This window comes from Peromyscus maniculatus, chromosome 2 (assembly GCF_049852395.1).
Source record: "Peromyscus maniculatus bairdii isolate BWxNUB_F1_BW_parent chromosome 2, HU_Pman_BW_mat_3.1, whole genome shotgun sequence".
Taxonomy (NCBI): domain Eukaryota; kingdom Metazoa; phylum Chordata; class Mammalia; order Rodentia; family Cricetidae; genus Peromyscus; species Peromyscus maniculatus.
Genome location: NC_134853.1, coordinates 173,196,178 through 173,332,499, shown reverse-complemented (window position 1 = coordinate 173,332,499; position 136,322 = coordinate 173,196,178). Strand labels below are relative to the sequence as shown.

The window sequence follows — 136,322 nt, the reverse complement described above, 5'->3', positions numbered from 1 at the left end:
AGTTACAATTTTGCCCCATCAGGATTCAAGGATTAGGGGCTTTCCTTGTGTGTTCCATCATTTTCAGCTGACATAGGATGTAAGCTTTTAAGTTCAACTTGCTGTGGGATGGTCTTTCTGTGCACTGTGAAGATGTGTTGCTCTCACTGGTTGATAAATAAAGCTGTTTTGGCCAACAGCCAGACAGAATAAGGTTTAGGCAGAACAATCAAACTGAAGACAGATATGAAGAAGGGTGGAGTCAGGACAGATGTCTGCCAGCCAGCCGCTGAGGAAGCAAGATGTGTAGAAAATAAGGTAACAAGCTATGAACAATGTGGAAAAGCATAGATAAGAAATATAGGTTAATTTAAATATTGAGCTAGCTAGTAATAAGCCTGAGCCATCAGCCAAGCATTTATAATTAATATAAGCCTCTGAATGTTTGTTCAGGAACTGGCAGACAGGAAAGAACATGGTACTCCAACCTATGGCCCATATATCCACATATAAAGCCTGAGAAAGCTTAAAAGGGGGGAGAGGGGTCCAGAACACATAAACAGAGCCAAAAACAGCTTCCTAGTTGAGTCTCTCATGTGGGCCACAGTACAGAGACGCCACAACATACAGGCTTGAGCTACAGGATGGTGGGTTCACAGTGTGTGAGCATGAGCTACAGCATCACAGATTCCTGCCAGCACAATGTATGGTGGATTTAGCTTTTGCTCATATGGACAAAAAGGGTTAAGAAACACAGTAAAAACAGATTTAGACAGAAAGGCCTCTAAACAGGTCACAGTGTGTTTAAAAGATGTGCTTAGGCTTGCAAGAGAAAAGAGAAAAAAATACATAAAGCCTTAAATTGAAAATACAGATTTAAAATAATAAAGTCCTTAGAAGGAGGAGTAAAATAATATAAAGAAAATGAGCCATGTAATGGTGGAAAATACAGAGTCTGGATTATGTATGTTGTTGTGTTTTCTTTGGATTTTTTGACTGTTAACAAGCTAACTGCTGATTGTGGAGACTGCTAGGTTAAACCAATCTATACATTTTTAAAATATCTTGACTTCAAAATTTGAGTCTGAGGATATGTTGCTTTGGGAAGGGGGTTCTGCTTTTGTTTCCACATAAGGTGAGAGTCCATGGATTCATTCCAGGTTGGAAAAGATTAGGTTTGATCAAGGAAGAACCCCTGAAAATCCTGACTACAGACATGGAAAAAGAAACCTAAAGTAACTACAAGACACTTGATGTATGTTTTACCTGCTCAAACATAAAACAAAAAATTACCTTTGGCTGTACAATGCACAGTTTATGGGGTTGGGGGTTTAGCTCAGTGGTAGGGCAATTGCCTAGCAAGCACAAGGCCCTGGGTTCAGTCCTCAGCTCTGGAAAAGAAAGAAAGAAAAAAAAATACACAGTTTATGTTTATATTAATATATATGTTACCTTTAAAAGTTTATATATTTTTAGAACAAGGGGACCAGACACCAATAAAAATGAATGGCCCAGATGATCCAATATTTCAATACACTTCTGTTATAGTTTCCTCTGAGTTCTGCATCCAAACAGCTGCAATGCTGCCGGCTGAGATGGACCAGCCACACACAATACCCCATCAGGACTTGACCATAATTCTAAATTTTCTCAGGGTCCCCACAAGATTATCAGCTCTCCCAATCAACAAGTAGTCTAGAGAACTCCCCCAAATTCCCAAGATGTTATTTATGAATATTTGTTTTCATTTAAGGGGGATTGGTTATAAATTGTTAATGGCCATAGTCAATCACTTTCTAAAGAAGAAAGGGGGATATGATATAAAAATGATGGGGAAAAGGATAAATTATTATGAAAAAAAGGGTAGATTATTGAATCTACTTTAATCCAAAAAAGAACTGTTAATCTCAAGATATTTTACATTAGTATGGATTTACTTTATTGATACAAATTTAAAGTCAATGTTGTTACACTATATATATGTATATATATATATATATATATACTCTTGTTTAAGGTATTATGTTTATGCAGCTCATTTAAAAATGTAATGTATAATTAAAAAATACACATTAATAGTCATCTATAGTAGTCAAATTTAGAGCCATTAGTTAGGTTTTCTAGGTATACAAAGATATGTTTCAATTAGGTAATCTTCAAACACTCTAAGACCTATAGAAGCATTTAAAATGTTTTAAGAACTTAAACTTTTCTTGACAGTGAGACACATTTGCTCCTGGCAGCATCAGTTCCTTCAAAGAGGATGATGGACAACAAATGAACTCCTTATGGAGTTTGCTTTCAATGTAGCAAGGCTAGCCATTTGGGCAAGAAACTGTTCTTGCCTGGACTGCTTGACAGTATGCTGGATAAATGGGACATGCATGACCCATAGGAAAATGACAACTAAACTTTACCAAAATAAGGCAGGGTGATCCTTCAAGTTCCTACTTCACAGAAGAAACTGCCAGACATTCTGCAGGACACAGACTGTAACCATGTGACTGGCAAACTCTGCCAATGTAGGTAGGACAGTCCTTCAATTTTCCTGCTTCACTAAAATGTCTGCCAGATATTCTAAGTCTATAGGCTGAAGATGGATGCTCCAATGTTACAGAAGAACTTTGGCCTAGTCAGATGCTCTGTCATTTCTAGAGTTTTGGAACTTGCTTGAAATGCACTTCCCGTTTATTCAGGTAATATTATATTCTTCTGAGGTCTTTCATGGAGTTGAAGACTAGATAGTTATAATTATAGTTTTCCTTAGTCATGATAAAGGATAAATTAGATATGAAACTTTAGACTCACAAAGATAGAATAGATGATAAAGTATTTTATTTAATTTTGCCAAATACAAATAGACTAGATAGTGTAACTGTAATTCTTGCTTGATAACTGTCTTGTTATATATAAAATTTTACTATGTTAAAATGAAAACATTTGTTTTTGATTAGACAGAAAGGGGGTTGGTCTTTCTGTGCACTATGAATATGTTTTGCTCTCATTGGTTGATAAATAAAGCTGTTTTGGTCAATAGCCAGGCAGAATAAGGTTTAGGCGGAACAATCAAACTGAAGATGGAGATGAAGAAGGGTGGAGTCAGGACAGACACCAGCCAGCCACTGAGGAAACAAGATGTGTAGAAATTAAGGTAACAAGTCATGAGCCATGTGTTAAAGCATAGATAAGAAATATGGGTTAATTTAAATATAAGAGCTAGCTAGTAATAAGTTTGAGCCATCAGCCAAGAATTTCTAATTAATATAAGCTTCTAAATGGCTATTTGGAAACTGATGTGCAGGAGAGAGCCATCTGTTTACACCAACCAATCAGGTTCATTTGTTCTTTCTAGTGTCAGGAACAGTCACAATGTTTTAGAGAACTAAACATACATAACAGACTTCTATTGTTTAAGGAGTTGGTCAGTTATTGAAGACTTTTCAGCTCCCCTACAAAACATAGAAGCAGTTCAACAAGTTGGAGAGTGTCTTTTCCAAGCATAGTTAAATTGCTTAACCACCAGCTCAGTTGGTCTCTGCCTCTTTATCTCTTCTAGGTAGCTCAGCCTGTCTGAGAATGTTTTTCAACAGTCCTTACACCCTACATGTGTATGGGAAATGTAAGTGCTACAGCTCTGAGGGGAAAGGCTTCTCCAATGGAAGTGTTACATCTCTTAGGGGAAAGGCTTGCCCATGGAAGTGTTACAGCTTTGCTCAGGCAAGGGGAAGGTTTCCCCAGTGCAAGTGTTACAGCTTGGCTGGGAAAGGTATCCTGGCAATCAGGAGCCAAAGAATACCACAAAGTCACCACAACAAAGCTCACACAAGAGATTTATTGGGAGGGAAAAACTCAGAGAGTGGATGCCTCCACTTGGGTGAGAAGCAGCAGGGAACTGACTAAGCAAACCTTATATAGGGTTTGGGGGTGGGGGGACAGGGGTGGAGCTTTCCAGGATGGCCTGAAACTGGTGGGATTTTTGTGGCCTGATCTTGGGGAAAGCTTAGGGATTGGTGGGATTCTGTGGTCTGATCGTGAGGCAAACTGAGGGATTGATGGGACTCAGTTTCTTGGCTCTGGTCTTGGGTTTGGGGTCAAGTCAGGGATAGGGTGTTTTTCCTTTACTCTGCTCTTGGTTGTAGTCAGACCTTTTTGTCAGAACCTCTGGCTCCCCAGTAATGGCACAAGACTTATTGTTAATTATAAAAGCTCGGCCATAGCTTAGACTTGTTACTAACTAACTCTTACAACTTAAATTAACCTCTTTCTATTAATCTACATATTGCCATGTGGCTTATAGGTTTACCTGTCCTCCAGCATGTCTTGCTCCCTCTGCATCTCCTGGTAACTCTACCCTTCTTCTTCCCAGAGTTCTCTCTGAATGGATCTACCACCTATACCTCCTGCCTACCTAATTGCCATTTAGTTTTTTATTAAACCTATCAGAAGGCACCTTGGCAAAGACAACATCTTCACAGTGTACAAAAAGATTATTTCACATTTCCCCTTTTTTAATCCAAGTAAAAAGGAAAGTATTTAACTTTAACACAGTAAAACTATATACAATAAGAACAATTATCAGGTAAAAATTACATTTACAATGTTCAGTACATTTGTATTTGGCAATTTCAGAGAAAATACTCCATTATTTATCCTATCTTGATGAGTCCAAAGTTCTGTATCTAATTTACCTTCTATCATAACTAAGGAAAATTATAACTATGACTATCTAGTCTTCAATTCCATCAAAGACCCCAGAAGGATATAATATTACCTTAGTAAACAAGAAGTGCATTGCACACAATTTCCAAAACTATTAAGAAATGATAGAAACATCTAACTGCCTGGACAGTCACCCAAGGTTCCTCTTACATCTTCGGCCTGTAGGCCTAGAATATCTGACAGACTTTTCTGTGAAGCAGGAATTTTTGAAGAACTGTCCTACCCTGTCTTGGAAAAATTTGGCAGTCACTTTCTTTTATGTTCAGCTTGTCCAGCTTGGACAGCATAAAACTGCCCAAATGGTTAGCTTTTGCCACAAAGAAAGCAAACACCATATGGAGGCTCTTTGATCCCTATCATCCTTTTTTGAAGTAAATTGGTACTGCCTGGTGCAGATGTGTCTCACTGTCATGAAAAGTCTTATGTTATTAAAACATTTTAAGTGTCATATTCTATAGGTCTTCAAATTGTTTGAATACTATCTATCTATTTAAAATATATCTGTTTAGCCTTGAAAACACACCTAATATGACTACATGTTTGATTGTTATAGATGACTAATTACTAACTTGCATTTCTTAATTATCCTGAACAGTTTGTAATAATAGCTTTTAAGGACTAGAACTTTACATTTTTTAAAAGATTTATTTATTTATTATGTATACAGTGTTCTGTCTGCATGTATGCCTGCTGGCCAGAAGAGGGTTCCAGATCTCATTACAGATGGCTGTGAGCCACCATGTGGTTGCTGGGAATTGAACCCAGGACCTTTGAAAGAGCAGCTAGTGCCCCTAACCACTGAGCCATCTCTCCAGCCCTACATTCCATTTTTTAATGGGCTGCATAGGTACAATACCTTAAACAAGAATAGAAACATATAGAGTATGTTCTAACAAAAAATATCCTTAAATTTGTATCAATATACAAAAATCCACACCAATGTAAATATCTGAGACTAGTGGTTGTTCAAAAGTAGACTCAACAATCCACCCTTTTATCCAATTTTTTCTATACTATATCCCCTTTTCCTATCAGAAAGAGATTCCTGAATCTAATCTCCTTTGTTTAGTATTTTTCCTGACCATTACCATAACTTGTAGCTAACCCCTGTAAATGATGATAAACATCCATAACCCACTGAAATGACCAAAAACCACCCATCCCACCTCTTGGGAATGTGGGCATCGTGTCTTCTAGAAGACCACTTCCTGTTGTCTGGGGATGTTGGCATCTTTAAGGGATCCTGAGAAAATTAAAATAATGGTCAAGTCCTGGGAGAGCTAGCTATTGTTCAGTCTCTGTCCAATGGGAAAGTTTAAGCCACATTTGAAGTCCTAGTTGGAGTAGTCTTTGAGGCTGGACTATCTCAGCCAGCAGTCTTGAAGCTGTTCAGGATGCAGAACTCTGATAAAACTGCAACAGAGGCACTCTGAGAGGCTGGATCACCTGGGCCACCTGTTTTCATTGGTGTTTTTATTGGTCCCCCTGCTCTGAAAATACACAAACATTCAAAGGTAACATACATATTTACATTAACACAAAAGCCAGCCAAAGTACTGAAATGGGAGCCGCACCACCAACTCTTGGAAGTGGTTATGCCTCCATCAAAGCAGCATGTAGCCCAGAAACCATTTTTTGGGGGGCGGGGGTCTGTACTAACAAAAGCTAAATCCTTCACATAGTGTGCTGCATGGCTTGGAGAAACCTCTGTGTAACTCGGCAGGAATCTGCCATGGAGCTCCAGCTCCAGCCTGCATGCCGCGAACCCGCCACAGCCAGGGGACACATCACTGTACCATGGCCCGCCATGAGTGACATGAACTAGGAAGGTGCTCTTAGCTACATTTATAATCTCTTCTTAAGCTCTCTCAGATTTTAGGTGGAAACTCTTGCCACCACATCTGGGTGCCAATAGCTTAGGGTTGCTTCTAACTAGCTCTTATAACTTAAATTAACAAATTTCTATTAATTTACTTTCTACCTTGTGGCTTTATTACCTTTACTCTGTTCTGCCCATGCTGCTTTCCTGTTTCCTCCATGTTTGGCTGGCAACTCTGCCTTCTTCTTCCCAGCATCCTGTGTGCCTGAAAATTCTGCCTAGCTATTGACCATTTAGCTTTTTACTGAATCAATCAGAAGGTGCCTTGACAAAGACACATCTTCACAGTGTACAAAAAGATTATTTAACAACATTTTCCCCTTTTGTCAGAGTTAAAACTTTTTTTTTTCTTTTCTTTTTTTTTTTTTTTTGGTTTTTTTGAGACAGGGTTTCTCTGTGTAGCTTTGTGCCTTTCCTAAAACTCACTCTGTAGCCCAGGCTGGCCTCAAACTCACAGAGATCCACCTGCCTCTGCCTCCCAAGTGCTGGGATTAAAGGCGTGTGCTGCTGCTGCTGCTGCTGCTGCTGCAGCAGCCGCCGCCGCCGCCGCCGCGCAAAACCTTTTTTTATTTAGACAAAAAGGAGGAAATGTTGTGGAATATTCCTTTACACTGTGTGAAGATATGTCACTGTGATTGATTTAATAAAAAGCTAAACAGCCAATAGATAGGATTTTGGGGGCAGAGACACCATAAGACACAAAGAGAGTCAAAGCCAGGTTTGAGGCCAGCCTGGAAAGTGAGTTTCAGGACAGGCACTAAAACTACACAGAGAAACCCTGTCTCAGAGAGAGAGAAAAAAAAAAAGACAGAGAGAGCAGTATGAGCACTACTGAGATGAGGTAATAAAGCCACAAGGCAGGAAGTAAATTAATAGAAGTGGGTTAATTTAAGTTAAAAGAGCTAGTTAGAAATAAGCTAAGCTATTGACCAAGCTTTCATAATTAATAATAAGTCCATGTCATTACTGGGAAGTCAATGGTTCCAATGAAAAGTCCAACCACATGGGGTCAAGTCAGGGACAGTGTGTTCTTTACCTGGTCCTTTTACCCTATAGGTAAGGAGGGAGGGACCTAGTAAATCTGGCCAGTTAGAGGAACTCCCTAAATCTTTGGGTTTGTTAACTTCCAGAATTTAACCAATTTTCTTGCTGTAAGTCCCTCAAGGCATGCGAGTGGCCAGGCCACTCCCCTGAGGATCTCCAGTCACCAGATTCCTGTAGATGTAATTCTAAAGGGTCTTATTAAATAAAAAACACAGAGCCAAATAAAGAGTTAAAAGCCCAGAGATTGGGGCTGAAGAGATGGCTCAGAGGTTAAGAGCACTGACTGCTCTTCCAGAGGTCCTGAGTTCAATTCCCAACAACCACATGGTGGCTCACAACCATCTGTAATGAGATCTGGTGCCCTCTTCTGGCCTGCAGGCATACATGCAGGCAGAACACTGTATACATGATAAATAAATCTAAAAAAAAAAAAAAAAGCCGGGCGGTGGTGGCGCACGCCTTTAATCCCAGCACTCGGGAGGCGGAGGCAGGCGGATCTCTGTGAGTTCGAGGCCAGCCTGGGCTACCAAGTGAGTTCCAGGAAAGGCGCAAAGCTACACAGAGAAACCCTGTCTCGAAAAACCAAAAAAAAAAAAAAAAAAAAAAAAAGCCCAGAGATTGAGCAGTAGCCAAGAGCTAAGATCACCTTATCTTACCTCTCACTGCTGTCCTTCACCTGAGAGAGGGACCTTTTTCCTGTGTCCTGTCCTTTCATTGCCTTTTTGTTCTGCCTTCTCATTGGCTGTAAACCCAACCACATTACTTCCTTGTCATTGCCTGTCTATACAGACCTCCAGGTCTCTATGGTTGGTACTGAGATTAAAGGTGTGTGTCTCCATGCTAGCTGTATCCTTGAACACACAGAGATTCTGCGTGCCATGTGACTGGATTAAGGGCTTGTGCTACCACTACCAGACTTCTGCTTAATGGCTTGCTCTTAGCTCTGATCCCCAGGCAACTTTATTAACATACAAATAAAATTACATTTCAGCACAAATAAAATATCACCATAGGTTCCACCCACAGAACACTCCAACTGCCCTAATGGCCAGGCCCAGCCCCCACCCTACAGAGTAAAAAGCCCAAATTCAGTACTTGAAACCCCCCCATTCCCCACCGTGGAAAGTTCCCCCACAAAAAATTCTATATTAACCTTGTCTTCAGCTCATTTCTCTGCTGCTTTTCACTCAAGCAGAGGCAGCCACTCTCCTGGGTTTTTCCCTCCCAATACATCTCTTGTGTGAGGTTTGTTGTGCAGTGTGACTTTGTGGCATTCCTTGGTTTCCTACTGCTTTCCCCTCAGATCTGTGACACTTATACTTGCAGGTTGCAATGTTTCATCTCCCTTCAAAACATCCTGTCTTGTATAATATTAGAGGGACCAGCCTCAATATTATACATCCCAGGGGCTCAGGAGAGAGAACTATTAACCGCGAGGACTATTTTCGGGAAAAATGAATCTCAGCACACTGAGCTCTTAGTCCATTCACTTTAATTCCTCTGGCATAACATCCACATATACACAGCTTCAGTTCTGTTCTCTTGCCTAGCTCCTTTCTTGCCTGATTTCTCTGTAGAAGGAATCTTAAAAGTTCTTATTAATAAAATCAAACCTGTGAGCCAGATATTGGGGTGAAGCTGGAAGATCAGAGATACAGAACAAGCCACAGCTAACCTCACCTTGCCGGATCCTCAGCTGGTCTTGTCTCCTCAGACTGGAGGCCTGAGTCCTCATCCAGAATGGGTCTCAGCTGAACTGCTGCTCCAAAGCCTGAAAGCTTAACCAGGCCAAATGCTTAACCAGCCAAATGCTTCTAGTTCCTGGTCCTCACACCTTATATATCTTTCTGCTTTCTACCACCACTCCCTGGGATTAAAGGCTCGCTTTCTGGGATTAAAGGCATGTATCACCACGCTTAGCTGTTTCCATTGTGGCCTTGAACTCACAGAGATCCAGAGAGATTCTACCTCTGAAATGCTAGGATTAAAGGTGTGTGCTATCACTGCCTATCCTAAGTATCTAGTGGCTTTTCTGTTCTCTGACCCCAGATAAGTTTATTAAGGTATACAATATTTTGGGGAACACAATACCACCACATGTCTCTCTGTTTATCTGCTGTTCCCTTTTAAGTTCTATCTTAATTCTGCCTCATCTAGGTCCTTTTCACCTTGTTCTTACCCAGCTAGGGCTTTCCCATTTGACTCTTCCTCATCTTCCATCTCATTCCTCTAGACTCTTTTCTAGCCCTTCAATCTAGTTCTTTCCCTTCTCAGTTTGTTCCTTGCAAGTTCTTACCCATCTAGTTCTTTTATTCTCTTTTCTCTTCTCTGTCCTTCCGTGCTCTGGAAGTCCTGGTATATAAAGCCAGGCCTCCAGGGTCAAATGGAGGGGTGATAAGAATCACATTGAGAGGCAATAACCGTTAATTATCATTTGCAACCCCAAAAGGAAGTGGCCAATGGGGAAATGAATTAACTAAAGGCTAAATTGGGGTAATATCTAAGAAGAGGGACCTTATGTGCTAAACTATTAAACTCTTAAACATGATTAGTAGAGAATGTTAAGAATCTATAAGTTGCTAGGTCAATGGGAAAAAATAAAACTGTCTTCTTTTTTCCTGTGGCTCCTATCTGTCCAAGCTATCTGCCGTTTTTCTGCAGGGTGGGGGAAAGTGTGCTCAGTTGCTAGGCAACCTGTGTATAGCTAGATGCCTTTGGTAATAGTTAAAGGGAGATCTGGAACTCGAGGTAAGGTTTGGAAAAGCAGGAAGTAAAGCTTAACTGGCACATCCGCCAGGCCTTCTCAAATGAGTAGGCTGGATGCTTAAGTCTGTTCTTAGAAAGTACAGAGGTAGCTCTGATAAGGTACTTTCCTCCATCTGGGGATGGACCTGGCCGGATGCTGCCAATGATGATAATTACAGGGAGGCTTGAACTAGGGTTTGGGCTGAGCATAGCTGTCAGCACAGAAGGTTATCTAAATATTCCTAGAAGTGGTTAGGTAAGGAGTTAGCGGTTTATAAAGTTAGTAAGGCTGTAAGATAGGAGGGTCCGAGCTGAATTGTGTAAAGCTATTACTTAACGTCCATCTGACCTAGGTGGTATCTCCTTGTGGAATTTACCTTAAATCAGGAGACTTGCATGTGGACTGTTATTACTGCTAGTCCTTGAAAGTGGCCAAGGGAGATATCTGATTCCAGAGAAAGCCTTTCCTGAGGCTGTTCTCCAAATACCTGGAATGTGTATGTCCAGAGAGTGATCAGTCCACACTCTTAGGCCTTCTTAGGGAAAAGACAATTGGAAAAACTATGAAGGCGCACATGATTTTCATAACAGAATACAGCTGATATATAACAAGCCAAGTAACACCAAAAACTCCTTGGGATTTGGCTTCCTCTGGAGGAATTCCCTGATTCCTCCAGGTAGTGACTTTGCCATAACCAGAGTTTTTATGATATATTCCTGTGGCCTGCAGCAATCCTGTGTTTTAAAGAGCTTCCCTCTCAATGGAATTTTTTAAATAAAAGGAAACTGTAAACATTGCAGCTTGGATGGAAAGGTATCCTGGCAGTTGGGAGCCAAGGAATACCACAAAGTCACTGTAAGCATTGCAGTTCTGCTCTGCTCTGGGAAAGGTTTCCCCAATGCAAGTGAAACAACTCTGCTCCAATGTGGGAGGGTTTCCCCAGAGAAAGTGTTACAGCTCTGCTCTACTCTGTTGTTACAGGTAGACTCTGCTCCAGAAAAAAAAAAAAAAAAAGTCACACTTCACAAGAAACCTCAATCAAGAGATTGGGAGGGAAAAATCTAGGAGGGAGGCTCCCGCTGCTAGGGTGAGCAGCAGCAAACTGAACAGAATACAGGGCTTATATAGGTTTTCTTGGGGTGGGGTGGAGCTTCCCAGGGTGGAGATTGGTGGGATTTCAAGTCCTGAGCTTGGTGGGATTCTCTGGTCAGACTCTGGTGCAAGCTCAGGGATTGGCTGGATTTCATGCTCAGAGGTTGGTAGGATTTTGTGCTCAGGGATCAGTGGAGATTTGTGACCTGACCTTGGGGCAAGATCGGGGATTGGTGAGATTTCAAGTCCTTGGCCTTGGTCTTGGGGTCAAGTCAGGGTCAGGGTGTTCTTTTCCTGATCCTTTTACCCTACATTGCCCCCTGTAGTCAGGCTTTCTCATAGGAACCATTGACTCCCCAATAATGACACAGAGACTTACTGTTAATTATGAAAGCTCAGCCTTGTGAATTTGAGTAATAGCTAATCCCAGATAAGTAACCTGAGGAATGGACAGCTGGACCTTAGAGGGTGAGACCCTATATCTCCAGCTGGACAGAAAGTTTAATAAGGTAGAGGTGTCAACCTGGCTAATTTGCAGGGATGGTCTACAAAGAAGATCATCTACATATTGTATAAGCTTGTATTTAGGAAGCGACAAAGAAGATAAGGCAGATGCTAGAGCCTGGCCGAATGAATGTGGGCTGTCCCGGAACCCCTTAGGTAGGACAGTCCAAGTGAGTTGGGGAGACAGGTGAGTATCCAGGTCATTCCAAATAAAGCCAAGATATTTTGTGACTGAGGGTCCAGAGGAATAGAAAAGATGGCATCCTTGAGGTCTAGGACAGAAAAATTTGAAGTTTCTGAGGGGATGGTGGAGAGGAGAATATAGGGGTGGGTACTACAGAGTGAAGGGGAACTACTGCTGAGTTGTTAAGTAAGAGATCCTGAACCAAGCAGTAGGTTCCGTTGGGTTTTTTAACTGAGTATAGGGTTGTTAAAGGAAGAAATGGGAGATTATTTTTTTTCTTTTTCTTTTTCTTTTTTTGTTTTTCAAGACAGGGTTTTCTATGTAACAGCTCTGGCTGTCCTGGAACTTGCTCTGTAAACCAGGCTGACCTCAAACTCAGATCCACCTGCCTTTGCCTCCCAAGTGCTGGAATTAAAGTCATGCACCAACATGCCCAGCAGATTCTTTCTTAAGAGGTCAAGGATAAGAGAGTTAAGTACCCTGAGGCTTTGGACAGAGAGTGGATATTGAGTCTGAGTTATATATTTGGTGGGGTTTTGTAGCTGAATGGTGAGAGGGGGGTAATGTTTGTCTATAGAGGAGTTTTGAGTGTACCATACCCAGGGATCTACCTGAGAGGCCAGTAAGGAAAAAAGGTGTATCAGATTCTGTGGCTTGGAGGTGGCAGCGGCAGAAGAGGAGGAGGAGGAAGAGGAGGAGGGGAATGGCTAGTGAGCCTATGGTCAAGAGGATGGGGGGGGGTGAAGGAAATAGAGGTTCCCACTTTGTCTAGGTGATCCCTTCTCAGCAAGGGGAAGGGACAGGTTGGTATCTTTAGGAAGGAATGGGCAAGGGAGGATACCCCTAAAGATACAGTTAAGTCGTGGGATTTGGTCAGCTTAGTAAGGCTGTCCCACTACTCCAACAATAGAGGAACAATAAGGAGAGGTGGGCCCCTCAAAATTTGTCAGGATTGAAAAGTGGCCCAGTGTCAGAAGGAAGGAGATGGATCACTCTGATACTGTGATGATTACCCAAGGCTCTCTGTTGGAGATGGCGGTGGTCAGGCCAAGGGAGCCTGGGCCCCCTCAGTTGTTCATGGCCAGACCAAGAAGGTTGTCAGAAGGGTGATCTGGGTTTGATGTCCTCATGCCACGAGGGACATGGGGGCAGTCGACACCCCAACGACCTTCTTGATAGCACCTTGCACATGGTCCTGATGGTTTATGGGGGTTAGGACAGGTCCAGGCCCAGTAGCCCTCCTGACTGCATTTGAAACAAGGACTCAGAGGTTCTCAGGTTTTGGGAGGCCAGGGAGCCTGGGGAGTTGCTATGGCCTGTTGAAAGCCCTTCGTTAGCATCAGGTATTTTTGGTTTGGGGCTTTTTTCATCTCTTCCCATTGTACACCTTAAGACTTCTGTCTGTGGAGTCAGGGTCCTCTCTCTAGATGTGTAAGTTTGACCCTACTATCAGGGAAACTCTGGAAGAAGAAATAGGTCATAAGGAGATGTTTTCCATCTGGGGTCTCAGGACCCATTATAGATGCATTGTAAGAGCCTTTGTAAGGTGGTCTAGGAATTGAGACTGGTTTTTGTAGTTTTGTCTTGTATGACCTTTGTGATCTTTGTGGGTTTTTGTTGTTGTTGTTGTTGTTGTTGTTGTTGTTGTTTTTTAATAATTTACCACCTTAAGGGTGGCCTTGTGGAGACCAGCCAGAAGGCAAGTTATAAATTGATTCCTGGTCAGGTACTGCCCTGGCCCCTGCTGGGTGGGTATCATCAATTTGGTGGATTTCATTTGCAAGGGCCCTAGCCTGATCCTGGACCAGGGAGAAGATTGTTGGTGAGAATCATATAAATATCATGGAAGGTAAGGTTATAAGACTAGATAATATGTTGGAATTCTTTAATAAAGGTGGGAGAATTGGCAGTATAGGACTCCAATCTTTTTTCTGTTTGAGAGAGTTCAGTTAATGAGAAGGGAACGTGTATCCTGACTAAGCCATCCACCCGGGCAATCTCCCACAAAGTGAGAACTGAGGCCAGGTTAGGCCAGGTAGGGGGAGATAGAGGGAACCCCATGGTGGATCAGTAATGAGTAGTGGAGGGACTAAGGGCTGCTGGTGGGCTGAAAGTGGGCACCAGGAAGATTTGATTATGGTGGCCTGTCTCAGGAAAGGGAGAAGGCGAGAGTGGAGGGGCTGGAGAAGAAGGAGCTGTGGGTGGAGGCCAATAGGGAGGAGGCTCACTAGCTGGATTAAAAGTAGTGGTTTGGGCTTTAAAGCTAAGAGGAGTTAGGTGGGGAAACAGGAAGAACAGAGAGAGAACTTGGAGTGGGGATAAGAGAAAGCTGGGATATAGGATATGGGGAATCTTTCCATTTCCCCAATTGCCTGTAGTATTTGTAAAGTCCTGAATAATATTCAGATCTAGGGTACCATTAGGTGGCCATTTGGATTGATTAACTAAGGGATATTGAGGCCAAATTTGATTGTAAAGGCAAATAAATTTAGGGTCTTTCAGGTAGGGTGCCAGGTGAGAGGCTGAAGGTTTTCTAAGAGATATCACAAGGGGGAATGCAAGGGTATGGAAGACACAGTTCCCATGCATGAGAGAAAAGGAAAATGTCACTGCAGCCTGTAGTCATGGACATCCCCAGAACTCAGAGAAGAATGGACCAAGCCATTCAGTGGGTCATCACTACACTCAATGGGGTCAGGGGCTTAACCTGGCTGAGCCAGAGGAGAGACTCGGCTCCTGGTACCAGGGCTTTTGTGGAGGCCAAAAGGCAAGGATAAAAACTGAGCTCTAAGCAGGTAGGGGGGTGAGGGGATGAGGGTGTAGGAGGGTGTGGTAATATTTTAATTGTGCTGAAATGTGATTTTATTTGTATGTTAATAAATAAAGTTTGCCTGGAGATCAGAGGTCATTAGAGAGCCAGGAATAGAAGTCAGGTGGTGGTAGCCCACGCCCTTAATCCAATCACATGGCAGGCAGAGTCTCTGTGTGGTCAAGGACACAGCCAAGCATGGTGACCCTTGAGTCTTTAATCCCAGTACCAACCATAGAGACCAGGAGGTCTGTATAGACAGGCAGTGATGAAGAAGTCATGTGGCTGGGCTTACAGCCAATGAGAAGGCAGAACAGGAAAGCAATAAAACACAAGACACACAGGAAGAAGGTCTTTCTCTCAGGGAAAGCGACAACAGGTAAGCTAAAGGTAGTCTTGGCTCTTTGCTAGTGCTCTGATCTCTTGGGCTTTTAAGTCTGTATTTGACTCTGTGTTTCTTATTTAATAAGACCTTTTAGAATTTCGTCTACAGGAGGGTGATGGGGTGTCTTATCCACAGGAAAGGGTTGGGGATGGGGTGGCAAAAGCCATGAGGGCCTAGAAGTAAGGTGAGAGCCCACAGAGGTATACATATATCAGTTTATTAAGGGATGAAATGAGGAAACAGACCCACTAACACAAAGCAAGGTAGACACGGTGTGGATCTGCTGCTGATCCAGCTTTTCTGTTCTCCTCAAGGCTGATGGGAACCACCTGCAAGCTGCTTTCTACCCCTTGACCCAGTCTCCTCACCCCAAGAGAGAGCGCAACTCTCTCTCCTCTCAAGCAGTCACTCACATACTGAGATAAGAAACGACACCCCAAGGCTTGTACCCCAAAGCTATTGGCGAAATGAATTCCCCCAACATAGAGGGGCTGTGGGATTATGGGCAGCTCCAAAGGGAAGATGGGAGAAGAGGGCAGGAAGGGGCGCAGTAGCCCTGTTGGGCCTGAGGAACCTGCAGGATTGCAGCACTGAGGGTGGTGGGACGGGGTCAGGTGAAGAGGGCCAGCCATAGCCTTAAAGACCGTGGCTGGGGGTGCCTCCACCTCCAAGAGTACCAGAGGAGTGCTGGACACCCAACAGTCACTCCCTAGGACTCAGAGAAATGTCTACACTGACCAAAAGGGCAGCTTACCCAATTGCTGCTGGTGGATGGATGGGGTGCTGAGTGATTGTCAAGCTGGAAGGTGAGTCTGTTTCAGGTGGACTGGAGATGAGGGATAGGGTCCCAGTACAGCTCAGACCATAAGGGAAAACACAGGCACCAGGAGAGCCTATCTGAGTTAGGGTACCAAATGTAAGTGTTGCAGCTTGGATGGAAAGGTATCCTGGCAGTTGAGAGCCAAGGAATCCACAAGTCACTGTAAGCATTGCAGTTCTGCTCTGGTGGGACTGTTACAGCTCTGCTCTGGGAAAAGTTTCCCTAATGCAAGTTAACAACTCTTGAGAGTTCTACATCCTGATCCATAGGCTGAGAGAGAGAGACTCTACGCTTGGAGTAGGCTTTTGAAACCTCAAAGTCCATCATCCCTGGTGACTAAGCATTCAAATATGTGAGTCTTTTGTTGTTGTTGTTGTTTGTTTATTTGTTTGTTTTTCAAAACAGGGTTTCTCTGTGTAGCCCTAGCTGTCCTAGAACTCACTCTGTAGAACATGCTGGCCTCATACTCAGAGATCTGCCTGCTTCTGCTTCTTCTTCTTCTTCTTTTTGAGACAGGGTTTCTCTGTGTAATTTTGGTGCCTGTCCTGGTTCTGCTCTGTAGACCAGGCTGGCCTTGAACTCACGGAGATTCACCTGGTTCTGCCTCCCAAGGGCTGGAATTAAAGGCATGTGCCACCACTGTCCTGCTAAATATATGTCTTTGGTCGTGCGCCACCACTGCCCAGCCCCAAATATGTAAGTCTTTGTGGGGAGCATTCTTATTAAAACCATAACACCCACTGTGTCCTGCTGCCTTGAGGGGTGGTGCACAATAGTTTTCCAACTCTGGTAGAACCCAGTTTGTTTGTTTTTTTAAATCTAGGGCCTCCAATGACATCACCTAAACTTATCACAAAGAGACCTTATTTACAGATAAAGTCTCTTTTATAGGATCAGCAGTTAGGGCTTGGACCTTTCTTGTGAAGTGAAACTCAGTTCCTCATAGGAGCTTTGAGAACCTTGATTAGAAAGCAGGTGGCTCACAACTTTGATGTAGCCAAAAGGCTAGGGATCCCACCAACCACAGGCCACTGAAATGGAGGTCCATATCAGCTTCAGGAGTGGGAGACAAGGTTTCCCCCAAGAGTAGGAAGGCAGTAGAACAGAGTAAGTATGCCATCCTCCCAGTGTTACAGAGGATCCTAAAGTGGGTCAGAGCCCTCTGCTTACAGATTGGAACATGCCATGACTGATTCACTGTGGATTTATGAGTCTTGGAGTAACACAGAACCCTTCAGGCTTTGTGGTGGTTTAAATAAAAATGTCCCCCAGAGGCTCAGAGAGTATCACTATTAGGAGGTGTGGCCTCATTGGAGGAAGTGCATCAGTGGGGGTAGGCTTTGAGATTTCAGATGCTCAAACCAGGCCCACTGTGTTTCTTCTTCCTGCTGCCTGCCAGTCCAAATGTAGTAAGTACTCTTGCTACCTCTCCAGCACCATGTCTGCCTGCATGCTGCCATGCTTCCCACCATGATGATAATGGACTAAACCTCTGAACTGTAAGACAGCCCCAATTAAAATATTTTTCACTATAAGAGTTGCTGTGTTAGCCGGGCGGTGGTGACGCACGCCTTTAATCCCAGCACTCGGGAGGCAGAGGCAGGCGGATCTCTGTGAGTTCGAGGCCAGCCTGGGCTACCAAGTGAGTTCCAGGAAAAAGGCGCAAAGCTACACAGAGAAACCCTGTCTCGAAAAACCAAAAAAATTAAAAAAAAAAAAAGAGTTGCTGTGGTCATGGTGTCTCTTCACAGCAACAGAAACCTTAACTAGCCAAGCAGTGGTTAATCCCAGCATTCAGGAAGCAGAGGCAGGCAGATCTCTATGAGTTCAAAGCCAGCCTGATCTACAGACTGAGTTCCAGAATAGCTAGGGCTACATAAAGAAACCCTGTCTCAAAAATAAAAAAAGAAAAAGAAAAAGAAATAAAAGGAAAGAAAGAAAGAAAAATGTAGATGTAACCAACCGTCTTATTAAATAAGAAACACAGAACCAATGTAAAGAAGAAAGCCAAGAGGTCAGAGCTCAGAGCTAAAACCTTACCCTTCCTCCTGTGGTGGTCCTACCTCTCCAAAAGAGACCTACTTCCTGTGTGTTTGTCTTTTCATAGTCTTTCTGTTCTGCCTTCTCATTGGTTGTAAACCCAAACACGTGACTGCCTCGTCACTGCCTGTAAGTACAGCCCTCCAGGTCTTAAAGGCATATGTCTCCAATGCTGGCTGTATCCCTGAACACACAGAGATTTACCTATCTCTGCCTACCAAGTACTGGGATTAAAGGCATGTGCCACCACCGCCAGGCTCTTGCTATGGCTCTAATAGCTCTGACCCCCGGGACAACTTTATTTATTAACATACAATTAAAATCACATTTCAGTACAAATAAAATACCACCATAGAAAAAGAAGGGCTGGAGAGATGGCTCAGAGGTTAAGAGCACTGGCTGTTCTTCCAGAGGTCTTGAGTTCAATTCCCAGCAACCACATAGTGGCTCACAACCATCTGTAATGAGATCTGGCTCCCTCTTCTGGCCTGCAGGGGGATACATGCAAACAGAACACTGTATACATAATAAATAAATAAATCTTTAAAAAAAAAAAAAAGAAAAGAAAAGAAAAAGAAACCCTAACTAAAACAGGCCTGATGCCAATATCTCATCCAGTGGTTCCCACCACAGGTGAGATCTCAGGGGATACTTAAAAGATGTACCAATTTGGTCCCAAGTTCCCTGAGAAGATGGGTTCAATGGTCTGCCATTCTTGTCTCCTAAGGACCTAGTGGATCAGACTGTGTGATGGTTTGAATATGAATGGACCCTATAGGCTCATGTATTTGTTTGAATGTTCAGTTCTCAGTTGGACTGAGATTAGGATTAGGAGGTATGGCCTTGTTGGAGGTGGTGTGTCACTGGGGGTTCAAAAGCCCACAGCAGACCCAGTCTCCATCTCTCTCTGCCTGCAGTTTATGGATCAGATGTAAGTTCACAGCTACTGCTCTAGTGCCACACCTACCTGCTGGCACACTCTCTGCCATCCATGATGGTCATGGACTGACACTTGGGAAATGTAAGCAAGTTCCCAATAAAATGCTTTCTTTTGTACATTACCTGGTCATGGTGTTTTGTCACAGCAATAGAACACTAAGACAGACCACCTGGGATGACCATGATCTTCCAGGTATGTGACATCCTGTGAGTCTTAAGAGGTTGTGGCTAGTACCATGACAGATAGTAAAGTGACCCCAATCCAAGGCAAAGTTGTCACTGAAAGGCATCCTGGGCTCTGAAGTTCACAGCCTATCTGTTGTCTCTAAGACCACAGAAAGTAGGTAGCTGCAAGTCACAGAGGGCCAGGCTTTAGCTTTGAGGTATCCTTTCAATTCTGACATATGTTGCCCATAGCATGAATAGGGAAATTTAGCCAGGTTGTGCTCTATTCAGCTTTAAATTTTAATGTTTTATATGGGAGGTATGGAGATTCTTGTGCTCACAGATAAGCAATTAGGGGAACCAGGAATGTTAAACACACACGGTTGTCCCTTCAAAGGGAGGGATGCATACCTGTTGCATACCTGTTATCCACCCAGAAAGCTGCAAGTAGACATGGTTAATAGCCTGGTGACCTTTGTGCTATCCCTGTGAACACCAGGTCCTTCCAAGACCATTATCATGAGCTTGTCAATCTATAGAAACTCTCTTTATGGAAGGTGTCATGTATACTATACAAAGAGTTTCAATGCAGTCATGTCTTAAGCTTTATTGTACACACAGGATTTTGTTAATTATTACCAGGAAATTTTTCACCAAATTATGCTGTGCTTAAATATGCCTAAAATAAACTACTTGGGGTCAGACTTCCAAAGTTTGAACCAACACTGGTTACTTAGTTGTGTTGAATTGAACTATCTTCTTGCCTCCCTTGGTTCATTACCCTGCTGGCCATAGTGGTTGCAGAGACCTCTGCAGTTTTAGAGATGGGCATAGTAGCTGATGATCATAATTCCAGAATACAAAGGCTGAGGCAGAAGATCACTGTATATTCAAGACTAACCTAGGCTACATAGTGAGTCTGAGGCTAGCCTGGTGAAATCCCTTGGATCAAAAACAAAAAATGAAAAAAACGCCCCTAAATTAATGCTTTCATATTGGATAATATGAAAAATCAACTTTAATAGGTCAAAATAAGTTGCATGCTGGTACTCCCAGTGCCCTGTCCAAATCCTAAATACTGTAAGCCTTTCTGAAGGTATGTACTGGGCCAAGGCCACATGTCACATATTTTAAACTAGATTAAATACTTAACAATTTATTTGTATGTGTATGGTGTGTGTGTGTGTGTGTGTGTGTGTGTGTGTGTGTGTGTGTGTGTGTGTACATGCTCGTGCCATAATATGCCTGTAGTGGTCAGAGGACAACTTTTGGAATACAGTTCTCACCTTCTACCTTGCTGAGATAGGTCTTGCTGGCCTGTGAGCGTCTAGTGGTTCTTCTGGCTTTACCTCCATTTTTGCTGTAGAGTGCCACAATTACAAATGTACACTACCACATCTAGCTTCCTACTTCAGTTCAGGCAGTTGTCAGGTTTACATGGTTAGCACTTTTACTAGCTGGTCATCTACCTGAGCTCCGTTTAAATGTTTTCACTGTGTTGTGTATCAGTTTTCTCTGATTTAAAGCATTCTATCTTGGAGGGAAGCTCTTTAAAACACAGGATATTCTGAAGGGAGATGAAACATTGCAACCTGTAAGTGTAAGCATCGCATCTCTGATGGAAAGGGAGTCTGGCAGTCAGGAGCCAAGGAATACCACAAAGTCACTGTTAAGTGTATCAACTTATAGCTCTGTTCCAGAGAAAGATTTCCCCAATGAAAGTGTAACAACTCTGCTCCATTAGGGAAGGGTTTCCCCAGAGAAGTTGTTACAGAAGTGTTACAGCTCTGGTCAGGAACTAGGAAATGTAACAACTCCGCTCTGCTAAGAGAAAGTTTTCCCAATCAAAGTGTTACAGTTCTGTTCCCTTTCTGGCTCAGGCCAAAATTGTTATAGCTGGGCTCCACTATAGCAAAAATGTCACACCACACAACACACCTCACTCAAGAGATTTATTGGGAAGAAAAAATCCAGGAGGGTGACTGCCTCTAGGGTAAGAAGCAGCAGCAAACTGAACAGGGTATAGAGCTTATATAGGGTTTTCTGGGGGAGGGAGAGAGTAGAGCCTTTCAGGGTGACTTAAGATTTGTGGGGTTTTGTAGCCTGGTTCTGGGGCAAGCTCAAGGATTGGTGGGATTTCAATCTTTGGTCCTGGGGTCAAGTCAGGGTCAGGGTGTTTTTCCCTTGGCCCTTTATTATTTTTTTTAAAGATTTATTTATTTATTATGTATACAGTGTTCTGCCTGCATGTATGTCTACAGGCCAGAAGAGGGCACCAGATCTCATTACAGATGGTTGTGAGCCACCATGTGGTTGCTGGGAATTAAACTCAGGACCTGTGGAAGAGCAGCCAGTGCTCTTAACCTCTGAGCCACCTCTCCAGCCCCTCCCTTGGCCCTTTATACACTACAGTAAATGTTATAGCTCTGAAGGGAAAGGATTTCTGGTAGCAGAGAGCCAAGAAATACCACAAAGTCACACTGCTCAACAAACCTCACACAAGAGATTTATTGGGAGGAGAAAATCCAGGATAGTAGCTGCCTCTGCAGCAGAGAACTAAGTAGAAGACAGGGTTTATATAGAATTTCAGGGGCAGGGGTGCTCGGAGCTGTGCTGGGATATTTGTACACTGTGTGAAGATTTGTCATTGTGACTGGTTTAATAAAAAACTAAACAGCCGATAGCCATGCAGGAGAGGTTAGGTGGGACTTCTGAGTAGAGAAACTGAGAGGATAAATCTAGGTGCGTAGATTTTGTCAGCAAGACACAGAGCAAGTTGGATGCATGGTACCAATGAAAGGTAAAGAGCCATGTAGCAAAACATATTAATAGAAACAGGTTAATTTAAGTTATAAGAGCTAGTTGAAAACAAGCCTAAGCTAAGGCCAAGCTTTCATAATTAACAATAAGTCTCCGTGTCATTATTAGGGGGCTAATGGCAAAGAAAGTCCAATAAGAAAGCTTGCTACACAGAGCTCTCCACGGTGGGGATTGGTGGAATTTCAAGTCCTGGGCTTGGGCTTTTTACTCTGTAGGGTGAGAGCTGCATTTGGCCATTAGGGCAGTTAAGAGTGTTTTGTGGTTAGAGGTTCTCAGGGGAAGAGCCTGGCCACTTGTTTGCTTCATGGGGCTTGCTGTGTTCACCCAACACCAGCATTTCTGTATCTCTATCTTTTCTTCATCTGTATCTCTATCTTTTCTTCATTCCATCTCCCCACTCCTAGTCAGGTCCAGTCCCTGGAGCAGAGCAAACATTTGACATTCTATCTTGAAAGGAAGCTGGTAAGACAAAGGATGTTTAGAAAGGAGGTGAAGTAACAGGATGTTAAAAGGGAGGTGAATGGTGCCAGGGAAACTCCCAGGAATCCACAAGGATGACTCCAGCTGAGACCTCTAGCAATAGTAGAGAGGGTGCCTGAACTGGCCATCTATTGTAATGAAATTGGTGACTACCCCAATTGTCATCACAGAGTCTTTATCTAGTAACTGATGGAAGCAGATGCAGAGATCCAGAGCCAAGCACTGGGCTGAGCTCCAGGAGTTCTCCTGAAGAAAGAGAGGAGGGATTGTATGAGCCAGGGGGTCAAGGTCATGATGGAGGAACCCACAGAGACAGCTGACCTGAGCTCATAGGAGCACATCGACTCTGAACCAACAAACAGGGAGCCTGCATGGGACCAACCTAGGCCCTCTGCATGTGTGTGACAGTTGTGTAGCTTGGTATGTTGTAAGGCTCCTAGCAGTGAGATCAGGACCTGTCCCTGGCACTTAGCTGGCTTTTGGGAACCTTTTCCCCATGTTGGATTACCTTACCCAACCTTTATACAAGGGGAGGAGCTCGGTTCTACCTCAACTTGATGTGCCATGCTATGTTCAAGCCTATGGGACACCTGCCCCTTTCTGAATGGAGACATAGAAGTAAGTGGATGGGGAGGGGAGTAGATGAAAATCAGGAGGGAGAAAATGGGAGAAGAGGGAGGGGAAACTGTGGTCAGTATGTAAAATAAAGGAAAATGTTAATTGAAAAAAAAATTAAATATTCCACCCTGCAAGAAAGACAGGGAATATTCTAAGGGGAAGTAATCACTTCATCCTGCAGGTATGTCTGGGAAGTTCAGGATGAAAAGAACGCAAAGGTTTCAGGAAGTTCCTGAAACTGACTAAAGTCAGTCTCCTCTCTTGTTCCTCTCCTGCCAAACGAGCATAAGGTACAAGGAGGCTGAAAGACACTTTTAAAGAAACTGAACTACCTGGAAGAGTCTCAAATCAACTGGGTGACTGGAAAGAACTGTCTCTAACTTGTTGAGCTACCTGCATGTTGTGGAGTATACTCTAGGTTTCTAGCTTTGTTACTCATAATAGGATAGGCTTTTAGTGATACAGGTGTCTTTGAGCCATTTCTTCTCCAGTAAATAACCCCAATAAAACCCACTGGCTCACCAACTTGGACTTTGGCGATATCCTTATTTCTATCTGGGTGAATAAACATTTATTTACATCTTCCCAGGAAGTATCACACAATACCAGGCTTGGACAATCTTCACCCTGAGGCAAACACAGAGCTTTTGAGAGGTCAGATCTTCACCTGTCAAGTGTCTCTTCTTTCTGGGATTCTTTTGTCCCAGCAGCCCATTTTCTGGGAAAAAAATACCTTCCCTGAGTCTCACTTTCAACTCTGTCCCTCAAGTGCTCACCAGTCCCTGCCTCTGACATCTCTCAGTTCCCAACACCACTGCCCACATCATGCATCATCCTGAAATGACCCTTCCTGGATCCCTGCCTATCTTAGTTAGGGTTACTATTGCCATGATGAAACACCATAACCAAAAAGCAAGCTGAGGAGTATAGTAGTTTGAATGAAAATGGCCCCATAGGCTCATAGGGACTGACACTATTGGGAGATATGGTCTTGTTGGAGCATGTGTGATATTGTTGGAGTCTGTCACTGAGGGCAGGCTTTGAGGTCTCAGAAGCTCAAGCCAGGCCCAGTGTTTCTCAGTCTCTTCCTGCTGCCTTGGGATCCAGATGTAGAACTCTCGGCTACCTCTCCAGCACCATGCATGCCTACATGCCACCATGCTTCCCACCATGACAACAATGAACTAAACCTCTGAACTGTAAGCCAACCCCAACTAAATTTTTTCCTTTTTGAGAGTTGCCATGGTCATGATGTCTCTTCACAGCAATAGAAACCCTAAGGCAGAGAGGAGAGGGTTTATTTGGCTTACACTTTCATATCCCTGTTCATCTTCAAAGGAAGTCAAACAGGGCAGGAACCTGGAGGTAGGTACTGTTGCAGAGGCCATGGAAGGGTGCTGCTCACTGACTTGCTCCCCATGGCTTACTCAGCCAGCCCATGGATGGCACCACCCACAATGGGCTGGGCCCTCCTCCATCAATCATTAATTAAGAAAATGCCTTACAGCCTGATCTTATGGAAGCATTTTCTGAATTGAGGTTCCCTCCTTTCCAGTGACTGTAACTTGTATGAAGCTGCCATAAAACTAGCCAGCATCTTATCACATCACAGGCATGTTTATCCCCTGCCATGCTCTGGGGTTGCTTCCATGGGTCTTCCCCACCCCCTAACCCCTTGAGATTCCCCATGGCAGGTGAGGGAGGCATGGAAATGAGTGGCTAGAACCAAAAGTCCTTTGGGGAAACCAGGGAGAGGCAGCAAGTGCCAAAGCATCCAGAAGACCTGGCCTATCTGGGCCTCATCCATGTCTCATCTCCTAGTTTACCTCAGGCCCCTGAACAAGGTGTGACCACCAACAAGGCTTGGAGTGTGGTCTTAGCAGTATTCCCATGGACTATAGCACCCCTTTCTAATGGGGTTACAGAGGAAAATACTGTTTTGGGACTTTCCAACAACACTGTGTAGCTCATCTCAGCCTAACTGGCTTTGGTAATGAATGCTGCTCCAGGTTGGGGAGAAGCCAGGGATTGCAATGTGTGACCCTATCAGTCAGCTTCATACTGTAGAATAAATACCCTCGGTAGTAACTGCCTCTCTGAGGGCAGGCCTGGTGTAATGAGCCTACATCAAGCTCTGCCTTTCCACTAAGCCAGGACCTGACCATGCTCAGTGACCCAAGGAGAAAGAAACCTAAGACCCAGCCACTCCCTCCTGTGGCATCTGAGGGTCTCAAGTTGGCCCAGTCTTTACTGTGGGCCATTCCTACAGCCCCCCACTTCTGATCCTGAAAGGAAATGATGGATGGTGACAGCTCAAGTTCCTGTGGTGGTGGCAGGTCAGTCTTGCCCTCAAGCATACAGGATGGGCCCTACTCCAGTGCTGTCAGCCCTGAACTAGAGGAAGAATCCTGAATCTCCTGTAAATGCTTTGGAGAGTCAGGCATCAGTATGTCCTGCTTTCTGAGAAATGGTCCTGTGGCCAGCACAGACCTAGGGGATGCCACTACTATGACCTCTGGGCCACTAGGGAGGTATCTGGAAAGGCTAGGAGGTAGCTTTGGGAGATTGAAGAGCCGCTTCGGAGAGATACTTAAGTGTCAGAAATGGAGTTTACTTGGCTCCAACACTTGGCTTCCTGTTTACTCCAGTTCTGGCTGCCACCTCATATCACCAGGTCTCAGCAGGGCTGGCTTAGGGATGTGGTGCTGGGCCTGGGCTACATGTATGCATACTGACTGTTTCAAAACTGATGTTATCTCCTGGAAGAACCTATGAGTCACTGCCCCAGAGCAAGGGGCTGTGCCCCAAATCCACCCAAACAAAGACCCTTTGTCCCTAAACCCTCCCACCCAGGCCCACATGAACAACCTTACCAGACACACAGGCAGACAGATGTGCCAATGGAGGCAGCCAGCACAGGTAGAAGCAAGGCTGTTTCCCACACCTGAGTGTGTTTCTCATCCCACCTGCCTCAGCTCTCAGAACTAGGCTATGGGAGATCTGGGGCTGGCTGTAGGAGGCCCTAGGCAACAAGGTCCTGGAGGGAGTAAGGCCAATGAGGTCTTAAAGCCCATGGGCAGAGTGGCCGAGCCCACTCAGTGAGCAGTGGCCCCAGGATCCAGAATGTTGTGTCCTGCTCTGACTTGCAGTCTGCCATGGATTCTTCAGTTTGTCTGAGACCAGTGCTCTGGAGGCAAGACAGAGTCCACACAAGGCACCTACTGCTACCCAAGGACCCTCTCCCCAGGCCAGGAGCTCCTTTTGAGTTGGCAAACCTCTTCCTTGACCTCTTTTCCCATCCAGGGAGCCTCAAATGCCAGGAATGTGCTCACAGTAAGCTAGTGTGAGGCCCTGAGCAGCCACACGTCCCATCTTGGAATTCCTAGCTGACTTCGGCAGGATTAACACCACTGGGACTTTCTAGCACCAAGGGGCAGAGCTACATTCACTCCTAAGTTGGATCACTTGCCTGTGGAGAGCTCCAGTCAGCTACACACCTGCCCCATGCCTACTTGGTAGAGGTCTAGCAGTTCTAGCTCTTCCTGAATCCAGAGCAGAGATCTCTGGAGACACAGATACCCCTTTCCCTCCACTATAAACAAACATGTATATTCATGATGCCTCTGTGGGAACACAGCAGGACACACCCACATGCTCTTGACATCACCTATATAGACATTAAATTGCCTATATGAATACCCAAGTATACACAGATGTGAGAGAGGAGAACCTCCAGAGAGACTTCCCACATGACAGTCAGGTACTCTTGCTTCTTTACAGAATATGTAGACTAGGTCTGAGCCTAAGGATGATACACTGCTTCCAAATTCAGGGGGCCCAGGAGGTGGCAAGTAACCCAAGGGGCCCTTAGAGTAGACACACTCAAAAGCCAAGCCTGTCTGGCTATATATTCTAAGGCCCCATGTGTAGTCAGTATGACGAAGCCTCTTCTATATATTGAAACCTCAAAGGGGAGTACAGGGTGGGTATATGTGGGGACTGGCACTGTCAAAGCTATGTAACACCTAAAATATAGGTCATAGAGGGTTAGCCTTGCTCATGGCCAGAAGCCTGTCCCTGTCTACCCCTTCCAACTCCTAGCTTGAGATGCACCCTAAGAGGACTATCCAGTTATCCTGGTCATGAGGACCACATTCTTATTTGTGCTCAAGCCCAGGACAGGGTACCAAGGATACCAAGGGATCAGGCTTTGACTAAAACTGCAGCATAACTCCAACACAAAGGTGGACATTGCTCCTAGGAGGGGCTGGCCAGGTCTAACCAGGCTATGGTGCAAGACCAGACTCAGGAAGGGTTTCGGATTAAGTATTTCCATCTTAGATATGGCCTCCCAGGACAGTCAGGAGCCCTTGGCAGTGGCTTATACTCCAGCTCTAAGCCCCAGCCTGGCAGGCAGAACTGAGGTTGTGGGAAGTCAGCCTAGCAAAGGGGTTAGCAAGGCCAGCCAGCACCTCTAGCTCTTCTAAAACAATGGCTTGGGATCAGGAGCCAAACCAAGGCTGTCCAGCACAGCAGTGGCCATGCTTTCTTTGCCCCCAGCCAAGGATGGGAAGTATCTAGACACTTGGACCATTTTATAAACCAGTTCCAAAATGGGAGAATGTAGGAAAAAATTACCTTCCCCTGAGCCCTTCCCACTCTTGGGACCCCCAAGGTAGCTCCCACTTGAATATTAGCAGCTCCAGCCTGTCTGCCTTCCATAGCATACCATGCTCAGGCTGGATAGCCATACCAGGTTGTCTTCCATGAACCTCTGGGATATTGGAGCCTAGGACCATGTGGGACTTGAGAAAACCATATAGTACAGCTGGGTTCAAGCAAAAAACCTGGCTGCTTATCTTTGGGGCAGGTTTTATGGTTTTTTCTGTGTCTGTGACCTGGAACCTTGGTTGGAGCCTTTCACTACACCCTAGACACCCACTCACTTGCTCTTGGGCCCCCAGACACTGGGGCTCATCAGGAGACAGCACATTCCAAGGAAATTACAGGTAAGTAGCTAATGACCTCCGATTAGGGGCAGGAATGGGGAGAAAAAGCAGACAGACAGACGCAGGTGGAGTCAGGTGCAGAGACAAGGCCCACCCTGATCCTGGCCATCTGCCCAGGCATTTCTCTGCAGAGCTGGCCCCCAATCAGTGTCTCCTCATCTCTCATCTCCTCATCTCCATCTGTCTCTTTGTGGGGCCCTAAGTTCCATTCTTTGAGTCTCCATCTTGATCATCACAGCCCCTAAAGAAGCCAACAAGACCAAAGAACAAAGCTGTGAGACCCTTACCCTGGGCAGGGAGGCTCTATATGTGGCTCAGGATCTGGCTGGTACTGCCCACCATACTGGTGGTTGGCTTCGAGCCTCAGTCTGATCTGCACAGGGTAATGGCTGCTATTAGTGGAGCAGAGAAATTACAAGCCTAGCCATGCAGAGAAGCAGCTCCTGAAAATCTTAATAATGTAAATGAGATGTTTATGAACCTGCAGGTGTAGATATTCAAACCACACTTCTGTGCCACCTCCTTCTTAGTCCCTCCTTTGCCTTCTCATAGAACCTCGACCCTTAGCATCAGAATCTCCGCTGATATGGCCTGCAAAGTCACTCTGTGTGCAAACTATTTTCCCTGCTATAGTGGATAGAGGCCTTGCTCCTCCTGGGATGAGAATTCATTGATGGGCTGGGGCTCAGGAAGGAAAACCAGAGAGGTCCAGTCCTTGGTCCAGCAGGCAGGCTGCCTAACAAGGTTATAGAGAGCAGAAAAGAAACAGGGCTCCCTGAGCCTAGATTTTTTTTTTTTAATCTGGCCTGGACTCCCATGCCTGTCAGGACCTCAGTAATTGGCAAGTGGGAGGACAGTCACTTCTTCCATATTTGGGCCTCCTTCTATTTACTCAATAGGGACCCTGGGTATGTGCCATATGGGCCCTCGTATGCATCATACCATCCCCCATCAAAGTAGCTGGCATAGAAGCTGCAGTCAAGTGAAACACAGACCTCTCCAGACAGTCCCAGCCCCTGACGCCACAATGGGGGTTGGGAGTGAATGTCCAGAAGAAAGGTGGGGATGGGTCAGTGGCCAAGCCTACTACTACACAGACTGGCGCCATTCACCACCCCAGTGCCTGGCTTGATCTGCCTCACTGCCCAGCAAGACCCCAAGGAGGGGCCCCCCTATAGCACCTCAAGTAGGGTCAAAGTCTTGGGTGAGAGATGATAGTCCACATACTTTGGCCTCTCCCAGTTTCTACTGCCTCATCTCATACACTACCCATAGACCTATGAGCAGACTCCTCACCTCTCAGATGTATTATACCTTTGGGAGATCATTCCAGGGCAAGGGAAACTCTCTGCTCAGTCTTAAAGAATTCTGATGGCTTGCCATGGTTTTGTCTTGAGAGAAGTCAGAGGCTGAAAGCTTAACACCACCTTTTGATGGCCCAAATGCCAACTAGAGATGGAATCTTGGAAGCTCAGCAGGCTGGAACATCCTGAAGCTAATTTATATTCTTTGACAGGAGTTTGCCAGAGCCAAAGTAGCATAGGATAGAGGGTCCTCACATTAGTTACTGGCTTCTACCTTGAAGACTGCAGTGGATGGGCTGCTAGGTTTGCCCTGCATATCCTCTATGGGCCTCTGATTTTGGGGAATGGTGGCCATCACTGGGGAAGGTGGCAAGAACTCCTGCCTGGACAGGCTTCCCTAGCCCAAACTTTCTTACCACACTTGGGCCTGCAGGTGCTCTCCCAACTTAGCACATAGTTACCTAAGAAGTGGGCAGTCTTGTGTGTTGCTTATATACCCTTGAACTCCCTTCAGCAACCCCACTAATGTGTGGACCCCTCCTCATAGGATGCAGGCCTCACAGAGCCCCGGGGTGCTGACTAGTTTTTGGATTTTTTTCTTATTTTTGTAAACTTGACAAAAGCTAGAGTTATTGGGCTGGAGAGATGGCTCAGAGGTTAAGAGCACTGACTGCTCTTCCAGAGGTCCTGAGTTCAATTCCCAGCAACCACATGGTGGCTCATAACCATCTGTAATGAGATCTGGTTCCCTCTTCTGGCCTGCAGGCATACATGCAGGCAGAGCATTGTATACATGATAAATAAATCTTTAAAAAAAAAAAAAAAAAAAAAAGCTAGAGTTATCTGAGAGGAAAGAATCTCAATTGCAAAAATGCCTCCATAAGATTGGCCTGGCCAAATGTGGTAGCACACATCTTTAATCTCAACATTTGGGAGGCAGAGTCAGGTGGATCTTGTAACGCAAAATGTAATTTGGTCTTTTAATAAAAACCCTAAGCCAGACATTGGCATAAATGCTGAAAGATCAGAGAGAAAAAGGAACAAGCCACTGCCACATCTTACCTCTACGACTTCTCAGCCTGAAAAAGCCTCTAGTTCCTGTCTCTTCACGCCTTATACACCTTTCTCCACCCAGCCACCCTTCCTCGGATTGTGTGTGATTCCCAAGTACTGGGATTAAAAGTGTGTGCCACCACTGTCTGGATCTGTTTCTCTCCTAGACTGAGTGAATCTCATGTAGTCCAGGGTAGCTTTGAACTCACAGAAATCCAAACAGATCTCTGCCTCCCGAGTGCTAGGATTAAAGGTGTGTGCCACCACTGCCTGGCTTCTATGTTTAATCTAGTGGCTTGTTCTGTCCTCTGATCTTCAGGCAAGCTTTATTTGATACACAATATATCACCACAGGATCTCTGTGATTTCAAGGCCAACCTGGTCTACATAGTGAGTTCCAAGACAGCCAGAGATATATAGCGAGACCTTGTCTCAAACAACCAAAAACAAAAACCAACCAAACAAAAAGGCCTGTAGACAAATCTGTGGAACACTCTCTTGATTAATGATTGATGTGAAAAGGCAGTGCCATCCCTTGGAAAGTGGTTCTGGACTGCATGAGACTGGGCTGAACTGGGCATAGTGGTACACACCTTTAATTCCAGCACTCTGGAGACAGAGGCAGGCATCTCTCTCTGAGTTTGAGGCCAGCTTGTTCTACACAGAGTTCTATCTAGGACAGCCATGGTTACATAGACAGACCCTGCCTAAAAAAGAAAGGAAAAAAAAAAAAAAAAAAAAGCCAGCTGAGCAAGCCACAAGAAGCAAGTCAACCAGCACCATCCCTCCAAGGCCTCTGCTTAATTTCCTGCCTCCAGGCTCCTTGAGTTCCTGCCCTGACTGACTTTCCTCAGTGATGGAAAGCTGAAATAAACCCTTTCCTCCTCAATTTTCTTTTGTTATAGTGTTTTATCACTGCAATAGAAGCCCTAAGACAGAAATTGGTACCAGGAGTGGGGTGTTGTATGACAGACTTGACATGTGTTTTGGGAAGATTGTGAAAGGACTTTGGAACTTGGGGCTAGAAAAGCCATTGAGTGCTCTGAGCTTAGTGAGAGATCATGATAATTTATACAAGACAATGCTGAGAGCAGTACAGATAATGGAGGCCCGGTTTATAAAGTTTCAGAGGGAAGTTTGAGCGTCCCTTAAAGTCTACTATCAGAGCTATTTGCTATTTTGAATTAAGAATCTGTGGTCAGCTAGAGTTGAAGAATTGGCTGTTATTAACAAGTTACTAGAACCACTAAATTGAAATCTTTGCATACTGGGATAACTGATACAGGTCAGCTGGGGCTCAAGAATCAGTTGTGATGAAGAGACCACCATTATTGAGGGAAAATCTTTTGGAAGATTTGAATCAAGAAGCTATGATCCAGAAGCAGCCAAAGACGAGCAGCTGAATTTGATAATATGTAAGTTTCCCCAGGTGATACTGGTTTTGAAGGCTGTTAATGGAGGTACAGCCCAGCTGCAGCAGAGAACCCAGCATTTATGAGATGCCAGTACCACAGAATGATCACTAAGGATAGCAACAGGTGTGGGAGCCAGTCTGAGCGTGAAACAAGCTGTGTGTGTTATGGATGGCAAAACCAGAATTGCAACTGCCAAGACCCTTTGGAAAACACTGTGAGTTATCCAGTTATCCAGTTCATCCCAGACATGAAGCACTAGACATTTTATACTCTTGGACTTTGCTTTTGCTTTGTGACTGTACCCTAGTTCTTTTCTCTTGCAATAATAAATACTTAACTTGTTTTTTGATTTTACAGAAACACACAATTATGAGGTCTTGGATATTTTAGAGAAATTACAAACTTAAGAGACTTTGGATTTTTGTTTTGTTTTTCGAGACAAGCTTTCTCTGTGTATCCCTGGCTGTCCTGGAACTCACTCTGTAGACCAGGTTGGCCTTGAACTCAGAGATCCACTCGTCTCTGCCTCAGGGTCAACTCAGTCCCCAGCCCACAGAGCAGCTTTGCTGGCTTCCCCCCTCCTTCCCTCACTGCCTGGAAGTCTTTCTGGAGACCTTGTGAGGGGATTTCACTCTGGTCCCTCTTTGTGGCTACACTCTGCTCTGGGACTGCATGTGGACAAACTTCTGCTTGCTGTACATCTCCTGTTTATACCTTGGCCACTTAGTTGCCACGTCTACCAACACAATAACCAGACAGCACCCAAAAGTGGTGGAGAAATATGGAGCTCTTTATTGCTATGACAACTATTAACTGGGGTGCAGTCCTTTGCAGCTCCTCTAAAAAACAAGGTGTTGGCCCCTCAATCATCATCTCTTCAGCTCCGCTATGTACTCAAAAGCAGTCCGGAGAAACTGGAGCTGTTCTGAATGGTGAGGACTGCCCCAGAACTGTTGTCCACGAACACGGAGACATACTGTCCAGACTGAAGACATTACAGTGGGCATCATTACAAGTGGGTGACCCCAGCCCAGAAGCCTCCCCACCCATAGAAATAGCATTTGGAGCCAATACTCCCTAACATTTGAAACACCATTCACACAGATCTAAAAATCATCCTAGCCAGGCAGCACCCTCTTAGGCACAAGGGTTCAGAGGTCCTGAGCAACTACCTGCACTAGGCTGGAAGGCCCTCCCAGGCTAGAAGCCCACCTGCCTGTTCCCGGAGGCTATACCCTTACCTGTAGCTGCAGCAGCCCCTGAACCTGCACTGTGAAGATCCTGCTGTTGCTCTCCAGGCCTGATACAGCCTCCAGGGACCTGGGCATAGCACCACAGGGCAACAGTGTAGAGGCCACTGGCCCATGGTGCCCAGACACCCCTGAAGGCGGCTACGTGTGATCTCAGCCCAAGGACAGACCCCAGAGGACTGTGGTGGGCAGCAGGACTCACGTGTGGTGATGACACAGGGACTCAATACAGATGAGGACACGGATAGTGTCCCGGGAACGCAACCGACCTCTGCCCTGTAGCTCACTGTGGTCTATGGAGACAGCAGAAGGTAGGGGGCTTCTGTACATTGCCTACAACAGGCTCCAGTGTCTGCCAGGGTGGAGGGTGGTTGGCCCCAAGCAGAGTAGGTGGCATCTCTGAGGTACCCACCCTCAAGGGATAACCTACCTACCATCCATACTGTACATCAGGCTGACTCACCCACGTGCAGGCTGGCAGAAAACTGGAAGATGGCAGAGACTGGGGCTGTGAATCGGCCCAAGGCCAGGCTCAGGCCAGATCCCCGCAGGAAGGCACCCTCAGCAGTAGGCTGTGGGAATTAGGTGACTGGCTGGATTTCAGGGCCTGGACCCTCACTGTATACTCTAGCCAAGGGAAGTCACAACCCCAAACAGGTCTTTTCTGGGTCTCATTCTCTTTGTGGAAAGGAGAGGGCTGACCTATGTGCCTACATTCATGGGGCCTTAGAGCAAAGGTTCTAGGCTCCGATAGGTGGACAGGACCTGAAAAGCTATCATACAGAAGGGCAACTCTAGGCCCGACTTTTGTCTTAGTATAATGTGAGGCACACATTGGAACTCCTAAATTTTACAAAGGCTGGCCCGTATTCTCCACAATAGTATCACTAGGAACCAATAGAGGCATGTGTCCAGCAACTGCCCAGTAGTGTCTGTGGACCCATCTTGCCAGTAGGTGCCCACCCCTGTATCCTTTCTCCTTGGTATATAAGTCCAAAAGATGAAAAAGAATGTTAGTTCAGGTCCCCACTCACGGCCTGGAATCCTTGAAGTTCCACCAGTGTCTTCTTGTCCACTAGCACGGGGCCTTTCAAGCGGCAGTGGAAGGCCTCAACCACCAGCCGCTGGCTGGGTTCCTGGGGTAACAATGTATCTGGTAGCCCTGAGAATCGAAGTTTCGTGGCCTCTGTGGGGAGGGCCACTTTGGGTCAGGCCCCTTCTAGCCATGAAAAAGCCTCTTGGGCTTCTGAAAGAGGTTGGGTGCAGGGAAGTCTTACCTTTCAGCATCTCCTGAAATTCCTGAAGCAAGGCCTCTGGGGTGACTTCCATACCATGGGAACCAGGGGGACCAGGAGGGCCAGGGGGTCCCGGGGGTCCCGGGGGCCCTGGGAGACCCGAGAGGCCTCGCTAGAAGAGGTAAAAGTACATAAATCTAAGTAGGACCCCCAGCCACCCCCTTCCCTGGGCTTAGAATCTAAAAGGAACCCATAGGGCTGGTTCCACAGTAGCTCAGGGGCTTACCGACTTCTTATCCCGACCACGGCACCGTTTCCTAGAGGCTCCATCATCTGGCCGGCGGACAAAGTTCAGCCATGTCATGTGGGCATCTGAGAGCTCAGGTCCAGAGGCCTCTGGTGGCTGAAAAGCCAGAAAAGCAAGGCTAGTGTATTGACCACAAGGCCCTTGGTCTCTGTCCTGATATACCCCAAGATATCTATGAACTGCAGGTTAGTGGGAGGATTCAGGTATACAGAAGATGTCACAGGGGTAACTCAGGCCACAGCCCAAAAGGACCACCCCTGGTGATCAAAACCTAAATGTCACCATGGGCAGATGATGAGGGTAGGCAAGGTGAGGTCTAGGGCTTCTGAGAAAGCAAGAACCTGATGCTAAATCACTTTGGGCCTTTGCAAAAATGACCATGACTCCTCTGGCCCTGTTCCCATGAAGGGCACAATGGACTCACATGGGAAAAGCCTGATATATCTCTGACAAGAGACTTGGCCTTAAACAAGACAAGGGGGCTATACATATAAAGATATGGCTGGGGAGAGTATGCTTGGTAAGGGCCGAGCCCATCTCTGGGGACAATTAGAATGAGAGGGAGGTCTGTATGCCAGGCTGGTACTATGTGGAATGGACAGGAGAGTAGCCACCATTAGCCTAGCTGTGATAATCTGGTTGCTTCAAGATGTTCCTGCCTTCATTGACCAGAGTAAGCCAAGGATCCTGGCCCAGTACAAGGTCAGTCCTAAGTAAAATCAAAGTGAGTACTGAAGATCCTAATCAGAAATAAGATGTTCTCCTCCAAACAGGTTAGTGGGCTAGGAAGGACAGGCGAACACTGCTTCCCCCTTGGGCCCCACCCAGAGAAAGATGCAAGGACATCTGAATACACCAAAATTCTCTATCCAGATCTGTCTGACCCCTTGGAACTAAGGGCATCAGACACAGCTGAGCCAAAGGCAAAGGCTGCAGGGAGATGTAGAATAAGCCCACCCCCAGCACAAAAGGAGGGATACCTAGAGAGGGAGTTCACAGAGGCTCCACCTCTGCCAACGTCTTCCCAAACTGTCAAATGCTCTATCTCTAGGACAAGCCTGGGCAGGGCAGAAAAAAACTGCCACCACTCAATTTGGTAGGCACCACCTCTCTTCCCTAGTATCTAATGAGGATTACTCAGGACACACCACCTGCAAGAGCTCCCACTATAAGGAGTCATAATCTCCCTTCTGCCTGCCCAGGAACCAGCCCACGGCTTACCCTCCCTCAGTTCTGCTCAGCCTGTCTTATCAGGAAAATGGGGCCTCATGCTTGAGGTGGGCTGATGTGGGCTGAGAGGCAGCCAAGCTAGCTAACAGAGACACTCTAGAAAGGAGAGATGTAAGGGTCAAAGATTCAGAGCCAGGGGGTTCCTGATTGGTAACAGCTGTTTCCCTTCCTGTCCTGGGGGCCCCTAGGATGGCAGCAGTAGAGGCTTTGACACTAACACTCAGGAGAAATTCCTGTCCCTAGAAGACTCTAAGAACAGGGCACTTTGCATGCAAGAAGCCACCGCAGATAAGACTACCACAGGATCCCTGGAAAGCACAGGGGACAGGCTAGTCAGGCTACTGCCTACTTCAGGAGTTATGTACATAAGGAGCCCCATTTACCAGTCTTCCTGAAGTCCTTCCCTACCCTCACCTGAAACAGCAATTATACCTAATAGCATCAGATTGCTGAGAAGCATGTTGGAGCTTCAAACAGTTAACTGTAGTCCACCAAGAATACCTCTTCTCAAACCTACCAGGCACGGCAGAGGGGGGCTCCCTACAGGCCAGCCCTTGTCCTGGCTGCAGCAAACTCTAAGCCAGGACCAGTGGCCAAGGTTTCAGGCAGTGCTCAGATTCTTCCCCAAGAAGAAAGGGAGCAGAGCTGCTGAGTTAGGGGGACAATCTGAGCTTTGAAGCTGTACTTAGTTCTGCACACCCATATGCACCCCAGCCCACACCTACCTTGAATAAGCCTGGCAATCCCTCGTGGTTGGGTGTGGTACTATTAGGGGACTCCGCACGAATGGCCAGCTGCTGAAGCCTCTTGGGTTCCTGCCATGCTCCAACTCCTGAAGTCTGCAGCCAGAGGAGGGCTGCTGTGGCCCAGGCCCAGGCCCACATGGCTCAATTTCCGAAGGTAGAGGCTTAGTGATAGGAGCCCAGGCCAGTGTTCTCATGGGGGCAGCCACATTCAAAGCCCCTGAGCGGGGGCGAGGACCAGAGACAAGCCCGGCTGCTGCTGGTGCATGTCTGCAGGATGAGCCAGAGCAGAGCAGAGAGCTGTCTCCACCAGCCTCGTCTCCTGCATAGTACCCTTGCCGGTGCCCCGCCACCAAATGAGCCCTCCCTCCTTCCTAAGCCTCTCAGGCTCCAAGGGGAGGGTTCACACAGGTCTCATCCACCGCCTGGAAGGCGGAGTGGGGCAGGGCAGGGGCGGGACCCCATGACCAGTGATTCCATCACTCCTTTTTAAGAAGTAGGGAGGCGCAGAACTGCATCTCTCCTGCACAAGTAGTCTCTGGCCTCTTCTCAGCAGGATTTCTATTTAGTTAAGCTGGGGGTGGGAGTAGGAGTGCTGTTAACATCAACTCTGCTGCATCTTTTATACCCACACCTTCAGGGCAGTGAATCCCAAGTGATTTATTCACTTTAGGAAGCTGTCTACAAATCTCCCAGACCTTCCCACATACACCTCATTCAAGCCCAGATGCAGCTGCTCTACCTTAAACCCCCAACACAGGGCACTGGAAAAGCAGAACATCTCCATCACCTGGCTGCTTGCCCCTCCCAGCCAGTGATCCTCCTCTGCTTACATAAGGCCTACCAGACTGACCTCTGTGAAAAGGCACAGCAAGGAGAGGCTGGCTGTGGCAGTCTATCTTGACTACGCCAGGCACAGGCCCAAGTTCTACCTGCCCTCCTCCACTGGCAGTCCCCTAGGCCTGTCTCCTAAGAAGCTAGCACAGACCCAGGCTACACTGCAAGGGGGAGCTGCTCCCTGTCAATCTCTGACCAGTGTAATTTTCCCTTCATTACTTGTGATACAGGTCCCCAAAGGTCTTCTGAATCACCTTCAGGTTACAAGTTGGTTGGCTGAGGTCAAGCCAATTGAGTACCTTGGCCTCAGTGGTTCTTGTGAGAGTAGGCCAGGATTTCCAATAGCTAGATGACCTCCAACTGGTAAAAGCTGTGGCTAAGACAGCCAGCCAATGGTTCTAACTGCTCTATAAAGAAACAGGAGCTGCATCCCCAAAACACACTCGTTCCAGTGGTATTGGGTTCAGGTAAAGAGAACAGAATGCTCTAGAATAGAGCTCCTTCAAGTCCCACACCAAAGAAAAGTGAAAGGTGGCCAAACAAGCAAACCCAACTCTGAGCCACACCCCGTCAGAGAAGCCTAACAAACACACTGGGATGGGGGAGTGTAAAGGAAGTGTCCATCCCTCATGTTCCCAGCTCCCAGAACAGCAGAGGTTGAAGTGTTCCACACATACTGTAAATGCCTCAAGCCCTCAAAAGTTAATTTGGCCCTTACCTTATCTTTACTGGTGAGGCTACTGTGGATGATGAGGAAGTACCAGCATTTGATCCCTGGCAGTGACCTGTACCCACTCAGCCTCTATGCCTGGAGTTCAAAGCTCAGGGTTGGGGAGGTCAAGTGTCTCAGCCCAAAGACCTCCTCCTCACACACGCAGCACCCTGCTCTTCTGGGTCTACTTATGTCCTGGTGGCATAACTTTCTTAGTGTGACTGGAAATGGGATTCACCAGCTCTGCCTTGCAGTTTGTAAGCAGGTAGGCTAGGAGGCTAGACTTGGCCTGTCACAGGGATATCACAGTAAAGACCTCACTTTAAGACTGGGGATGGACTCAAGTCACCAGCTTTTCAGCTTCAATATCTCCCTGCCACAAACAACTTAGAAAATAACCAAAAGGATTCTACTTTGGTTTACAAGAACCCTGACCAAGAAGACCAAAGCAGGTCTGGCTCTCACCCCAAGTCCTTAGAAAACAGCTTGACAGGAACCTACTATACAAGGAGGGTACTCCCTCTTAACCATTCTATAATGAAATTCCCAAAGGCCAGTCAGGCCTATAATCCCAGCACCTAGGAGGCAGACAAGAGAATTCAAGGCCAGCCTCTGCTACATAGTAAATTCAGGCCAGCCTGAACTATATGAGGCCCTAATTAAAAAAGAAATGCCCAAAGGCTGCCTGGGAGTTTTTTTTCCTAAGGAGAGGAACAAGAGGTGGCAGGGCTGAGATGGTTCCTCCCAAGGTACCTTTCCCTAAATATCAAAAGGATGTGAGCTTTGGAAGAGGCTTTTCACTATAAAAGGAAGATCCAATGGAGGGCAGTCCAGGGTGCCAATTGGCCCCACCAGTGACTTCTCCCAAGAAGGGTAACACACAAACAAGGTTAGACATGCTTGATCCAATGGAACAAAGGTCATCTTTTATTTGGGGTCAGTAGAGGCAACACACTGGATACAGGGTCCTGTAGCACCCAAAGAAACTGGAGGAGTGTAGTCCTAGGGTTAACCTACCAGGCCTCCTCAGCAGTCTTCAGTTGCTACACTAAGTGCGACACCTTGTGGTCAGAGAGCAGGCTGACTTTACTTCTGTTTTAAGAACAAGCACTTCCTAAGATTTTCTTTCATTCTGGGCTGCCAAGAATTGAGATTTCAGTCAAACAGTGGCGGCATACACCTTAAATCCCAGCTCTTGGGAGGCAGAGGCAGGTGGATCTCTGAGCTTGAGGACAGCTTGGTCTACAGAGTGAGGTCAGCCAGCGCTACAAAAAAAACAAACAAAAACAAAAAAACAAAACAAAACCATGGGGGGGGAGAGTTTGAGTTTTCATTCAGAGAACACTACATTTTAAGTAAACAAAAACTTCAGTGATGCTGCGCCCTGTGGTGGTATGTGTTCTCCAAAATATTGTGCACACAAACTTATCTGGGGTCAGAGAACAGAACAGCCACTAGATAGAGTCCAGAAAATGATGGCACACACACCTTTAATCCTAGCATTCCGAAGGCAGAGATCCATCTGGATCTCTGTGAGTTCAAAGCCACACTGGAAACAGCCAGGCATGGCGACACACGCCTTTAATCCCAGGTGGCAGGAAGCAGAAAGGTATATAAGGTGTGAGGACCAGAAACTAGAAGCTTTTGGCCTGGTTAAGTTTTTAGGCTTTTGAGCAGCAGTTCAGCTGAGATCCATTCAGATGAGGACACAGAGGCTTCCAGTCTGAGGAAACAGGATCAGCTAAGGAATTGGCGAAGTGAGGTTAGCTATGGCTGGTTCTGTTTCTCTGATCTTTCAGCATTCACCCCAATACCTGGCCCTGGGTTTGTTTTTATTAATAAGACCTTTTAAGATTCGCGTTATAGCGCCCCATGCTTCGCTGGCCTGGGTCCGAGTGGTAGAATCCGGAGGTGCTCAGAGACCCATAATGTCAATAGTCCATTCATCAGTCCATGACAAATGGGTTGTGGGGAAGGTGACTGGTACAGCAATGGTAAAAATTGCTAAAGTAAAAGCAACCAGGCTTGTTTTGGATCCCTACTTGCTAACGTACTTCAACAAGCAGAAAACCTACTTTGCTCACAATGCCCTTCAGCAATGCTGTATTGAGGACATCGTGCTCCTCAGAGCTTTGCCCGTTGCAAGATCAAAGCATGAACTGGCTGAGATCATTTTCAAAGTTTGGTGGAGTTATCGACCCAATCACAGGGAAGCCTTGTGTAGGAACCACCTACCTAGAGAGTCTACTCAATTCAGAAACCACTAACCTAAGCAAAACTCTGGAAGAACTCAAAATCTCTTCAACCTAAGGAAGAAGGAGCCAAAGGGATTTCTGTATGTCTCCTCCATGGCTTCCATTACTAACCGTCCAGTTTCTCTTGTGACATTAATGAAATAGTAAAAGTTTAAAAAAAAAAAAAAAAGACCTTTAGGAAATAAGGAAACTTTGGAATTGATGCTAAAGAGTTACCTAAGTATAATGGAGTACTCCAGGACCAGGGAAGAACTAATGTCTAGTGCTAAAAGGAAGTTCAAGTCTATAGGGCTCACCCACTGCCACAATGCCATACATAGACACATCTCAGCCCATAGCTGCAGGCATTGTAGGCCCAGAGTTGTCGATCCACCTTTTGGCAACAGCATCATAACCTCCCCTCAAGCCAGGCATGACCCTTGCTCGCAGCCTACTAGGGAAGGACATTAACACAGACAGCATGGCATTTAAGAACGAAGGTATAACTAAAACCTTTCCAGGAGAGGGTATATACTAATTGTAAATTACAGAGCTAAACCAAAATCATCATGAAGGTTGCATTTCAGCTTTACCACTGGTCTCTGAAATGAAGTTGGTTTAGGAGACTCTTTTGGGTCCCCTGGTGATGACTGATGTCCAACACAGACAATGTCACTGCCTCCACCTGGTGCCTTACTGCAGATACATTAAACATAAACACTAAAAGGGTAAGATGTTGGCTATGATGGAGTCAAGTGTCTAAAAACTGAGAACTTGCCAGCTTAGACACTTAAATCTGATGTGTTTTCTGGGAAGTTTGCCTTTCCACGATCTGTAGAAATCAACATCTAATACAGGTCACGTAAAAAGGATGTTGCGAGAACTTGGAGAGCCTCAAAATACGTAAGCCCAGTCCATGGGGACCTGAATTTTCCACTGTCCATCAAGATAGGAAGAATACAGGCTCCTGGCCAACTGGACATAAGGAATTCAGAGAAAAAGCTCAACAGGCTCTCAGGGATGCTGCTTCTTCATCACTCAAAGGAGCTGAAAGAAGGGATGGGTATTAAGGTTGACAGCAATACCAGGGCCACCCCCTATCCTCCAAGCCTTCACTGTAGTCCTTAGCCACTGTTTGTGGTCAGAGAGCAAGTTGACTCTTCTATCTTAACAAGAACAGAACAAGCACTTTCTGTACGTATTTTCTCTCATTCATAAGCACAGTTTGATAATGAGGCCAAATTGCTCCTCTCCTAGACCCCTGTTACCAGGGGTAACTATAGCTGTTACCAGTCAACCCACTTAGCCCCCACTGGAGGTCTGCAGCACTGGCTCCACCATGAAGTCTTCAGCTCTTCCACTAAGAATACACACAGTATTTATTTGATAGGCATTTAAGTTTTATATTTTTAAGTGATCAAATCTAATAAAATGGGAAACAAAACAAAACAAAACAAAAAAAAAAAAAAAAGGTTTACTAAACAGGTCCAAAAGACAACACAGGAGATAAGCAATAAAACCAAAGCGTGAGTGGTCCTTGTCCACATCAGCCTCAAGAGGGAGTTAGGAACCTCCAATCTCCTCCAAATCACACATTTTGGTTTTTGCTTTCTTTTTAAGGTTTTTAAAAAGTGAAGCCCAGGAGTCCAGCAGGCCATCCTGTGCTCAGCAGCATGTCCATCCCGCCTGCATCAAGCTCTGGCCCCTGCGTCCCTCAGCAGCAACTGCAGATTGCAGCTTTTGAGCCTCATTCCTGTGCTATGCTTCTCAGCACGTACTTGACCGTGTAGGCAAAGGCCGCAAACCCAACTATAACAAACAAGTTCGCCAAAGCGCCGCCCAGGAGTCCATGATGCCTGTTGGCCTGTGGGAGCCCAGCGAGGTTTGGGCCGGCAGCAGGTGCATGCCCATTGAGGAGCTGGATCCCATTCTGGCCACGGTGCATCTCCCCATCAGGAACCACGTCTGGCAAGGGAAGGTTCTGGGGCCTGCTACTTAGTTCATCTTGTGCTTTCTGTTTCTGTTTAATTTCCTGAGAGAAAAACACAAGAACCCTCAGTTGTCTTAACAAATCTGTTCCTTTGGGAGCAGCACTCGAGTGTTTATACACCACCCAGAACACAGTTCTCCATTCCCCTGCAGTAGATCCTAACCCAAGAGAGTATAGCTCTTGGTCCCACTTAACAGGTGAGGAAACCAAGCAAGGTATCAACATGACTATTCTGTGCCTGAGCCAGGTGCCAGCAATGCCAAGTAACAATGAGCTATCAAGCATTACACCGCTATCCAGCTTGGTGCTTCTGCTCATTGTCATGGTCTCAACTCCAGCCCAAACCAGGGAACACTTAACTCCACATGGCATAGTACATACCCAGCCCTTGCTGTAAGAAGCAACTGATATACCACCTAGCCATTGCTGGTGGATCACTTGAGGGATGGCCACTGATTGGCAAGTTTCATGCCTCTGTGGGGACAGACTCAGCCCCCAACACTTGTACATGTCCCTCAGGATCTCCCCCATCCCTGGGCTCTGTCTTTCCTGCACTGTAGGGTCCTGGAGAAGAGCCAGCTCTGTCACCCAAAAATGTGTACACCTGGAGGCATAGCCAGCACAGACCCTTCTATGTCCTGCAGCAACATGGAGAGCCTGCAATCCCTCTAAACATCTACAGGAAAACAGCAGTAGGCACACACACAGATTCTCTTTGGAAACAAATCTGCAAGTGTTTTTAACATAGGGGAAGATAAAACTGAGTTCCATCTTTGGCTTTCTTACCTCCACAACTTCAGGAAATAATTCACAAAAGACTTTATCTTTTAAATTAAACACTAAACTCTGTGCTGCCAGCTGTCTTTTCTAGGAAGAAAGAAAAGGGAAATATCAGCCAGAAAGTTAATTTTAATTTTTTTGTTTTTTTTTAAGGTGGGGATTCTCTATGTAGCCCTGGCTGTCATGGAACTCACTCTGTAGACTAAGCTGTCCTCAAACTCAGAGATCCACCTGCCTCTGCCTCCCAAGAGCTGGGATTAAAGGAGTGCACCACTACTGCCCAGCTAATTTAAATAAATTTGTTTTTAAATTCTTGCCAGGCAGTACATGCCTTTCTTTAATCCTAGCACTAGGGAGGCAGAGGCAGAGGGATCTCTTTGAGTTCAAGGCCAGCCTGGTCTACAAAAGGAGTTCCAGAACAGCCACAGCATTACACAGTGAAACCCTGTCTTGGGGGGGGGGGGGGGGGGCAGATTCTTTAAAAAGATAGATACGGTGGTAGTGCACACCTGCAATCCCAGCATTCAGGAGGCTGAGGTAAGAGGATCACTATAGATTCAATGGCAGCCTGCCCTACATAGTGAGTTCCAGACCAGTTCCACCCTACACTAATGAAACCCTAACGGCAAAACAAAACCTCAAAACAGATCTCTGTAGAGTCAAGGATTATAGAAAGCACTTAAAATGCTTTCTTGTCTCAAAAATTAGTCTTATGAAGGCTTAATTATGTTTTTGTTATCAATTAACATTAGAGAACTAAAACAAGCAGGGAACAAAATGTTGTGCAGCCCCTTCTCAAGCCTTACAAGTCTCCTGAGGAGTACAGGAGTGTCAGTGATGCTTAGCAAGGACAAAAGCAGAGTTGGAGACAGAGTTGGGCAGTGAGGCCAAGGGCCATGTTCTGAGGCAGCCATAGCAGAGATTTCTACAATGTGGCCAGGAACAGGGCAGAATCAGCCTAGGGTGAAAGGTTGGAGGCCACAGTGCCACAAGGCCCCGGGCGAGGCGCTGCCACACCTCACCGTGAAGTCTGATGTCTCTATGCTGCCCAGGGTGGGGCCCTTCTCCACCATGAAACTCAGAAGCCCTGTTAGAATGGTGGAGACAGACCACGCTGGATTCCATGTGTCTGGGTGGAAATCTGTGATGGAGAGACATAGCCTGAAAGAGAGTGATTTTTGTCAGTAAGAATGTACATTTCCCATGATCACAGACAGCTCAAAGCATTGCATCACCTGAAAGCTTACCTTGTGTTGCACTTAAACCTTCCATTGGGGGTTATCATGTAAATACTAGGAGGCTTAAATGGAAATTCTCTGGGAAAAATTAGTTTTCCATGATAATAGCCACCTATATCAAAAGAAAAAGTCTTATTAACTATTGTTAATTATTACCCTTGTTAACATCCAGGGTTACTGCTTCTCAATTCTCACCAACCTTTCCAGTTCCCAGCTGGCTTCCCAAGCACATGGTATCCCACTGCTCTCTCTCTATGCTGGCTCACAGGCTCAATCCACTACTGACTTTATTCACCAGGGCTCATGCTACACCAACACCCTCAGCCTGTCCCCCAGCTTCTAACTCTCCATCTATTACAACCATGCCCACAGGAGTCTATAACTATCACTTGCCCTACTACAGCTACAGAACACCCCTTATCTCTCCAGACTCATGTTCCACCCTTACTGAGAACTGAGTGGTCAGAAGAAAACTTGCAAGGGGTCCCAGCCTCCTACACTACTTCATTTGGTTCCTAGGAAATACATTCCTAGCACCAGCATTTGTCTGCAGGGAGAAAAATTAGGAAACACCCACTTGCATTTCAAAGAAAAGGGTCACATGAATGGATGTCAGGTATGAGCTGGTGAAAGAGGAATCTATACGACATATAACGCAAATTAGATAAGAAAACAACAAGCTATTGGACATCAGTTAACTATTTGCACTAAAGAACACATAAATGAAGGCTGAAGAGATAGATCAACAGTTAAGAGCTTCCTCCCATGCAAGCATGAAGATCAGAGTTTGGATTCTAGAACCCACATAACAAGATGGTCCCACACATGCCTATAACTCTTAATAATGAGAGTAATGGAGACAGACGGAGACCTGGGGCGTGTTGGCTGCTAGTCTAGCAGAAAAATAATGAGGTCAGGGAGACTGTCTCAATGGAACAGGGAGACCTGACACACGTAAGTATGGACTAGCACATGCATGTGCACACCCCTACTCCCAAACCCCCACCCACTAAAATGTGATTCGTTGTGTATAAATACACATTATTTATTGATTGGTTGTGCTGGGGATTAGACCTAGGGCCTTGCACATTCTTTTTCTTTTTTTTTTTAAGATTTATTTATTTATTATGTATACAGTGTTCTGTTTGCATGTATCCCTGCAGGCCAGAAGACAGCATCAGATTTCATTACAGATGGTTGTGAGCTACCATGTGGTTGCTGGGAATTGAACTCAGGACCTCTGGAAGAGCAGCCAGTGCTCTTAACCCCTGAGCCATCTCTCCAGCCCAGCCTTGCACATTCTTAAGCAAGCACTCTACCACTGATCCCTATATCTAATTCCAAGACACAGGTTAAATTACAAAGAATACTCAATGTTTGTGGGTAGTCATGGGTCTCACCCTCAAAACACGAAGATGTGCCAGGGGAATACTTTTACAAAAATGACCACAGCAAGACAGACCCTCTGCCCTGCAATCAAAGTCAGTTCTTGCCATGGAACACAATCAGCAAAAGCTCTTCTACATACCTACCCAAGAAGAGCACAGAGAAGTCTATGAGGGATGAGCCACAAGCACACCCTTGGCTAAAGTCTAGGGACAGAAACCCAGAGAACACAGCAGAACCATAGATGCCCAAAACCACTTTGTCAGGCTATGCTTCCCTACTGGCTTGTGCTTTGTCAATATCAACTGGCTGGTGATAGGCACTGTTTCTAGGTTCTACATTATGCTCCACAATCTGTATCCCTGCACCACTGCTTGTTCCTCACTGCAAGAGCCACATAATATATGGGAAACAGTGGCTCTACCCATTTAATTCTCCTTTCAAAATATTTTTTTGGAATCTACTTTAGTTCCTTTGTCCTTTCATATAAATTTTAGAGTAAGCCTTAACATTACTAAAACATGAATAAGATTACATTAAATCCATGATTAGTGGTAAATTATTAGCAAACTTTCCTTAGGAAGCCAATTTTGTACTTTTAGGATGGGTGTGCCCAAGAACACTAGGAATAGGACTATCATAGAGCTCCAGTCAAAGATGTTTGCAGTTACAGAGGAGCCATTAGGAAAGCAAGGAGGAAGGGCCAGAATACCTCAAACACAGAGGAAGAACACACCAGGAATGTGGCCATCAACAGCATGATATACTAGAGGATAAGAAATTGAGGAAAGCCCTTGGCCAAGACAATTTAGAGGATTCCTTATAGACTCCAGGAGAATGTTATCTGCAGCTCCTAGTAGTCCCATTGAGTAGGGACAGCTGAGGAGGGCAGTAAAGAGGGGATGACAAGGGTTCAGTAAACTGGCAGCCTGAGGGACAGTACCCACAGAAGAGGATAAGGAGATGGAAGAATAGGGATTCCAGCACTAATGGCTAAGACAGTAGAGAAAAGGGTTAGGAAACGGGACCAGGTGGAAGCACAGTGACAAAGTCAGGGTTCAGCTGGCAAAACTAGGTAATCTCCAAGACTCTGCTCATGCATCCTTCACTTCAGGGCCACACTCTTTTCTCCCTGTGTCCAGCCATTCCAACATCAACAAACCTTGGCTGGTCTAGCACTAGGAGAGGTCCCGTCACACAGGGTTTAAATGTTTACTATTTACTTTACATTTTAAAAAGAGGATGGAGAGGTTCAGCAGTTAGGGGCACCTACCTGTTGCTTTTGTAAAGAACCTCCTCTCTGGAGTGTTCCACAAGGTTTCCACCTATAGGCAAAGACCTGTTGTTTTTGTCGTCTTAAGTTAGGCCTGATAGCTGGAAGAAGAGGCACTGCCCACATGGCCAGTGCTCTGCCCTGGGCTTGCCTGTGAGATGGTGTCAATCTTGCCATAGGACCCTAGAAATATGGACTAATTTGTCAAATCACTGAGGGCCCTAGTAACATCTGGTTACCTGAGGGATCAGGACACCAGGTCAACATTAGCAAGCAATAAAGAGATAAGAACCTGTTAGGTCCTATATCCCTCCTAACCCTCACATGCCTCCACTTAGCTTGGAAACTATTCTGAAGACATTAAAAAATACCTTGCACTAATTTTTTGACAACATTCCCTTCGGCCTTAGAAACAGAAGAATGTTTTGCTATTTATTCCAATCTGTTTTCCCCTGGGCTGGAAAGATGGCTCAGCAGTTTAAGAGTACTTGCTGTTCTTGCAAGAGGATCCAACAACCACATGGTAGAGCACCATCATCTCTAACTCCAGGATCTGACCCACCCCCTCTTCTGTGGGTACCAGGCACACACATGGTACACATATAGTCAAGCAAATACCCATACATATAAAATAAAATTAAAAAAAAAAATCTTTTCCCCATCTCTAGCCAACATAAGAGGCCAAGGAAATGCAGATGGTAATTACAAACAGTCCAGAAATACCAAAATGAGCAAACATTTCTAGGACTTAAGAAAAATACTAGGATGAGATTCAGGTAAATCTAATTTAACTACTACATATCCAAAACAGAAAGACTTTTATTTACACTGATAGGAATGATTCTTTTTTTTCTACTCACCTTCATAAGGAGTCATCTCAGGGCCTCGGACAACATAATGCCTGAGAGAGAGAAGCAAATTACTTGATCTGTAGACCATGAATTCTCTAAAACTATAAAGTTCTTACAAAAGGCCTGGTACTGATGTTTGGGGGCAATACCCATCACTCTAAGCAAAAAAAGGGACATACATACACATCATGGCTCCTGCTAAGTCCTTCTCTCCTAGGAGATTGGTGTTTTAGTAGGTGGCAGGCACAGGTGCCTAATGGCCACTCAAACAGAACCTGGGCAACAAGTGTCTGATGAGTTTCTTCAGTGACATGTCACATGTGCAGTCTAATCTCACTGTTGGGGAGCTAAATGTGCTTTGAGTAAATGCCCAAGACCAGGAATCTAGATGCTTCTTTCTGCATTCCTGTGGACTTGACCCCACCCACCTCTTCCCTTTGTTGTTGTTGTTTTAATCTTTTCGTACTAACAAATCTCTCTCTCTCTTTCTCTTTTTTTTTTTTTTTTTGGTTTGGTTTTTTGAGACAGGTTTTCTCTGTGTAGCTTTGGAGCCTTTCCTGGAACTCGCTCTGTAGCCCAGGCCTGCCTCTGCCTCCCAAGTGCTGGGATCAAATGCATGCGCCACCACACCTGGCATTAGGCATTAAAGTATTTTGTAAAAGATCAAATTCACCAAAACAAGAGAAATGTTAAAAAAAAACAAAACAAAACACAACTGGGCCACACTACACAGGCTAGCCTGGAACTCAAGAGGTCCACCTGCCTCTGCCTCCTGAATGCTGGGGTTAAAGGTGTGTGTACCACACCCAGTGAGAAATGCTCACCAAAGCTGGCAATGAGCATTTCCACAGAGAACATGTAATTTCAGGACTCTAAATTTTTAACACAGCAAAAGAACTACCAAGAAACAAATATTTTCCACAAGCTCTGTCAGCTTGAGATTTGTGAGCACTTGGCCTAGGCTGGAGTCAGGGGTTAGTGTCAAGACTTTGCCACCAATGCTCCCAGGCTAGACAGCTAATTCCCAGTATCAGGAAGCAAAATGCAGCCTAACCCTAATTCACATGAACAACATCTGAAAGCTTTGTATACCCAAAGCCTGCAATGAGGACTACCCAAGATTTTTCCTTTCAGTCCTAGCCTAAGCCAAGCAGAACTCCCTAATATTCTTGACATGGCATTCATTGCAAAGCCCAGAATAGACAGGCATCTCAAGTATCTATCCATAGCTGAGGAATTAACTACTGCCTCTGCCCACCAGCTAGACCACTACAGAACCTGCAAGAGAGTTACTATGCTGCAGAGTGAGCAAGAATGCAGAATCTTACCATTCAAGAATATTTGAAGGGAGGGGCTCTGCACAGATGTAAGGCACCGGATCTTTCTTAATTCGAAGGTAGTCCTGTTTCAACCTTTGTGTTGCTGTTGTTGGAGCTCTCTTATTGCTGTTATTGCTCATCTATTTAAAAAGAAAAAGAAAAAGCATTTCTACTTACAGAGAACATAAGAACATACACATGCATTCCTTACTATAGACAACTTCAGATGACTGACTACCTCTGCTTTCCTTTCTGCAGCCCACCAACCATCAAGCCCGTCCCTCAGCTCTTTTTCTGTATGTCCCTACCACCATCACCGCTTTCATTTATGCAACATGATACCAAGTGTCTAACACAGATGAAAGGCATAAAGAACCATGAAACTGCATTGCTGTCCTCAAAGAATTTACAGATTAATTCATTCAAGTGGGATCTGGGTAGGTATACTGAAGCCAGCCTACACCAGCTCTACATGTCCTTTAACTCTGTTCAGCAACACCTCGGTAATGAACATTTCACAACAGGAAATTAGTGAGTACCACAGGCCTTCTCCTGGCCTGGAAGCCTGTTATACATTTACCACTGATCACAATTAACAGCAGTAGGGGCAAAGAGATGATGTGATACTTTCAGAGATCTAGATGCATGTACTAGGCAGAGTAGAAGGCATGTTTAGGGGAGCACATTGGTCACCATGTCAGGCAGGAGCTCAAACACAGTGAAGGAAAATGAACAAGACTAGCCAGAGAGTCAAGTCAAACTACCAGAATCCTGAGTTATAGGCCCCAGTCTTATGGTACATGTGGTGGTCTAAGTAATAATGGCCCCCATAGGCCCCACTGCAAGTGGCACTATTAGCAAGTATGGCCTTGCTGGAGGAAGTGGATCATTGTAGGGCAGGCTTTAAGTCTCAGATGCTCAAGCTAGGCCTAGAAAGGCATTCACTTCTGCTGCCTGTGGATCAAGATGTAGAACTCTCAGTTCCTTCTCCAGCATGTCTGCCCACATGCTGCCATGATGATAATGGACTAAACCTCTGAAACTGTAACCCAGCCCCAATTAAATGTTTTTCTTTATAAGAGTTGCCATGGTTATGGTGTCTGTTCAAAGCAATAGGACCTTCTATGAGGAAGGTCACTCTGGAGCCTCAACATAAGGCAGCAGTCAAGGATACATACAGGGAGTGAGACCATGACAATGCTAAAGAGAAAGAACTAGGGCTTTTGCGATGTCTTGGTGAGCAGGTAAAAGTGATTGCCAGACAAGACTGATGAAAGGAGTTTGATCCTCACAATCCAGATAATGAAAGGGAAAGAACTATCTACTTCAAGTTGTCCTCTGACATTCACACACAAGCCCACAGACATGCACAAACATGCATGCATCCACAAACAATAAATAAATATATATATAAAAACTTTTAAAGAGGACTGGAGAGATGGCTCAGCGGTGAAGAGCACTGACTTTTCCAGAAGACCTGGGTTCAATTCCCACATGGCAGCTCACAACTGTCTGTAACTCCAGTTCCAGGGGATCTGACATCTTCACACCAAAGCACGTAAAAAAAAAAAATTAAAAAAAAAAAAAAAAAAACTTTTAAAAGAGAAGAGACCAACTGGATGTGGTGGTACACATCTTTAATTACAGTACTTGGAAGGCAGAGGCAGTCAAATGTCTGAGTTGAGGCCAGCCCAGTCTACATAGTGAGACTCTGTCTCAAAAAAGAGAAAGGACTGAATCAGGGACTCAGACCCGTTAGCTATACTCCAAAAGGAGGAGGCAGTGATGAATTGAATAGGGTTCCCTCTGCCACAGATGTCAGAAGAGCTCCTACTTGTTCTCTTTTCTCATGATTTAAGAAAGAAACACAAAATTCTACAACTAAAAAAAAGTATGAATACTACTAGTCTAAAATACAATTGAGGGGCCACTTAGGGATATACAAATTAGAGGAGATAGTAGGCTGGTGAGATGGTTCAGTGGATAAAGATACTTGTTGCCAAGTCTGATGACCTGAATTCAATTCCCAGGACCTATATGACAGGAAAGACTACCACAAGCTGTTCTCTGACCTCTACACACATGCTATGGCACACACCTCCCCAGTACCAAAAATGAATAGTTTATTTATTTTAAGTTTAAATGAAAAAAGCAGGAGATGAACTTGACTATAACAGAGCAGGTTGGACATGGGCAGTTACAGATGGCCATATCTTGTGGTACTGAAAACCCAGATTTGCCCATTGCAGCCTCCTCCTTTTCTTCCCACCACTCTCTTGGCCACTCTATCCCTAACCTGTCTCACACAGCACTGTCTGGTCACTTTAACCATGACTATAGACATCAACGAACATCAATAATAGCTGTGATTCCCCATCTTGATCTCCCAAACTAGATAAACCTAAAGTCAACCCTATCCTGTCCTTTGTATGAATTATTCCCAGCAGAGAGCCACATGTTTTTTCACTCTTCAATATTTGCTTATACATATTATTTGAGAGTCAACAACTTTTAACTATTTGGCCTAATTTCTTGGTAGACATCATCACCACAGACCTCTGCATCTGCCTCCTCTACCAGGATATTGATACCTCAGGACAACCAAGGTATCTCTGTACCCTCAGGGCCTACAAAGGGGATAGCTCAGCCAGGATATCCACCACAATCCTCTTATGTGCACAATATCAGCCAAAGTGCCCATGTGGCTTCTCAATTGGGGAAATGGGGGATGAACCCTAATCCATGCATTACTTGCTCACTTCCTTCTAGTCCCAATAACGATAATGCAGGAACACATTACTTTCCTGTCAACCACAAGAACCTCAAATCTCTTCACACTTCCCCTTGTGCACTAAAATCAATGCAGTTTAACCATCCACTCCCCACCAAAGACAGCAGATAAATGGCAACAGCTTCTTTATCTGCCAAACTCTTCAAATAACCCATCTAGACATAGTTCTCATAGCACCTAGTAAAGCCCATCTTCCCTGCCCAGTTTGGACTGGTAGAAAATACACCTACATCCTTTCCTAGCTAGTCTGAGCTACATCCATCAGGGTCCTCCCTGACTTCCCTAATCAAATGCTTCCTTTTCTGTTCTTCACAACCACACCACCACCGCCGCCATCACCATCACCACCATCACCACCATCACCACCACCACCACCACCACCACCACCACCACCACCACCACCATCACCACCACCATCACCACCCCCATGGTCTAAGATATAGTGCACAAGAACCTTTCTGGCAGAATCAAGGGCTTTTGCCTGATGCTTCCAAGAATGTTCACACCAGGAACAAGGTTACAGTCCAGCATGGCCAAGAAATGCTTCCAGAAAGCATTGTCCCCAAGTTCTTGGCTTCAGAAGCCATGTGGGCCAGAGAGCTCAACTTGCCCAGCACCTAGTAAGAAACAAAGCAATAGCCAATGATCCACAAGCAGAACCACAAGATTCTTTCTCTTATATTCACCCTTGAAGTTAACACTCCAACATGTACAAAATAATTTCAGTGGGTAATCCCAACACAACTATATTTGGATTCAGCTAAGTGATCAGATAGGATGCATAATCAAAGTTAGTGGACACACAACAGTAAACTAGCAAGGTAGTTGTGCCAGGTTATAAAAGTAACTCAGTTGGTTAGTGCTTGCCTAGCATGTAGGAAGCCCTTTGATTCCTGGCACCACATAAACAGAGAATGGTGGTGCATACCTGTACTCCCAAAACTGAATAGGTAGAGGCAGAGGATCGTAAGTTCAAAGTCATCCTAGGCTATATAGCTTGGAATACATGAGGTCCTGTCTTGGGAAAAAAAAAAAAAAGGAAGGAAGGATAGACAGACGGACAGGTGTGGTGGCACACATCTTTAATTCTGGCACTTGGGAGGCACAGACAGGCAGATCTCTGTGAGTTCAAGGCCAGCCTGGTCTACAGAGTGAGGTCCAGGATAGGTAGGGCTACAAAGAGATACCCTATCTAAAAAAAAAAAAAAAAAAAAAAAAAAAACCGACCTTGTCTAGTCAAAGGTCCCTCTCATATTTGCTTTTTAACTTTTTTTTTGAGACAAGGTCTCACTTCATAGCTTTGGCTGTCCTGGAATTCACCATGTAGACCAGACTGGTCTCAAACTCAAAGATCCTCCTGCCTCTGCTCCACAAGTGCTGATATTAATGGAATGTGCCACTATGACCAGTTTTAACTTTTTTTTTTTTCTTTCAGCACTGGAAATTGAACCCAGAGCCTCACACATGGTAGGCAAGTATTCTATCATAACTAAGCAAACGCCCAACCTCAAACTTACTTTTAGACATAAAAATCATAATTAAGATTCAACTACTCAGTTGCCCTAACCGATCCTCCTTTACCTCACTCAGAACAAGACTTTCTTTCATGATTCTCCTGGGGGACTGCAGGTGACAAGAAGCAGCCAGTCAGTCACTAGCAGAGTAAGTCTTTTCTGTCCCACATTACTGTGCCAAGGTGGCAGTTCCTTTTCTTCTGGACATCTCTCTTCTGTACCAGTACAGTCAGTCAGGTGATGGTGTGGAATAAAACCTTGGCCTGAGTGATCAGAAGGGTATATGACACACCCAAGGCCAGGATTTTCAGGGAGTTTTACCTTCTCCAGAATTACTTCACTGGCTGAATGAAAGCCAGGGGCTCATAGAAGCAGCCCAACCGCCACTCTCTCACACACACACCTGAGAATGGAGCTGACACTGAGTTCAGTAACACCATGATGTGCAGACTAACGAGTCCAAGTTCCAGTACCTAGACCTAGCTCTGGCTGAAGACCATACACAGAACTTTCCAATTAAATAAAATCCTATAATTCCTTTTTTCACCCTTGAAGCTAAATTACCATTTCACACACCTGGAATTAATAAAGCCTTGTACCACTACTTACAAAAAGGCTGTTTTTATGCACTTGTTAGCTTACAATGGACCATGGCTTTATCTCTTCAAAGTTGTCTATCTGGATCTGACAAAATGTTGGGAATTTGACCTGTGTTACCTACTAAGTGATGTACAATGAAAAGGAGGTGAAGTCATTGGTTGAGGATCTGTACTTAGTAAAAAGTAGAGAGTAAGTCCCCACCGTATTCATCCCGCCCCCCGCACAGGGCAGGGTCTTGTTCAGGGTCCAAGTCGCACTCTTACTTTCAAGTGTTCTGTCACCTCCAAGGGCATAACGGTGGACACGCTCGTTTCTGTTGGGGTTTATTAAGTCGTCTGAGGTTCTAACTGTCCAAGATAAGAGGGGGCACTCAACGGCTGCCACCCCACAAAACAAACTCACCGGATACGTTCACAAAGATCAACCCTGGCTACTCCTGAAGTATTTCAAGTGCACCAACCAACAGGCCTCTTCGTGAGAGATTCTGCCGCGTGGCAAACCAAATCTCTAGCCTGCCCAAAGGACCAACCCCAGCCAGGAACCCCAAGCGCCCTCGGTAACCGACCTCGGGTCCGCAAAGGGACGCTCCGGGTCGGGGCACAGCGGGCGACGTAACGAACAGGACTGGACGTGCGGAGTCCCCCGAGTCCCCGCCCGCCGCTCTGGCCGGCTCCGGCGGGGCGAACGAGCGGCCGGAGGCCCCGCGCAGCCCGCGAGCGCTCACCTCTCCCTGAGGCCGCCGCCGCGTTCAGGTTCGCCGTGGTCGAGGCCAGAGCAGGGTGCGAAAGAGTGAGGCCCGTTCTGTGAGCCGCACCCGCGCTGGGACTTAGCCCACCGCACCCGCCGCAGCGTCTCCGCTGCTACCGCCGCTCAGCTTCCAAGATGGCCGCTCGAGGGGATGGCCTAGGCGCCGCTTCCGCTTCCGGTGCGCTGTTTGCGAGGGGAAGCACTTCTCTAGGCAGCTTGGTGGAGGGCTCTACTCTCCGTTCCTGGGTGTCCCGGGTATCTTAACTGTCTTGGAGTAATTACGTCCCGCCGCTGCGTAAAGCGTAGCTGGCGCCTGCGCACTGGAGAAGAGCTCGGGGGAGGGGCGGGGAGCGAGTAGCTTGACTCCTCCAGGAGGCTCGCGGGACGGGATACTGTCTGGCCGGCACCCCAGAAACAATAAGTGGCTGCAGGCATCCCTCATTGCCCCTGTCCCCCATATCTCGGGCCAGCCTGGGACGCCAGGTCCAGAGAAAAGATGACCCGTGAGAGTTCACCACGATCCTCTTAACTCGAGGATTCCGGGCCTAGAGGTCATCTAGCCTGCCCTCGCTGCCCCTCTAGCCATGAAGACTCCTGTGTACAGCGCAACTGATAGGCATAGGCATAGCCAACCCTGCGACAGCCTCCTAGCCCTGAGGACAGACGTCCTCATAAAAATAGTTTCTGTATTTTTTTGTACCAAACTTTCGATCCAGTTCATGAATACTGTCATTATGCTCGAGGACATTTCTCTAAGACGGGTTTCCTCTTCCATGGCCTCCTTCCTGGCCTTGGAGAGGGGAAGTGTCACATCTTGGTCACTTGGCCAGGCCATCTGGCTGCTAGTGGGGATGTTCTGAGTACTAGTTTGGGCCCTGACAGCTGGAGAAGCTGGGTAGAGAGGCTGATAGATGTCCAGACTTCCCCAGACACTCATGCTCACATTCCTGCCTCACCTTTGCATTTCTGGGATGCTCAAATTTGTTCTCATGTTGGTGACGTATATGTCACACACATCCTATGCCCTTGACCCAGCACCTTACCCTTTCATTTGCTTGTGAACTCAGTGTATGTAGGTTCCAGGAAACCAAGCTGGATGTGGCGAGTGTTGGGACTCCACCTTGCAGGGCAAAGTAGGGCTGGGATCTGGACAAAAGAACCTGGATGGTCTCACATCCCCTTTGGTCACGTGAGAAGTAGCTGAAGACTGGACCAAGTGGTACTTGGGATGTCCTCAGGCTGTTCCAGGGATGCAAGTTTGGGCTACGAAGCAGAGGCAGTCATTGGCAGTGCCTAGCCAACCAGATATGTAGGGCAGAATTGCTGTTCAACTTAAAGTTCTCATCCTTCACCATGACCCTGACTGCCTCTGAGCATCAACAGTGGGCTCACTAACTGATTGTTGACAATTGATGGCTGAGACTCAGCACTGTGGTGATGTGTACCCCAATATATTAGTAAACAATATATTGGGGTACTAAATATATATTATATATAAGCATATGTTTATATATATAAATAAATATTTAGGGATCAGAGGACAGAGCCAGCCACTAGATTAGACATAGAGGTCAGGCAGTAGTAGCACACTCCTTTAATCCTAACACTAGTTTACCATAGAGGTCTGGAGGTCTGTACAGACATACAGGAAGTGAGAGAGATGGGCGGAAAAGGAAGTGATGGAGCTGGGCAGAGAGAGGAAGTAAGATAGCAGGGCACAGAAAGGTATATAGAGCCTAAGTATACAGGAAGTAGCTCTCTTGGGCTGAGGGTTTTTCCTAACAGTAAGAGCTTGTGGCTGGCTTGTTCTATTCCGTTGATCTTTCAGTTTTCACCCCAATATCTGGCTCCAGGTTTTTTATTAATAAAACCGTTTAGCAGTTTGTGTTACACAGCACTGTGAGTCCAGCAGTGGCCATTGATTCACAGGGCAGGTGGTGGATGAGCCCATCACCTTAGTTGTGATCTGGCCTGCTGCAGCAGGGCTAACCCCTGAGCCCTGGGGAGTGTCCTGCCTGTCAGCCCACGATGGCAAGTTAGCCCTGGGAAACCAGTGGCTTCTCTCACTGACAAACTCAGAAAACACATCAGAGAGACCCTTTGCCTCCTCCTTCCCCAGAGCTCTATGGTCCCTAATCAAGGTAAATTAAGTCACCTTTGTTATTTTGCATTTTTTGTTGTTCCAGAGCTGAGGGCCAAACCCAGGGCCTTGTTCTTGCTAGCAAGCGCTCTACCGCTGAGCTAAATCCCCAACCCAAATTAAGCCACTTTTAAAGGATGCAAAGTTAGAAAAGAGGCCATTCTGCGTAGAAAAATAATCATGGGCTCTCTGGAACATACCTTGCTGGCTAGTTTTATGTCAATTTGACACAAGCTAGAATCATCTGAGAGGAGAGAACCTCAATTAAGAAAATGCATCCAGCCGGGCGGTGGTGGCGCACGCCTTTAATCCCAGCACTCGGGAGGCAGAGCCAGGCAGATCTCTGTGAGTTTAAGGCCAGCCTGGTCTCCAAAGCGAGTTCCAGGAAAGGCGCAAAAAAGCTACACAGAGAAACCCTGTCTCGAAAAACCAAAAAAAAAAAAAAAAAAGAAAGAAAGAAAGAAAATGCATCGGTAAGATTGGGCTGTAGGGCATTTCTTAATTTGTGACTGATGCAGGAGGGCCTAGGCCATTGTGGGTGGGGTCACCCCTGGGCTGGTGGTCCTGGGTTCTATAAGAAAGCAGGCTGGGGCTGGAGAGATGGCTCAGAGGTTAAGAGCACTGGCTGCTCTTCCAGAGGTCCTGAGTTCAATTCCCAGAAACCACATGGTGGCTCACAATCATCTGTAATGAGATCTGGTGCCCTCTTCTGGCCTGCAGGGATACATGCTGTATACATAATAAATAAATAAATCTTTAAAAAAAAAAAAAGAAAGAAAGAAAGGAAGGAAGGAAGAAAGAAAGGAAGGAAGGAAGAAAGAAAGGAAGGAAGGAAGGAAGAGAGAAAGAAAGAGAGAAAGAAAGAAAGGAAGGAAGAAAGAAAGAAAGAAAGAAAGAAAGAAAGAAAGAAAGAAAGAAAGAAAGAAAGAAAGAAAGAAAGAAAGAAAGAAAACAGGCTGATGCTGGGCAGGATGATGTTTGCCTTCAATCCCAGGCACTCAGGAGGCAGAGGCAGGTAGATCTGAGTTCCAGGCCAGCCTGGTCTACAGAGTGAGGTCCAGGACAGCCAAGGTTACACAGAGAAACCTTGTCTCAGCAAACAAAGCAGGCTGAACAAGCCATAAGGAGCAAATCAGTAAGCAGCACTCCTCCATGGCCTCTGCATCAGCTCCTGCCTCCAGGTTCCTGTCCTGCTTGAGTTCCTGCTCTGACTTCCTTCAGTGAAGAACAGTGATGTAGAAGTGTATGCCAAATAAATCCTTTTATGGTGGTTTGAATAGGAATGACCCCATGGGCTCATATATTTGAATGATTGGTCATTAGGGAGTGGCACTAATAGGTATGTCTTTGTTAGGGTAGATGTGGCTTTATTGAAGGAAGTGTGTCACTGAGGGTGGACTTTGGGTTTTCAAATGTTCAAGCCAGGCCCAGTGTTTCTCTCTCTCTGTGCTGCCTGCCAGTCCAGATGCAGAACTCTTGGCTCCTTCTCCAGCACCATGTCCGCCTGCGCATGGTCATGGTGTCTTATCACAGCAATAGAAATCCTAACTAAGACACCTTTTCGTAACCAAATTGCTTTCTTTCATGGTGTTTCATTGCAGTAGTAGTAACCCTAAGACAATATGAATGCAAACAACAGTCAGATCTTAGGCCATAGACATTCTTTGACTTGCTTATCCTTGTATAAAATGAAGCACTAACATACCTACCAGGGTAGCATGAATACCTGAACTATCATGATGGTGAGGCTGCAGAGAGAGCCCAACTCAGAGCCCCCCAAATCCTGAGCACACCTGGCTTATACCTGAAGGAACAAGATATTGGGATATATGGGGACAGAAGTAGCCAGCAGGTTCTGCCAGAACCAGAGACCTCACCTCACCAGACACACCTTCAATTTTCTGGGCAATAGGACTCAGGTCTCTCTCTCTATAAAGCTGGTGGATGACCTACCAGCAGGAGGGGATGACTAGAATCTTCTTGAACTCCAGAACCAAACCCCTAAGGATAGGAGCCATCTTTCTGCAATGGGAGAGCCTAGGGTTTGCCTCCAGAATATACCTCCAGTTTTATGGAGCAGGGAAGCTGAGTTTTAGGGGAAAAAAAGCTGATCACTACTCAGCATTTTGGGTACTCTCCTTAATGTTGTAACAGCTTCCAGAAGACCAAGAAAGTCTGGAATTCAAAACAAAACAAAAACCCAGCATGGTGGCAAACACCTTTAATCCCAGCACTTAGGAGGCAGGGACAGACAGATCTCTGTGAATTCGAGGCCAGCCTGGTCTACAAAGTGAATTCCAGGACAAGTAGGGCTGTTACACAGAGAACTGTGTCTCAAAAAAAAATAAAACAGCACTCTCCAAGAGCCAGCAAGATGGCTTACTGGATAAAGGCACATGCCACCAAGCCTGGTGGCCCATGTTCAAGAGCCAGGACACACATGGTAGAAGGAGAATTTTGACCCCTGCAAGTTGTCCTCTGATTGCAACATACTGTGGCACACACACCTACACACACACACACACACACACACACACACACACACACACACACACACAAATACATGTAAATTTTTACCAAATATTTATTTTTAATTGTGTCTGTTCTCATGTGGGTATGTGCACATGAGTGTAGGCACCCACAGAGGCCAGAGGCATTAGATTACTTGGAGCTGGAATTACAAATGGTTGCAAGCTACCTTTTGTGGTGCTAAGACCAAAACCTGGGTACTCTGGAAATGCAGCAAGTGCTTTTAACCACTGAGCCATTGCTGCAGCCTTGATAAATGTAATTTTTTAAAAATACATGTAAGAGGGCTGAACTGGAACCCCAGCTCTAGGGATTCTGACACCCTCTTCTGGTCTCTGTGGGTATCACCACACATGTGGCATATACTCACACAAACTCATATAAAATTTATTTTGATTATTTATTTTTGACCAGGGTCTCACTATGTAGCCCTGGCTGACCTGGAATGCACTGTGTAGACCAGGCTGGCTTTGAACTCAGAGATTCACCTTCCTTGGCTCTGCCTTCCATGTCCTGGGATTAAAACTGTTCCCTGCTGTTGTAGAATATTGCTTTAACTATGTAAAGATGTGTTACATTTGTTTATGTTGTGGAATATTACTTTAACTATTTAAAGAAGTGTACATGTGTTTATGCTGCATTTGTTTAACTATGTAAAGGTGTGTTGCATTTGTTTTATCTTGCTTGCTTAAGGCACCTGAGTGGTCTAATAAAAAGCTGAATGGCCAATAGCTTAGGCAGTAGAGAGATAGGTGGGGCTGGCAGGCAGAAAGAATAAGTAGGAGGAGGAATCTAGGCTCAATAAGAAGAGAGAACAAGGGAGATGCCCAGGGCCAGACAGACACAGAGGAAACAGGAAAGTAGTACATACAGATTGAAAGGAAGGTAAAAAGCTCTGAGGCAAAACACAGATGAATAGAAACAGGTTCAACTAAGTTATAAGAGCTAGTAGGAGAAGCCTAAACTAAGTCTGAGCTTTCATAATTAATAAGTCTCCCTGTCATGATTTGGAGGCTGGCTGTCCAAGAAAGCCTGCTACACTCTGTCATACCTGACTCATAAATTTAAAAATAAATTATAAGAAAAACAAAAAGCCTCCTACAGGGTAGACCACAAGGCCTCCAGTAGAGTCAGTCTGGCCAGAGCTTGAGGGAGGGCCCCAAAGGGCTGGAGGTGACCCAGGAAAAACATCCTCACCTATCTCCCTGACTCCCATTAGGAAGTATCAGACTAGCAGATATATTCCCATGTCAGAGTATGAGGCACCTTGGTACCTGTTCTGTGGTGACCCAAGATCTTGCCTGGCTAGTGCAGTCAATGCATGGTCTCTCCGCAGAAACACCAAAGAGATCCCTCACCAGTCTAGGTCCAGAAACCTCAGATAAGCCAGCCCTTAGCCCAGACAGGATGCTTCAGTCTCATACTAAGAATCTTGTGGGCTGGAGAGATGGCTCAGAGGTTAAGAGCACTGGCTGCTCTTCCAGAGGTCCTGAGTTCAATTCCCAGTGAGTTCAATTCCAGGTAACTACATGGAGGCACACAACCATCTATAAAGAGATCTGGTGCCCTCTTCTGGCCTGCAGTGCAGGCATGCATGCAGACAGAATACTGTATGCATAATAAATAAATAAATCTTTTTAAAAAAAAAGTATCTTGTGTGTTTCAAATGAATCGCATAAGACTCTCACAGGGTGCACTCTGAGTTGCACCCAAGTATGAAGAACCCCAGGAGAAAAACTGAGCCTGGAGTCCTTTGAAACACCAAGAACCTATAGTCTCTAAGGTAGCCCTGTCCTGGGAGTGGACAGTACCTGCTCCTGGTTCCTGGTTACTCTTGGGAATAGATACTTATAAGGCTCAGGGTGGAAGTAAGTGCTCTGGTGTCCTTTCTGGGAGAGCAGAAGGCCTACACTAGGAAGGTCCAGAAACATCTATTTGTTCATTCTCTCTCTCTCTCTCTCTCTCTCTCTCTCTCTCTCTCTCTCTCTCTCTTTTCTCTCCCTCCCTCACCCATTCACCACATTTTTTTCAAAATGTGTATGTTTTATCTGAAACACCCATATATTTGAATGTCCATGCACCATGTACATGCCTTGTGCCCACAGAGTCCAGAAAAAGGCATTGGATCACCCTGGAACTAGAGCTACAAATGGTTGTGAGCCACTCTGTGGTTGCTGGGTCCTCTGAAAGAGTAGCTAGTGCTCTTAATCACCTGAGTCATCTCTCCAACCTCTTTCCATATCTTTCAATATGTAGTTAGTGAACAGTGACCACAGGGGTCTCTTGTAGATCAATAATAGGGGAGATATCCTTATGCTATCCCAGCCTGCCTCCCCTTCACAGAACCAGGAGCACCTGGGGAAGCAAGTGTATGACAGGCCAGGAAGAAGGAGAAGACACATACTCTGAGGCCCAAATCAAATGTAAAACATGAAGCTGACCCTCATTGTGCCTTCCCTGAACCTTAGTTGCCCCTTCAGGCTTTCCTAGGAAGAAGTGAAAAGAGCTGAATTAGAGGCCAGTGTTCCTTCTTTCTCCCTTCCTTTATCCTTCCTTCCTTTCTCCCTTCCTTCCTTCCTTCCTTCCTTCCTTCCTTCCTTCCTTCCTTCCTCCCTCCCTCCCTCCCTCCCTCCCTCCCTCCCTCCCTTCCTTCCTTCCTTCCTTCCTTCCTTCCTTCCTTCCTTCCTTTCTCCCTCCCTCCCTCCCTCCCTGTCTGTCTGTCTACCTTCCTTTCTTCCTTTTTCCAGCCCGAGCAATACTGTGAGATATGAGTTGCTCAAGTTCAGACAACATAGCCCAGGCTTTTCCTCTTCAGCTGCTGAATGTCACATAGCAAGTCTATTCACATTCCCCCAAAAGAACACTGCTTAGATGTGGAAAGACACTGCAGGGCTTATGCTGAGTCTGGGAGTCCTTCACCAGCCTTATTAACTAGTACCACTTCTGAACCTTGAGCTAAAAGAAATATCTTAGCCATATTTTACACTTAAGAAAATGGGCACAAAGAGGTTAAATAATTTGAGCAAGACTACAAAACTGGTGAGTGACAAGCTGTGGTTCCCAAATGACCAGCTAAGTCCTGGGCTACTTTTCCTCAGCATGATTTCCATCTCCTGTGATGTCATCAGTGGCTGCTGCCTGCTTCCAGAACCAAAAGGCTCATGACTTCACCCCTTTTGGCAGTCAAAATTCAGTTGGATACAATGGGAGTGGGCATTTTCTCCTTCAGTCTAACCCAAGTCTTTAGAATTGATTGGTCAGGAAGGCAGAATCTGTTCTGAGTAAGGGATGCTAAGGCTTGTGCTCACCCAACAAACCAGGCTGAGCGGTATGGTATGACCATTGGGTCATCCTGAGACATGCAAGGTACCCCAGAAGAGACAGAAACAGTTAAAGCTCCTAGGGTTGTGCCATCTGGCTAGTCTGCCTTTAGTTTCACATGCCTACTATGTGATTTGATCTCTGAGTGTGGATTAGAGTCTTAGTGTATGTGTGGCTTTCATGTGTGTTTAGCATGTTCCAGTAGGTAGTATGGTTGATGCGGTAGAGAAGGTGAATCCCCACACTCAAGGTATCTGTTACCATCTGCACACCCAAGCTACAGGTTGTTTCGACAATTAATGCCCATCCCAACAGCTATGTGGCTGGTCTCAAGGAACACCTGTGTTCTGAGAGTGGTGGGCCCCACCCAGTGTCTCTTAACTACAAACACTTGCAATCAGTGTTGGAGATAATAGCCGAGGAGATGGTAGCAAACAAAAATCCCTTCTAGCCTGGTGGGAGCCCAACTCTGAGCTCCAGGAGTCAGTGTGGCTCATGAGGTATCCAAGTGGGTCCTGACCCAAAACAGATCCCTTTCCCTTCCAAAACCTGCTACCCTATCACCAAAACTAGGGTAAGGAGCACAAGTCTCTTCTGCTAGACTCAGGCTGAGAAAGGCTCAATTGGCAAAGGGACCCTACATCTCTGTCTGCCCAAGAATTCCCCGTCCATTCTCAGAGCAAGTGTGGCTACCAACCCTTCAACTGAGCCACTCCCCTGCCACCATGCACATTCCCAGTGGCCTGCTAATAAAGAGAAGGCTTTACAGCCAGCCTCAGGCTACCTCCTGTTCTATGACTTGCTGGAGCTGTCACCATTTCATCTGTCCACCACACTCTCAGAGAAAGAATGGAGGCATTTGAACAAGAGCCCACCTTCAAGATACTAAGGGGTGCTTGCCATGGGCTCTGCTCTCTGTGCTGGCTCCTGAGGTTGAATGGTGATCATTCATGACAATCAGGGCAGGTCATTTTTTAGATCTGCTAGACTGAGAAGGGAACAAGTCTCTCCTGCTAGGGTGTTGTACATGTTGGACTGAACCTCAGAAAAACATTCCAGATAGTGTGTGGGGTGGGCCCCAGAGTATTTGGCACCACTATGTGTTCAGGTGCAACATACCACGAAGTGAATTATGCATATTGACCACACCATAAATACATGGAACCAGGCAAGAAAGAGGCCAGCAAGGTCAAATCTTTTACACACTAACATACAGCTAACATGGAACAGGGTTCTGGCTTCTTTTCTGTTCTATGGCACTTGTTGACTGAGAGCTTGGTACACACGGGGCATGCCTCCCAGTGTGTATGAGCACACATAGGTATATGCACAGATGTACATGACTTCACATGCATTCTAAGTGCTGACATTGCAGCCCCTGCCATGTATAGGGCCTCTGAAATCTGTATTTATCTGCCCCATGGCTCTCAAGATCTTAACTTCATCATTTTCTTCTGTGCCAATGCCACCACCCATAGTACTATCTATCTGCCTTGTCTGTTCCTGACAAAACTTAATTAAGGCAGCATCCTGGGGGATGCTGCTCCTGAGTGTCCTGGGGGTGCTCTACTGGCAGCTTGTACGTCTATTAAAGTGGTATTGGAACTACCCAGTCACCAACCATGGCAGTGCCCATGCATGAGTGTAAACTCTTCCCATCTGTCACTCTATGTGACATGAATGCACATAGGTGAGGGTCTGGATGTTGTCAGCCTTAGGTATGGACTCCCCAACATTTATTTCAGCCTGAAATGTCTCCCTGGGTTTGGTCTCAGATGATACCTCATGATTTAATTTCTCCTAATCCCTGTACCTAGTCAGGACTTCTCAGATCTCAGTGGCACTGCTAAAGTAACAACAGACATTACTTGGAGCCCATGGTTGAGGTGAAAGGGAACTTTATAGGTCAGTCTGAGCTGGGTTGCAATGATAGGGCACCTCAGGAGGAAGGATCAAGTAGAATTCCAGGTAAGGAGTGGATACGAGCCTGCCAGGAGGGCATGCAGCCCTGGAAATGGCCAGGCTAGGGACTTGACCTCAACTCTGAAGTTATGAGAATGTGCAGGCCCAGCTCCTAAAAACGTTTCTCTCTGGGGTTGAGAAGGGGGATGGACTACTGTCGTTGCTGGACACACAGGGATGCTGAAGTCACATAGTGTTGGATCACCCTGTTCTGTGTCATAGGGAACCCTACAACGATCTACCCAGGAATTCTGGCCCTGCCTCCGGGCCAAATGTCATGCGCCAACATCTGGAAGCACTTGATGCATTTTCCTGGGAGAGCATCTGTGCTCTCTACAAGTTCAAATTTATTGAAGGCTGGGGCACCCCCTTTTATAAAATCCCCAGCCATAAATCCACTTCTAGCTGGATCATGGGATTCATTTGCACCATTTGAGTCATCTGGACATCCAGGACAAAATGGGCTTTAGACCAGCGAGTTCTGGGACTCAAGGAGGTGAGGGTACTTTGTGTGCTGCTGTGCTTCAGAGGGCTTTTCTAGCAGGGAGAGATAATGAGCTGTGCCTGACCTGACCCCATGTCCTCTCGGCATAATAGTATTGGTGGTGACTGCTTCTATTGTGCCTACTCCTCAGGTGTGCCAGCTGCTCAGGAATGATATCGCTTCCACTACATGGACATCTTGGCCCTACTCCTCACTGCCTGGGAGGACAGTCACCAAAGTCCTGGTGACCACTTTGTCTTGTCCTGTCACTATGACAGTGAGGGGTAAGCAGGGTAGGGACTGGTGGGCTGCTCCCCTCTATCCCACCAGCAAAGTGGTTTTATCCTGGGGTTCATCTGGTAAAAAGCCAGGAGTTAGCTGCCCAAGGCTGGCTACAAACAACTCCCTGCACAATAGATAGGCGGTGCCCCCTCAAGGCATACATGACAGGGTAGAAGGTGACAAGTATCTAAGCATGGCCTTGGATTTCTGGCACATCCAGAAGTCCCACCGTGGGATATATGGTAACTGCTATATCTTTAAGGGTGTCTGGGTTGCACAGAGTCCTGGCATCACCAATGGTGAGAGCTAATCCTCAGCAGGCATCTGGACATGAATATAAAGTCAGTTGTGCTGTGGATATCGTTCTGTATAAATAAAACACTGATTGGCCAGTGGCCAGGCAGGAAATATAGGTGGGACAAGCAGAGAAGAGAATTCTGGGAAGCGAAAGGCTGAGGAAGGGAGATACTGCCAGCCGCCGCCATGACAAGCAGCATGTGAAGATGCCGGTAAGCCATGAGCCACATGGCAAGGTATAGATTTATAGAAATGGATTAATATAAGATATAAGAACAGTTAGCAAGAAGCCTGCCACGGCCATACAGTCTGTAAGCAATATAAGTGTCTGTGTGTTTACTTGGTTGGGTCTGAGCTGCTGTGGGACTGGCGGGTGAGAGAGATTTGTCCTGACTGTGGGCCAGGCAGGACCAGAAAAACTCTAGCTACAGGGTTGGGCAGGTAGCCTCAACATCTCTTCCTTGGCTTCCCCAGGGATCAGCCTAGTCCTCAGAGCTAAAAGGCAAGATCATCTCCCTCTTTTGTCCTTGGAGGCTGGACTCAAGGTCATGGTTCATAGGTACGATCACACACCCTTCTAGAAAACAGTGGCTTTAGCTTCTGACCAAGGACTCAGAATACCATTGGAATTCTAGAAGTAAGCAGGGTTATTGGGCTTCTTGTCCAACCCAGGCACTGAGGTAGGGCAGGGCCTCAAGATGCAGTGAGCAGAATTGAAATTCCTTTTCCCCAAGACAAGGTGCCTTCACTTGGAAGTCCCTATGGCCTCTGCATTGATGGTGCTAAGGGCATGGATACAGGACTGCTGTATAACACCCCAAATACCAACCATGTGTAGGCAGGACTCTCAGCTTAAGTCCTTGCTGTCTCTTCAGGTATGCCTGGTGTCCTGCTTCTAGCAACTTATGGTGGAAATCTGCTCCAGCTAGAGCCCAGTTCTGCAGTCACAAATGACACCCAGCCTGTGAGTGAGCCTGTCATCTCCTTTGGGATTACTGGGAGTCTCTAAGGCAGTCACTTCTAATGGGCCTTCTCCACAACTCCTCAGGTCACGGCTTCTACCGATTCTACCAGGACCTGGAAACCCACCAGCTTCCTTGTCTTTCCCACTGCCCCAGCCCTTGCAAGCGAGAGGGTTGGGAGTCAGGTATCAGTTCCCCCAGAGAGCACTACAGGATGACTGGTGGTCCTGTCTCTCCCAGGGTGTCTTTGTACAAATTCTTTGCAGGAACCTCCAGGTAGCCTTCAGCCAAGTCTACTGTGAGTCTCACAGAGCAGGTGGAAGTGGATCAGTCAATGTCTCTGGTGCTCCTCACATCCCACTGTACTATTGGCGTAGGGAGAGTGTGGCCATGCAAGCCCCTGTGCAAGACTGGATCGTGGCTATGCTTAGAAAGTAAAACCCATGGAGCTCAAGCTGGAGCAGGAGCCAGAGGTGGGCACACCCCCAGGGACCCATCCTGTCTCTCCTCTGCCAACCCCCTTATACTTCTGTCCCTACCCTAGAAGCAATGTGGCCAAGGTGAAAATTCTAAATCAGGAGCTTAACTACCATATTGTGGATGAGGCAACAGTATACTCTGAGGAGTGGTTAGAGAAATGCTGGGCTAGTTTTGGAAATAGAGCCTATGGCTAACCACTCTCACCTTTTCTGAGATGGCTGGGTAAAGGCAGACCCCCACAGTCCTGTTCACAGGTGGGGTACAAGAGGCCCTACTGGACTTATTGCCTGTCTGCCTACAGGTTCCACAGCTGTTGTGCCATGAGCAGCCTCTGGAGACGGTGGTTTGGCTCATCTATCCTGTCTGTGCTGAAGCTGCTACTGGATGTCACTACCCTTGCCCTGCTGCTGCTGGGTTTTCGCTGTCTCTGCTGGGGGAAGGTGTCCTGGCTGGGAGTCAATACTGCTTCAGGGCAGTCCCATACCACATCAGAGGCCAGCCAAAACCCTCCACCCCAGCTTCAGAGGTACAGCAGGAGATAACTCCACACAGATACTCCCAGGGTCTTTGGAAGAAGTTTCAGTGTAAGAATTGGGCTAAACTCCAGGCCCTTGAAATTTGTTTGCTTGTTTGTTTGTTTTTCAAGAGAGGGTTTCTTTATAGCCCTGGCTATCCTGGTACTTACTCTGTGTAGACCAAGCTGGCCTCGAACTCAGTGATCCTCCTGTCTCTACCTCCCAAGTGCTAGGATTAAAGGTGTATGCCGCCATTCCCCGGCTGTTTTTTTGTTTTGTTTTGTTTTGTTTTGTTTTGTTTTGTTTTTTGTCTGCTTGTTTGTTTTTTGGTTTTTGTTGTTGTTGTTTTTGAGAGAGGGTTTCTCTGTGTAGTCCTGGAGCTTGCTATATAGACCAGACTGGCCTCAAACTCAGAGATTCTCCTGCCTCTGCCTCCAAAGTACTGGGATTAAAGGCAAGCACCACCATCCCCGGCACTCCCTTGAGATCTTGACAACTGAAGTAACCCCAATAGGTCCCTCAGCCTAATGTTGGGAGCCATAGTAGCAGTGGGCTCCCTAGTTGCCCAGAGTGTGCCAGACTCTCTATTTGAGAGCCCAGAAAGCAGTACTAACTATCTGACCCATGCAGAAACCAAGTATATCCAACATACCAGGAACTCTCTACCCACCTATCCGACCAGGTATGGCCTCTTGGGTTGAGGGGGATCCCAAGACATGGCTGAGTAGTATCCTGGGACTCTCTAGACTCCTGAACTCTAATCTGTTTGGTTATTACATTTGTCTGTGCATGTTTCTGACACATGTCTATACACACACACACACACATATGTGTGACCATGTGTGTGTGTGTGTGTGTGTGTGTGTGTGTGTGTGTGTGTGTATCAGACAGAACCTATACTGGCTTTAAGGCAGCCTCTAGGTAAGCAGGAATAAAAGTAAATCTAAGCCAAGACATCTACTGACCTTGGGCTGCTCTACAATAAAATCAGTCATTCCATCTGCTGTCTTGCACATATATGTGTCTCCCCAATCACCTACACCAGGGTGATTTGCAAATCTCAATGTACCTTGAAACAGTATAGGTAAGGGACACTGGGTACAGATCAGGGATGCTAGCCCCAGCTCTTCTCACTGTGTTCCTCCTTATTCCTATCAAGGGATACAGTCTGATTCAGAGAAAGGCAGAGAGGAGAGGCCAGGGAACAGGGGCTAAGGGTGTCAGGTGTCAGTTTTTCTGAAAGCATCAGGCCCCTGGTGGCTGGGTTATATCCTCTTGGGAAGGGACAATGTTGGGACTCTGCTTCAGGCTGCTCCCAGACAAACCTTCAGCTGAGACAGAGCCAAGCAAGGCTTGATACAGCAATGAGCAGGCAGTGGATGCAAGCGGCAGAGATTTATTAAGTGAGAGTGATCAGAGCAGGAAGGAGTGGGGTCCTGCCAGCCCAAAGGTGGCAGGGTAGGTGGTGGGCAGAGCTCAAGCAGGAGGAAGAAGCCGATTCTGCTCTTTAGGGCCGCAGCCATCAAGCAAGGGAGTCAGATGCCCTGATCCAGTGCCTACCTTACTGTCCATGGGGGATCCCAGGGCAGTATTTGCATAGTGACCAGCTGAGTGCCCTTGACCTAACCAAGGGCTCCACGGTATGCAGAGGGGCCCAGCCTCTATCCTGGAACTCCTCCAGAAAAAGGGAAGTTGAAGGCATTGGTGGGTCCCCCAAATAAGGGACCACTGGACCTATCAGAGGCCCAGCCCAAGGAGTGAAGCTTGGGGGCAGGGCAAGGGAGATCTATGTGGGCCAGCAGCAGGAAGAGCTGGGATCAGGATGGTCCTTGAGAGTCCACAGGAAAAAAAAAAACGCAGACAAAGTCAGAATGAGGTCGTTGTAGAAAATCCTCTCAGTCAGTAACAAAGAACATTGGGCACAGGGTGGAAAGTGCCGGTTGCTTTAGGCATGGGCTCTGGCCCAGGTAAACCAGACAGTGCCTCTGGAGAAGGCAGGGATGGATTTAGGCCCTCAGGCACCAGGACCCAAGTGGCCAGCCACATGGCCTTGAGACGCCTGCGTCCAGCCTGGGTGGAAGGCCTGGGCCAAAGTTCCACCTCCCAGCACCATCAAAGCCCAACCTGGATGCTGGGGTCACTGAGTGAGGTACTCAGGTTGATTCCCTGGGTGGGCTGCCACTCCTGCCAGGGAAGGTGCTGGTGGCCAGCCACCAGCCCCAGGCTGGAGGAAGGGCTCTGGGGGTATGTAGGAAGGACCTAACTAGCAGGTCAGTGTTCTGGGGCAGTAAACATAGGGGCACAAGGTGAAATAGGCCCTGAGGGCAGAGGGGTACAAGGTGACATGGACCTCGAGAGTGGTTTGTGCCATGGACAGCCCAGACCCCTGAAGAAAGGACCACCTGAAGACAGAGGTTCCCCAGGTGAAATGAGGGGCAACAGGTGATGCAGCACCCCCCATCCCCCAAATGTGGGGCTTCAAGAGATTCAATGCTTGGGTCCCTGTCCCCTGGCTGAGCATTAAAGCAGCCAGAAGGAGGGAAGAGCAGGAGAGTGGGGACTCCAGAAATGCCAAGGTCCTGGGCTGTCGGGATGGGCCACAGCTGTCACAGGCAGGGCTGTGGCTAGATAGGGGCTAGGATCTTCAGGGACATGCAGGATTTCTGGGCCGGGTAGGCTGGGGTCAGGGCAGGGGTCCCTCAGCTGCCCGGCCTGCCAGGCCCTAGCTTTCCTCCAGGTGGAGGCCAATGAACTCCTGGATGCACCTGCGGTACTGCAGCTCTGTAGGACTGCTGCCCGGCAGCGGGCCTGGCTGGCCAGGGGATGCCTCAGCTTCTCTCATCTCCTCAGCCATGCGGGCCAGGCGAAGCCTGGGGGTGGGGAACAGTGTGAGATGACTCTGTCCCCGCTCAGTCACTGTTCCTTTTACAGTGACTACGTCCCCAGGGCCCTGCCTGACTCACAATGTGACAATGTCAGCATTCGCTGCTTGAATGGCGATGGTCAATGGATCCTGCTGCTCCTGGTCCAGGGCATGCTGGTCAGCCCCCCGCTTCAGGAATAGACAGACCTGGCTGTGGGTGGAGGGGCATATTGAGATGGCTCGAAGTACAGGGGATGGTAGCAAAAGAGATACCACAGAACTCACCCAGTGTGGCCCAAGAGTGTAGCATGGTGCAAGGGTGCCCGGCCAAGGCTATCTCTTTGGTTCACATCAGCTCCATTTTGCAGAAGGAACTCACAGACAATCAAGGAACCCTACAGATGCAAGGAAATCAGACTGAACCAGGAAAGGACACTGGCAGGCCTGTGCACCCTAACCTCCTGCTATGAGCACCCCCAAAACAGGATCAAGCCTGTCTCCACCTAGAACAATAGAATGCACGCATAGGTGTGCAGTCTTGTGTGCAGAAGTCAGGTGTCCCGCCTATGCTCACCCCTAGCACAGCCTGCACCAGTGGCGTCTTGCCCTCATCTGCTGCATCAGCCCAGTTGACTTCAGCTCCATGGGCCAGTGCTGCAGCCAGTGCAGGGAGGTCACGAGCACGTGCTGCTTGGTGTGCCAGTAGCCCAGGATGCAGCTCGCGTACATCTGCCAGGCTCCAGGCCTCAGCTTCTCCATCTACCTCACTGCTGGACTCCTCGGACTCAGCACCCTCTGTAGGAGGGTGAAGAACAGGGAGTTGAAATCCTCAAGGGTGTTGAGATGACGGGCTACATGGAGGCAGAGAGGCGCACACCCACCTTCCTCGGTGACACTGTCCACCACAGAGCCTGTGCCAAAGGCCAGAACATCTGAACTGCCATCAGAGCTACCTCCAAGACCACTGTCACTGCTTAGACCTGTGGGACCACAGGAAAGGAAATCTTTAGCACTGGGGGTTCCAGAACACTGGAGGAAAGCTGGAGCCCGACCCACTCTTTAGCAGATTCTCCCCTTCAGGAGCAGAATTAGTCCCTATTAGGGAACACCATGGAGTGCTGCCCAGGCTGAAAAGAAAGGAGAGAAAAACAAACAATAGCTCTGAGGGACTGGGGGGGGGCAGCCTCCCTGCCCAGTACAACCCAGAGTGCCCCCTCCCAGCCCTCTAGGCTTTAAGGTCTTCACCCTGAAGTCACAGCCCAGCCAGCAAGGGAAGGAGCTGTAGAGCCTGGCTTAGGGTGCATACTACAGCGCCCTCTGCTGTCACCATTCAATCTCATTAGTTCAGGTGACTCGCAATTGCTCCCTGCCTACATCAACACCCGTGTGTGCACACAATCCACACTTCACACATTACACCTTTTTTTTTTCCCCCCAGAGAGAGTCTTACAAATGTACCCAGGCTGACCTTGAATTCACTATGTAACACAGGATGGCCTTAAATGCATTACAACTCTGTCTTTGTCTGTGAGTGCTGAGGTTATAGGTGTAAACCACCATGCCCTGGTTTCTACATATTACTCTTGACAGTTGTGTGCTCAGCCTCAAGTTGGTGGTCAAGATAACTCTAGCCCAGTGGTTCTCAACCTTCCTAATGCTGCCACCCTGTAATACAGTTCTTCATATTGTGGTGATCCCCAACCATAAAATTATTTTGTTTTTTTATTTCATAATTATAATCTTGCTACTATTATGAATCGTAATGTAAATATCTGATATGTAGGATATCTGATATGCAATCCCAAAAGCAGTCAAGACCCACAGGTTGAGAACTGCTGCTCTAGCCCCTCTGGATGTTTTTCCAGTCTTAACCCTTTTGTGGTATCACCACTCTGTCCCAGTCTCTTCTTCAAGTTCTTGAGCAAGTTTTATCCACCTTGTCCACTCCCCAGAGCAGCCTCAACCGTTCCTCTTACATTACTTTGGCTGAGGATGGGGTATGGCTCTTGAGGGACACAGAGAGAATAGGAAGGGAATCTGTCCCAGCACTCACTGCGTGGACCAGCCCCAGCAGCCCCTGCATCAAAGTAAGAGAAGAGGGAGTCCAGCTCATCAGGGCAGAAGAGGGAGTCTCGGCGGAACTTGCGCTCCACAGTGCCAGCTGCAAAGGATAAGACACATGTTCAGATGATGAAACTGAGATTTGGGATGGGGAATGCCTCAGGTCATTTAGAGACAGTCAGAACTCCAAGGTGCTCCTGTAAAGCCCCGCCTCCAGCCTACCCAACCCTTTATAACACTGAGGGTTTGGTGGCTCCTCCCAGGGCTGCATTGAGCCTGTCCCCAAACCTGCCCAAGTACGTGAGCACAGGTGCAGCTGCTGGCAGCCCTCCCACCTGAGGACAAAGCAGCGATGGAGGGCAGGACAGGCTCAAGCCGGACCTTGCGGCGGGTAGTAGGGGCATGGGGGGAGCTGAGAGGGCGCTGGCACTTCTGTGCCCTCCAGCGTCTTGGGGCTTCCCGGACTGGTGCAGAGGTCAACTTCCGCAGAAACTTCTTTTCAACGTATTTGTCCTTGATCCATGCTTCTTTGTCCTGCCTGGACCAGAGGTGAACATGAGACTACATCCATAGGCTGGGGCCCCCATGGCCAAGCTGGCTGTCCCCACCTCACCTGGAACTACTGGCTGTGGGTTTTCTAATGCCTGGGCCCTCACACTGGGCCTCATAGATCTGGTTCATGGTGCTATTTCCAAGCTCACACATCAGCTGTGGGGTACAGTGTATGTGGATGTGAGTCCAAGTTCAGAAACCTAAGTCCCACCCTTGCCTCCTCAGGGCTCCAGTGGGCTTCATCTTCAAGAGCCCGTTCACATACCTTTAGCAGCTCTGGCTCCCAGGAATCCAGTGTCAGGGACCGTACCTTGGAGCAGTGAACACCCAAGCTCCTGGACAGAAAGGGGACAGAGAAGAGCAAAGGTATGACTCTATCCAGAACCTCGGCCAGCCCTGTCTAGCCAGAGTCAAGAAGGACTACCTGTGGATGCCTGAGCACTCAATACAGAGCAGCACACCCAGGTTGATGCTGGCCCAGCGAGGATCTGGCTGGCCACAGTCACCACACTGGCTGTTGCCAGCCACACTCTGCACACGCTGCAGCACGCTCTCGCCCTTGACTCCACGTTCCCGAGAGTCCGTGGTGGAATCGATGCTACTTGTTGACGGTGATGCTGTGCGGTCCAGCCTCTGGTGAATGGTGTGAGGAGGCACTCAGCCCTTCAGGAGCTTGTCTCAACTCCCCAGGAGATCCCCAGTTAGAAGGGTCAGCATAGACTGGGCCCCTTAAACACAAATCTGCATGCATGTACACATGCAAACAGGACACATACACACATGCACACACGAGCTACACAAGCATGAATGTGGCCTAGAGGAGCTGTTTCGGGAGTACATAGATACACTTATGTGGAAGCAGCACACCTCACTATAGCAGCTGTCTGGACTTTCCCGGTAGGCAGAGGCAATGCTAGCCTGCACAGCTTGAACCCAAGCCTGTCTCAGCTTCTCAGAGTCAGCCTGCAGCATACAGCTCCTGTAGGAAGGGGCTGGTCAGACTGGGTAAGCAGGGCTTTCCCCAACCCTTCCTGGGGCTGGGCCTCCTCACTTGGTAGGTGACACAACTTCAAAGCAGAACCTCCGTTCAATGTCCTCACATGGCTTCACAGAGCATAGACGTAGGTCATCTACCACCACAGTCAGTGCATCCTGTTGGCAGTACAAGCTTACCACTCTCATACCCATTTTCTCCTTTATCTTAGGCTCAAGCAATGTGTTTCTAACTCTCTGCTCCCCTGACCTTTTGCACTTTGGTGCCTGTCTGTGTCCTCAGCCCTGTGCCAACATCCACTAAGCAGCCCGACCCATAGTCTAGTTGGGGAGGAGTCTGGCCAAAGGTGACCCTGTCCCCCAGCACACCTTGAGTTTCTTCTGGTAGACCAGCTGGCTGTTCTGAATGGAGAACCATCGTCTGGGTGAGGAAAAATAGGAGACAAGAGGTCAGGCAGGGCTAGGTCCACATTCACTCTGCCCTCAGCCCTGCCTGAGGAAGGCCCTTACCGGTTCCATGTCTTGAAGGCATTGCTGGCTCTCTTAAAGAGGTAGCCCTCCATTACCACGCCACTTGGTGCATCCACATCAAACTCCACTTTTGGCTCATCATAGGAGAAGTCCTAAGAATAGAGCTGGCCCTCGGGGAGTGCCCATCCTTGAAGGATCCCATTCCCTCTCAGGCTTATCCCAAACAAAAGCTAAGGTGAGGCACATGCTCAGGGAACTTCTGCCCATCACAACAATTTCCTAACCAAGCAAAGCCCTTTGTCTAAAGACCCTATGGGAAGATCCCTTGTGTTCACAGCTGGTCCTGAGTACTCCAGCCCCCACTACTAGGCTTGCAGGAATAAGCAGGCTATGATCAGGAAGGAAGCTGCACTCCCTGTCGGCCCCCCGCCCCATCCTGAGTGTTTCATGCACTGCGCCAGCTGGGCCTTCTCCAGCTGCCTGACAGAGCTCCATTCAGAAGCCAGAGAGCCTTGGGTATCTTGTGTGTCCTGTTGTCTGACAGGCCAGGCCAGTAGAGGGAAGGCCTTACCACCTGCTCTCAGCCTGAGCAGGGGAAGGAAGACACAGCTGCCACCACTCCTGTAGGGGGACTGGTCAGATTCATCTTGCTGGTGCTACCAACTAGCTGGCCTACAGGTTCCTCCCAAAGGGCAGCATGAGCGCTGAAGTAGGGAGGTGTCCTCAGTGCTTAAACACCCCAGAAAGAGAGCATCTGAATAACCCCATATGTGTACCCCAGAGTGCAGCTCTCTTACCTGTAGCAGTGTCTGAGGCCCAAGCAGGAGGGAGGGGAAAAGAGAAAGAGAGAGCCAGTGAATGATGACTCTGCCCCCAAACACTGCCAGGTTCTTTTATCCTACCTGCAGCCACTCTCTGCCCTGGGCAGGGAGTGGGGAGAGTGGATGGGACCACTGTCCAGCAGTTGAGCCAAGGCTCCAGAAGGAGCCCATGACTAGTCATAGAGGCACCCACAGCCTCTAAGGCAGTGGTTCTCAACCTGTGGGTCATTACCCCTTTGGAGGTTGTAGATTAGATATCCTGCATATCCAATATTTACATTACAATTTATAACAGTAGCAAAATTACAGTTATGAAGTAGCAACAAAATAATTTTATGGTTGAGGGTCAACCATAAACATGAGGAATTGTATTAAAGGGTCACAGTATTAGGAAGGTTGAGAATCACTGTTCTAAAGGAATGAGGTTCCAGGTCCCAGCTCCAGCCCTTCCATATATTAGGCTCACTGTATCAGAGTCAGCCTGCAGCATACAGCTTCTGTGGCCAGGGGCTGGTCAGCCTGGGTAAGTAGGGCTTTCCTCAACCTAAAGATGAGACCCCTCCCTTTGCTGCAGATTCAGATGACAACTGTTGCAAGGCCTACTGGGTAATAAGTGGACAATCCTGAGAAGAAGGGCAGAGTTTGTGGATGTGTCTACTGGAGCCCCAGGTCAGCACTGCGGAGTGGTGATGAGGGAGTAACGGCCTTTAATGATATTCTCGCATATTCCGGGGGATGGGGCTGCAGGGCCTCACCCGTTGCTGAATGGCAGCATGCTTGCGTTCCATCTCACGCTTTTCCACTGCAGAGTCAATCACAAGCTGGTCCAGCTGTGGGGAGGGTATCACAGGAAGGCAGTAGACCTTAACCAGGAGCCCCCACTGAAGGCTCAACCGTCAAGCCACTCCTATAGACTCACCTCAGCTGCCAGCTTCTTCATGTAGGGGTCCAGCTGGTGCAGAAGGCTGTATCCCTGCTGGAAGAAGCTGTACTGGGCATGCATGAAGGACAGCATCTGTAGGTGAAGAGCAAAGCCCAAGTAAGGCTCAGCTCCCATTGTTCAAACTATACCCATAGGTACCTCCCAACACAAGCACTCACGGAATCTAAGATCTCAAACTTCTTCTTGGCCTGGAGGACATTGATCTGCCAGAGGAAGAGCAAACAGATGGGGTGTCAGAGCCCAGAAGCTCATGGCCTAAACTTTTCCAGAATCCACTTGGACTGCTTATAATACTAAAACCCCCAGGTAGTTTTCAGGTCTCTGTATGATATTAGCTTCATCCTCCCCTGGATCCAGTCTTTCCCCTTGTCTAAATATGAGGTCATATCTGGATGAAACCAAGAATTCTCATCCTTGCCCATATCCCTAGAGGCTTCCAGTATAAGATCAAGACATCCACCCCCTACTGCTTACCCTACCTCCAGGCCTTTGCAGAGTATCATCCCACAACTAACCTGGAGCACATAGTCCAGTGCCAAGTGGCGGAAGCACTTCCGGGTGAGAGTGAGGGCACCTGTGGCCTCCTCTACTTCATGGGGTCGGTGCCTTGGGGCTTGGGCATTCCTCACCAAGGACAACTCCATGTCCTCCCGCACTTTGTCAAACTGCTTCTTTGTCTCTTTGAACTTCCGCACATCCCTGAGTGCCAGCCAATGTAAGGTGCCAAGAGTCAGAGGTCAGAAAAGAGTGAGCACACAGGGATTCCAGACAGCCTGGGATCTCTCACCTTCTCTCCTGCCACACATCTCCCACTGGCTCCTGAGAATCCTGGACTCACCTAACTCTTTCCTCCCTCTTCTCTGTTCTAGGACTTCCTAACCCTTCACCAGCTTACTCTACATCTGTCCAGCCTAGACCCCAGCCTTATCCCTGACTCCAGATCCATGTGCCAAATGTCAGCCTGCATCTCCTCTAGGGTATGAGGATAAACTACAACTCCTGCTAACTCCTGCTTCCTCCACGCTGCTCTGTCTATCCCACCTCCTAGCCTTTGCCCCATTGGTTGAACCTCAGAGGGCAAAGACCTCTCACAGCCTGAAGCCTTGGCCAAGGACCTGCTGCCCCTTTTATCCTGAAGATGGAACATGGAATTCAGCTTCTACCACGGCATTTGGCTATAGGGCTGGGAGCTCTGGTCACTCACTCTTTGACAAAGTTGTGGAGCTGTTGCCGCACCGATCTCTGGGCCTGATCAAACAGGATCTGGGACAGAGGCAGGGTGGAGTATATTAAGGTCACTGCTGACAGGACAACGACAAAGTCCAATCCCCTACCAGATGAGAACTGGGATCCCTGCCCATCTCTTCCTGAGCCCCAGCTCTCCACAAAGAACACTAACTACAGAGCCTGTCATGTACCAAGGAAGCCTCTTGCGGGCCAGGGATAACAGCTGTAGCCACCTGCTCATCTTCCCACCTGGCTCTTAGCCAGTCTGGAGGTCAATATGATGGCAGGCAGGCCTCTAAACTCTACCCTTAACATCTACATGGGCTATCTAAGGCTGATTACCAGCAACAAGAGGGATTCAGTCAGAGTAGAGAGCTCTGGTAGGGCCTAGACTGGGGAAGGTGGAAGGTGATTGCTGGAAACTGGTTTCACATCACCTTCCACATATACTCCTGACCCACAGTGACACATGGAGGAGGCCAAGCAGGGATAGATAGACAGAATGGCAGCTGTAGGATGAGCCATCCCAAGCTGGTTTATTTCTGAGCTTCCCCTGGTCTGGCCAAGTAGGGGCCCCTTGTTTAGTCTGATTCCCAGGCAATGGTCTCCCCCACTCCACTGAGAGTTAGCCTGTTCTTTATGTCTATGCACATGAGTGCTGGGGCCTTATGAGGCTACCAAGCCCTTCCCAGAAGGCAGTGAGGCTGTCACACAGAAATAAGTTGGCCTAGAGGGAAAAGCTCTGCCCAGCTTTGGGTAGAGAAGAAACTTCCAAGGTTTCCTCACTTCAAGACACTGCTGCCCTCAGGCGTGAGCTGTGTGCTGCCTCCTCTGCCCTAGGATTTAGTCTGGCCATAACCTGGGACATGGCAGCTCCCCCTGGAAACATCCCTCACATTGCACTAACTCACAGATTTGGAGTGGCTACCATTTCTATAGATTAAAGAAGCAGAACATGGCCTTTCTCACTCATGGCTACCAGTTCAGCTACCTAAGAACCAGTCAGCTTTGCTCTGGTCTAGGTAGGACCTTTAGGAGACATGGTGTGGAATCAGAGGGAAGCAGAGACCCCACATGCCCCATGGGGCTCACCGTGTGATAGTTGACCATCTCCTGCAGGCTGTCTCCAAACCTCTGCAGGCATTCCTGAAGAAAAGCATGGGGAAGACCACACTGGGATGAGCAGTGGGGCTGAGGCCATATTGGCCCTGTGGGTAGTGTCTCCTTCAAGTCCATAAAGACACCTCCCTGCCCACAGGTTAGGGTTAGGTGTACAGAAGCAGAGTGCAGACGCCCAATGTTCATCATCTAGACACCCTTTAGGGGGCTTTCTCCCTTCCCCTACCACCACATTGGCCCCTCACCGAAATGACAGTGTCACCCTGGCACTGCTGGGACAGATCTCGGACTCCACTCACAAAGAGCCTGTTGGTGGTAACATAGGCTTTGCCAGCTTCAATCATGCCACTGCACAGTTTGACCAGCTGAAAGTGGGACAGAGTGGGCAAAATGAGAGCTTGACAGTTTCTCTAAGCTGGTAACTTAGATCTGCCACAAGGCCAGGCCATAAAAGATAGATACACTTCCAGCCAGGGGCAGCCAGAATTCAACTCAGGCCCATTAGCATCCAGACATAGTCGCCCCCTTTCAGTTCAGAACTAGGGACAGACTATAATATCTGCCTGGTATTCAGAGGATCATCTGGAAGGAGAGGTTAGTGCCATCTGAGCCTCCACTCTGGACTGAAGGGCTGGCAGGACAGAGAAACCTCAAGCAGAGGACACAGGACTGGAGTGTGAGTATGGCCACACAGGGTCAGAGGCCCAGACAGCACATAGCCCCTGCCTCCCCTGGCTCTGAAGCCTGCTCCCTCTCCCCTTCCATACCCTTATCCTTGGCCCCTACCCCAGTCACACTAGGCACAGCAAGTACAACAGCTGTTTCTTATCCAATAGGCATCTCTGACATAGGCAGATATACTTAGAGTCATCCCATAGTTCCAGAATGGGCTAAGAAATGCTGGGCCTTTTATGTACCACCAGGTCTGTCTCTTACCTTGTCAAGTTTAGCCTCGATCTCAACCACATCAGTTTCTACCTCATCAATGGTTGCCCTACAACAAGAATTGGGCTGTTAGATCAGCTGGAGTTTCATCTCCTGTTGCATCTCCCCAGGACTTTTGCTACCAAATGGGGGCTCCAGAAAACTGAGGCTGAGAGAGGCAAGCACCCTGGACATAACTAGGACCCAGGCTCAGCACTTTGGAGCTACTTAGAGCCCCCCAGACAGGCTGAAGCCACTTAGCTATATCATATGAGCTATCATACACCTCTCTCTCTCTCTCTCTCTCTCTCTCTCTCTCTCTCTCTCTCTCTCTCTCTCACACACACACACACACACACACACACACACACACACACACACACACACTCACCCTATAGTGTAGCTATGCCCTATGAACACAAGTTTAAGCAAGTCCTTAGAACCTAAGCATAATAACGCTGAAGTCTCATGCTATGATGTTGGTGCCCATGACAGTCTTCTCTGGGGCTCAAAGTTGAACTTGAACCCCCATTTGGACAGCCCCTCCTCAACTGAAAAGAGTCTGTCTTTCACTTCTTTGCCCCAACTTCAGGCCACTTTGGCCTATAGTTAAATGACACTAAAGAAGGCTTGTTATGAACCAACAGCTAAGGGACAATGCCTCAAAGTAGTGAGAAAAGGACCTCCATCTCCCTTGACCTCAAGACTCCCTCTAGCTCAGTCCAGCCAGGAGAGATGGGTCTCTTTAGAGCCCATCCTTAACAATCCAGCCTGATAAAGAAGATGCCCTGGGGAGGGAGGAGTTAATGATGACATCACCAGGAGAAGCCAGGGAGAATCCCGGAAGCCAAAGGCAGATGGACCAGGCACGTGACCCCCCCCCCCCACACTCCAACTTGGGAACAGGAAATAAGGAAATAAGGGCAGGCTCCCAGCAGTCCCCCACCTCACATAATCAGTTCAGCTGGTGAGCTACACCCATCTGGCTTGCATGGGAAGAGGCATCTTGGGAACATAATAGGCCAGGGCAAACCTCTAGGAACAAGTCTTACACTGGCTGGGGGTGGGGTATCAGAGGGGAAGCCATCTAGTCCTGGCAGCTCTTCACCCCTTTCTCCCCTACTCTCTAGAAGGATAAGGAGAAAGATCTGTTCTAGGGTTTCTCCTGAGTAAAGGGCTTGAGAAACACATGGGACATAGTTTAGTGTGTCCTCAATTATGACCTGGGACTGAAATGGCCAGGCTGTCCTAGCCAGGACCCTCAAAGGTCCTGGCCATCAGCCTCATCCCTTCCTGAGGGCAAGGCACCATGAATCCTAAAGCAGAGAAGAGGCAGCAACAGAGCAGCATCTGACTGAACCATTGGCAGCCATGCCTCTAAAGGATACCCCACAGCCTGCCCTGCTTGGGAAAAATGTCCTTTAGCTATGAGCCCAACACAGGCCACTACAGGAGGCTCTGGTCCAGAACTCTGGCCACTATGAGAGCCAGAAGTTCCCAGAACACAGATGTAACTATCTGCCTAGGAGAGCACTATTCAGGGCTTCCCCACGCAGGCCTGACAGCCCAGACAGCTGCAAGTAGAGCTGCAGCTGGCCAGGGAGCCAGGAACTGGGAGGGCTGCACCAGGAGCTGACATATGTACTCACAGGGATGTGGGAACGTGGTGGGCACTTAGTAGAGGCTCAGGGAGCCAGCACTCTGTCCTAGGAGTCTCTCAGCAGTCCCTTCCTCAGCCAAGGACCTGAGACATGCCCCTCCTGCCCTATGCCTGTCTTGCCAGCTAGGGACTTCCTCAGCAGCTTGGAGGTTGGGGAGGAGCCCCCTCACCAAAGCCATGACTCAGCGCTTAAAGCCCCACCCAGGGCAGGGCTTGCAGCCAAGGCTGGGCGGCTTCTCTTCCGGGGCTCCCCTACACCCCCACCCACAGCTTCAGGGACTATGAGACATTCCTAAGGCTGTCACAAGCTCTTGTCCTAGGCCAGGAGCCCCAAAGCAAAACTCCCACCATTTCCAGGTTAGGGTCTAGGCTCCACCTCATTTCCACATCCTTCTGTCAGGCCCATGCTGCCCTAAAGGTTCTTGGCCAGAAAGATCAAGTTATAACCTCAGTAACACCTTAGAGTGGACAAGGTATTCTTCAAACCCATCAAATCACAGCCCACCCCAAATCACTGAGCCAGGTTTCCATGACCCCAGAACCAAAGTCCAGAGAGTCATCCCCCACTCCAACACCCCCTCCCCCCACCAAAAGAAGCAATGTTAAGCCTAAGCAGCTGCCACACCTACTGCAGCCCACAAGTCCAACTGTCTGGCTGTAGCAAAGAAGGCCCAGAAGTGCATGGATTTCTGCTTAGGCCCAAACCCCTCCACAAGGCAGAATGGAGCCAGAGCTTCTCAGGATCAGGGCAGATCCTGATCAGATAAGAGTGCTTCAGCTGGGGCCAAGTCCCCAGAAAAGAGGCCTTGGCTGTGCTTTCTATCAAGCTTGGATGCAGAATTGTGGGATATCTGAGTCTCTCAGAGCACTCAATCATTCAGCGGTAGAAAATAGAAAAGCATAGATGACTGCCTCACGTCCCCTGACTACAATCAGTGGACACTCTTGGCTAACTCTAATGCTCCAAGGCTCCTAAGGTGTTTCTTGCTGACTCTCTTGCAAGGTGGTTTGAAAAGAGCTGGACTGGGGTAGGCCCCCAGAGGCCCAGCATGCATAGGTGGTTAAGCACACATGTGCAAAAGCATGATATAAGCTTATACATAAACATAAATGCATGCATGTAGTAGCACTGGGCACACAGACATGTGTTCCAGGGACATGGTGCACACATATGCATGGACATGTACACCCATGTTAAAACACATACCTGTATACATCAACTTGTGTCTAGTGGCATGGCAAACATGGTTCATGAATCCACAGAGAGGTGGCACATGCCCATACGTGTGTGCACCCTCACTAGACTATATGCATGCATCAAACACACCAACTCAGTATCACACTCACCTACACATTCATGTGCATGGTCTGGCACTTCCTCAAAGGAGGGGCAGAGTGGCAGAACATGTTCCCCTATGTCTATGCACATACAGAGGTAGGGGACCTCATGAAGGTGTGCAATTTCAAATGACACACAGGAGGTACTCCATTACTGTTGGCCAAATGTCACCCAATGAAGCATGCATATTGGTGTGGGGCCGTGTGGTTCACACATATGTGCACGACTGTATATCCAGGAACAATAAAAGAAACAAACTCATAGGTGAACAAGGCCAGTACCCTCCCAACTAAACCTGACTTCCTCATCCCCACAGCCCCCACCTCTCCAGACTCCTGGTCACTCATACCACCCTTCACTCTCACCAAGGTGCCCATCTCAGGGTCTGATGGCTCCAGCTGGCTGCACCTATACACTGCTCTGGACATATGGGCCAATATAGAAACCAGGGACAGACGAAGCAGAGTGCCAGACAGTTCTAGCCAGAACTGGACTACAGGGCCCAGGGGGACCTCAGTACTTGTGGCATACGAAAGCACAAACACAAAGGAAAGTGGACAGTTCTAGAGGTGGCACTGAACGCAAATGCCCAGTAGTACACGGTTGCCCAAGGCAGTCCAAGCACTCACCCCCGCGCGAGGTGATCAGTACAGGGGCGTCTTTTGTTCCGGTCCCCCGAGGCCGGAGGCGGAGCTGTGCGGCTTGGGGACCGCGACTCCGGCTCCGGCCGGTTTATCCAGGCCAGGTCTTCTGCACGGTCCAGGTGGACTCGGAGCGGTCACGATTGCTGGGCATCCCTTCCCCGCCCCCGGCACAAAGGCGGCTCCCCATCCCTGCTGGTGCCCTACCCCAGGCCCGCAGCACACCTGAAGCGCGGCGAGTCCTTGATGCATTCCTCGAACTCTACCGTCATGGCTGCGGCGAGCGACGCTCACTGGACCGAGGACCACGACGCGTCGAGCGGCATCCCTGGCCGGTAGACGGTCCGTCGCACCCGCGCAGCGCTCCGCGCCCGCCCGCCTCGGAATGAGGCCGGCTCGCCGCTGCCCCGCCCCGCCTGTCACCGCTGGGGAGCGTCGCCAAAGTCTGCTGCCGCTAGCACCACCCGCTGTCACTTTAGGGGAGCGTCGCTAAATGCGCCGCTGCACTCCGTTGCCTGTCACTGCCCTCTGTCCTCAGCCACCAGGGTCAGGGAGCTGGGCGGGCCGCGGCAGTTGGGATCCCGAGTGGTTGACTCGGCTGCGATAAAGGGAAGGGCGCTGTTCTCCCACTTCAGGCATCCCTGCCATGGTTAAATTCAGGGAGTTTACAAAAAACATTTGGGAGCACTAGGTCAGAACGCGTAGACAGACACATTCTGGAAGAACGGGACGGCGGCGGGAAGATCGGGAGTGAAGGAGCGAAGGGGTGAACAAATTAAGGAGGACACTCTTGCGGAAACAACACGTCACCGCGCCCTTGTGAGGCAGAGGACAGTGAGCCCAGTCGGGCCCAGAGGAGAGCACTTCGCACCCGCTCCCTAAGCTTGGCCCCGCCTCCGTTTCTCGGTCCCTGCGCCCGGGCGGGGTGAGAGGAGTGAGTGCGCAGGCGCCGTTGCAGCTGGACAGGGCGGACCGCGGGCCACGTGCAACCACCCCGCCCTCCAGCTACTCCACCATGAGTTCCTGCGGGGCTGTGGGTTCTGTGCGTGCGCGATACCTTGTGTTCTTCCAGTACTTGGGCACTGACTTCAAGTAGGTTTCCCCGCCATCACCTCCGGTTCCTCCACTCGGGCTCGCGGGAGGTCTGCAAGACAGCCAAGAGGGGCACGATCTGCAGCCTGGACCTCCGGTCTCGGGATGCACAATTTTAAGAGCCTAGCAACACAGGTCTGGGCGGTACTAACGTCTGTGGGTACCTAGACCCCAGGCGGGACAGCTCCCACAGACGCTCTCTCCCGTATCTCTCCTCAGTGGGGTCGCGGCCGTGAGGGGTAACCATCGCGCTGTTGGGGTGCAGAACTTCCTGGAGGTGAGCTGTTACCTCATCTCTCAGAGCGATGACTGGTTGGCGGGGTAGAAGCAGCAGACAGCCTCAAACCCTGCCCGCACTCCTACTGTTCCATGGGCTCTGGCCTCCGCTGTGACTGCCTGCCTGCACCCTGCCCCTGCAGGAGGCCGCCAAGAGGCTGAACTCGGTCGAGCCCGTCAGGTTTACTATCTCCAGCCGCACTGATGCCGGAGTGCACGCCCTGAGCAACGCGGCACACCTGGACATCCATCGCCGCTCAGGCCTGCCGCCTTACTCCCCAGAGGTCGTGGCCCAGGCCCTCAACACCCACCTGAGGCACCGGGCCATTCGGTGAGCCTGGGATTGAGTGTGGTTCTGTTTTTTGTTTATTAATATACCCCACACCCCACTATGAAGGAAGGCTGAGGTCCAGAAAGACATTGTATTCTGGGCAACTTGGAGGTGAGTGGGAGATTTCCCGGGTGCTGTGTGGACAGGTGGGCAGACTCATTCCTCGGATCTGCTTGCCACAGCGTACTGAAGGCCTTCCGAGTGCCCAATGACTTCCATGCTCGCCATGCAGCCACCTCCAGAACCTACCTATACCGTCTGGCCACAGGCTGCCCCTGGCCTGATCAGCTGCCTGTGTTTGAACAAAATGTATGCTGGGCTCTTCAGACAACGTGAGTGAACTAATGGGGAGGAAAAGGCTCACCATCCATCTGGCTGGGTCCTCCTCAATGCTTATCTGGGTTTGCAGGTGCCTGGATGTGGCTGCCATGCAGGAGGCTGCCCAGCACCTCCTGGGGACACATGATTTCAGTGCTTTCCAGTCTGCTGGCAGCCCAGCCACAAATACTGTGCGCACTCTACAACGAGTCTCCGTGTCTTCTGGTCCAGCCAGTCCATTTGTCCTCCCCCAGGAGAGCAGGTGAGAAGAGGGACTTTGAACTATGGCCTCGTGGTGGTCTCTAGACCACCAGGGTTAAATTAGCTGTCTTGAGGGGAAAAAAAGTGGGATGGTGCTAAACTGTATACTGGTCATCCATAAGTCCTGGAGGATGGAAGGTTCTGGCCACTTAGAAGGGATGAGCCAGTAGTCTTCCTGTCTGGCTGGGGGTCCCTGACAGGCTGGGGAACACAGGGTAGAAAATGTTGCCTTTCTGAGGGTATTGCCATGCCCATAGCTCTTTGTAGCAGATATCTCTACTACACTGTCACTGAAAAGGTTTCACTGGAGCTAGTAGTTCCGGTCCAGTTTGACAGACTGTTGAAGTTCTCTGTGTCAAGCACTGCCTAGTGGACTTCCCACTGGGGTGCCAGCTGCTGACCTTGAGAACATTGCAGCTGATACCAGCCTCCAGGAGAGGAGGGACTTCAATTTTTATTTTGTGTGCATTGGTGTTTTGTCTGCAGGTATGTCTGTGTAAGGGTATTGGATCTTGGAGTTCCAGACAGTTGTGAGCTGCCATGTGGATGCTGGGAACTGAACCCTCCTCTGGATGAGCAGCCAGTGCTCTTAAACACTGAGTCATCTCTCTAGCCCCCAAGGTTCCATCTTGATAGGTGGGCTGGCTATGTCTGGCCTCAGCAACCTTACTGTGGCCCCTCCACATGAAGGAAGGCTCAAAGCAATTGCTATCTACTGTGCACAGGCTGATGACTCTGTTGTATAGTTGTTTTCTTATATGGCGTATATAGACTCCAGGAAAAGTCATGCAATACCCATTTACCCTCTGGAACTGGTGGTCAACTAGGCAAGAACCCACCCTGGATGGATGAGCCTTTAAACCAGTACTTAAATCTTTGTCTTGTCTGAGGCCACATGGTGGGCCAGGGTGGCTGAGGCTGACTTGTAGCTTGGACATCAAAGCTGTCTGTGTTCCTAGGAGGCTGCAGTTCTGGACGTTGGAGTTTGAAAGCCAGTCTTTCCTATATCGACAGGTAGGCTGTACTAGACCCTCCCAAGGTGCGCTCAGGTAGATACCTGTGACCATCTCAGCTCTCTGCTGCAGGTACGGAGGATGACAGCTGTGCTGGTAGCTGTGGGGCAAGGGACTCTGACACCCACACAGGTGAAAGCAATTCTGGAGAGTCAAGATCCCCTGGGCAAGTATCAGGCTCGAGTTGCCCCAGCCCGTGGCCTGTTCTTGAAGTCAGTGTTATATGATGACTTTGGTAAGAGGGGATGGGATAGGAAAGAGCTGGGTCCTCACTGAGGGGAGGGGGCTTTTGGAGATAGTCAAACCCCCCATTATACTAGGTGAGAATCTAAGCACTGTCAGTGGGGAAAAGGACTTCAGTTAGGGATCAGTGATCAAAAAGCATGGTGGCATGGATTGAGTGGGTTCACAGGGTCAGATTTTAGGGGTAAGTGGGGTTTCTGGATACAACTGTAGGAGTTCTACTCTGACTTAGGGTCTACCCATAGGTCCTACATCCTGAGCCCTGTAAGGTCCAATGTGGAAACCCAGCTGACTGTACACTCTGGAAGTGAAGAACCATACAGCATACTAAGTCTGGCTGTCAGCCTTGTCCATTTACTGCATTCAGCAGAGATTAATCCACAGCTATATGGGGCTCTGGTAGTCCTGCCTACCTTCCAGCAGCTCCCACATCCCCAATCTTTCCACTGTGGACATCCCTTTGTCACTAAAGGATGGGGTACCAGGCAAGAAACAGCTATAAGCAAGCACCCTAGTAGCCTCTGGTTCTGCTTTTCTGGAAACCCCATCTTCTTGGGGCAAGGGAGTAGGAATAAAAGGCATAGCGAACAAAAAGGCTTGTTTATTACTTTAGCCAGCCTGTGACTCTGGTCTTGTCCCTACGACAGAGTCTGTGGCCCAATTATGGTTTCCATTTACTCAGGGCACCCACCTCCCAAAGCCAAATCCCTGGTCCTTCTGCTGGGCAAACAGCAAGAGACAGAGTGGTAGGTTGCTGGTACATGTCAGCTGGGTGCCTGGGGGAGGCCATTTTTGAGAAGTGTTGTGAGAAAGCTTCCCAGCTCTTCATCCTAGAAGAAAGGGAAGAGGGAAGCACAGTTACCCACAGACAACACAATACCAAAGAAGGGAGGTCTACAGGCATACCATTGATGCATATCCTCCTTACCTGGTAGGTCCAGGAGACCAGTAGTACCTTAGTACCAGGGTCCTCTGAGTGGGCAGCAGCCTGGATAAGAATGGACTCCACAGTCACAGAGCCATCAGGGAGGTGCTGTACACAGTGGTCTTTGAGGGTGCTGTGGAGAGGTATAGTAAGATGTCTGCCTCACCCTGCCTGTAGGGGTAGGGGCAAGGCTAGGGCGCACCTCTTGAGGTGGCTGTACACACGCAGGGCTGTTTCTTGCTCCTTGCGTGTGTCCTGCAGGTGCACACGACAGGTGAAGCGCAGTTGGTGCTCAGCCAGGCCCAACTCCTTGAGGGCTTGCTCTGAGGATACCAGCCGGAAACTCTGTGGGGCAAGGGCAAGCAGGTCAGGGGAAGTAATGAATGCTATCCCCACTCCATCACTCTTTACACACTTACACTGTCTTTCATAATTAGTGTGCCATGCAAGAGCCGAGACTTTTTAGCCTCAGGGAGAAGTCCTGTGAGGAAAGGAAATTGCAGTCAACACAAGCCATCAATTACCTGCCTCCCTTGGCCCATGTCCCAGTCTGCCCTTCATACCCTGCACCATCTCCCGCTTCAGCAGCCCCAGGGAGATGCCCACAGGGATGCTGGGGCTTGTGGGCAGCGTCACTGTCTCACCATTGGCCGGCATGTAGCAGCTGACCCCTGAGGAAAGTGATACAGAGCCTCAGTCTAGGCTGCCAGCCTGCTGGTACCATCCCACAGGCCAACCCTGCCCACCAGCTGCCTACGGAATTCCTGCTCAATCTTCTGCCTCAAGAACTCCATCTTCTTGGCCTCGCCATGCACCAGCAGCACACTCTCCGGCTCTGCTTGTCCCACCAGTTGCATGATGCCCTTGGCATCAGCATGGGCACTGAATGACATGTATTCCACTTGCATCTTTACCTCCAGCTGTGGCATCACAAGATGCAGGCAGAGTTAGCAGCAGCAAAAGCCTGGAAGCCCTGTTGAGCCCAGAACAGGGAGGTACTCACCACCTGACGCCCCTCCATCTCCAGCTTTCGTTGCCCACTAAGGATCTTGTGGCCCACAGTGCCCTGAACACAGTAACCAGGCATGATAACCTGAAAGCAGAGGTGAGATTCAGCTGCATGGCTTCCCAAAATAGATACTTCCTCTTGGGACAACCCCTGGCCTGGAGCCAACCATGCTCAGGAAGCTAAGGACCTGTCTGTTAGCAGGCCAGTTGCTCAGTCTGGGCTGCTGGTAGCAGAACACAGCAGTAGAGTCATCATGGGTCAAGACACAAAGTTCAAGGGCCAGTCCTTCTGTACTCCAGTTCCCTAAGTCCATAATGAGCCCCTGTAGCCAACTTGGGAACTGGCCCCAAACCCTCACCATGTTCTTCTCGTTTCCTGCCCACTTTCGAAAGATCTGCAGAGATTGGCCAGCATGCAGCATCCCAGGTGTGGCAAACACAACCTGCAGGGTTGACAAGGGTCAAGAGAATAGACCTTACCCAGGGCTGCAATAAGCACTAGACCTTTGACCAGTAGTCCTTCCTGGAACCCCACGGGCAGAGATCCTTTAAGGCCAGATGTGGAGAAGCTGCATTGCCAGGGCCTTACCATGGGACCTGGGTTGTCAGCAAATGTCCGGTCAAAGGCTTTGATGTGCTTGAACTCAAACATGTTCCTCTGGACAAATGTCTTACGTATTTTCTGGTTGGTCCAGGTGATGAAGAGCTTGTAGTAGTGGTTGGCCTTCTCTGTCAGGCCCGTAGAGAAGTAGATGGGCACCTTCAGGTTCATGCGTTCCCTGCGTGTCCACCAGCCCAGTCAGTACAAGGAGGCCAGAGTTAGCCTGCAACATGTGTCCCTGTGCCCTCTACTGCACTGCTTAGTAGCTATGGCCAGGGCTGAGTTCAATGTCCCTTGAACTAAACCCCATGCTATCTCTACTCTGATGACCCCCAGGCCAGACCTCTCAGCTTGTGTTCTATAAAACAAACATGGGAGTGGTAGGGGTCCCCAGAGCTCATGTGAGGAGACTCAGTATTCATGCAGTGACCAATACAGCCTTCAGATAATGGTTTAAATGTGATGACCCAACACATGCACAGCTCCATCCAAAACAGCAGGGCATCTAGTGCCCAGTGGTAGTCACTGCTGCCTTGACTTCTCGACAGTTCCCCTGTGCCTGGCAGTATAAGGAACTTACTCTCTATGCAGAGGCTGTTCCATCTTTTCTTGCCCACCTGTGGAATATTTCTGTTTGTACTTACCAGAAGGTCTCCAGCAGGATGCAGAGCTCTTGTGCCCGGCCCAGTGCAAACACAGGGATCAACACCTGAGGGTGGTGAGGCTGATTCAGGTGGGAGCCATTGGCCATACTACCCTTCCGTGAACACAGCAGGTACCATATGCTCACTATACCCTTGCTGGCAGGTTGAATGATAGCATTCAAAGATAGCATTACTGCAAAGGAATAGCCAGACATCTAAGAACTACAGGTTTCACACACACACACACACACACACACACACACACACACACACACACACACACACACACCAGCCACATGTAGAAATAGTAGGAATTGTGGGAGGCTCTTGAACAGCTCTTCATGGGATGCAAGCACCAGGGAATGGAAGACTCTCTAGAATCTGTCATCTCAATGCCAAATAAACAGTAACCCCCAAACCCAGAGACCCTGACCACATGTAGGACAGTGAAGCCTGCTGGGAAACCTATACTGTGTGGCCACAGTAGCCACACACCAGAGCCTGCCTATAGTCAATACCTTCCCACCACGCTCCACAGTCTCATGAACTTTCTTAAGGAAATCTCGCTCTCTGCAGCGTTTGGAGTCTCGGATGGTTGTTGCATACGTGGATTCTGTGATGAGCAAGTTGGGGCGACATTTGTCAATCCATGCAGCCCTAAAACAGGAATGGTCATGGTGGATTGTTCATGGCTACAGAATTGGGAGCAAAGTGGCAAAGTGGACTATAGCTCCATCACAGCACATTTTTAGCTCATCCAGACATGAGCTCCTCTATATGGCCTATCAAATATCATGGCAGCATACTCTGGAGGAAACAACAGGGGAGAAAAACCTCTAGCCCAGACTTCCAAAGGTACTTCCACACTGCATGGGAGGACCATGGTGGGTGCTGAGCATTTATATACCCACCATGATGTCTCTTAGATCTACTAACTCCCAGGAAATTCCCACAGGGTGAAACACAGGCCTACTCACCCCAAATGCCGGTCTGGGGTCATGTTATAATCACCCTGGCAAAGAAAATGGCAATAAGTAAGATGTCTTTCTACTCCCAGCAATTTAACTCAAGCCAAGTACTTCTACTGACCGTGTAGACCACAGACTCTGATCCCACTTTAATCTGGAACATGGCTGCCCCCAGCACATGGCCTGCATAGTATGCCTTGATTTCCAGTTCATCATCCACCTGCAGAAGAAAGAATGTTCTCAGGCCTGCAAGGCAGGGAGGAAGCAGGAAGTAAATGATTACCTTAAGCCTATCCAGTCCATTCCTGTTTCTCACAAGAAGTCTGGGGTTTAACCAAAAGCAACTATACCTAGGGGTTGTAGCACAATAAAAACAAACAAAAATAGATAAGAATCTAGAAGCCACTTCTAGACTAGACTAAGAGTAAACCCCAAACATAAAAAATAATAAAAAAAAAATTCTAAAACTAGCCATGACAGTAACCCAAATTAAGAATTCAATAGATATGCTAGGCATGGTAGCGCACGCCTTTAATCCCAGCACTTGGGTGGCAGAGACAGGTAGATCTCTGTGAGTTCGAGGCCAGCCTGGTCTACAAAGTGAGTTCCAGGACAGCCAGTGCTACACAGAGAAACCCTGTCTTGAAAAACTAGATAAATAAATAAATATTGAATAGGTAGAGTTGGGTATTGTGGTACAAGCCTATAATCCCAGCACTGAAAGATAGGCAGGAGGATCATTATGAGTTCAAGGCCAGTCTGAGCTACATAGTAAAGTCCTACCTCAAAAAAAAAGAACTTGAATAGGATTTAGAACAGTGAATAAAGTCAAGAGAATGAATGACTAAAATGTTGAGGAACTGCACATGGTGACATACAACTGTTATCTCAGTTCTTGAGTTCTTAGAAGGCTAAAGCAGGAAAATGGAGAGTTTGAGGCCAGCCTGGACTCTGCAGTGAGACTGCTTCAAGAAAACTTTTTTTAAAAAATCTAGTATGAAGAATAACACAAAAGGGGAAATGGAAGGCCTGCAGTGGAAAGCTCTAATGTTAAGCTACTCAGAACCCCAGGAACATAGGCAGCAAGAATTAAAGACATCAAGCTCCAGTACCAGGAGACTGATTAAGGTCCACCACAGCACAGCCTACCAAGGCCAAAAGGAAAGCAGCCTAAACAAAAGAAGCATGTATTCCACATGATATGGGTAAGATAACTATCATCCTGGAACTCTGCATCTCATGAAAAATGATCATGGAAGAGCTTCAAGAAAGACAAGACCACAGGACACAGAGGAAAGGGGCTATGTTCTATGGCATGTTCTTTGGAATTGGAACACTCCCCCCAAATTGAAACATTTGCCCCAGCAAAAATGGGGAGCTCAGAGCCATGGGTGGTAAACAGTAGGTAAATAAAAGGTCACATTCCGGAAGAACACAAGCTTGGAAGATTCTTCAAAGTCCCCACCAACAATATAAAAGGGAGTAAATAGTTGCTGGGATTAGAGACTAACCAGCCAAACTGTGGAAAGAAAACAGATGAGAAAGGATCTGACTGTGGAGTGTTGAGAGCCAGATAGATCCAAGGCTTTCTCAGATGCCCTGATGAAACGGCAAAAGGAACTAGTTCTGTGTCCTTGCCTAGGGACAGACTCAGTAAGGCCCAGTCCGGGGCAGGGACCTGGGCCTCAAAGAAGTTAAGGTTTCAATTCCTGGGAACTTAGCTTTTCCCCCTGAAGAGATATAGCTCCAAGGATGCTGGGTACTCAGTCTATAATGCTCTTGAGATACCCTGTGTTCCCTTAGTGCAACACTGCTTGACTAGCTTCCTGCTAACTTCCTCCAATTGTGTGACAGTTTCTGCTGACTCCATCCCATTTCTCTCCTGGAAATAGTATATATGATTCTGTACTTCTGAATAAGTTTGCTTGGGATAAGACAGCTTGTGGAAGATCTCCTGATGCCAAACTTTCCTATCTCTTTATCTTCTGATTTCCTGATTCTCTTGGGACCTTGGTTTGCGGTCCAGGTCAGTGGAGCTACCTCTAAGCTTTATAGAAACCTCCAAGGAGTTGTCACACAGGTTCTTGTGATGTAACTGTTTTTTAGTTATCCCTGCTCCTTTCAAGTAACCCCTCACCATACTCCTGTTAGTAACCCCAATAAAAAAAAATCTCACTGGATCAATAAATTGGACATTGGTGCAATTGTTTTGTTGTGGCTCCCATTCTAGGGTGAGTAGATGTGTGTATTGTATTTCCCCAGGAAAGTCTGCCACACCAGGCTAGTAAGAGGAATGTCTCCCAGAGCATGTAAGATTCCTGTACTCTGTAATATGTAGTCTTCCATAGGCCAGAGTACACGGATGTTCCCAACAGCTGACCGGAACTCATTTTTCTTTCTTTCTTTCCTTTTTTTTTTTTTTTTTTTTTGGTTTTTCGACACAGGATTTCTCTGTGTAGCTTTGGAGCCTGTCCTGGAACTCACTCTGTAGACCAGGCTGGCCTTGAACTCACAGAGATCCTCCGCCTCTGGAGTGCTGGGCAAGACCTCACTGACTTTTCTTATTTAAAATGGGCCCTTCAACATATAGGCCTTTCCCACCAAGACTCAAAAAAAGAAATTCCAGCACTCGGGAGGCAGAGGGAACAAATCTCTGAGTTCCAGGCCAGCCTGGTCTACAAAGAGAGTTCCAGAACAGACAGGACTACACAGAGAAACCCTGTCTTGAACAGAAAGAAAAGAGAAGGAAGGAAGGAAGGAAGGAAGGAAGGAAGGAAGGAAGGAAGGAAGGAAGGAAGGAAGGAAGGAAGGAAGGAAGGAAGGAAGGAAGGAAGGCAACCATAGATGGGTGAAAGAACAGAATCCAGTTTCTAAAATTCCAACTGGCCAGCTCTTTCAAAGGTAAAACTCCCTAATCCTCAGCAGCATGCAGCTAGCTTAACCCCAGGCTGGCTTGGCTCCCATAAGGTCAGCAGTTGGGACAACTGGGCATCATTAGGAGGCCAAGACTTGGGGCAGCAGTTAGAATATAAACTCCTGGAAGGAGAAACTCAAAGAAGGGTAGGATTGGGACCAGTTCCTGGTCTGTGGGCCCCAGTAAAACCTCTGTCCTTACCAGACACCCAGGCAGACATGGCAGTAGACAGAAAAATCAATGTATCTCCAGTCACCTTCTGTAGGACTGTCAAAGGCAGTCCTTACAGCAAGGTTACCAGAGAAGGCAGTATTTCAGTAGGCAGATTAGAATAAGGAGGTCACCCTGGTATGACAGAAACATATAGTCCTAATACCCAAGAGACTAATGTAGGAAGGAGTATCACAAGTTTGAAATAAACCCTTTTCTTCTCACGTAGCTTTTGGTCATGGTGTTTTATCACATACATACACATAGAAACATGCCTTTAATTCCAGCACTTGGCGGGAGGCAGAAGCAGGCAGACTGTGAGTTCGAGGCCAGACTGGTCTACTGAGTGAGTTCTAGGACAGCCAGGGCAGTTACACAGAGAAACTCCCCGTCTCAAAAAAGAAAAAATTAAAAAACTAAAAGGATGGGTAGCAGCAACATCTAAAGCAAAATAAAAATTCTAATAAGAAGCAGACAAATCCACAATTTCTGGAGAATTTTGCTAAATTTAACCAGTCACTTGGCTATTTAATATCTTTCATTCCTTCCTTCCTTGACCTATATATTATCACAGCCTGGTATCGGGTACTTGACCAGACTGGTTCATCTTGCTGTCCTGGCTCTGCCTCCTTACCAAATGACAGACCAAGATATCCAACAAGTTATCCAACAATATACCTCAGATCTCTCCTTAGGAGGGGAAAAGGCAGGCTGGCTTATAGAATGTAGCTTGGGCAGAGCCAGGTGGGAAAAAGCCTTGATTATATAGGTATATGCACAAACATACAGACATACCACACATATATTCTCCCAACCTAAATGCCAAATGTGGCTGGACACTCGCCCACAGAGCTAAAGAAAAGAGTGAGATGGGGTGGCCTGGGACCAAAACCCTAAGGCCTTTCAGACTATGTGCAGAATGGGCCAGGGATCCTGACCTGAACCGTCTGGTGCAGGTGAACGGCCACCACCTTCTTCATACAGTCTTTGATCATCTGAGAAGTGAAGAAATTTGCCTCGCCCTTCTTGTCCACTGCGATCTTGCGGTAGTCTTCCAACAGGATGGGGCAGATGGCCTGAGTGGGGTGGGTCATATAGATAGGCCCATCGTAGCCCACCATTTCACTGAAGTAAGGGAGTGCCCCACAGTGGTCCAGGTGGAAATGGCTGGGGGAATGTGACACTAGTCAGCCTGGGACCATTCTCTCCCAGCCATCCCACTTCTCAGACCTATGCTCATGGTCCACTCATTTACTGAGACCTAATGTATATCACTATCATAGGTAAGAAAGAGTCAAAAATGAACAAAACAGAAAATTCACAGTTGTCCCAAATGAGCAATCTAGATACCCAGAAAAACAATATGAAAATTAGTAATTAAACCTGAATCAGACTAGGGCATGGTGGCACATACGTGTAATCTGAGCACTTGGGAAGTATAGGCAGATTAGGAGTTCAATCCAGCCTGTGCTACACAAGACTGTCTTAAAACAATAAAAGCAGCCAAGTGGTGGTGGCACACAACTTTAATTCCAGCATTCAAGAGGCAGAGGCAGGAGAACCTCAGTGAGTTTGAGGCTAGCCTGGTCTACAGAGGGAGTTCTAGGACAGCCAACGCTATACATAGAAACCATCTCAAAAATAAAAACAAAAAGCAGCAGGGCAGTGGTGGTGCACGCCTTTAATCCCAGCAATTGGAAGATCTCTGAGTTTGAGGCCAACCTGGTCTATATAGTGAGTTCTGGGACAGCCAGAGCTAGCGAGACCCCCATCTTGAAAACAAACAAATCAGGTGTTGGCAATTAAAACAAATAATAACCAAGGGTGGGGAGATAGCTCAGTTGGTAAAGTGCCTGCCTCATAAACACAAGGATCTGAATTTGATTCCTAGCGCCCACATAAAAAGCTGGGCATAATGGTACAAGTGTGCTTATACTCCCAGTGCTGGGAGGTAAAGACAGGTAGATGGGGCTTGCTTTCCAGCAAACCTAGCCTAATTCATGAACTCAGGTCTAGTGAGAGATCTTGTCTCAAAAAACACAAGGGCAGCCGGGTGGCGGTGGCACACACCTTTTATCCCAGCAATCAGGAGGCAAAGCCAGGTGGATATCTGTGAGTTCAAATCCAGCCTGGTCTACAGAGCAAGATCCAGGACAGGCCCCAAAACTACACAGAGAAACCTTGTCTCAAAAAAACAAAAACAAACAAACAAAAAAAAACAAAACAAAACAAAAAAAAAAAACGAAGCAAAAAAATCCACAAGGGAATAACACCTGAGGTTGTCTCTGGCCTCCTACAAATACATATACACATACCCCATCTGAATCAGACGGTGACAAGTTGGTGAGGAAGTAAAAGTCAGGCCAGCAAATACCATACTAGGAAAAGTGCCACTATCTGTCAGGAAGTCTTCCTGATGGAGGCAAGAGAGAATTGAGACAGCTCAGGGCAAGGCCTGGGAATACTCTTCCCGGAAAGAGTGGGGCTAGTCAACCCAAAGCAGGCAGGTAGTGAGTGACTCATGTCTAGAAGGGACCAACACCAGAGCCTGAGGACACAGCTTACCAAGATGGGCTGCTTTAGGCCTAAAGGACCACTCTGGCTAATGGTGACGGTGTGGGTGTTGAGAAGGAAGTGCTAGAGTTAGACTGCGGCCAACTAGACTGGGCGTGACAGCAGGGGCTGTGAAAGGGTATGGGCCTGGGCACAGCTGGCAGCCTATCTGGACAGAACATGAAAATGGGAGCCAAGGAGGAAAGAAAGATGTCTCCCCTTGCTCAGCTCTACCTCGCTGAGGTGGTGGCAACTGGAGGCTAGACCATGAACTGTCTAGGACATCAGTAACAGCCAGTGAGCAAGAGGGCTTGGAGAACCAGAGTTAAAGCTGGAAGAGGAAGCACAAGCAGAATACACCAGATGTACTTAGCTGGTAAAATGGGGAGAGGGTGCAATCACTGTGGCCAGGTGCTGGTGGGTAAAGGTCTCACAGGGTAATCTAGTTTGGAGAGGCCCCACACTTGGCAGGTGAAGGACACATCTTGGCGCTAGCTACCTTGGTTAGGTCTCTATTTCCTGGGTCACCTTCTAGGCTTTAATTCATGACACTCAAGGGCACAGCCAACAGGCACAATCATCTTCCTGGCTCTGAGGGATTTAATGGCCACTCTGAAGAATAAGCCACAATGTAGCTTGGTTAGCACAGCCTCTAAAATAGGGTAATAAGAAAGGACATCAAGGGCTGGAGAGATGGCTCAGAGGTTAAGAGCACTGACTGTTCTTCCAGAAGTCGAGTTCAATTCTCAGCAACCACATGGTGGCTCACAACCATCTGTAATGAGATCTGGTGCCCTCTTCTGGCCTGCAGTCATACATGCTGTATACCTAATAAACAAATAAATCTTTAAAAAAAAAAAAAACAAACAAAAAAAAAAAAAGAAAGGACATCAAAACCCTGACAAACCTACCTGATGATTACACAGTCCAGAAAGTCAGTCAGCCGGCCACTCTGGGTGATGTAGGAAAAGTCTGGAAAGCGCCTCTGATGAGACAAGAGAAAAGTTGGAACACAGCAAGCTACCCAGAGTCTCCAAGAAACAAGAGTGATGCACCCCAGGGAGTGACCCCAGCAAACCCTTACATAAGTGAGTTTGCTACTGGCTATTCATAAGCTACTAGCTAATCTCATGAACAAGTAGCAAGCTGCTAAGCCCAAAGGGTCCAATCATGACCAGCCTCAAGGATCCTCAAGAGGCTCATCTCAGCTGGGTCCTACTTTTTAAGCACCATGTGACAGGGCCACCTGCCCCCACCCATCATGGGTATAACTGTCTAGGAATGTCCCTGCTGCCCACTTGCCCCATTTGTCCCCTCTCTAAAGTCCCAGGATTCACATGGCTAGATAGAACATAGTTAGAAGGTAGATTGTGTCCCTTGCTGCCCTCTGGACCACCCACCCAAAGTACTCACGTCATCATTGTAGCCCATGTGCATCCCACAGTCCAACATGACATTCTTGCCCGAAATGGAGACCAAAATACAGCTGCGGCCCACATCCTGGCCAGCCCCTACTCAAGAAGGGCAGGTTAGAGACAAGGCTATGGTTCCTCCCTATTCCAAGTTTCCTTCCCTCACTATTGGAAGGGCTGACCTCCACTGAACTACTTATTACCTTTGGCTCTGCAGGTCATAAGACTGTTGGGTGGACAGACACATGGGCTAGGAAACAGGTATCATCAAGTGCAGGTTAAGGGGAATGCACAATGGGAAGACAAAGCACTATGCTAGGGTCACATGCCCTTCCTTCACCATGCTTTCCTGCACATCTCAAAGCTGCAACGAACTGCTAGCAGAGCATTAAGCACTGGCTGTGGTGCCCAACACTGAACAGATACAAGGCACTACTCTGTGGAATATTACTGCTGTTTCCCCAGACCTTAGTCCAATTACTCCTGACCTTCAATGGGGCTGCAAATCAATAAGGCTTTCTTCCCTTGGATTTCTTCCTGAAGAGGCTGAGGCCTGGACCCGGAGTTTTAGTGTTGAGTGATGCCATATCATGTGGCCTCTGCCCAGCCATAAAGAATCATGACTCTGACCAATAACTGGCTGTAGCACAGATGGCCCACTTTAGTCAGTGGGCAACACAGGCCCCATATCACCAAACCCCTACCTCAGTCTGAATGAGAGTTCCTCCCCTGGTCTTGATGACTAAGTAACCCTTCCAGCTGTTCAGCCCACAATACTGGCCACCCTGGACACACCTATCTCCTCCATTTAGCTGTTCTCTCCCTGGAATCTGGGTTCATAAGGAGAGAGATATGGTCCAAGCCTCAACAGAGATCTGAGAACAACAAACAGCCTTGTTCCCATCTTGGATCCTGTAGTCTCCAGCTGCCAACTTCAGGCAACAAGCACTATCAGTATCAGTACCCAACATCATCCATGGCCCAGTCTGCTTTCCTTATGTAGCCATCCACAATGAGGTTGGGGAGGAGTTGGTCTCAGGTTCTCCTGCAGGCCTATTCCTACCTCCCCAAGATAGGTGCTCCCTGAGGGAAAGGTCTCAGCATCATTCTACATAGTACCTCTAGCTCTGAAGTTGTGCTAGGCCCTGAGGCCCTTGAAACATTTATAGAAGGGAAATGGCTGCACCTTTACAGGAGGACCTGACATCACAGGCATCCACAATCACACACTATCAAGAATGGTGCTAAGAGCCGGGCAGTGGTGGCGCACGCCTTTAATCCCAGCACTCGGGAGGCAGAGCCAGGTGGATCTCTGTGAGTTCGAGGCCAGCCTGGACTACCAAGTGAGTCCCAGGAAAGACGCAAAGCTACACAGAGAAACCCTGTCTCAAAAAACCAAAAAAAAAAAAAAAAAAAAAAAAAAAAGAATGGTGCTAAGAGACTTACAATTCCAGGAAAGAATAGAAGCCTACATTGCAGAGACATTTGACTTGGGAGGAGACAAAACTGAGAACAGCCGGGTGGTGGTGACACACACCTTTAATCCCAGCACTCGGGAGGCAGAGCCAGGTGGATCTCTGTGAGTTCAAGGCTAGCCTGGTCTACAAAGTGAGTTCCAGGAAAGGCACAAAGCTACACAGAGAAACCCTGTCTCAAAAAAAAAAAAAAAAAACCTGAGAAGCAAGCACGGGACACCACCTTATGCATACATCTCTGCACAGTGCAGATTTACACCCTAGGGGAGTGAGGCAAGTACATCAGGTGGAGATTAAACAACTGTGCAAAAAAAATTTCAGAACTGTGGCAGAAAACAAAACAAAACTTCCCCAGTGGGAGTAGGAGTCAGGGAGCTGGGTCTAAGAATATGCTTGATGTTGTTTGATCCTGTAGTCTAATTAATACTTAGATGGGATGAGGGTAGTCAGTATGAGAGGTTGGTTCTGCTAAGGTCCTGTAATGCAGTGAGTTGAGAAGACTCAGTTCTAACTAAGATGACGTCGGCATCTGAATCATGAATGAGAAGGTGCTTCCAGCACCTTAGTAACACATGCATGAAGAAAAACCAGGGACATTCAGGGAGGTTCTGGAACCCCAGATTTCTCTTTTTGATGTTTTTCGACACAGGGTTTCTCTGTGCAGTTTTGGTGCCTTTCCTGGATCTCGCTCTGTAGACCAGGCTGGCCTTGACCTCACAGAGATCCACCTGGCTCTGCCTCCAGAGTGCGGAGATTAAAGGCGTGTGCCACCACTGCCTGGTGAACCCCAGATTTCAAATGGTTGTTTTCTCCTACTGTTAGAACTTTTAGAACTCTAGATTCTACGATGAACAGATATACTTTTTAAAATTCGGGACAGACCAGACACAAAAACTGAACTGAGGGGTGATAACAAGCAACCTGGGCAAGATAAAGAGGAAGAAGAGGTAGAAAGAAAACCAAAAGTGAGGAAGAAGCCCAAGTAGAAGGGTCTTGAAATAACAATCCACGTGCAGGACAGAGAAGTCGCCAGGACGAGTTCTGTGGCTGAATTCAACACCACTGAGAGGCAATAAACAGTGGTAACGCCCGCCCAAGACCCATTTAACCTCACAGCCACTTAGAGCTTCGGGGTCTCATTCTCGTCTCGCTGTTAGGCAGCCTAGGTACAGAAGCTGGGCCTCCATAACTCATATCGAGTCCTAGGACCAGGAATCAACCCCAATCTCTTCGACCCCCATGCCAAGCAGAGATAAGGAAGCACCAGCTCCGAAACCATGGCTTCTCCTTGGGGCGCACAGCTGATGGAGGGCTGATCGCTGGCTGTATTGCTAGACTGCTATGAAGGGACCGGCCCGATTAGCCGGACGCCGCAGATGCTTCAGACTCGGACTCACCCAAGGGAGTAACTCTTATTTCAGGCATCTTCTGGGGGCCAGTCTCGAACTGCGTTTCCACAGCCTGCGTGCACCGCCCGCAGGATGGGCTCAGACCTCGCGAGCGCAGTTTAGGCCCTATGCCCAGCGAGTGACTCCCACACACTGCGCAGGCGCAACGGCCAAGAGCCCTGCTTCCTGTACTCGCACCGGAAACGCGGGCCGATACATCGAGTTCTAATTGGATAATCAGCAACCAATTGGGATGGCGCGGCTGCGAAGGGCGTGGCAGGGGCTGCCCCTTGGGCTGCAATTTAAGACTTCTGCCCAACCGCAAGCTGGAGCAGTCTCTGAACAGGCCCTGGGCCTGAGAGCAGCATGGGGGTGCCTACCTGTCGTGATCCAGGCCGCGAAGATGCGTAGACAGCCGGAACGAACAGGAAAAGATTCGGCTCCCACAGCAGCCTAATTGTAGCTTTGGTCCCTGGCCTCCGCCGCGCCCTTTGCCCTCCCCGGAGTGGAAACCAGCCAGTCACCTGCCACAGGAATCTGTCCCAGGTGAGATTCGCGGACCTCCCTGAACTCAAGCCCTGGCTCCCTGCTACGCCTAGGTGTATATGCTGTGGGCTAGTTTGTGGGTCTTCAGCCGGCTGTCCACCCTGTCTAGCTTGATCTTCTGTAGGAGGCTTAAATGTGCCCTGCATCACCTTCCGGGAGCTGATGAGTCGCCCTCCCTTCCTGTTCTTTCCAGTTTACCACGGACAGCTCTAAGAGGCTACTTGGCTTCTGGCTGAGGCTCTGAGCAGGAAGGCCTGGCTACAGGATTGTTAGGTGGCCAAAAAAATGAACTGTAGGGGGCCTCAGAGGCTATCTGCTCAGTGACCAGTACACAGGCCCTAAGAGAGAGGTGTGTGTCAAGATTCTGGCCGTCGCCATCTTTCTGAGGTTGTCCCTGACGCGTGAACACAAGGTGAGCCCATCTCCAGGGTCAGAGTCTGGAACTTGTGACGGGCACCCAGTCCAACCCATGGGGCCATATCACCACTCTTGACAGCCTCAGTCAAGGGCGGGAGGAGACATGCAGACCACATTCCCAGAGCTGAAGGACTGAGTCATAGGACCGTGTGAAGGCAAAAAAAGAACTTGCACACAGATCCAGGTACCCTGGATGAGGATGGGTTTTTTGGGCCCTGATGGTACAGCGGTTAGGGCAAAGATCCAGCACTAAGGGACACAGGAACCTCCAGAACTGGTGGTGAGTGTTCATGCTGGACATAGGTGAAATGCAGCCACATCCCACAGGGTTGGCCCTGGACACCAAGGCACTTAGGGTACCAGGAAAGGTGGGAGCTGGAAGCTTGGAGATATCTATTCAAGGTGTGAGCACAAAAGGAGCATGGGGCACAAGCTTGTAGTTCTAGCTACTCAGGAAGCCAGAAGATTGAAAGTTAAAGGCCTAGTCAGGTGTGGTGGCACACGCCTTTAGACCCAGCACTCGGTAGGCAGAGGCAGGCAGAGGCAGGCAGATCTCTGTGAGTTCAAGGCCAGCCTGGGCTACAGAGTGTGAGTTCCAGAACAGGCTCCAAAGCTACACAGAGAAACCCTGTCTCAAAAAAAAAAAAAAAAAAAAAAAAAAAAAAAAAAAAACATACAATTTAAAAAAAGAAACTTAAAGGCCTGCCTAGGCTATTCCCTGCCCACATACAAGAGGCTGTTGAGCTCAGTCCCCACAACTGAAGATAAATAAATAAATATGGAAACTAGAATGTTTGTGGAGTGGCTGTAAAAAGGCCTGCAGAATCCAGAGCCCCACCTTACCTTAAGGCCTCTATCCTAGATCACTTCCAGAATGTTCTCTGGAGCCAGTGGGAGGACTTAGCAATTCTTCATGTGTGGTAAGACCTTGGCCCAGCTACCCTGTTGTTTGGGAATGCATGCCATTTCAACAACAGGAGTGTCCATCTGTCTGTCTAGCAGATGCCAGCCCACAGCCTCTGCTTTAATTTGCCCTGATCAAGGAAGGGAAAGCCTAGACATAGCCACCCTTTCCACTCCCCTGTGTGAGAATCACTTGCTGTTTTAGAGTCCTGATTTTTGTTTTGGCACAACTTCCCATCAGAATGCTGCTCTGATACAGTGGGGTCCAGGTGTGGTCAGGGTCCAGGACTATGCCTGCCTTTTAGAAACTGTGCCTTCCCCTAATGTGTGAAACAGATGCTCTAGGAAGAAAAGAAACAGAAAAGCAAGAAGCAGTAGCAGCTGCAAACAGTGCAGGAACTGACCAGATTACTAGCCTGAAGGGCAAGGAGCAGCCATGTCAAGATCTGTGGGTACAGGATCCATCAAGGGCACAGCAAGGTCAAATTGGCTTGTGGGAGAGCTTGCAGCTCCTGAGGAAGGCACTCAGGTAAAGGGATGATTCTCGGCAGGCAGTTTCAGCACCCCACTCTTTCTTTCAAATCTTCTTCCCAACCCCTTCTTGAGAAAATGAACCACAGGTAAGCTAATCCAGCATGATGACTACAAGTTCTGTGTAAAACTATTTCAGCCCATGTTGGAAGATGGATGGCCCAGAGACAGATTTCAACCTTAAAGTCGTCTTGGTCAGCTTCAAGCAGTGTCTCACTGAGGAGGGAGAGGTGCTGCTGGACCACTATATCGCCAGCTGGAAGGGACTTGTCAGGTGCGTTTATTGGGGCTGCTGAAGATAGTGGTTTTGCCAGTAAGAGTCCACATGGGACACTGGCATCCCACATGGCACAGGGGGCATGGGAGCAGCTAGCAGACAGTTTCCACTCAGCCTTCCTGCCCTTGCCTCCAGACAAACAAGTGCTCTAGCAGATTGAAGGTAATGTCTCCTGCACTACAGGATGGCTGCCAGTCTAGGTAGGGCCTCAAATTTATACTTCCTTGCACAGGTTTCTGAACAGCCTGGGTGCCGTCTTCTCATTCATTTCCAAGGATGTGGTCTCAAAGCTGCAGATAATGGAACATCTGAGGAAGAGCCCACAGTATGAACACTACACTAGCTTGCAGTCCATGGTAGCCTATGAGGTGGGCAACAAGCTGGTGGACATAGATAGAAGCTCCCGTTCCCGATACCCTAACTCAGGCTGCCGGACTGTGCTGCGCCTACATCGTGCTCTGCACTGGCTACGACTGTTCCTGGAAGGCCTACGCACCAGCCCTGAGGATGCTCGTACCTCCACACTCTGCAGTGATGCCTATAATGCCACACTGGCTGCCTATCACTCCTGGATCATACGTCAAGCTGTCACTGTGGCTTTCTGTGCCCTGCCCACACGCAAGGTCTTCCTCGAGGCCATGAATGTGGGGTCCTCTGAGCAAGCAGTGGAGATGCTGGGAGAGGCCCTACCCTTCATTGAGCACGTGTATGACATCTCCCAGAAGCTCTATGCTGAGCACTCCCTGCTAGACCTGCCTTAGTGGTGGTGCCCATACTGTGTGGGCTTCTCCTGCTCAGAACTGGGCTTGGGCAACCTGGGACTACTCCCACAGCAGTGCTTTCTGGATGCTACTCTCATCCCTGAAAGCTGAACTTGCTGAGAACCACAGGCTGTGAACCAAGTGAGGTGGATGCTAGTCATGCTCTTGGTCCAGAATGAGACACTTGAACTCCAATTTTGCCCTCTACTTTAGTTATGTGTGTGTTCAGTCAGTCCTTATTGAAATCCAGATGGCAAACAGAGATGGGGAGGAGCGTTATGTTCTACCTCCCCTCCCATGTGTGTAATCTGAAATGGTATAAGGGCACAGGACCCTGGAGCTGAGGTTCTATCTCCCTCACAGTCAACATGCCCAGCCAATGTGTATCCTTCCTGTGTCCATCTTGAGCCTGAGACATGGCACCAGTGCCAGGCAAATAGCCCTGGGTCCCATATTCCAAAAGCTGTCCTTGGGTAAGATGGAGTTCCTTTGGTAGTGGCATGAGCACTGAAAACTTCCCCCTGCCCTTTACCTGCCTCCTTGTTAGCCTCTCTGCATATCAAACAGGCCTTTGTCTCCTTGGAAATGGAAACCATCTGAAACTGCTAGTTGAGACTTCCTTAGGAAAACCTGCTCTGGTCAGTGCAGCCTGCCTCATAGCTTCTGCAATGTAGTAGCATCAGCCTTCAGAAGGTGACCTCCTGCAGTGGCGCTCTTGCAGTATATGCACCCCCAAGATTCTAAGATGTCAATACTAATTGGCCAAACCATTATTTGGCCTCTCTCTAGCCAGCCTTGCTGCTCCTGTCACCATGGTACTCAGGTGACATAGATAGAACAGGACTTGTGGAAGAGAGCTGGGCCCTCTTGTCTAGCTGACAGGTGACCATACCCAGCATGGTTGACACCCATTGCATAAGACCCTAACCTCTCCCACTGGGTCTTAATGTTAAACCCCAGACAGTGTCCCCAGTGCAGGTGATGTGTATAAATGCAAACTTTGGGACATATCTCTTTCCTCAAGAACTATGATATATGTTGTGTTTCCAACATAAATAAATTACACCTACATGATTGGGTATGGCAGTCTAGGAGATGGGTCACAGGTGTGTCAGGTGCCTGATGATGTGGAAGAAAAACATAAAAGTACCAACCCATATAGGTGGTGAGGAAGTTAATCCTAGGGACAAGACTGAAGCATATGTCCCCAGTCCTGAGGGCTCAAAGGGTAATATGAACCATGAAAGCATGAAACATGTCTAGCCAGCAGCCAGAACTGAAGGAGTTGCCATGCATTTGTCCCCAATGTATCTTAACTAGATCACACACATATACTGAGATCTGCATTATCTCCATTTTACAGGTAAGAAAAGAAACACTTGGGCCACCTACCTTGAGAGGCTAGGTTGGGAAAAGGTCTGAAGATACTCAAGACACTGTGTGACAAAACTGGGGGAAAACTAGAGCTACTTTCTACATGACATCAACCTAGACAGAGGGTACACAATGATTGGTGTCTTCCTGGTACTCCACCATACCCAACTGATCTGCTTAGGCTATATTTATCCAGCCATGTCTATACCCAGCTAAGATCCAAGGCCACATAGTGCTAGCCAAGGCTGATGACTTCAAGAGACTGGCCAGAAAATAAGGATGTAATAGCAGATATATGTGCCACATACAGATTCATGGTGTACACGTGTCAATAAGCATGTGCACGAGCTTTGTAGACATCCTCACAGAGCAGCAGGGAAATGCAAAGATCATTTCCATAACATCTGCTGGATGTCATATGACATTGAGATTACCCAGGCTCCTATTCCAACAAGAGTTAACAGCCTCCCTCATGTTTGGGTGCCAGAAACCTGCTGTGTTAGCAATAGCTCCCTCACACCCAGACTAAGTGGAAATGTCTTAGCTAGGGTTACTATTGCTGTGATGAAAACACTATGACCAAAGCAACTTGGGAAGTAAAGGGTTTGTTTGGCTTACACTTCTATATCACTGTTCATCATTAAAGGAAGTCAGGACAGAAACTCAAACAAGATAGGAACCTGGAGGCAGAAGCTGATGCAAAGGCCATGGAGGAGTGCTGCTTACTGGCTTGCTCAGCCTGCTTTCTTACAGAATCCAGGACCACCAGCCCAAGGATGATAGGTACCCCCTACAATGAGCTGGACCTCCCCAATCAATCACTAAGAAAATGCCTGCTGGCCAGATAATTTGGAGGCATTTTCTCAAGCTTGTGCCAAGTTGACATAAACTAGCCAGAACAAGGGAAGAGGCTAAGAAGAAACTGTTGACTGCACACAGGCACACACCTGGCCCTAGCAGCTGCAGGAACCTATTTGTTTATGGCCTTTTCTCATTTTCATGGACCAGCTGTGAGCATTCAGCTGAAGGAGGTACCTGCATTCCTGCCAAAGCCAGAGTGTTTACATCAAGGATCAGCAGAATAGGCAAGGGTCTCCACAGCTTCCAGAACCCCAGCAGAAAAGCTAGGAGACCCTCAATGAGTGTGCTCCAGGATCCAGGCAGGTTGGGACACCCAGGAACTCAGCCTCAGATCTCCCTACCTCATCTGAAGGTTAGAGCCCTGGCTAGCCAGCTGTCTACTGTCATTGAGGGACCACCTCTGCAGCCCCTGCTTATTGACAGTACTGCCTCAAATCAGAAGCCAGAAGATAAAAGGTATCTCTGTGCTTACAAATATAGCCCTGGTGTCCTCCTTATTCCACACCCAAGGGAAACCCTGGAACCCTGAATGCTTCTCCATCTTCTTTACAGTCTGCCAGGCTGCTCTAGAAATGAAGGGTGCTGAGGGGCTTGGGCATAGGCAGGTGACACCACCACAGTCAGTGGTCACAGTTGGCTTGCTGGGTCTCTCTTGGACAGAGAGCATATTAATGGTATAAAGATGAGTCCAGTATACACAAACCATCAGGTCTGAGTTACTGAGCATATCACCGGAGCCCCATGGGGGGGCTTGGCAGCCAAGCACAGCAGCAGTTTTGCTAAACAAATTCTCTGCTCTCTCCCCCTGAACTCACCAGTATATCTGGGGCTCCAGCCCAGCACATCCACCTACTCTCTCTGCTGGAAGCTTATACCTACCATGCCAAGCCTGGCTGTTCTGAGCCTCAGCCTGGCTGCTCTCCTGGGCCTTGGGATGGGAGCCTCCTTGTGCCTGTCACAGCAATTCAAGGCACAAGGGGACTACATACTGGGTGGGCTATTTCCCCTGGGCTCAACTGAGCAGGACACTCTTTACCAGAGAACACGACCCAATGGCATCCTGTGCACCAGGTATGGAGGCTAGTAGCTGGAGTGGGGGTGGGAATGAAGCTTGGCAGCATTGGGTCTGCAGTACTCCCAAGCTGAGGATGAGGTGGTCACCACCTGCAATTCCATATGGCCTCAGGTTCTCACCCCTTGGTCTGTTCCTGGTCATGGCTATGAAGATGGCTGTGGAGGAGATCAACAATGGATCTGCCTTGCTCCCTGGACTGCGCCTGGGCTATGACTTATTTGACACATGCTCAGAGCCGGTGGTCACCATGAAGCCCAGTCTCATGTTCCTGGCAAAGGTGGGCAGTCAAAGCATTGCTGCCTACTGCAACTATACACAGTACCAGCCCCGTGTGCTGGCTGTCATTGGGCCCCACTCATCAGAGCTTGCCCTAATTACAGGCAAGTTCTTCAGCTTCTTCCTCATGCCACAGGTGAGCCCACCTCCTTTGTGTTCCCTCAACCAATAGTGCCCATTGAGCTCTCATATCAGGAGGTGCTTCTTGATCACCACAGGTCAGCTATAGCGCCAGCATGGATCGGCTAAGTGACCGGGAAACATTTCCATCCTTCTTCCGCACAGTGCCCAGTGACCGGGTGCAGCTGGAGGCTGTTGTGGCTCTGTTGCAGAATTTCAGCTGGAACTGGGTAGCTGCCCTAGGTAGTGACGATGACTATGGCCGGGAAGGTCTGAGCATCTTTTCTGGCCTGGCCAATGCACGAGGTATCTGCATTGCACATGAGGGCCTGGTGCCACTGCATGGCACCAGTAGCCAACAGCTTGGCAAGGTGGTGGACGTGTTACACCAAGTGAACCAAAGCAAAGTGCAGGTGGTGGTGCTGTTTGCCTCCTCCCGTGCTGTCTACTCCCTTTTTAACTATAGCATCCATCATGGCCTCTCATCCAAGGTATGGGTGGCTAGTGAATCCTGGCTGACCTCTGACCTGGTCATGACACTACCCAATGTTGCCCGTGTAGGCACTGTGCTTGGGTTTCTGCAGCGAGGTGCCCTGCTGCCCGAATTCTCCCATTATGTGGAGACCCGCCTTGCCCTGGCTGCTGACCCAACATTCTGTGCCTCACTGAATGCTGAGTTGGACCTGGAAGAGCAAGTGATGGGGCAACGCTGTCCACAGTGTGACAACATCACGCTGCAGAATCTGTCATCTGGACTGATGCAGAACCTATCAGCTGGGCAGTTGCACCACCAGATTTTTGCAACCTATGCAGCTGTGTACAGTGTGGCCCAGGCTCTTCACAACACCCTACAGTGCAATATCTCAAGTTGCCCCACAGCAGAGCCTGTTCAACCCTGGCAGGTAAGGGTAGGGGTTTTGCTGGGTATATGCCTGCTCATTTAGGAATACTGAACTACCAGGCAGAGCTAAATCTTGTCTTGACTGGAGAAGATCATGGGTCAGCCTTACCCCGACTCCACCCCACAGCTCCTGGAGAACATGTACAACATGAGTTTCCATGCTCGAGACTTGACACTGCAGTTTGATGCTAAAGGGAATGTAGACATGGAGTATGACCTGAAGATGTGGGTGTGGCAGAGCTCTACACCTGCATTACATACTGTGGGCACTTTCAACGGCACTCTTCAGCTGCAGCACTCCAAGATGCACTGGCCAGGGAACCAGGTAAGGACAAAACAGGCAAAAACCATGGTAGGTACAGGCTTGGGATTGCCTGTGGGTCTTGGGCCAGTTCTAGCCAAGGGGAGCCTAATCCAAGGCTTCATGTCCAGGTGCCAGTGTCCCAGTGCTCCAGGCAGTGCAAAGATGGCCAGGTGCGCAGAGTAAAGGGCTTCCATTCCTGCTGCTATGACTGTGTGGACTGCAAGGCAGGCAGCTACCGGAAGCATCCAGGTGAACCACCTTCCCTAGACAGTCTGCAAAGCTGGGTTGGGGGCAGAAGCATACAAGCCTCGCAAGTGCCTCTCTCCCAAGGCTAATGCTGAGGCCAGAGCCTGGGGAGGGGGGCTGGGCTGGGCAATTCTGTCTCCCATCACCAGCACCCACCCCCACACACACACATTGCTTTCTCTTTCTTTTACCACAGATGATTTCACCTGTACTCCATGTAACCATGACCAGTGGTCCCCAGAGAAAAGCACGAGCTGCTTGCCTCGCAGGCCTAAGTTCCTGGCCTGGGGAGAGCCAGTTGTGCTGTCACTGCTGCTGCTGCTGTGCCTGGTGCTAGGCCTAGCACTGGCCTCCCTGGGGCTCTTTGTCCATCACCGGGACAGCCCTCTTGTTCAGGCCTCAGGTGGGTCACTGTTCTGCTTTGGCCTGGTCTGCCTAAGCCTCTTCTGCCTCAGTGTCCTTCTGTTCCCAGGACGGCCAAGCTCTGCCAACTGCCTTGCTCAACAGCCATTGGCTCACCTTCCTCTCACAGGCTGCCTGAGCACGCTCTTCCTGCAAGCAGCTGAAATCTTTGTGGAGTCTGAGTTGCCACTGAGCTGGGCAAACTGGCTATGTAGCTGCCTTCGGGGATCCTGGGCTTGGCTGGTAGTCCTGCTGGCCATTCTTGTGGAGGCAACACTATGCGCCTGGTACTTGACAGCTTTCCCACCAGAGGTGGTGACAGACTGGTGGGTGCTGCCTACAGAAGTACTGGAGCACTGCCACATGCGTTCCTGGGTCAGCCTAGGCTTGGTACACATCACCAATGCAACACTGGCCTTCCTCTGCTTCCTGGGCACTTTCCTAGTACAGAGCCAGCCTGGTCGCTACAACCGTGCCCGTGGTCTCACCTTCGCCATGCTAGCTTATTTCATCATCTGGGTCTCTTTTGTGCCCCTCCTGGCCAATGTACATGTGGCTTACCAGCCAGCTGTGCAGATGGGTGCCATTCTACTCTGTGCCCTGGGCATTCTGGCCACCTTCCACCTGCCCAAGTGCTATGTGCTTCTGTGGCTGCCAAAGCTCAACACTCAGGAGTTCTTCCTGGGGGGGAGCCCCAAGGAAGCAGCAGATGGGAACAACAGTGGGGGAGGGGTGGTAACAACTCAGGGCCACAATGAGTGACCCCTGACCCACTGATTAGTGATCCCAACCCTAGTAGAGACCTTCCAAGTCAACAACCCCCAGACTTGAGACTTGAGACACTTAACTATAGACTGACTCCAAGTTATCCACTGACCTTAGCTCCACAGTGACCCCCAGGCCTATAATGTGCAAGATGGATCCTATGATCCCACCTATCCTTCAAAGGCAAGATCATCCTTGATCCTATTATGCCCTACCTAAGGCCTTCCCAGGTGACTGGGATCCATTATCTTAGAAAATGGACCACAACGTGTTCTTTGGGACTCCATAGCCATATCTTGAATTCAAGAATGCCCTAGGCAGACCCTGGGAGAGCAGTACTACTTGGCTGAACATGCCCAGGCTGGGCCCTCAGCACCCTGACCAGGCATCCCAGAAATAGAAGGCTGGGCATATGCATGTACTGGGACAAAGTAAGAAAGTTAACAGGCAGAGGGCACTCAAGAGGTAGGCAACACCCAGCCTCCTCCTCCCTTCCGGGCCCAGCCCTCGTCTATAGGAGGGAACCAAGTCACTGCTAGCACCTTGGACAGAGCATAGGGCAAGGGTCAGCACCATGGCCAGCACCACCCCCCACCCAGGACCCCTAGAGTCAGCTCCTAGTACCAAGGACAGAAAAGTCGCCTACAAGACCCCTGTTACTGGCCAGCACCAGGGACAGAGCCACATGACTAAGTGGACAAGAGTATCTTCCAATTCCAGGCAGGATCAGACCTGGGTCAGTTCTGGGCTGGCCCTCACACCTGAATCCAGAAGCAGCTTAGCTGGAGAAAAGAGAAACAGGTCACACATCAGTCCCATAAAATTAAACGCTTTTTAGTGTTTAAAATAGCATTTACACAGAAGCAGCATTTACACAAAAGCAGCTCTATTTGAACTACCCAGTTGCTCAGACTTTGACACAGTATCTACAGTGCAGATGTGTGGGGCTGCCACGCCAGGATGGCATGGCACACATGCTGGTGGGCAGCTATCAGGACAGCAGTGACAGGGCAGGACCCCATCTCTGAGGTACTGTGTGCACTATCACCCCTCCACCGAGGCTGAGACAGTATACAGGTGCCTGGCCTCTCGTCTCCAGTACTAACCATCCTCCACATACTTTCAGTACAAATTGTGTTGTTATGTGCTGAGTACCAAGTGGGGGAAGGGACATGCACCTGCCCCCATTAGGTAACCAGCTGCCACCTTCAGAGCAGGCATGCTAGCAATAAATAAATAAGTTAGACCCCACATGGGCAGCCAGAGAGGTTTAAGGACTCTTTCTAACTCCTGAAGAACCCCACCTTGGCCTGACAGGTGAGGCCCATGAACTCAGTGAGAGTCAGCCTGGGCCCCTGTGCACAGTTCTGGAAGAGTTTGGGGGTGAGGTGGGGCACAGAGCCCAAGAGTCTTCCTTGTGCTAAATGGAGGTCACTTCCAGAAAAGGAACCAGAAAGTGGTCCCTGAGACTTGTGCTGAGGACCTGAAGACAGAGATGTGCCCTCACAAGACTCTACACGCACAGAACAGGCAGAGAGCCAAGCCCATCTCCTAGTAGGGCTGCTGCCCTCAGCCCTTCTTCCGCAGCCTGCTCCCTCTGCCCTGGCCCATACCCCACAGCTCATCCTATCCTGGCTAGCCACCACTAAGGCAAGCCCACAGAGATCCTGGCACAGCAGGACCACAGACTCTTGCCACAGGCAGCATGGAAAAAACACTGGTTGATGGTCACATAATGTCCACAAAGAATTCACAAGGGTTTCCCATGGCCTTTTGGAAGGACTGGCGGCTACCTGTAAGTTCTGGAGGAACAGCAGACAGTTCCCGGACAGGTGGCCCTCCAGGTGGCCCACCCACTACTGCATAGGCCTTTGTCAGGGGGTGCAGTGGGGGGAGCCCTGGGGCAACAGCTGAGGTCTGACTTCGAGGGCTACTGCCACGACTAAGCTGGCTGACAGGACGCTCCCACCAGCCAGTGCTACCAGACCCACTTGGTGCCGTGTGATCTGATTCGCTGCCACTACCCCCGGCTCCAGCTGCCCGGCGCTCCTCTCGGCCTGGGGTCCGATGGCTGCTCCTTGTGGACCCACTGCTCTTGCTCCCTGGGAGAAGGGAAGGGACAACAGAGTCAGCACCAGCCCTGGCCACTTCCAGAACCACCAGTTGTTCCCAGACAGCCAGGGCAGAACCTGGTGAGCTTGGGGGTGGTAGGGGAAGGGCAGCCATGCAGATACCAGGAGCAGATGAGAGGCAAGGAGCTAGGGGCAGTTGCAGACAGGAGGGATAATGGGGGCCAGCTTGGCACCCCACACCTAACCCCAATGCTTGAACCAAAGGCTGATGTTACAGCTGAGAAACTAAGATACCAGTGAAGGCCCTGCATGCCCAGCATTCCCATTAGCCATCCTGGGTTCACCACCCAAAGACCCACTGTCCACCCAACCCAAGGGCCCTGGTCAGCTCATTTTCTTAGCTTCTGTCCTGAAAGTGGTGAGAACCTGAAAACACGTGCTGGCTGGGGACATGCTGAGAGGGACACAGGGGGACCTGGCTTACCGGCCCGAGGGTCCACTCTGCTAGTCCTTCAGTCTAAGGCTTGCTCAGCACAAAGCAAGGGATAGCACAAGTCACACACCAGTCCAGTGCTCACCAAAGGCCAACTAGGACTACTGTGGGCCAAACTGAGCTTGGGTGCATGCAAGGGCCTATCCAAGGTCAATAGTCACTCAACAGCTTCCCCTTGGGCATTGCCACCCTGTGGCCCAACCTATCCTTTCTCCCATCTTATGTCCTCAAAGTTGACTGTCTTGAGTCTTTCTCCAGACCCTGCAGCATGGCTGCTGTGCCCCACTCTGCCTAAGACCTCTGCTTCAGCCCATCTCCTCTTCAGGACACCCACCCTCCAAGATCTTCAATATCCCTAAGATATACTCTAATGGCACTGTTTGCTTGTCTGGCACTCTGTTGGGCTACAAGTACCATAATTGATAAAGCCCATCCTCTTAGCTTAGGACCTAGAGAGTAACCCTAAGTGATGCCCTCTGCTATTCTCACCCTCATTCTTGCCACATCATCTCCTGGCCTCTTGCCTCTGCCACCTGGAACACCAGGCCTGTTCCCATCAGGCAGTCTTCCTATTCCCAAAGGCCTCTACCCACAGAAACAAAGTGAGTCCCCACATCGGCCCCCTCCCTGCCCCACACTGACTCTTGAAGTAGGACCCACCAGGACCCAAACACACAGCAGGAGCACAGAGGACAGCAGCAAGGCCAGGCAGAGCCAGGGAATGGGAGTGGAGGAGGGGTTGGCATGATTCTCACCTTCACTCTGCTGACTCCCAGCACTGCCACTGCCATAGCTGAAGCCAGGGTCCTGGTAAGCAGGTGGGAAGCAGGGCGGGGGTCCTGGGTACTGGTAGGGGTAGCCTTGACCCAAGGGCCAGGGTACAGATGGGTGGGGCAATGGGGCCAGTGTGTCCTGATCTGAGGCTCCACTGGAGCCACTGTTGAGGTTCAGGGATGCAAGGTCTGGCAGGAAGGGAGGGGATGGGTAAGTCAGAGCAAATGGATGAGCCCCACAATAACTCCCACCCAATGACCCCCTACTCACTACTGCACAGGTCCCCAAAGACATAGTAGCATTGCTCAGAGAAGGTGATCTTGTTGACTGTGTGCCGCAAGAAGCCGTGCTTCAGCATACTGCTGGCATACTTCCTCGCCTCCCTTCGTTCTTTGAAGCCCTCCACGTGTGTGTACAGCCAGTCCACCACATCCGCCCCTGGCCACAGGCCCATGAAAGTCAGGGTAGCTGAGCCCTGGGAAGCTACACCAGAATGAAGAACAGACTGGGCCCTTCCCACACAGCCAAGGACTCACCAATGACAGCATTGGCAATGGTGATCTTAAGCCACATGCGGTCCCGGATCTCCAGTCCTGAATCTGGCAACTGCATGACCCGGACAATGGCGCTCATGTCACTCTTCACGGTCAGTGGTGCCTCCTCAAGCTCTGCAAGGCACAGTTCTCTGAGCCCAGGCAAGCAACCAACATGTAGGGACTGAGTTCTGGGCTGCCTGAAGCTGGGAGCCCAGGCTCACAGGATGGACCTCCATGGAGTTGGGAGCAGAGGACAGGATCAAACCTCTATCTCCCACCCTTGGGAGGTATCTTCCCAAAATCTTGAGCTGAAACTAGGATATTCTCCCCAGCCCCACAGTCCAAGTACATACGGGCAAGCCAGTCCCTTTCCCTCCCCCATGGACACCTCCCTGGAGAGCTCAAGCTGTTAGTTATGTTAAGCAGCAGGAAAGCAAAGCAGAGGCTACCATGTCCTCCCAATCCTCAACACAGGCTTGACAGAACCCTTCAATGTGTCCAGATGGCCAGGATGGCTGGGCTATCAGAGATGTGTACATGTATCTTTGTGTACACATTTGTGAAAGTGTTGGAGACAGGCACATCATATGTGATGGATCCCAAGAACAGCTCTGGTGAGCACCAAGGCTAAAAGCTGGGGCAGACCCTTGTCCTTCAGCCTCAGTTTCCTGCTGGGGCTCTTGTAAGCTGCCACTTACGTGGGGCGCCAGGCACTGAGCTGGTTAGTGAGGAAGAGCTGGTGCGTGTGATGGCACTGGAGCAGGGACTCGTACCATAGCGGGGCAGAGCACCCGTCAGCGCTGCTGTGTGGGACAGCCAGGCGGCCGGGTCGATGGGTCGCACTGGGTCAGCTGGACAATTACCACATGGCAACAGATGACAGGTAATAGAAAGTAGGGGGACAGCACAGAGGCAAAGGAGAAAGACCCTTCAGACTGGGCCTAGGAGCCCTACCCTACCCCACCCCTCCATGGGGTCACTCACCCCTGGGGATGGTGAAGTAGCTCCGAGGGGTTGGGTCCCAGCACTTGGCCACTGTGAGGCTGATGGGCCTGTAGAGTTCAGCAGATCACATGGGTGAGGCCTACACAACCTCTCCTATCCTATACCCTTCCCATCCCCCCCACATGAATCCCCCCTCACCCCGTTTGGGATACGATCTCCCGAAGCACCCGCACAGCGTCATCGTTGCTCATGTTCTCAAAGTTGACATCATTTACCTATGGAGTTTGTGGGGTCAGGGATTGGTGGTGGGATGGGAGTGCCATCTTGTCCCCATAGTCCCCACATGGCTCCCACCTGCAGCAGCATGTCGCCTGGCTCAATGCGGCCATCAGCAGCCACAGCCCCGCCCTTCATGATGGATCCAATGTAGATGCCGCCATCACCCCGGTCGTTGCTCTGGCCCACGATGCTGATGCCCAGGAAGTGGTGCCTCTCTGCAGGAGGGGCCATGAGCAGGCCCCAAAGGCTCCTAGGCTTGTACCTACCCCCACCAAGCACCCACCAGCCCATAAGGCCTCACCCATGTTGAGAGTGACGGTGATGATGTTCAGGGACATGGTGGAGTCGGTGATGCTGCTGAAGGAGGATGCCTGTGGAGGGACCCAATGAGGGGCTGTGTGGCACCATTCAGAGCAGATACCCCACCCACCTGCTGCCTACCCGGTCTGTCTGCCTCAAGCGCTGCTTTCGCCGACGACATTTGTGCTTGCGGATTAGCCTAGAGGAGGTGCTCTGCTCTGTAGAGCTGCTCAGTCTGGAGCAGGAGACCAGAGGCAGGAACAAGAAGCCAGATGTCAGATAAGCACAGGGTACAAATATGTATAGCCAGCCAGCACTCATAAGCATGAATCTCCAGCACACACAGACATATGGACATGCCACCTACCGGCTTGTGTTGTCCTCCTCATCTGAGTCAATAAAGCTGCTAGATTCAAGCTCACTGCTCAGTACAGTGGATGCACTGTCTGGAGGCAGTCCCAGGTCCCGTCGCCGGTCCCCCCTCAGGTGTCCATTGGTCCGGGCAGCTGTAGGGATGGATGGTAGAGTAGGAGCTGATTGTGGGACTTCAGCAGTCACAGAATGAGGATGGCCTGTGCATTTCAAGCTTATGCAGTGACTCTGAGGCCACAGGAGGTAGAAGTACCAAGTTGGGACCTCTACCCAAGGATCACTGATTGAAAGAATGTATGGAGTATTTGTAGGGGGTTGGAGTATGCCGGGGGATACCAAGGGAAGTCTGGGATCCAAATCTGGGCAGGCACAGCCATAGTACCCTCATCACGGTTTCGACGTCGGGCTCGCTCCCGCCGGTGACTGACCATGGACTCTGTGCCTGTCTCATTGTCCATTCCATCACGGCTACTGGCAACATTTGGACTGCACAGACGAGAAGTACATAGAATTGGGCAGACCAGTCTGCTGGCAGCCAGTATCTCAAATGTTTCTTAGTTCCCAACCCACCAGACAGGACCCCAGTGCTAGAAGGTGCCTCCCACCCACTGTAGGCCCTCTCGGTTGTCAGCTTCACTCTTCCCAGGTCTCTGCCCCTGCTAGGGGCCTTACTGGAAGGAGGGGGGCCTGGAGTCCCCAATTCCGCCTGTCCTCTCAAGGGGTGGGGGCAGGTCCGTGTGGCTGTCAGTGCCCTGGGACCCTGCATCCGAGTGAGCGCCCTCAGCCAGGACCAGCTGTGGAGGGAGAATGAGGCCTTGGATGCCCATCTGCTCCAAGACCACCCCCACCGACACCCAGGGCAGATGACGGCCACTGCCCTACCTTTGTCCAGTTACTTCTCCCAGGAAGACCCACCTGCATCATTCTGGTAGGGCCACCCATAGACTCACCCAGGAAACCACCCGGCCATTGAAGCAGGGCAACTTGGCATTGTCATCGAAGATCTCCTCCTTCACCACCCTGTGGGCAAACAAGGCCCTGAGGTCACCTTACCTTGGTCCATCAAGGACACAAAGAGACATATCCCACCCTTGGACCTAGCAATGGGGTACCGGCCAGGCCATAGATGTTATCACTGAGGGTTTACCTAACACATTCACTTCTTAGGAACTCTGCTGCTTTCCATTGGCCTCAGGCCCATGACCCTCAGCACCAGGGTAGAAAAATGTAGAGGGTTCATGGAACGGCAGCCTAGGACTCCTGTTCACTTCCAGAGTCAGCCTGTAGCCCTAGACAAGGCTAAGGGTTCCTGGGAAAGACACTAATTCTTCAGCTTCCTTAGCACCAGGATTTACCTCAGACCTGTCTCTAGCTATATATGCCTGTGAACCCAACAGCTGCCTCACCAAAACATATGACACGTGAGGCTCCTTTAAGGTACTTCCTTATTTTGGGGAGTAGCTCTACCCATTCAGGTGCCTGGGACAGCCTATGGCCCACTGGCTCCTGTGCTCATCTTCCCAGCACACACCCTCTGTGCCTTTCTGGAGCACTCATAAGCCCTAGTCAATATGATATGCATCTCATGGTGCTCCGTGCCCTTGGAACCCTAAAGTTCCTTCTATATTCTCCCAACCCAGAGCAGGGCCTAGACCACAGCAAGGTACAGGACTACCAACCCCTTGTATAGATGTGAGAGAGCCAGAAGGATATCAGCCTCTGCTGCCCTTAAAGCCATCTGCCCAACTAGAGAGACACAGTGGACCTCATGCACAAGATCAGTCCCAACTCTAAGAGGGAATGGTTGGTTTCTACCTGAGGACCTAGAAGGGCATTCAGGGAAAGAACTAATCAGGCCCTGGCTGTATCTGACCACACCCACCCCTGCTTGTCTTAATGCTGCTTCCCTGGTCAGATGGGTTAAAAAGACCCAAGCTCACCTAAGCAGGATACAAAGGGTTAGGGAATGAGAACCGGGAAGGAAGCCAGAAAGCCTGGGGTCAGTGTTCAAAAGGCATGGACAGCAGCCAGGACAGGTCAGAAGGGGCAGCTGTGAAGGAGCAGACCTCCACCTATCTCCTCAGGCCCTAGATTCCCCACCCCCTCACCCTCATCCCAGTACTCAGCTCCACCTAGCATAGTGGGATTTTCCACACCCAAAACTTGAGTTCAATGGAGCTGGGAAAACAGACTGGTCCTGGAAGTGCACCTGGCAGGAAACAGGCTTGTGGTTTAATGGGCCCAATGCCAGGGGCAGGGCCACCTCTGCCTACTGCTCCAGGCCCACTGGGCAGTCGTAGATTTCAGGAAGCCCTAGCAGAGCAACATCCCATCCTATCTAAGGAATAAGGCCCTTGTCCACCCACTTGCTTGAGTAGAGACCCAGGTCTGAGGTGGCGGCAGGAGCAGGGCAGCCTGAAGGTATGTCCCAACCACTTTTCTGATCTCACCACTGTTTCCATGTGCCAGGAGGGAGGGCCCTGAGCCAATGAAGCAGGACCCCAACAGCAGATACAACCACTTCTCAGAACCCCTAATATCTGCTGCTCCCAATCACAAATCACAGCTCTGTGGAGCCTGGGCCAAGTCAGCCCCAAGAGAGGCTGTCATCACAGGATACCTGGGACTGCCTAGGATGGGGTGAAGTGTCTCTTGAGGATGACAGGGCTCTGCCTGTGGCAGCTGGTAGACCAGGGCCTGCAAAAAGCTGGCTATCTCCGAGTAAACCTAACAGCAAGAGAAACCCAGACAGGAATCCTTACCTTAGCCCCCAACTTCAGCCCCAAGTGGACTCACGAACAGCCTTTCCCCTGCCACACCCAAGCTCCAACCCTCTCTGACTCACCCATGGAGAGACATATGAGTAACTCCTAGCACCCACAACAGGGCCTGCCTGGATCCCCAGCAGGCACTGTGTCCCATCCAGAGCAGCTAGAGCCTACTCAGCAAGAGATATGGCCAATTTGAGGTCTTTGTGACTTCCAACCCCTACCAAGACACCCTTCTCCTTAGCCTTCCCAGCCTGAGCAACCCAAGTCCTGCTTTCTAAACCTAGGTGTCAGGGCAAGAATGAAGGCCAGGGGGCCAGAACAGTAATGAGAGGATGGCACTTGCCCCAGACCCCAGAGATAATCCTGGCCCTTCCCCACCCTTGGCTAGGCAAGAGGTAAACATCACAATGCCCATGGCAGAGACAGAAATGGGCACCACAGGTATGTGATGCTGCCCACAGCTATGGTCTAGCCTCCTGGGCACTCTATAACAAGAATGGAATGAAGCACAGCCAGACCTCTGCACTACCCTGAGTTCTGTGTGCCTAGCCTCTCAGAAGGAAAGCTGACTTCAGTGTGTCTTCACTGACTCTCTACATAGCTACTCAGGGCAACCCTGTGGGCATTTTGTCCCAACCTCAAAATTCCTAGAGAGACCTTTATGGCCACTGGGCTCTGCCTGTTACCCCAGTGATCTACCCCAAGGAGAAATCTGCTCTAAGGTAGGATCTTTGGAGCCTAGCACAGTTTGGCCAAAAAGAACCCAGGGTTCTTGGAGGTCACAGTAACACAGAGACTAATGCTAACAACCCATCCCATGTTGCACTGAGCCCCAGAACATGGAGTCCCTCCTCACAGCTCAGGGAATGTATTATAATTACCTAGACTCTTGTAATAAATACTAGGGAAGCACATGGAACACAGAGTCTAAATCAATGACCCCAGGCAGCCCTACTATCGGGCAAAGGGAGCACTCAGAACATTTGTCAATAGGCAGAGGATCCCAGAGCCCATGGGTTCCCAGCGCTTACCCTTGCCTCTCTCCAGCTCAAGTACCTCTATCTCAGAGATGGAAAGACTGGGGCAACTGTCAGGCAGATGAGCTCAGTATTCTATCAGGCAAGCAGCAGCAATATACTCCTAGTAGCAGGGACCAAATGTGCTCACTCCATTACCATAGACCAGACCCTCCATTGTCACCAGATCAAGCATCAGACACTTGCCTGGAGCCTACCAGAAGCCCGGACACCTTGTTACTAAGTCTTGGGGGTCTAGGGTCAGAACAAAGCTGCACATAAGTGGGCATGGAACAAAGACCTTTACCTTATTGGCTAGAGATACATACTAGGAATTGAGCCCAGCTCAGGGCAGACTCTGCTCCTTACAAAGTAGCCAACTTTGGTTTGGAGTGGGGCAGGAAACCTAGACTCACTAGGATACTACTCACAGACTCTATTCTGAGGCCACTTGCCCAGCTCAGCCCACCCTGCTGAGCTTCCTTCTCCCAACATTAAGCTACTTTATCCTGGTATCCTTGGAGCTCTGTAGGTGGAACCCAGGCAAGGAAATGAGGGATGCAGTTATGTGAGGGGAGGGGCTGCTTTTCCAGGCTCCCAAGGCCACTGTGCCACCAGAGTACCAGGTCACAGTCAGGGTGAGGCCTACATGTTGCTTGTGTCTATCTGTGTCTTCCTAGCTCAGACTCTACCTCTTAGCTGCTCTGCTGCCTAGTTCTACACACCTAGGACACCTAACTTGTACCTCTGAGCTCTCTGCTAGCTCCATACCTCAAGCCCCAGCCATTCCCAAGCCACCCAAAGGAACTACCGCTGCTTCAATACCCAGATCTACCACCCCATTTCCTTAGTCAGAGTACCTGCAGGTCCTCATGCACACAAACACAGCTTAGTGGGGACCCATGTGAGCTGATGCTGGGTTCCTACTCTTAGCCCGCCCTACCCAACATGGATATCAAAGCAGAGGAACAGGTACCCTCAGCAGATACCCAGAATATATAGTAGAAAGCAGCCCAGATCTGGTTCTGCTCCTCACCACTCACACCCTAGGGGTACAAGTTTGTGAGAACATTTGTGACTTTGGTGATTTTTAGCTAAAATAGTAAATTTAATCCAGAGATGCCCTGTCCCTGACAGCAGAGACCACAGAGGTGGCCCAGCCAGAAGAGTTGGGGAAGACCAATCTCTAGAGCACAGCCCTCCAGCGTCTAGGCAGACGGGAAGCACCAGCCTTCAAGCTGTGGGGGGACATGCTCTCCTTTGCTTTTTCCTGGTAGTTGGGGCACAGGGAATGAGTAGGCAAGAGAGTTAGTTGTCCAAACCAGATTCAGCCCTGCCTAGATGTCCAGGGTCCAAGTCCGAGCTTGACCTGACCCATGGGCTGCCCAAGGACCCTGCAACCATGGAATCCAGGAAATAGTCTCAATGTCAAAGCCCTGAGATGCAGCCACACAAGGGCACCAAGCGCACCTGCTCCACCACAGGGCCTCAGTATGCCCCCGCCTCGAGCACTGCCAAGCCATGCCCGCCTCGAGCACTGCCAAGCCATGCACTCAGGTTTCTGTGGCTATGCCCTGTCAGGCCTCTGTTGCACTGCCAGTCCCTGGCTCACTGTCCCAGAGGCCCTGAACAGCCACCACAGCAGTGCAGCTAGGAAACACACTACCTTAGAATCTGGCTCAAGTCAGAAGATAACCTGAGCACATCCCAGGAATGCAAATGCTGTGTGGTTCAGAAAGGACAGAGGCACAGGAGCCAGGAACCAAGAGGGCAGGCTATACTGAGTGAAGTCTCTTAGTCTCCAGTGACCCTTGACCTCTGCCTTGCCACAGGGACTCTACAAGTAGTTTGTCTTCGGGCTTCAGAAACTTTCCTAAGCTCCAGAAAACAGATGAGTGCCTATGACCCACCCATTCCATACTATCCCATCTCAACTGGAAGATCCAGTGGGTGCTGGGAGCCACAAACCCCCAACCCTTCCCCTTGATCCCAACCCCCATAAACTGCACATCCTCCTGGGAGCCATGAGCCCCGGGTTTCCACCCATAGAAAAGGAATGCAACAGGCCCTGTCCTTGACCAGAGAAAGGGAGGGTGTGTGGCTTTGAGGGTGGCCAGAGAGAAGGGGGGTGGCTTTGAGGGTGGGCTTCCACACCCAACCTGGGCCAGCTGGGCACAGGGGCACCACCGGATGGCGGTCAGGAAGCCTGGGCCCTCGCCTGTCCATCAAACAGAACTCTCTGGCCTACCTAGAGGGTAGTCAAGGACTCCGATCCCTAGCTTGCCACAGACAGGTGAGTACATACACCAAGGATCACCAAGGCGCAGAGGCTCAACCTACACCTGCTGTAGATGCGCGGCAGGGTTGCCGGCGCCGGGGGCGCTCTCTGACGTCCCCAAACCAGAAAGCCCTGCCCGCGCAGACAGGTGCCAGCTCGTGCCCGTGCAGAGACCCGGCAGCCACCGCACACGCGCGGGAAAGGGCCAGCACTCCCGCCCAGGCCTCGCGGCCCACTGACCCGAAGTCCTGGTCCATAGACTTGAAGAAGAATTTGTAGGCGTGCACCGGCCGGTTGCTGAGCACGTTCTTGAAGTCCGCCAGGGTGACGCGCTCGGGAGCTACCGGCAGCTTGACCAGGTACGGCGTCTCCTCCTCGTCCATGTGGTAGATGATCTTGGTCTCCGCCATGGCGCGGCAACAGCGACGCGGAACCCGCGCAGCGTCAGGGCCCGGCTCACCTCTTGGACGCGGGGCGTCCTCCCAAACCGCCGGCCCGCGCCCCGCCCGGCCGCCCCGCGGCCCCTTTGCGCGCCCGCCCCGCCCGGTCCCAGCTCGCACCCGTTCCCCGCCTGTTGCCCCGCGGCCCGCGGCCGCCCATCCACTGCCAGCCCCGGAGCGGGCGCGAGGGAAGCAGCTCCGAGGGTTATTGCCGCCCACCGCCCCCTCGGGCTTTTCCAAGAACCGCCTGGTGGGGTTGAGCCCGGAGCCACCAGAGGGCGCTCCAGAGTTGGTGACGTCACTAGACGCCCGTAGCGCAGGTGGGGCGGGACTACGCACGCGCAGGGAGGGTTCGGGGTTGGACGAGGCGTGCACACGAGCTGGGCAGCCGGGATGGGACCGGGCGGGTTCCGGAAGCCTAGAAGCTAGTTAGGTCTTTCTGTGAAGTAGCGTGGGGCGGGGCTCTGAGTTCCCCTAGGCAGGAGCCAAAAAGCCTTACCCTGCGCTCGCCTAGATTCCCATTAGGCAGGAATCCGTCAGAGGTTTGTGGACAAATGGGCACGCTCGGCCCCAGAAAGGCAAGAGGGAGAGAGGTTGAGCCCTTTGAGCCAATAAAATCTGCTATGGAGTAGAGGAGCACCGTAGGGCTGAATCCGGAGGCACTGGCTACTCTGAGGTGCTTCGGGCGCTCCCCAAGAATTTAAAGATACCTATGTCTAGCCCAAGACAGCGAGAGCCTTGCTGCGCCCCACGCTAAACCTGAGCTCAGTTCTTATGCCCACTGCCTTGTCCCATTGGATCTCCCAAGAAACTCAAATGAGTGAATACGAGTGGTGATGCAGGTGTGCATACAGGTGTCCAGGCAAGGTCCAAGCTGCGACTGAAGCCAGAGGGATTTTGCCTTGGACATTGTAGATCAAAACAGCCAGTTGTCACTGGTGGTGGTGGCTCATGCCCTTAATCCTAGCACGTGGGAGGCAGAGCCAGGCAGATCTCTGTGAGTTCGAGGCCAGCCTGGTCTACAGAGCAAGATCCAGGACAGGCACCAAAACTACACGGAGAAACCCTGTCTCGAAAAACCAAAACCAAAATAAAAAGCCAGGTGTCATCTCCAGGCCTAGGAAGACCAGGATGCCCCTTGACTATAGAGTTGACCCAGTAGCCTTGCTAGGCTGAAGGCCTCCCCTACTCCAGGATGGCACAAGGCCCTTTGCTGGCCAGTAATAAGAGTAGGGTAATGCATAGGATACTGGTCAGTGATAGAGACAAGGGGAGCCTAATGTGACCTAGAACCATCCCCAGACACTATGCCAGCACAAGGAAAGACCCCACCACTGCCTGGAGGACCCAGAAGTTAGACAGAAGGCATTGAATGTATACTAAAGGCCACTGAAGTCAGCCTAAGCAGAGTTCTTCCCTTTAATCCCTTACTCCCAAAAGAGGCCTGCAATCCTGGGAACCCGGACTCCCTTTGCTAGCAACTGGCCCTCTTCCTTGAATCTTTACAGAAGTAACCTGAAGAAGCCAGGCAAGGTCGCTTCAAAGGGTCAGCTCAAGAGGGAGAAAGACAGTCCCTTTTCTGAGTGTTCCTCTGGCCAGACACAAGATGCTACTGACCTATTGGTCAGAAGCACTCATATGCAAGGGTCCTCACAGCCCAGCTGCCCTTGGTTCCCATCTGACACCACAAATAATAGGAACTAGAAGCCAGAGGCCTGGTAGGAGGCTTGGTACTGATGCTGATGCTGACAGGGGCAGGTTGGGTCACTGTAAAAGAGGTGGACGTGAGGCCAGAACTTGTGCCTTTTTAGGAGTGGTCTTGTCTAGCACTGATGGGTTCAAAGGCCACTAGTGTGAGAGGTACATCCTCAAACTATACCTCAACAGGTCACTGAGGTCCTTGTGGGCGATTGTCATCCTTTCCTATCCTCACTATTATTGGGAGAGCACTGGAGGGGGGCAAGAGTGAAGAAATGGGATGAATAAGATGGCTCAGTTATTTAAGGTGCCTGCTGTTAAGTCTGATGACTTGAGTTTGAACTCCAAGACATAGTGCAGGCTGAAGCCCACCCAAGAAGGAGAGAATAGAGTCCTGCAACTTATCCTCTGACCTCTACATTCATGCCATTCACTTATCTACAAACATTCACATAATATAAATGAAAAAAAAAAAAAGCAGGATGTGATGGCATGTGCCTTTAATCCAATCCTAGCACTGGGAAAGCAGAGGCAGGTGCATCTCTATGAGTTCCAGACCAGGCTATATAGTGAGACCTTGTCTCAAGACAAACAAACAAACATCTGGGTTTCCATGAGTACTGCACACATGTGGTACACAGACATACATGCAGGCAAAACACCCATATATATAAAATGATAAAAATTAAGATATATATATGTGTGTGTGTGTGTGTGTGTGTGTGTGTAATTTACTTTTATTTTATGTGCATTGGTATTTTGCCTGCACGTATGTCTATGTGAGGGTGTTGGCTACCCTGGAACTGGAGTTACAGAAAGTTGTGAGCTGCCATGTGGCTGCTGGGAATTGAACCTGGGTCCTCTGGAAGAGCAGCCAGTGCTCCTAACTGCTGAGCCATCTCTTCAATCCCAGATTTTTAAATTTTTTAAAAGAGAGAGTGGGAGGGGGTTGGAGAGATGGCTCAGAGGTTAAGAACACTGGCTGCTCTTCCAGAGGTCCTGAATTCAATTCCCAGCAAACGCATGGTGGCTCACAACCATCTATAATGAGATCTGGTGCCCTCTTCTGGCCAGCAGGCAAACATGCAGGCAGAACACTATACATAATAAATAAAAAAATCTTAAAAAGGGGGCTGGGGATTGGGGGCTGGAGAGATGACTCAGAGGTTAAGAACACAGGCTGCTCTTCCCAAGTTCCTAGCAACCACATGGTGGCTCACAACCTTCTCTAATGAGATCTGGTGCCCTCTTCTGGCATGCAGGCATACATGCAGGCAGAACACTGTATACATGATAAATAAATAAATCTTTCTAAGGGGGGTGGGGGATAGAAGTCTGTGCCCTTTCTTAGCTGCTTTTTCACCTCTGAGTCTGCTGAGGTCACACAGCCAGTGCCCAGTCATGACTAGCCCTAGGGGAACCTGAAAACCAACACCTGATCCTGTTGGCCAAGCCCTGCCTCTTGGGGCTCTTTCTGATGGAATCTCCTCAGACTTGTATCCTTGGGGAGCCTTCCTGCCTGTCTTTGCTTCTTTTTACTCCATCTTGGCATCTGCTTCTCAAAGAACTGGGCCAGTGGCCAGGCGGTGGTGGAACACACCTTTAATCCCAGCACGCGGGAGGCACAGCCTGGCGGATCTCTGTGAGTTCGAGGCCAGCCTGGGCTACAGAGTGAGTTCCAGGAAAGGCGCCAAAGCTACACAGAGAAGCCCTGTCTTGAAAAACCAAAAAATAAAAATAAAAAAAGAACTGGGTCAGCACCATTTCCTTCTATGTCCTACCTCCCCCTCTGTCATTGTATATCCCCCCTCCTTCCTGTCCACACACACACTTGGAAAAGGGACCGAAAGTCCTTCACCATGGGAAACGGGCTCTTGTGTCATGGTACATCTGATCGTAGAAGGACCTAGACATAGACATTCCACTTGAGGGGGTAGGGAAGGACAATGGAACTCAAAAGAAGGTTATGAGAGCACCTGGGAGCTATGTCCTCCCTGAACAGAAGAGGAACAGCAGGGCCAAGGCTAAAAATCAGATGTGTTTTTATTATGACATAAAAACTTCCCCAGTAGGAGCTGTTTGATGTGGCAGCACAGGCCACTCAGAACCCTCTTCCCCCATCTTCAGCCAAAATAGAGGACAAATGGATCCCCAATCCCAGACTCCAGAAAAGGAGGAATGTCAAGGCCAAGAGTCACATGGTACCCAGCAACTCTTGGAAGGTATTCAGCAGAAAGGGATCAGAAGCAGAAAAGGGGCAATGGGCCAGCTCCCAGTGGCCCAAAGCAGCAAGGAGGGCCCATGAGTCAGAACATATGACAGCAGGGCTCTGAGTAATACATAGGCATAGTGAGTCCAGGAAGACCCTGGGGGCTCCCCAAGACAATGGCTAACGTGTTGAACTGGTGACTTAACCATCTTTAAGTGTCTTCCTGGCCCTAGCAGGAAGAAGCCATGAGAGAGTCCATATGGTGGACATTAACAAGGGATCTTTGTCTGTTGTGTCTAAGTTGGGAATACAGCCACCAGTGGGCACAGGCTGTACTCCCAACCAGTGGGCAGCAAATATACTATATCAGAGTCCCTAGGGAACCCACAGTTGCTCACCAAGATGAGGGTGATTCTTGGAAGAACAAAGTGCCAAGTTCAGGCCAAGTTTATAGGAAAGCGGGACCAGCCGCTGAGAAGAAGCCAGGAGTGCCACAGGAGGGTCATGGAGACATCCTTTGATACAGAGCTACTGACCCAGCCAGAAGCTCAGGATCCATTTATTTGCAGTACTCCTTTCTGAACTCTGGAAGCCAAGAAAATGGCTAGTGTCTACTTTCTGTCCCTTAGTCCCAGTGGGAAAGTCAGGGAAGACATTTGGCATGACTTCCCAAGGCCTTCTCAGAAAAGATGGCAGGAGTCTCCTATCCAAAGGGTCCTGGGAATGGGTAGAGTCACATATGGGATGGGGGGATGTTGGGGTCTCCCTCCACTGCTCACCTTTATCCAGATCCACATTCTTGGCAGGCAGGGTACTGTGGGCCAGCTCAGCCCTCTCCTTCAGGATGTTGTTTTTGTAATCTGGTTAAAAGAAAAGAATAAGTCCCACCCAAAATGCACTTCCCCTGGACCCTTGTGGCCCTCACTCCTACCTAGCTGGATGTCCTCAGTCCTATAAGGAGCCTGGTCCCCTGTGGCCACAGCAAACTCCGTCATGTTCACATCCTTCCTAAAGGGAGATGGCAGTGTAGGAGGGCAGGGCAGGGCAGGTCTGGGAGGAGGGTTGGGCAGGCAAACTCACCCCTTCAGTGTCCCAGCTTTTTTGTCTGAGGTCCCGCATCCTATGAAGAGAGGAGTATCAAGTCAGCCTCACTGTCCTCAGTCAGTCTGGGCCCCTCTGTTCTAAGGGCCCTGCCTTACCTCCACGGTGATGATGGCGTGTAGCCAAGACTACGGTGATGAGCAGCAAAATGAATAGCAGTAGCGTGGCCAACACATAGCCCAGTTGCTGGAAGAAATGCGCGTGGTTCTCTGGGACAATGACATTGATGACACTGTGGCCTCGGGACCTACTTACCAGCGTGGGATCTACAGGGAAGTAGCAAGCATCAGAAACCCTCCATGAGCCAGGTGTGGTGGAGCATGCCTTTAATCCCAGCACTCAGAAAACAGAGACAGGCAGATCTCTGAGTTTAAGTCCAGCCTGGTCTACAAAGATGGTTCCAGGACAGCTGAGGCTACACAAGGAAACCTTGTCTCGAAAAACAAAAACTAATACGAAGAAGAAGAAGAAGAAGAAGAAGAAGGAGGAGGAGGAGGAGGAGGAGGAGGAGGAGGAGGAGGAGGAGAAGAAAGAAAGAAAGAAAGAAGGAAGGAAGGAAGGAAGGAAGGAAGGAAGGAAGGAAGGAAAGAAAGAAGGAAAGAAAGAAGGAAAGGAAGGAAGAAACTCTCAGCAATACCCCTTCTTGGTGCCCGTAGGCTGCACACTTGCACACACCTGGGCCAGGAGCGCTGTTGTGGCCAGACCCATTACCGGGAGAGGCAGGAGCAGGTGGCTCCAAGACGGGTTCGGTGACCTGTAGGTGGAAGACCCGGCGCTCGTGCAGGCCGCAGTAGTGGTGGTGCAGGTGGCAGGAGTAGATTCCCTCATCAGCCGGCTCCAGAGAATCTATGCGTAGGGAGAAGTCGCCGCGTGCAAAAGCGTCGGCATTCACTGCCACACGATCACGCAGGAAGGATGGTCCGTAGGCGCGGCGCTCGCCAGATGCGTACAGGTCTAGCAGGCGGTCAGCGCGGTCGTGTGGCACCCCAGGTAGCTGTCGGTCCCAATGGACCACCTGCTGCGCCTCCTCTAAGTGGCGGTCAGTCCACAAGTGCGCACGGTTCACACAAGTCATCAGAGCCGGCGCGCCGCGGACCACCACCTTCACTTCCTTCTCGCCGTCCCAGTACGCGCGAGCTAACAGGGCTGCGGATGCATTGAGAGAGGCAGCCAGATCACTGCCCCGCAGAGGAGAGGAAGGGAAAGACTGGCTGGGGCAGGGATGGCAGTAGCAAAAGGAGGGTGAGGGGCACACTCACGATCGTCGGTGACCTCGAGGCGCACAGCCAGACTCTCGTAGAGGTGACAGTAGTGGTGGTGCAGGTTGCAGGTGTACACCCCTTCGTCGCCCTCCTCCACAGCTGCTTCGCAGAAGATAACCTCAGCGTGTGGGACGCATCTTCCTCCATAGCCCCTCCCTAAAATGGTTCTGTCCCCTCCACGGCCCCGCCTTTCCAAGGCTCCACCCTTTCGTAGGCCTAGCCTCGTCAAAGGTATGTGTCCGCCCCCTGCCAATGTTTCTATTCCAGCCAAAGTTTCAGCCCCCACCACGGTTCCACAGCGTACCGCGGATGAGCAGTGAGAAGTTGCCGTCGTGGAAGGCAGAAGGCGACAGCAGGAGGCGGCCGTTGTCGCGCGGCTCGTACACGCGCTGTTCACCCGCCGAGTACATATCCACGAGTCGGCGCCCTTGGCTGCCCGCGACTCCGCTGAGGTCCCAGTGGACCACGCGCTGGCGGTCATGCAGTCGGTCTTGGGTCCACACCATGCGCGGGCTCTGGCAGCGCAGCACCGCCTGGGTTCCGGCTGCCCAGCTCACTACGGACTCAGACACCACAGAGCTGCTGGCTGTTGCGGTCCCTGAGGGCCCTTGTCGGGAAGAGGGAGTCAGCGGCAAAAGTCAAGATGGAGGCAGGATGGGTTAGGAGAGAAGTGGACCCTAAAGGGGCCTGGCCCACAGCTGGGTATGGGATACTAACCTGAGTACAGAAGGACTTCAAGGCCTGTAAGGAGAGGAAGAATAAAGCTGTAGGGATTTTTCACCTTTGCATCCCAGGACCCACCAGCTGGAAGACCACTTGGGGCCTCCCGCAGTCATGGCAGTTTGTTGCCACGATGCCCACTTAACGAGTTCTGGTAGGGAAGCTGCAGGTAACACCCTTAGTTGACTTCCTGGCTATACAGACAGCTCTGGTAAGTGGGAAACCAAGAAATCTGGCAGTGAGTAGTAGGGAAGGATGTGACTCTTTGCGGTCTTGTTCTGAACTGTGAACTTGAAGTAACCATTGCCACATCATAGCAACAAGTCCTTCCGAACTGCTCCAGCAGGACACTGAGGCAACCAGCAGTCGTATACGCACCTTCAGACCTCAGGCATTCATAGCCCTGTCCTGCACACCCCACCCTGGGTGCAGCACGGCCCCCTGCTACAGTCCTAACAGGTGACATGGGGAGTAAGTCCTGATCTGCCACCACTGGCCCAAGACAGTGCTGTGGAGAAGTGGCTTAGGGCCCAGGCTCCTAGGAAAAATGTGCCTGGTCAGCAGGCCAGAGTAGGCAGGCCTGGGGGCCCTGAAGAAGGCGTTGGAACAGACTCTATTAGCCCCTTAGTTGTCAGCCCCCCTGACTCCCTCCCCACATCTGGGAGGACTGCACCCTGAGCAGCTGACACTGTAGTCACACAAAGAATGGGTACAGGAGGCACCTTGGCTACATCCTCCCTAGTTAGGGCCTCTGGGATTTTTGTTGGAGTACCTGAAGGCTTCATGATTGAAAGTGAATTGCTGTTTTGAGGCACCAGCCTGGTCCTTTTCTTTGATGAGTGCTCCCTACCCCTCCCAGCCTAAACACAGAGAGTTCATCAGCTCACTGTCCCACACCCAGTCCCATCTCTCACACTCACTCTGAAGAAGCACCAGTTTCCACAGCAAGACACAGGACAGCAGTTCCATGGCGCCAGCAGGGTCCGCGCTGCGCTTTGTCTTACTCAGCTCTAACTCTCCAGAAAAACAGCCGACCCCCTCTCCCTGCCAGCACCCGCTGACATCACGGAGCTGTGGGCCGGGTCTGTGCCCCGCCCACTGCGCTGCTCTACTGTTGGCCTCCCCCATCTTTGGCTGGCCTGCTGTGTTGCAGCCACCCGGTCCAGGCCTAGGAGGTGGGAGGGTCTGAGTAAATGCTCAGCCAGTCACCGGTCAGCCCTGGGGTGGGGCAGTAGCTCAGTCCTAGGACAGATGAAGAGGCCTGAATGTGAGGATTCCTGAGGCCATGTGGGTGCCAAGCATCTGGTAAACTTTCTGAGCTGCAGCAGAACTGGTGTTTGAAGGTGAATGATCTGCATCCCCGGCTTTGACATTCTCCCATGTGGTCAGCCAGGCCAAAAAACCTGGGCTGCTTTCTCCATTCTTGTATTCTCCTTGCCAGATCAGGCGGCTCTTCCAGTTCCAATTTAGATGAGGGTGACTTTACTATGCCCTTCTCTGGGACCATGGTGGGCTACCTGCGGACCACATGATGGCACTATGATCCACTTATCTCTAGGATCAAGAAAGGCAGGCACAGTGGCCCACACCTTTAATTCTAGCACTTGAGAGGCAGAGGCAGACCTCTATGAGTTCGAGGCCAACATGATCCTCATAGTGAATGCCAGAGCAGCCACGGCTACACGTATCGAGGCCCTGTCTCAAACAAAACAAGGAACAGCTAACCAGGGAGGTGAGTGGTAGGACCTCTGGGTACTGAGGACAGAGTGTGCGTGTGGTCACTTTCCTCATGGCCTGACGACTAGAGCTATCCACATCCATAAGGCAAACCCAGAGTCCTGAAACCAGGACTGAATTACTATGATCTGGGAAACCTCCACTTGGAGGAAAGGGGAGTGAACTCTCCCAACAGAAAGCACAAATTTGAAGCTCTGGGAACACAAAGTCATATAAACAAATGGGAAATAACAGAGCAGCACTGTGTACCAGCCCACTCCTGCTAGTTAAGCAAACCTCAGAACAAGAAAGGAAAAGAATCCAAGAAACCTCAGAAGCCCTAAGCAGTCTAGGCCACTTCTTTGGATAGTAATAGGTACAGGCCCTATCCCTGGAGGCTGGGGTGGGGTCCCCAAGTCCTCAAACAAGCCAGAACCTCAGCCTAGCTGGCTATTGGAGGGGAGGGGGAAACACGGAGGACCAGCTGTGAGGCTACAGGAAAGGAAGTCCCTCAGGACTTAAGGGAGCCAGCCATCCAGGATCTGGGCCAGGCAGAGCATGAACTTGGCCCCCCAGCTCTTCCCTGGGCCTTTTATTCTGGAAAAACAAGTCCCACCCAGCAGGCCATCCCCCAGTTCCCCTATTCTGGCCTTCCCTTCTGCTTTTCTAAGTGGTGTGGATGCCTCACTTGCCACAGTGTGTGTCTCTACCCCATACTCAGGAGGTTGACTTCTGCTATATCTGTCTCCCCTCTCCACTCTCCCATGGTTGTTCTAGGCTATCCCTTATCCTGTTTCTTTCCATGGAAGGAGAGTGTTCAGGAAGTGATAGAAGGACACAGAGGTGGCCCAAGCCTGATCCTAAATATGAGTGGTGACAAGGTTCAAGGTAGAGGACAGAGGAAGAGTGTATTAGAAGTCTGGGACACCTGTTCCATACCTCTGCCCAGGTCTTCCCTTTGCAGACTCAGGGCTTGCAGACTTGGGGAACTCTCAAACTGCAAATCCCAATAACTTACTTCCAGATCACAGGCCAGATGCTGATATCTATGGGAGCCTTGACTCCCTAGAGACACACATGGGAACAAATGACCCTTAGCCAATACCTTCTTTCCCCCATACTATCCTCTACTTTAGGCCAGAGGAGTCAAGATGGACAGCAGAGGTCTGTTTGCCCTCCTCCCAGCCCCCACCACCACATCCTTAAGCAGGAAATAGCCACAGACAAGAACTGGAGCCAAGCAGGCAGCCTGGGCTGCTAACCAAGCCACCTGCCCCTCCCACAGTCAAGGGGGGCCAGGGCCGCTCCAGCTCCTTCTCAGTCTGTACTGTGGAGCCCCCAGCTCCTTGCCCCTTGCTTCCCAGCCCCATCTAGAATCTTTGTCCCTCTAGGAAAAGAACAGACCATGGTACTGACCTCATGGTACTTTGGCAAAGCCTCAGCCAACCCAGAGCCCTAGACCTATCTTCTTCTTTTAGGGGTGTGGCCAGACAAGCAGTATCAGCCAGCCCACTAGGCACAAAGACTAAGAATCTGATGTTGGCTCCTATTCCTGGTGACTTGGACATTCCAGGCAGCCCGGCTCATTGGGAAGAAAAACCACAGGACCAGCGATTCAGTCAGGCCCAGCTGCCCCACCACAGGCTTCTTATGGTCCCAAGGAATATATTCCGGCCAGACACAGGCACAAACTGAGAGCTGCTTATGCATCTACTGTTACTCATCCATAAAGACCCACATTGATCTTCATTCATCTGAACTTACTGAACACCCACCAAGCACTCAAGATTCAGTGCTAAATTAGATGGATGCACCAGCCCTTGCCCTGTTGATAGACCAGCATACTTATCTTTTTTTTTTTTTAAAGATTTATTTATTATGTATACAATGTTCTGCTTGCATGTACGCCTACAGGCCAGAAGAGGGCACCAGATCTCGTTACAGATGGTTGTGAGCCACCATGTGGTTGCTGGGAATTGAACTCAGGACCTCTGGAAGAAGAGTCAGTATTCTTAACCTCTGAGCCATCTCTCCAGCCCCGCATACTTACCTTTTAATCAACTTTTTTTTTGGATGTGCATTGGGTTTTTTTTCTTACATGTATGTCTGTGTGTGAGGATGTTGGAATTACCCAGAACTGGGTGTTGAGAATTGAACCCGGGTCCTCTGGAAGAGCAACCAGGGTTCTTTTTTTTTTTTTTTTTTTTTTTTTAAAGATTTATTTGTTTATTATGTATACAGTGTTCTGTCTGCATATACACCTGCAGGCCAGAAGATGGCACCAGATCTCATTACAGATGGTTGTGAGCCACCATGTGGTTGCTGGGAATTGAACTCAGGACCTCTGGAAGAACAGCCAGTGCTCTTAGCCGCTGAGCCATCTCTCCAGCCCCCTTATTTTGTTTTGTTTTGGTTTTTTTTTGTTGTTGTTGTTTGTTTGTTTTTTGTTTGTTTTTTTTTCCAGACAAGGTCTCTCTACATAGCTCTGGCGGTCATGGAACTCACTATATAGACCAGACTGGACTCCAGTTTACAGAGATCCACCTGCCTCTGCATACCAAGTGCTAGGATTAAAAGAATGCACCACTATACCTGGCTTATGATCATTTAAAAAAATATTTAATGTATTTTTTTGTGTATGGGTGTCTCACCTGCATATGGCTGTGTACTACCTGCAGTGCACTCAGAGGCCAGAAGAGGGCATCAGGTCCTCTGGAACTGTAGCTACGGGTAGTTGTTAGCCTCCTTTAGTCACTCGGAATCAAACCTGGGTCCTCTGTAAGAGCAACAAGTGCTCTAAAACACTAGGCCATCTCTCCAACCCCTTATGATCATTTCTAAATGACAGAAGTGGATGGGCATAGTGGCACATGCCTGTTACCACAGCATTCAAGAGGCTGAATCAGGAGGATCACCATAAGTAAGAACCTGTTTTAAAATAAATTAAACAAGAATAGCCATCTGGCTAGAGGTTGGCCTGATGGCACACAGAAATACTGAAGTGGTTTAGAGCTACCATGGACAGACAAGAAAATGGTCCCTATCAAGTCCTCATGGTGAGAAAATTTCAAAGAATCCACAAGACTACAGCCATTGGTGTGAGTGTGAGCATGCAGCGTAGTCATATACATACTTGATCAGGCTACATAACATTAAAAAGTGAGAAAATGTCCCTGCTTTGGTGGCAAAGCTTCTACCAGAGCAGATGCAAAGAGCTATTCCCTCCAGGGGAGCAGTTCCCTGGAGTTAAGAATCCCACTGGGTGGGCAACAGAACAAGGTCTGAGGGTGACCTTTGGGAGCTGAGATAGTCCTAGACCCCAGCCAAGTCTTCATCCCTACAACTTGGAGGAATCAGATTCTGCAGGTGGTCCAGAAATGAACCACAAGTCTTTGGAGATACTCTGACATCAGGCTTTTGAGACTTTTAGCAGGGGTAGACCATGGAAGAGTGAGGTAACAAATGTGACTTCTTGTACAGCACTGGGGGACCAATACAGTTCCATGGTAGCAGAAACAAGTATTCATTTCATAAGGATAGCCCCTGGTTTCCATAGTCCCTGGTTTCTTAGTAAGGATTGGGTATGATAGGGGCCAATACAGACAAACTGCTGGGTCAAAAGTCCATCTGGATTGTGCTAGGATCTGTTTGGACCCCTCATGTCCAAGAGGTGGAGGACGATGGTTCACATACACTCTAGACCATAACATTCACCATTCTACACTCAATCTGGTTAGGGAGATTTTCATGAAGGAGTTGAAACCAAGCCTTTGTACATCATAGCAGGCACTCCAACACTAAACTGCACCCCCAGAATGTTTTCTATGAGTTCTGACCCATTTCCTAGAAGTAGTCACTTGAATGTCTGTTGGTTCTTCTAGGGTCCAGAGTGCTGGGATTAAAGGAGTGGAGTGCGCCACCACCGCCCAGCCCTCGTCGGTTTTATATTGTTGCTGTGTCAGGTATGGTAGCACACACCTTTAATCCCAGCACTCAGCAGGCAGAGCCAGCTTGGGATGCATAGTGGGTGCCAGATCAGCCAAAGCTGCATAGTGAGACATCATCCAAAACAAGAAACAAAAATGGAGGCATGATGGCACAAGCCTATTATCCCAGCATTTGGGAGCCTGAGGCAAAGAGATCTCTGTGATCTGGAGGGCAGCCTGGTTACACAGCAAGTTATTTTCTTTGCATTATAGGTTGAACCCCAGGCTTTACACATGTTCTGAAAGCACTTGACCACTGACACCCCACCAATCCATCAATTTATGTGTATGCTGTGGTGGTATTGTGTTCCCCAAAATATTGTGTACCTTAATAAA

General features: G+C 49.0%; 10 protein-coding genes and 1 pseudogene across 35 annotated transcripts; 5 read left to right on the top strand and 6 right to left on the bottom strand.

The window, feature by feature from the left end:
* Positions 1-32,773: 32,773 nt before the first annotated feature.
* Positions 32,774-37,040, bottom strand: C1qtnf12 (C1q and TNF related 12). 4 transcript variants are annotated; one of them, XM_042272343.2, is made up of 8 exons: positions 36,752-37,040; positions 34,776-34,892; positions 34,532-34,661; positions 34,289-34,440; positions 33,718-33,826; positions 33,457-33,547; positions 33,246-33,324; positions 32,774-32,989 (listed from the first exon to the last, which is right to left on the bottom strand). In XM_042272343.2, exons 1-8 carry the CDS (start codon positions 36,908-36,910, stop codon positions 32,891-32,893), a joined length of 936 nt encoding a protein of 311 aa, XP_042128277.1. In that variant the 5' UTR covers positions 36,911-37,040; the 3' UTR covers positions 32,774-32,890. The 4 variants fall into 4 exon arrangements, with proteins under 4 accessions (XP_042128277.1, XP_076422020.1, XP_076422018.1 ...); XM_076565905.1 differs by lacking the exon at positions 33,718-33,826; XM_076565903.1 differs by lacking the exon at positions 33,718-33,826 and having other exon boundaries at positions 33,246-33,547.
* A 3,159-nt stretch (positions 37,041-40,199) lies between these two features.
* LOC102920056 (small ribosomal subunit protein uS17m pseudogene) lies at positions 40,200-40,628 on the top strand (annotated as a pseudogene).
* Positions 40,629-41,930: 1,302 nt separating this feature from the next.
* On the bottom strand, positions 41,931-55,336 carry Ube2j2 (ubiquitin conjugating enzyme E2 J2). Of its 4 annotated transcripts, none has more exons than XM_076565906.1 (8): positions 55,019-55,182; positions 52,635-52,797; positions 49,399-49,529; positions 48,080-48,120; positions 44,570-44,672; positions 44,345-44,483; positions 43,329-43,409; positions 41,931-42,584 (listed from the first exon to the last, which is right to left on the bottom strand). In XM_076565906.1, the coding sequence occupies exons 3-8, from the start codon at positions 49,527-49,529 to the stop codon at positions 42,300-42,302; spliced, it is 780 nt and encodes a 259-aa protein (XP_076422021.1). In that variant the 5' UTR covers positions 52,635-52,797; positions 55,019-55,182; the 3' UTR covers positions 41,931-42,299. The 4 variants fall into 4 exon arrangements, with proteins under 4 accessions (XP_076422021.1, XP_076422022.1, XP_006992411.1 ...); XM_076565907.1 differs by having other exon boundaries at positions 54,860-55,173; XM_006992349.4 differs by lacking the exon at positions 52,635-52,797 and having other exon boundaries at positions 55,019-55,336.
* A 9,157-nt stretch (positions 55,337-64,493) lies between these two features.
* Positions 64,494-68,040, top strand: Scnn1d (sodium channel epithelial 1 subunit delta). The gene is given in 12 exon segments (XM_076563647.1): positions 64,494-64,627; positions 65,216-65,332; positions 65,591-65,761; positions 65,928-66,058; positions 66,531-66,632; positions 66,635-66,702; positions 66,796-66,890; positions 66,932-66,999; positions 67,105-67,294; positions 67,396-67,452; positions 67,563-67,646; positions 67,800-68,040. Coding segments are annotated over 12 exon segments (1,458 nt in total).
* A 1,353-nt stretch (positions 68,041-69,393) lies between these two features.
* Positions 69,394-83,992, bottom strand: Acap3 (ArfGAP with coiled-coil, ankyrin repeat and PH domains 3). Of its 2 annotated transcripts, none has more exons than XM_076565893.1 (24): positions 83,853-83,992; positions 80,000-80,057; positions 79,309-79,428; positions 79,037-79,090; positions 77,922-77,980; positions 77,233-77,416; positions 76,876-76,920; positions 76,694-76,789; positions 76,530-76,604; positions 74,993-75,105; positions 74,852-74,903; positions 74,541-74,641; positions 74,357-74,468; positions 73,914-74,122; positions 73,755-73,824; positions 73,551-73,645; positions 73,273-73,475; positions 72,930-73,037; positions 71,758-71,856; positions 71,451-71,671; positions 71,162-71,271; positions 70,977-71,087; positions 70,779-70,883; positions 69,394-69,841 (listed from the first exon to the last, which is right to left on the bottom strand). In XM_076565893.1, exons 1-24 carry the CDS (start codon positions 83,897-83,899, stop codon positions 69,751-69,753), a joined length of 2,538 nt encoding a protein of 845 aa, XP_076422008.1. In that variant the 5' UTR covers positions 83,900-83,992; the 3' UTR covers positions 69,394-69,750. The 2 variants fall into 2 exon arrangements, with proteins under 2 accessions (XP_076422008.1, XP_006992414.2); XM_006992352.4 differs by lacking the exon at positions 69,394-69,841 and adding an exon at positions 75,751-75,762 and having other exon boundaries at positions 69,875-70,883.
* A 489-nt stretch (positions 83,993-84,481) lies between these two features.
* On the top strand, positions 84,482-87,785 carry Pusl1 (pseudouridine synthase like 1). 8 transcript variants are annotated; one of them, XM_015985949.3, is made up of 8 exons: positions 84,482-84,719; positions 84,939-84,996; positions 85,139-85,326; positions 85,509-85,658; positions 85,736-85,906; positions 86,865-86,919; positions 86,978-87,084; positions 87,407-87,785. In XM_015985949.3, the coding sequence occupies exons 1-8, from the start codon at positions 84,643-84,645 to the stop codon at positions 87,783-87,785; spliced, it is 1,185 nt and encodes a 394-aa protein (XP_015841435.1). In that variant the 5' UTR covers positions 84,482-84,642. The 8 variants fall into 8 exon arrangements, with proteins under 8 accessions (XP_015841435.1, XP_006992415.1, XP_076422014.1 ...); XM_006992353.4 differs by having other exon boundaries at positions 84,510-84,719; positions 86,991-87,153; positions 87,407-87,755; XM_042272338.2 differs by having other exon boundaries at positions 84,516-84,719; positions 86,978-87,153; positions 87,407-87,546.
* Positions 87,747-101,401, bottom strand: Ints11 (integrator complex subunit 11). 2 transcript variants are annotated; one of them, XM_006992354.4, is made up of 17 exons: positions 101,269-101,401; positions 98,398-98,495; positions 97,896-97,969; positions 95,370-95,598; positions 91,429-91,527; positions 91,317-91,351; positions 90,858-90,996; positions 90,340-90,404; positions 89,684-89,873; positions 89,454-89,537; positions 89,090-89,179; positions 88,844-89,006; positions 88,650-88,757; positions 88,506-88,567; positions 88,289-88,431; positions 88,090-88,219; positions 87,747-87,991 (listed from the first exon to the last, which is right to left on the bottom strand). In XM_006992354.4, exons 1-17 carry the CDS (start codon positions 101,294-101,296, stop codon positions 87,926-87,928), a joined length of 1,803 nt encoding a protein of 600 aa, XP_006992416.1. In that variant the 5' UTR covers positions 101,297-101,401; the 3' UTR covers positions 87,747-87,925. The 2 variants fall into 2 exon arrangements, with proteins under 2 accessions (XP_006992416.1, XP_076422010.1); XM_076565895.1 differs by lacking the exons at positions 97,896-97,969; positions 98,398-98,495; positions 101,269-101,401 and adding an exon at positions 97,484-97,569.
* A 33-nt stretch (positions 101,402-101,434) lies between these two features.
* Cptp (ceramide-1-phosphate transfer protein) lies at positions 101,435-105,768 on the top strand. Of its 6 annotated transcripts, XM_015985954.3 has the most exons (6): positions 101,523-101,805; positions 101,999-102,217; positions 103,085-103,142; positions 103,462-103,654; positions 103,796-103,930; positions 104,166-105,768. In XM_015985954.3, the coding sequence occupies exons 3-6, from the start codon at positions 103,136-103,138 to the stop codon at positions 104,692-104,694; spliced, it is 864 nt and encodes a 287-aa protein (XP_015841440.1). In that variant the 5' UTR covers positions 101,523-101,805; positions 101,999-102,217; positions 103,085-103,135; the 3' UTR covers positions 104,695-105,768. The 6 variants fall into 6 exon arrangements, with proteins under 6 accessions (XP_015841442.1, XP_006992417.1, XP_006992418.1 ...); XM_015985956.3 differs by lacking the exon at positions 103,085-103,142 and having other exon boundaries at positions 101,435-101,805; XM_006992355.4 differs by lacking the exons at positions 103,085-103,142; positions 103,462-103,654 and having other exon boundaries at positions 101,435-101,805.
* Positions 105,769-107,671: 1,903 nt separating this feature from the next.
* Positions 107,672-111,150, top strand: Tas1r3 (taste 1 receptor member 3). The gene is made up of 6 exons (XM_006992357.4): positions 107,672-108,000; positions 108,116-108,416; positions 108,499-109,302; positions 109,429-109,626; positions 109,734-109,854; positions 110,048-111,150. The coding sequence occupies exons 1-6, from the start codon at positions 107,810-107,812 to the stop codon at positions 111,013-111,015; spliced, it is 2,583 nt and encodes an 860-aa protein (XP_006992419.2). The 5' UTR covers positions 107,672-107,809; the 3' UTR covers positions 111,016-111,150.
* Positions 111,151-111,831: 681 nt separating this feature from the next.
* On the bottom strand, positions 111,832-123,576 carry Dvl1 (dishevelled segment polarity protein 1). Of its 5 annotated transcripts, XM_015985945.3 has the most exons (16): positions 123,095-123,401; positions 117,740-117,809; positions 117,462-117,583; positions 117,172-117,275; positions 116,785-116,923; positions 116,559-116,652; positions 116,419-116,488; positions 116,193-116,332; positions 116,037-116,113; positions 115,878-115,945; positions 115,592-115,744; positions 114,894-115,025; positions 114,628-114,795; positions 114,339-114,545; positions 113,575-113,613; positions 111,832-113,120 (listed from the first exon to the last, which is right to left on the bottom strand). In XM_015985945.3, the coding sequence occupies exons 1-15, from the start codon at positions 123,262-123,264 to the stop codon at positions 113,603-113,605; spliced, it is 1,725 nt and encodes a 574-aa protein (XP_015841431.1). In that variant the 5' UTR covers positions 123,265-123,401; the 3' UTR covers positions 111,832-113,120; positions 113,575-113,602. The 5 variants fall into 5 exon arrangements, with proteins under 5 accessions (XP_015841431.1, XP_006992422.1, XP_006992420.1 ...); XM_006992360.4 differs by lacking the exon at positions 113,575-113,613 and having other exon boundaries at positions 123,095-123,576; XM_006992358.4 differs by lacking the exon at positions 113,575-113,613 and having other exon boundaries at positions 115,667-115,744.
* A 3,441-nt stretch (positions 123,577-127,017) lies between these two features.
* Mxra8 (matrix remodeling associated 8) lies at positions 127,018-131,415 on the bottom strand. 2 transcript variants are annotated; one of them, XM_006992361.4, is made up of 10 exons: positions 131,205-131,415; positions 130,282-130,305; positions 129,869-130,171; positions 129,562-129,663; positions 128,978-129,448; positions 128,401-128,568; positions 128,282-128,321; positions 128,133-128,209; positions 127,981-128,061; positions 127,018-127,786 (listed from the first exon to the last, which is right to left on the bottom strand). In XM_006992361.4, the coding sequence occupies exons 1-10, from the start codon at positions 131,410-131,412 to the stop codon at positions 127,761-127,763; spliced, it is 1,500 nt and encodes a 499-aa protein (XP_006992423.4). In that variant the 5' UTR covers positions 131,413-131,415; the 3' UTR covers positions 127,018-127,760. The 2 variants fall into 2 exon arrangements, with proteins under 2 accessions (XP_006992423.4, XP_015841520.3); XM_015986034.3 differs by having other exon boundaries at positions 131,199-131,414.
* Positions 131,416-136,322: the final 4,907 nt, after the last annotated feature.

What these genes read in the sequence shown, in the direction of transcription:
- C1qtnf12 (XM_076565903.1), bottom strand. Translation starts at nt 36,910, where the DNA reads ATGTGGGCCTGGGCCTGGGCCACAGCAGCCCTCCTCTGGCTGCAGACT. An exon ending in GATTGCCAGGCTTATTCAAG is followed by an intron (nt 34,893 to 36,751) that starts GTAGGTGTGGGC and finishes CTGGCTTTTCAG; the next exon opens with CCACCAGAGGCCTCTGGACC. An exon ending in GTGGTCGGGATAAGAAGTCG is followed by an intron (nt 34,662 to 34,775) that starts GTAAGCCCCTGA and finishes TACCTCTTCTAG; the next exon opens with CGAGGCCTCTCGGGTCTCCC.
- Ube2j2 (XM_006992349.4), bottom strand. Translation starts at nt 49,529, where the DNA reads ATGAGCAATAACAGCAATAAGAGAGCTCCAACAACAGCAACACAAAGG. An exon ending in AGGTTTAAGTGCAACACAAG is followed by an intron (nt 44,484 to 44,569) that starts GTAAGCTTTCAG and finishes ACTCTCTTTCAG; the next exon opens with GCTATGTCTCTCCATCACAG. An exon ending in TAGAGACATCAGACTTCACG is followed by an intron (nt 43,410 to 44,344) that starts GTGAGGTGTGGC and finishes CTTTCTTCCTAG; the next exon opens with AAAAGACAGCTGGCAGCACA.
- Acap3 (XM_076565893.1), bottom strand. Translation starts at nt 83,899, where the DNA reads ATGACGGTAGAGTTCGAGGAATGCATCAAGGACTCGCCGCGCTTCAG. An exon ending in AGGGTGACACTGTCATTTCG is followed by an intron (nt 79,091 to 79,308) that starts GTGAGGGGCCAA and finishes GCTTTTCTTCAG; the next exon opens with GAATGCCTGCAGAGGTTTGG. An exon ending in TCTACCAGAAGAAACTCAAG is followed by an intron (nt 74,642 to 74,851) that starts GTGTGCTGGGGG and finishes TACTGCCAACAG; the next exon opens with GATGCACTGACTGTGGTGGT.
- Pusl1 (XM_015985949.3), top strand. Translation starts at nt 84,643, where the DNA reads ATGAGTTCCTGCGGGGCTGTGGGTTCTGTGCGTGCGCGATACCTTGTG. An exon ending in CTGAGGCACCGGGCCATTCG is followed by an intron (nt 85,327 to 85,508) that starts GTGAGCCTGGGA and finishes TGCTTGCCACAG; the next exon opens with CGTACTGAAGGCCTTCCGAG. An exon ending in AGTCTTTCCTATATCGACAG is followed by an intron (nt 86,920 to 86,977) that starts GTAGGCTGTACT and finishes TGACCATCTCAG; the next exon opens with CTCTCTGCTGCAGGTACGGA.
- Ints11 (XM_006992354.4), bottom strand. Translation starts at nt 101,296, where the DNA reads ATGCCTGAAATAAGAGTTACTCCCTTGG. An exon ending in ATCCTGCTGGAGACCTTCTG is followed by an intron (nt 89,874 to 90,339) that starts GTAAGTACAAAC and finishes GTGGACACGCAG; the next exon opens with GGAACGCATGAACCTGAAGG. An exon ending in GAAGCGGGAGATGGTGCAGG is followed by an intron (nt 88,568 to 88,649) that starts GTATGAAGGGCA and finishes CTTTCCTCACAG; the next exon opens with GACTTCTCCCTGAGGCTAAA.
- Cptp (XM_015985954.3), top strand. An exon ending in CTCCTGAGGAAGGCACTCAG is followed by an intron (nt 103,655 to 103,795) that starts GTAAAGGGATGA and finishes AAACTATTTCAG; the next exon opens with CCCATGTTGGAAGATGGATG. An exon ending in AGCTGGAAGGGACTTGTCAG is followed by an intron (nt 103,931 to 104,165) that starts GTGCGTTTATTG and finishes TTCCTTGCACAG; the next exon opens with GTTTCTGAACAGCCTGGGTG.
- Tas1r3 (XM_006992357.4), top strand. Translation starts at nt 107,810, where the DNA reads ATGCCAAGCCTGGCTGTTCTGAGCCTCAGCCTGGCTGCTCTCCTGGGC. An exon ending in GCTTCTTCCTCATGCCACAG is followed by an intron (nt 108,417 to 108,498) that starts GTGAGCCCACCT and finishes TGATCACCACAG; the next exon opens with GTCAGCTATAGCGCCAGCAT. An exon ending in AGCCTGTTCAACCCTGGCAG is followed by an intron (nt 109,303 to 109,428) that starts GTAAGGGTAGGG and finishes TCCACCCCACAG; the next exon opens with CTCCTGGAGAACATGTACAA.
- Dvl1 (XM_006992360.4), bottom strand. Translation starts at nt 123,264, where the DNA reads ATGGCGGAGACCAAGATCATCTACCACATGGACGAGGAGGAGACGCCG. An exon ending in GAGGAGGACAACACAAGCCG is followed by an intron (nt 116,653 to 116,784) that starts GTAGGTGGCATG and finishes CTCCTGCTCCAG; the next exon opens with ACTGAGCAGCTCTACAGAGC. An exon ending in CTACTTCACCATCCCCAGGG is followed by an intron (nt 115,745 to 115,877) that starts GTGAGTGACCCC and finishes GTAATTGTCCAG; the next exon opens with CTGACCCAGTGCGACCCATC.
- Mxra8 (XM_015986034.3), bottom strand. Translation starts at nt 131,412, where the DNA reads ATGGGGGAGGCCAACAGTAGAGCAGCGCAGTGGGCGGGGCACAGACCC. An exon ending in CTTCTCACTGCTCATCCGCG is followed by an intron (nt 129,664 to 129,868) that starts GTACGCTGTGGA and finishes TCTGCGAAGCAG; the next exon opens with CTGTGGAGGAGGGCGACGAA. An exon ending in CCTCGAGGTCACCGACGATC is followed by an intron (nt 129,449 to 129,561) that starts GTGAGTGTGCCC and finishes ATGCATCCGCAG; the next exon opens with CCCTGTTAGCTCGCGCGTAC.